Raw genomic sequence first — 144,179 nt, 5'->3', positions numbered from 1 at the left:
TAGTATGCATATATGAAAAAATTGTCTTATCAAGTAATGTACATATTTTTTACTCACATAATTATATATCAAACTAGTGTTGTATCCGATGAAATATCATCGCATGGGTGTTGGCATATTTAGTTAATAAATAAAAAAAAAGAAAATGTGTCGGTCCTGTGATCAATCCGCACGCGGTTGTATTTTTTTCAGACATTTTAAATAAATTTAATTTAATATTTATATTTAATTATTTAATATGAAAAAAATGGTAAAAAATACCTACCTACTTACATATAAATAATATAAACACGAGTAGAAAAATGAATGAATTAATTAGTTAAATACATTTTCAATAGATGGCGGTAAACGCTCAGAGACTAAGCGTCATCTAGAGAAACATTGGTAGCAAACAGTATATGTATATAGAAGTTTTTTTTATTTTATTATTATATTCGTAATACAATATATGTATATGTAGATATATTATTTGTTTTGTTGGCAGTGGTTTAGCTGTGACGTAATTATGTATGTCAAATCGAAACGAATATTATAGTACGGCGAGCGTTATCTCAGATAGGCACACAGTAACGCAATATTTTATATATATGATGTTGAAATGATTTTAGATTGAATGATATATGTATTTCAATGGGCGAAGAAAATATTTACGAAATAATCATTAAAAAGATATTTTATATATACCTTCTTATATACAAAAATGTAAACGATACGGTATCCATTATAGCTAAAAATATTTCATAATACATACACACATACATACATACATATTATAATCTGCCTTCGAGCTGGAAATCCGAGTCTCTTCCGCGTCCTAATAAATAATTATGTTACGAAAGCTTTGTTACGCTACCCTACACTTTTCACGATCCCTGTAATTTTATATACTCAGGCAATGAATGCTCAATATACATATGTATGTACATGAATATCGCAGTTGCAATAAATAAAACACGACGAAAAAATCACGTAACGTAAATATTGTAACATAGGAACATGAGAGGGAGTATCCACTGCCTAAGTGCATTCGTGGGTGAACAATAGAGACCCCGGATTAGGCTAACGGGACTCAGTAAGTTCCTGAACAAAGAATACGTTGGAATTCTCACAGACCGGGGCGAGTTCGTGCGTAAACAACAGGCTCGCCATGATAGACCTTTATGTGCCTAGACAATAGACACATTATTGGATCGGGGAAGCTGTGCTGTGTAACTTGTCCTTTATAAGGAGGTACAAACGGTAGAACAGATTATTTTGGAGTGAGCAGTGGTTCCGTGTGGATCTCTTGGATCGTTGAATAAATGCTGTGAAGAGACAATGGCCTTTCATTTGGATCCTGAACCCACCTCTACGCAACAATATAATATTTTTAACCATACCAAATTCCTTTCCAAAACCACTCCTTCAAATTTCAAAGGTGCAACACAATTAACGTATAAAAATAATAACTTAAAATGTATAAAAGTGGGCGTGAATATTCGCTTTACATTAAGCAGCATCAGATTTCGGTAGGACTATTGGCTATACCTACATATGTATATGGACCTACATATACATATATGTGTAGGTAAGCAATTGTTCCGCAGAGATACGCTGCACTAGCAGCAGCGTAATAAGAACAGCAAGTTGCACCCGACATTAATTTTTTTAATCATTATTTTGAATTTACTAGCTTATAAGATTCTATGGATCGTATTTCATTAGTATGAAAATATTAACAAAAACAATATAGAAGTTCATTCTATCTATGAATGCTATACATACATATATTCAAATATTGTACCTATAATTTGGGTATAAAGTAATACGATTTTTTTTTTAATTGGAACCAGTTTTAATTATCATTATGAATTTGTAGAAAACAATGATAATCAAATGTATCAATGAGAATCAAATGCAAATCAAGTAGCATTCGTATTAAAGAAAAATAATTGAATACAATTCCAATACAAATAATTTAATCTAATATTATGAAACTTCTTTTGTTTTTTAAAATTATTACTACTAATAAAATAGAGAAAATCTGCAATTAATTAGCATGATACATATAACACGTAAAAAAATCATAATTTTAAAATAGATAATTAATTAATATCATAATTAAATTAATACATAAGAACTAATTTTTCAACGTCGTTTGTTTTTACTTGTATTGTAATATAATACAAGTAAAAACATATTAGTTATACTATTATATATATAAATTTTCCTTACAATACATATGTATAGATATGTATGTATATACTGGTTTTCCCGACCCAACATAGGCATACATATTATATAATATAATGCAACCACTAAAAACAATGAACTGATCAATCGAAAATCCAACAAACACCATCATATTATCTCCGATTGAAATCGATCAATTACAAATGTATCCCATTATGCAGGTCCAATTAACTCGGATACTATTCCCCATACCGTAGTGCACACAAAAGCTTCACACAATATGCAAATCGATCGAACAATACCATCTTACCTCGCAACAAACAGCTATAGTAATGATTGTAATTTTTACACACTAGTAAATATAAACACGAACTGTTTACGCGCGTAGGCGTGTTCTACGAAGGCGTATCAACAGGGTGCTACGCGCTACGGCCAACGTCTGACTCATCGTATCGTATCCGATCAGATCGAATCGAATCTGATCGAGTTCGAGCGATTGTGCTCTACGATGTTTTAATGATAAAGTGAGGGATTTTTGCATGCATTCGTGGTTTGAGGGTTAAAGAGAACCGGCGCGTACGGGCGCCACCGCAGGACTGGTCCGGGATGTCACTTTCTCCGGGAGCGGAGGACTGACACAGACACACAGACATGCGTCCGTGGAATGGGGGCCCCATGGGGGGGGGGGGGGGCGTGTGCCCTTCACCTTTTCGCCACGAGGACGCCAGACACCACCTGTGCGAGTGTCCAAAATGCACAACGCCCACTCCAAAAGAAGCTCTGGTGCAATGATCTGATCTTATTGAGTAGGGGGGAGGGATCGATGGAATTTGAGCGCTCGCTATACGCAATAGCTGCATCGCTAAGGGCCGGGCCGCACCGTGCAACTTTGTCGGCCGACTAGTCGCGCGACACGAAAAAATGTATAGAAATGTGTGCGACAAACAAGTTGACGGGTGCGGCAAGTCCCATCTACCTGCATGCATTGGTCTGGTCACCTTCAACCAAGTTGTTCGCGAGTTGAGCGGTGCGGCCCGGCCCTAAAGGGTCTGCATCACGGCATCGAAAGTCGAAAGATCGAAAAAGCATATATCGGAAAGCAAAGATCGAAAATCGAAAGATCTTAAGTCGAAAAGATCGAAAATGATGTATGCATGGTAAACGGTACTATGTATATACATATATAGTATGACAACCGGAAGTAGAACTTTTGTCTTGTGCAGGTTTCCCTACATTTGCGCTCAATTTGTATCGAAAAAATGCTCTTATAACCGGTATGTATGTTTAATTATCGAATTTTGTTTTGTGACCTTCTTATATTCCTCAAACACATAGATAAAGTCTTGGGTTGGTCACATTCGATTTTTTTTCCAGTTGATTCTTCCAATAAAAATATATTGAACATGAGCTTATTTACATATTTCAATTTGTTTACGTAATTAATTTAATAGGGTTCATTAATTTCTTCCAACAAAAACGACCAATGGCCTACAAATATGCATATAACGTATCCATGTAATATATTTTGGTTGAGATTATTCGACCGTAAAATTGTACTTCCGGTCGTGAACATAAATATTCATTCAGACATAAAAAGGTTTATATTTTTATATATATTTAGGGTAAAAATATTAGTATAATAATAAACGAAAATGAATATTTTTTGCTGAGCGGCTTCAAAAGCGGATTTTCAAAGGCGAAAGTAGAAGTAAGTCATAATCGATTCCGGTATTTGATATTAATAAAATAAATAACGAACGAAAATCAAATGCAAATTCAAAATCTTCTACGTAAAATAAATCCACATGAAAAACGTATTAAATAACATGTATGAAAATATATCAAAAGGAAATGTTTTATGTGTATATGCACATATTTAGTAACAAACACGTTCAATCAGAGAGAACATATGTACATATATAGTAGGTACGTTCAAATTGAAGTACTTCAAATGAGATCATAACAAGAAAATTAAATCAAATATAACAAGGAAAATTCAAGGATTGTTGACGGAAACAATGTCGAGTGAAATGCGATGAAACGAGCATTATTCGATCGTCAATTTTCAACGAAATGGCTTCATGACATATGTACATATGTATAATACATATGTATGTAGGTACAGTATGCAGGATCAACCAACAACCAGATATCATACCGACTAATAAATACTCCATCATAAAGCTAGCTTATGAAACAGGTATGACTATATCTCACACACGTATCGAAATAGGTTTCAAATAACTAAATACATACATACATACCGGTACAGTTTGTTACCGGTAAATTCATATTTCATCGTCGTCCTCCTTATAAACATAATTTTCGAATCAATCTTTAATGATCTTCCACCTCAGTGATTAGATTATTTTAACCAATGTATTTGTCTGTTAGCCTGCGATCATCGTCATTTTAATAACTGGATGTGATGTATGCGTAAATTTTCATCTTCTCTCTATAAATTTGGGCCTCACGTGTTTTCTATTCACGGCTGGTTCTTACATATACTAAATTAGGCCAAAGCGAAGAACGCAATTTTTAGTGAAAAACTTTTGTCAAATCAAAGAAACGTTAAATAAAAAAATCAGTGATTTTTAACAATGTCTTGTGCCTCCAAACAATCGATTTATCTGAAAATTTTTTTTATATATCTCTTTTTCGAGAAAAGTTTAGATTTTTTTACTATTTAAAAAAATAACCGCTCAATATTTACCTATTGAAGTTAATTTGGGTCGATAATGAAAAATTTTGACTGATAAACGAGAATTCAAAGTTGCCGTTTCGCTAAAGTCCCCATATATGTATGTAAATATTTTGATATTGATTTTTAAATCATTTTTATTATAAATAAATTATAATACATCTTATCTTTATTGTAACAGCTACTGATCTACTGATAATTTTCTATTTTATTTCATATTTTTGGTTAGTGATTATAATATGTATTATTATATTATTTTAGTGTTAATGTACAGCATAATAGGAAAAAGAGCTCAAAAACATAATTACAATTCTTATATATAAATGCTCATAATACATTTTATACATATTATTAACTAAATACTCTCTAAAATCGACAATCTAAAGCAGATTGTGTGTATACCTGAAGGGTATAGAAATTTTGTTGTAATCACCGAGAGTCTTCACAAGTATATTGTGATCCTGTCATTAAATCTACTGGTTGGTTTGTTAGTAATGTATGTGACTAGCGGAATAGTATTTATAGCACGCAGTTTTTTCAGATTAGTATACATGGGTGTGTTATAAATTATTTTTAGGACTTTATTTTGTATTATTTGGAGTTTGGATAGGTTAGTATTGGAGGCGTTATTCCATACAGGTGCAGCATAAGTGGTAATATAAGCGCGCGATCTAATTTTATTTTATTTTTAGTTGATAAATAACAATGGGGGTTAAATATTGGATATATTGAGGACACACCAGGTATCGCCTTGCATTTTTTTACCTCAATGTGAGGGGTCCATCTCATTCTTTTATCCAACGTTACTCCTAAATATTTTATTACTGATTTCCATTTCAGACTTTCTCCAGAGGGGATTTTAAGATCTGAATCAATATCGCAATCAGGGTTTGTATGGGGGAAGTGCTATTTTCAGAAAATCAAAATCAGTATATACATATATATAAATTCCGAAAATAATTAAGAATTTTATGAAATGCAAGGAGGTAAAAATCACAAATTCTCTCCGTAAACTTTGATCATGAGTATGGCAAAGTGCTCAATTTTCCATAGCGAGAGGGGGGCGAAAAGGGGGAAAAAAAACGATCAGAACAGTGTGGACAAATCGGAGAGTGTGGACGATATACATCAAAGTGAATGAAGAAGCAGTATTTTCAAACGTGTCTTTTACGACTATTTTTCACCATGGTAATGGCGGACGTCATTTCCACATATATTGATGACCAAACCGGGCAAAATTGCAAAGTTTAAAAACGATCGGATAAGAACCCAAACTTCGTCAGACGACAAAATCGATTGTGAACTAAGAAGAGGTTAGTAAAAATGACCTGTTTTAACATAAAACATGACATATTTGTGAAAAAAATATAATATGAATAAAATAAAAATAAAAGTTTGATCATCGGTGGATACTTCTACCACACTAGGTAATTGGAGAATTTTCAAGGCTCTAATTTATATCGATAACCTTATCGAGGGTGTCTTTTATCCAGTAAGCTCCACTCGTGAGTCTCAATCGAATCCATTTAATTGATATAACGGCTGTTCAGTTTCCCACACATTAAAATAATTACTTAATAACATTTTAATACTTTGGAGCACAAATTGCGACTATTAAACGCTACTTTCTAACAGTGCATTTATTACACGCTGTGAGCAAAGTGAACTAATACGCTGTAAAGCAGCATACAAGGTACAAGTTAAACGCTATTCACCCCCATATAGCCATATATACTATATAATTATTTTTAAATACGTACTAGTGAAAATATAGTGGCGAAGCGAGATTCATATTTTATTTACGACCATCCTCGTCTAAACTATAGACAAGTAATGACTATAAGTTTTGACTACTAATTAAATATTAAGTATTTCAAGGAGGGTGTAAAATGTAGGAGGCGGTGCGATTCTGTAACAAGGGGAGTTTCATCCCGTTTGCAACAAGGAGTTGAGGGTGGGGTGGGTTGAGGAAGGCCACCCCCTCGGGTGGTGATTCAGCAACAGGTCGAACATACCCACCTCTCTCATCCCCTTCAAAGAAACCCTTCTAACCATCGTTGAGCTCCTATCATCGCCAATTCTCGTCACGAATTCGCCTTCCAAGTAACGAAAGACGAATACGTTCAACAAAAATACGAGCACATTTATCAATTTGTGTCCTTTCAAACGAGCCTCATTAACCGTTTAAAATCCTTTATACCACGGATGATCAAACAGTCGATTGAGTATTAAAATTTGGGATATTCTATATGGAATTGCAACGCTATTTTTTTTTTTGATTTTCTTTCCATATACATTTGTATACATATACGAGAATGACGGTAGATTCACTTTTTTTTTTAATTCATGTACTTTGATATATTAATTGGTTTATAAATTACCTTACATTATATGTATATAACATATAACTGTATTTTAATTCGTGTAACCTTTCCGAAACCACCCGTTGAAATCAACGGGCACAACACTAGTATATAATTGTAATTGGCCGAAGAATTTTATAATACTCATCGATTGAATTGTTTAATAAGGATCAAATAGTCATAATATCACTATTGAAATTATCGATGGTTACTTAAGGGTAGAACAGGATAATTGCTTTATATTTTTTAAAGAATTATCATAATTTATAAAATTATTATTTTTAATAAGAATGTATCAATATGTATATCGATTGTAATTATTAGCAGGGACACCGAGAGGGGGGGGGGGGATAGCTAGGGTTAAAGTTTCAGGGCCCGGACTACTTGAGGGGCCCGATATTGATATTTTATATTATTCTATATAAAAATAAATATATTTCTTTAATTCTAAATGTTTATTATTTTTCGATCCACGCATTCTTTGAGTCCATGTAAAATTTTACCTGTTATATCATACTTTCTTATTCGATTATTTCAAAAAATACCATTTAACACATACATATGTACATACGTATTTTGCTAATAGTTCTGATAGATTTTTCACCGGTCTCCGTGACGAGCCAGAATGTTATATAACAGAAAACACAAATATCGGAAGGCAAAGATCGAAAATCGAAAGATCTTATGTCGAAAGATAAAAAAAGGGTGCATGGTAAACGGTACATACTCACGTACATACTCACTTAATTTGCGCGAGCAGGATACAACAGGAACAAGAGGAACAGGCTTTTCCTCCCGTATTAATGTGCGCGCGCAGAATACGGGAGGAAAAGCCTGTTCCTCTTGTTCCTGTTGTACCCTGCTCGCGCAAATTAAGTGAGTATGTACCGTTCACCATGCACCCTTTTTTTATCTTTCGACTTAGGATCTTTCGATTTTCGATCTTTGCCTTCCGATATTTGTGTTTTCATTTAATTTAACATTCTGGCTCGTGACGTAGACCCATTTTTCACATATAAAAAATATATCTATAAGATTTTGTTTGGGTTCTTCTCGGCGGCCCTGATTACACTGAGCAACAAAAAAATTACCAGAGCGGATCAATCTTTACTTATTTTGACCCATTAAATTCGAATATGATAATGATTTTTGTTAGTTCGCTCTCGTTTACGAGATATGAGCATATAAAAAATGCGCAATTTTTACAGTTTATTGGCTTTTGCTGTCATTAACTCAAAATCAAGTATTGTCAAGTTCAAAATGAGTATTGGAATCAATATTCAGATATTTTTCCTATTGATTGTGATATTTCATTGCTTTAAAATACTTATAATTAATTATCTAGCGGATTTTAAAAGTCAAAAATATATTTTTTTACACATTTTTTTCATGCGTTTGTGATGTGTAAAAAAAACACAAAATCGCGATTTTTTGTTGGTCAGTGTTATAAGCACCAAACCAAAAAACATCTAATAATTCTTGACAATTCTAACATCTTGAAATTTTTTTATGAAATGCGAGAGCCAATTTTTTTCTCTGACCGATGAAAAAAAAATAGTATACGTTTTAATGATATGCTAAAGTTGAAAGTAGAAGACGAGAACATTTCTATATTTCCGCTAGCCTTTAGATATTATTTAATTTATATAATGTGCTACCAATGCAGCTTATCAACAACATGTCCCGCCCTAAAAGGATACTGCCTTGGTCGAAATTCGACGTACAATATACCCATCCTTATGTTGTCAAAAATATGAGCAAAAAACTTGTTGACGATTTATTAAATGGATTTTTCGCCTATTGAAAATATCCTTATTCATAAAAAAAACTGATAAAAACTTTCCTATTAATAGATATACATACATACATAGGCTTACACTCAATATTGAGCTACTTATTTTTATTTTATTTTATTTTATTTTATTAATTGAAAAATCAACAGACAGGATGTACAGAGATAGGTATAAAAAAAACAAAAAGTAAATAAATAATATATGTAACATCCGAGTCCAATAATAGATTTTTACAAAAATGAAAAAGATAAATATAAGGAAAACAAATTAAAAAGTAAAGAATAAAGGCATGACAAAATATGTAGTACATTGCATAATTAAACTATAGTATTAAAATATTTGGAAAAGGTTATACATATAATATGTGCTTATATACTTATGTGCTTATATAATATGTAGATATAATGTATACATTGTACGCAAAATTTTTCAATAACATTAAATAGCCCGTGGCTCTATTTGAATAATTATTAATTTGAATTTTTTCATAAAACAATTTTTATATTTTTCTCAAAGCCGAAAATCAATGTTACGTACAAGCTTGATTTTTCCCAACAATAGAATACACAATGGGGCACCATAAAAAATAATCATTTTACTAAGAGACTTAACGAGAATAACATTTCTCGATTCGGTCCTTATTACATGTAGTAAAAAATGCTTCAGTCCTAATTACTAGAGGTAGGATAGTCACAGTGCTATCCATTGTTCCATTGTTGTAAATCCTTTGTAAAAAAGGTTCGGCAAACCTTTAACAATGCATTTACAACCTTTGAACAATACACGGCCCCCTCAGGCTCCGGTGACTACTAATTACATTGTGAACTAAACGTTGAGTATATATTACATATAAATGTATATTATTCGAATATCATTAGATATTTCTGAGAATTTTAGATTTAACAAAAACCCGCAAAGCAATGCAATCAAATTTTGCAGTCCGCATTAATCATAATTCAATGTATGTTTTGATGGAGGACACACTATCACAAAGGCACACACAATCATATAAGAAGCCCTATTCCTCGAAATTGGGTTGCCGTAGAGGAGCACTTAAGAGAATTGGTCCACTTATGTGCGAAACGATCCAAATAAAATTATTACGATTATGAAAAAGAACAGGATTCAGTCGCACATCGCCCCTAAACTTCTTAATGTCAAAATGTATATAGCTTTCACTGTTTGATATCAAATAAATATCATATATTAACCAGCAACATAACTCAATAGTTAGCGTATAATGCTAACAATTGATAGGTCACGGGTTCGAGCCCTGGCCTAGTGTTGCAGACCAGATTTTGGATATATGTGACTCCAAGTCGACCGTTTCTTCTCGGAGTTTGCTGATTTATATGCTGAAATGGTTCCTCACCAAATTGATACCAGGGTAAATATATAAAAAAAATATGTACAGCTTAGTTCATAAGCTCATCAATTGTTTGCAGATTCAAATCGAAAGTTTGTAGATTCAAATTTTTACTTTATTTTTAATGTTCTACACTGTTCTAGATTGATCTGCTACTCGAATGCACACACGTGTACATTTATAATGTATTTCACATTCGCTTGTAATTTTCCATTTCCTTTTTCGACTTTTCATTTTAATTTCCGATCTCATTCTACGTAACAATTCCCTGTGTGTTTTTTTTTTGTGTTTTACGCGGAATACTTTTGCATGTTAGGATATTTTACAAATTATTTCTACACAATGTAAAAAGGTCTCGGGAGACAGGCGTACAGGATTAAACAATTTTTACAGGACAATATTCTGCGAGACTGAAGGACATGAAAATATCGTAGGAATTTAGAAGAGAAATTATTCGAGGGAAGCGAAATAGGTCATAGTCGTGTCAATATCACTGACCCATTTCCGACCCACCATTGCTCCTTTCAAATCGGAAAATATCGTGCTCATGGCTTCGGGGAGGAAATGAGGGGAGAAAAGCACCCTTGAACTTGAGGTAACCCAACGCAACCCCATTGCCACCGATGATCAAACTAATCGAACGATGTTCTAGAACTAATATTGAACCGCTTTATTTTAATTTGACATTAAGCATCCATTTGCCAAGCAAATACGGAAAATCTATTGACCTCATAGGAAATTAAAATATACAGTATAATTTATATACTAAATCAATAGGTAAATATGAATAAAAAAGTAACTCAAGGTCGCTATTAACTTGTAAGGACGTACTTAATTTAAACCTGTATATAGTTTGGAAAATCGATCTTCGGAGCCCTACATACATATATTATACTACATATTTAGGTTGTATTTTTAGACCTTGTTTTACATACATACATACGTATAGAGAAAGAAATGTTCCTCCACTTTTCGATAAACATGCAACAGGTTATTCCCGCTATAATACACCCTAATGGGAGTTACTCCATTATGTCCATTAAATGGTACGTTATTTGGATGCCAGTGAAATGTCAGAAATCATTACATATTTATGTAACTCACGAATGTCTGCATTTGTAATCTCCCTACAATATCAAGTACAATTTCTAATATCAAAATGTTATTTTTAACATCATTTTTATATTGTAAAGTATTTTAATTCATATAATTTCTTCGATGTGAAGATTCGAGACGTAAAATATGAAATGTATTACTGCTTTTCAGAAATTTCCATTTTAATTCTTAAAATCAGCTTGGTAATAACGTAGCGAAGTTCAACCTTTTTTAAATTCATTGGTAAAATCATTTACCGCTCGAATTAGTACGTTCAGATAAAAAAAATATATATTCGGGATTGAAAACTCGTCCTTATATAATACTAGCTGTATTACCCGGCTTCGCTCGGCATTTGTAACAGAAATCGCTTAAACATGACTAAACTAATAGTAAACATTTTATTAAATGTATTTGAATACTCATTTGTTTTATTTTTTATTAAATTGACTGTCACGATCAAACAAACATATATATATAATAGTAAGTATCTTTCGAAATTATATGTATACCAGAATCCAGCGCCTGCGCCCCTTAGGGCTTCGCCCCTGAGGCTGCGCCCCCCGCAGCTATGACCCCGGAGGCTTCGCCCGCGGCGTCTTTGCCCCCGGGGACTTCGAATCATTTGAATCGAAAAAAATCGAATTATTTGTTCGATTACGTCACGGTTTACGACCCAACGAACGAAGGTTACATACATACAAAGTCTCTTTCCAAATTACATATATATTAGACTAGCTGTACTACCCGGCTTCGCTCGGTATTTGTAATATAAACCGCTTAAACATGACTCAACTAATGGTAAACAATTTATTAAATGTATTAATAGTTTTATTTTATATAAATTTATTTGAATACTCATTTGTTTTTTTTTTTATTAAATTGACTGTCACGAACAAACAAACATATATAGTAAGTCTTTTTCGAAATTATATGCATACCAGAATCCGGCACCTGCGAACCCTAGGGATTCGCCCCCGGCGTCTGCGCCTCCCAGGGCTTCGCCCTCGGCGCCTTTGCCCCCAGAGATTTTGAATCCTTTGAATCGAAAAAAATCGAATTATTTGTTCGATGACGTCACGGATTTACTACCCAACGAACGAAGGTTACATACATATATACAAAGGCTCTTTCCAAATTATATATTAGATATGTACATATGTACGTAGTGACATATAAAACTGGCCCAATGTATATACATATAAAAAATGTGTAAAATAATAAATATACTTTTGGCTTTTATTATAGAAATCATTTTTCATGTATCACTGTTTAAATTCCTATGAGTATGTACGTGTGTGTGTGTGTATTGTTTAACTGTTTTTCGCCTATGTGTTGGTTGGGGGCCACGGCCGGTCCGGGCGCTCCATCGATCAGCCCCTTCCGCTGGCGGTGCCCCCATCCCGTGATGGAGCTCCCGGGGGCCCGGTCTGTCACCCCTCCTCCCCACCTCCTACCTGTTGCCGATCTAAACCCCACCATAACCACCCCTATCAACGCCTCCTTCCCCTCATCCCCTACGTAGGTATAATGCCAACGCTCGGATGTCTTACAACTCGCGACACGACCGCATCCAATTTGTTATCGACTTCAAAGTTCATTTTGAATGGTGATTGGCACTGTTTAAGCCTCCTCCTCCCACTACCCATTTCCGATGTGAGATAAATTGGATAACATGGTAAATTTTAATTACGACTCTAACGGTCGATTAAGTACGGACGCTCAGTTTCAAATCCGACTATGCTCCGCTGCTACGGTGATTGACCTACATATGTACATATTATACATATCTGTTTAATCTACCTACACTTCCTTTATTTGCGTGTATGAATTAGTGACATTACGCATTAGGGTTCTTTATATTAGATGATCTAAAGCCGTCAACTGCACGTAAGTAACAGTATAAAAACAAGTACAAATTACATTCTATAAGGACACATTCAAATGTTCCGTAATATGTATATATGTATATGGCGGATCCGAAACAGCAGTCACCGACACGATCTATTCATATTATAAAGCAGTACACGTCACCGAAACGTATCAAATAGAATCAGGTTTTCTTTGGCCACTATGTAAATATTGACGCATGATGTGACGTCATAGTGCACCCGTACTGACGAAAGTGCTGCTATTTGCAAATTAATATTTTCGGAAACGTCATATTGTGACAGTATTGACTCGACGATACGATACAAGTAATAATACGCCGTATTGTCGCTCTCTTTAATATTCATATATGTATGAATGTATGTATGTAAGTCGTCGTGTCATTCTATTGGTTTCTGGAAACCTGTTGTTTCTAAATCGAAATTTTTCGGAAACCCGTTGTTTGAAATGGAAAATTCATGTCATTTTTGTTAAAAATTATACAAATATTGAAACTTCGAAAATATTGTTTTTTTAATATTCGAATACATAGTAGGCATTATGCGTTAGCAAAATTAACTCTTAGCCATTCCTTCTGAGTAAAAAGTTATAAACTTTATTGTCTAGAACTGGAAATACCTAGAGGGGTTCCGCCACAAATCACTCACGGACTTTACACTCAACGGCGTTACGCGCACGAAATTCACCGGCAAATCACTCTCGCGACAACTGGCTCACGGCCATTACACTCACAGATAAATCACTCACGTGACAAATCACTCACGGACATTACAATCACAGATAAATCACTCGCGCGAAATTCCACTCATGGAATTATTAAAATATCGTACAAAAACGTTAATAAATTGAGATTAAACTGGTTTGTATATATTTTATTTATTGATCTGTGATAAGATAGTGTGTTAATTAGTCACGATACGTTTAATTGAGTTTTGGAATAATGATTGTGTATGCCATTTTAATAATTTCGTGAGTGATTTTTCTCGTGCGTGAACAAAAGTTCTACTTCCGGTTATCGGATTTTTTTAATACAAATTTTTCAAATCACTATCAGTATTATACACATTAAATATCAAAAAAATAATTTAAAAGGTCAAAATAAAATAATGAAATATTGTTTAAAAAAATTTCCGGTCTATGAATTCTGACCAAAACTTTAGCAGTTAGTACATTTGACCTTTCTAAGAGGAAAAGCTCCCACTTCCGGTTTATTAAATTTTGTGATTTTTTTTATTTTCATCACATTGATACAAGAATTATACTTGAATTTTTTCGGGAAGAACACACATGTTTAAGGGATCGAAAAAAGTAGTGGAAGAAAAATCGAACATAAGTAAACTGCCACTTCCGGTTGTGAGATGCTTACCAAATTTTATACACAACTTGATATTAAGCTTTAGCTTCTAGATATGAAATTTAAGTTTAATAAACCAAAAGGTTTCTGAGAAAAACATAAAAGAGGACACCTACTATAAGGGGAGGTACCATTTCCGATCAACTTAAAAATTTGAAAAAAATTTACCTCGTGTCGATAAGAATTTCAGTAACCGATACTAAGTTTCAGTTCGATAGGACTAACGGTGTTCAAAAAATCCCCAAAATACACAGACACAGACACACACACATATTTTTTCTAGATCATGAAAACGTGATTAGTAATCAATTCTAAGTTCGAATCAGTCAAAATCTCGAGTTCGAATTTTCGCATGATCACAAAACTTCTATTGTTTTTCGATCTATTGTTACTACGTATGTAAATATGTAGATAAAGTAAAAGCACATTTACAGGCCAGAGATAGCCAATTTGTCACTTATTGTAATCTGATCTGTTTTTAGATCTTTTGTTTAAACTTTTCTAAGAGGAAAAAAATCACCCTTATGGATCATTAAATTTGTAATTTTTTTTGTTTACATGGTATTGATTCAATACTAATACTGCAATGTGCACATGAAAGAGCGCACATTTAAAAGGTCGAAAAAATATATTTCGAAATCTTTTTGTTGTATTTAGTCATTTACGCCGATTTCTTTTCTATATATACCTGTGTGATTAATAATAAATTTTAATTAGACGAAAATCCCAGTGATTAATAATTTAACAACGTAGTATTAAGTAAATCGCACGTTTTGAATTGGCAATGTTGTTGACTTTGAGTAAGCGACGATATTGTTATTATGAGCAACGATATTTTAATTAATTTTTGCACGCAATTTTGTCGGTTTGTCACCCCTGCCGAGGACAACACTCAATCTTCATTAAAAATCCTTCTACAACCGGGATTGAAGTTGGATTAAAGGTAGGCGGCATAAACTTAATTTCGCCTTAGTTGAGTGGATTTCGCGGTCGAATTCAGCAAACGGTGGGTCGCGGCCCAAATATTTAGAAACATCATCAAACTTTGAAGCCAGATATTCAATATTCATCCCGAAAAACGACTTTAATTTTTTTCCCTATTACAATCTTAAAACTGTTACGTGATAAGTAAAGTTGAACTCACCTAAAGAATTGTCTGTATAAATTCGTCCATGAATTTATTTGTCAAACAAAACAATTCCTCACAACACAATACATTTGCTCGGGTGATCCTAGTTGGGTTCGCTCTTGTATCATTTCAAGGACTCAAAATATTACAAACTAGTGTTGTGCCCGTTGATTTCAAAGGGTGGCTTCGGAAAGGAATTGATACACGAATTATAATAATAATAAAGTTATATGTATATTCATATAAATATAGTGTAAGGTAATTTATAGGCGCGTGCGCGTATTAATGCGCCTTTCACCCGTTTGAAATGATAAATGAATATGTGTGTGTGTGTGTGTGTGTGTGTGTGTGTGTGTGTCTTCGTGGATATGAGTATGTGTGTCCACTCCCGCGCATCTGACGCTGACCCCACCCGTTCCAACTAGCTCAATATCAGGAGCACATGTCAGACGCTCTACACCCCCCTTCCCCTTCCCCACTTCACCGCGTCTCCTCGACACGATCGGTCGTCACGCCACATCACCACCACCCCCTCCTAGATTTGAACAGGACTATCAACGTTGTTTAATGAATTATTATGAATTTGAATTAAAATACTAAACAAACAAAAATAGAATATTGAAATTCTTTAGAACACTCTCGGGTATAAACACGTCGATTTTAATTTCGCTAAAATATTTTGTTTTGCTGTTTGTCTTGCTTTGAAAGATTTATCCTTTAAAATTATTTTACTATTAATTTTATTGATAAAAATATATAAATAAAAAAATAGTTAAAAGATAGATAGATAGATAGGCCAAATTCATATACACTAATTTTTTAATATCCCCCTAGAAAATCATTCCTTACTGCTCAAAAATTTTGCCCCCCCCCCAGAGAAAAGCTGAAATGACGCCCCTGCTTATGCATTACGTATACTCTTGGTATTCTAAAATTTGTTTTTTGAAATCTCCATACTAGTCGACGCGTCCGCCACATACCCACATACATATGTACATATGTACATACATTGCGTTCGTTTTTATATATTACATATGTAAACTAATGCACCGCATCTAATACCCACTGGTTCCATGAAAAACTGTTCACGGGCAATACGCTCATCGTCAAAATGTACGCGATAGAAAGGATGATGTGTAAATCATCAAATTTTGAACGTTTTTTTGGTAAAAAGTTTCGTTTTTGAACGTATGAACGTTTTATCGCGAGAACGTTTTTTCGAATGAACGCTATTTCGTGTGAACATTTTATCCGTGAACGTTCTGACGCGAGAGCTTTCTATTGGGCTCATTATATACTAGGTGAGCGGTTTTCCCGTGACTGTCTCACCATAGCTACTACACATATTGTAGCAAGAGGCCCTACGAAAGACTTATCATCAGGCAAACCTACCTCCAAGGCGAATGTTCACATTTGTACATACATACATATATGCATATACTAGAAGGCTTTGAATTGGTAAAAGTTTTAACATTTTTTTATCTTTCACTCTGTCTAATGCTTAGTGTTGCGGCATTTCATTACTCACTAACATTGTTGGTTTGGAGATAAAAAACTTGAATAATGACATAATTTATTTTTACCACAGCGTACCTATACAAAATTCGCACAAGGGCACGTACATACATATATTCGGTGTGTTTTAATTCAATTAATTTTATTTGCACGAGCGCCGTATCTTTTGCCGTTTAAATTGAGCAACGGCGCCATTCCGTACGTAGTCGATAAACGTTCAAAACTTTTACGATTTTCAGTGGGTATTAAAGGAAAATTGCTCACATGGGGCTTTGTGCTTTTACTCCGGCATTACGTTGTCAGATATTTATAAAAACCACTGAGTTTGAGCAGATGCTAATAATGGTATATGTAGTATGTATGTATGCATATTATATGCAAGTAAAACGCTCTTACATACAAGTATTTGCGCAAAAATACCGATTCACTAGAAAGATAACACATAAATGACATCTGCCGCATGCATAAATGAAGATAAGTGGAATTTATTCCACCATACACAGCTTATTAAAATGTGGCCGGTTTATAAACGATACTAAATCTATGTAGATATTTAAAATAATTTCAAACCAAAGTTATCAGACTGAAATTAAAATAGGCTTAAGCTGTATTGTGTCCATAATATATTATACGAACAATTCAAAGCTTTTAAAAATTAAAATAAATAACATATGTTGATTTGGAAAATATCATGTATATAATATCGCTATTAAATATGTCTGTCTAAGATAACGCTTGCCGTATTATAATAGTCGTTTCGATTCGACATATGTAAATATGTACGTTACAGCTAAACCACTGATAACAAAACATACATACATATATACATACAATATAATACGAATATAATAACAAAAGAAAAAACTTCTATATATACTGTTTGCTACCAATTTTTTCTCTAGGCGAATATACGACGTTTAAGTCTGTGAGCGTTTACCACCATCTATTGAAAATTTATTTAATTAATTAATTTTTCTATTGGTGTTTTATATCTAGTATATAATTTCGAAAGAGATGTTGTAAATATATATGTATGTATGTAAGTATCAGTGGCGTGCGGTGACTTTTCAAACAAGGGATGCTGTCTCTTGTTTGAAAAAAAAAACCGACCAATTTATTTTTTTAAATTTTATTTTATTCTTCGTTCCTTTTTACAAAATTCATCGATAACCGCATCATAGAATTTTTTATTGTTTTTTAAATTTGACATTATTTTCTTTTCGATTGCAATTTTAGTAAGACCAGAGAGTCTTTCTTCACTTTGACTACTTCTGGTGAACGTTTTAATTCTTTTCATAGTCGAAAATGATCGTTCAGCCGATGCGCTCGTGGAAGGTATCGTACAAATTAATTGTATTAAACTAAATACTTGTTCCAAAACTTCTATTAGATCATCTTTCACAATTAATTCCTTTACGTCATTTATAGATTTCAAATGAAAATCTTGCGTTGAGTACATGTAAATTAATTCGCTTTTTAATTTCATCAAATCAAATTATTTTCCATAAGTTAGGTGGAGTGATTTAAATAGGATATCTGGAAAATTATTTTCATATTCTTTAAATTTTTTGACGTTAAAAAAAATTAAAAGAAATTTTAAATTTTCGATATCTCGAAATCGATTGGTTGTATTTACTGAAAGAGTTTCTAAAATTTCAGAATAGTGAAGTTTATACGTTGTTTTCACATCTTCTTCACATTCAGCATATTTTCTTTTTCTATTAAAATTTTTAGTTATTACTTTGTTCCACAATGAATCAAAATCGTCTTTTTTGTTATCTAAATATTTTACAAATTTTTTAATTTCACTTACGCAATACGATATGTCAAAGGTTTTTTTTTGTAAAATTTCAAATAAAAAATCTGCCGAATTAAATATTGCAGAAAATAAATGCAAATTGAAATTGAATTCAAACTCTTTTAAATAACGATGAAGGACTTCAGCATTTATGACAGCATCAGTATCCCATTCGTCTTCATCATTAATTATTTGATTAAATATTTCCATTAATTCTGTTTGATATTCTAATACCATATTTAAAATTTTGCTATTGTAGTTCCATCGTGTAGGGGCAGCAGTGGGAAATCGTTTTTTTATTTGACAATCGAGAAGGGAAATTCTTCTTGAAGACTTACAAAAAAAAGTTGAAAATGACAACATACGGCTGAAAAAACGTTTGCATCCGGATATATGGTTAACAGATTGCGACAAAACTAAATTCAATCTCTGAGCGTAACAATGGACAAATAAAGAATTAGGACAAATATCTCGAATTTTTCGTTGCACTCCATTATGCTCCCCGGACATTACAGCCGCTCCATCATACGTTTGTGCAATTAATTTGTCCAAACAACCAAATTCTTCCAAGGTCTCACGTATGTGCTGAAAAAGAGAATTAGCTGTTCTATTGGGACTAACATCGACAAATCCAACTAATCTCTCCTGAATTTCATTGTTTTCATCTACATATCTAAAAATAGTAGATAGCTGAGCTTTGCGACTGATATCTGTAGATTCGTCCACAATTATGGAAACAAATTTTGATGCACGTATTTCAGTTTTAATCTCATCTAGCAAGACTTTTGATATTGCGGATACCAAGTCATTTTGTATATGGTTCGATAATCCAGTAAACACCGTAGAGTTATCTAAATGAGTTTTCAATTTTATGTCTGATTCACTCAACAGATACAGCAATTCAATATAATTCCCTCTATTTTACGATTCCTGGTGTTCAAAATGTCCTCGTAAAGGTTGTTCTTGTTTTGCTAAAAAACAGATCGCGCTTATTAATTTCGACAAAATGTATCTATTTGCAGTAACTTCTTTGTTGTGCATTTCAATATTTGCTTTAAATTGAGCACTTAAAAAATTTTCTATACGAGGTCCCTTTTTTAAATTGAGCAGCAGAACATATGTGAGCTTGAGAACATTCATGTCTCAGGCGCGATTTACTTAAATTGTTTAGGTCAGAAAATCCAAATTTACTCCAGACATTCACTTCTTGAGAAAATAAAATACATGGCCAACAGAATAATTTCGTTAAGTGAGCACATCCACAAATCCATGAAATTTTTTCGTATGTTTCTGTGTTAAAATACCTTTTAAATGTTTTTGTTTTAGACTGAATATTTAATATTGGTGTGGGTTTGGGGCTCTTAACAATAATCTCCTTTTCATTAAATGGGAGAGAAGCAAATCTTCTTTTCAGCACATTTTCAATTAAACAATTGCAATTATTATTGATCTCGACGACAAGTTATTTTCGATATCCATATTAAAGGCAATAATGAAAACTCGTAAGTAGTGGAACAGTAAACTAAAAATAAAGTAAGACGAAACTAATTAAAATGAAAACTTAATTCAAAAGTAAAAAATAACCAACTTACAGTATAAATGATTAACTTCGTCTAAAGAAATGAATCGGCTAGCTTTTTGATAAATAACTTGGGGCGTAGCGTGCGGAAATATCGATCAACAGCGGCTTCCAAGTGAAACTCAATAGATAAGCAAACAGAGAAACCGAATCCACCGTAGAGGTTAAACAAGTGTCAACGCGTCCGCGCGAATAAGACAGCCTCATAGTGCGCATGCGCAAATGGGATCGGTCTCGACTCCGAATCCATGACGCGCGCGCACTTCAGTCGCGCGCGCGTCTACACCCGTCACTCGCCTGTGGCCGGCCGGCCGCCTATGCGAATCGTTAATAAAAATTATCAAAAGATCCTATATAATGCATCATGTAACAAAAAACACGTGATATGTGAAATATATATATATATATATATATATATATATATATATATATATACTCATAAACTACATCATAATCACGTACATCACTAAGAATACATCGAAGCGAAATTCAAATATTTATTAAAAATACTCTTGGCTTTTTAAAGTTATAGGGGATGCGCCGCATCCACCGCATCCATGGACCGCACGCCACTGGTAAGTATGTAAGGTTTATTGGTAACATCGAAAACAAATCAAAGTTTTTATGACGACGATTCGATATAGTATATTTTTTTCGATTCTAATAAATTTAATAAAAAACGAATGAGTTTATATTACAAATACAGAGCAAATACCAGAGTATAACCAATAGTAAATCTATAGATACGTTATCGATGCGATAAAAATTCAGTGATAAGCGATAGATATGACGGACATGATTCACACGAAGCTAAAATTTCATTGCAGTCACTTCATAGTTTTATATGTAGGTACATAGTTTTTAATAAAGATGGCTTCTAAAAATCTGCCAGATTTTACAGAAGAAAATAAATATGTGAAGGGTTCGCCGCAAAAGATTCTGAAGAAAGAATCGTTTGTTTATATGAATTTTCCAAATCAAGGAATAGCTTATATTTTAAACGAATCAAATTCAGGTAAACATCCGTTATAATTATATTCAGGCTAACATTAATTTCTCAAAAAAATACATAAATAGTGTTTAAAACGAATTCTCCTTTTCAGATACCACCAAACTTACAGCTAACTTAAAAAGTCTCGGTTTCATTAAAAGGGAATACTCCAACTATTATCCTTTCATCAATAAAATAAAAACAGGTGAGTTATCTTCATACATATGTACATATGTACTTATGTATATACACATGGGTATTCAAAAAGTATTTCCTATTTAAACAATCGCAACCATTTTTGAAAATGAAATTATCAATTTTGCGTTCAATACTTATTAATCATACATACATACATCCTTCTACTAAAATAATGGCCAATTTGAAAAACTTTAAGGAAGGAGATACATAAGTTCAGTTCTTATTTTTTTAGCACTACACCACTATGTTTGTGCCTTATGTACACACGTAGGTACATCAACATATGTATGTATGTATGGATATGTACATATAGTAAACATCTTGGGAAAATGTATACACATTCAATACGCTAGCATTCAATATACACATTCAATACGCCAACAGCATGGCTCGGTGGTTGGGCTTTTGCCTAGCACCGAGAGGCACCGGGTTCAACCCCATGAGTTGACCTCGATTGAAAAGAATTTATTTCGAATATATCTATAATGCTGCTGGTCAGACTTGGATATCTGTGGCTCCAGGTCGATCGTTTCCTATTTCATTGTTGAAACGGGTCCTCAATTAAATTGTTTAAAAACTACCATCTCACCATTATTTGAGTATGATTAATGTACAATCAAATTTATGTACAAGTTAAAATTCATAGATGTCGCGTTAATTTCGAGTTTTCAGTGTCTCGTAATTCAGCGACTTATGTAATAAAAAAATGCTGCTTGTTTGTAATTGGCCAGGAAGGTGCATTGGGGTTTAACTGGTTGGCCTTCCTGATATATGTGTATATAATAAAATAAATAAATAAATTAATGTTCAAAATTTTTAGATACTGGCGATACAATGAAATACAACGAAGATTTCTGTATAGCTGTAATAACAATACTCGATAACACAAAATGCGAAGAAGATGATTTGGTTGAAAAATTTCACAGTGATAATTGTCCGGCTTTGGAATGTAAGCCAAAATTGTTCTTCTTTTTGAAGGTCAGTATGGTAAATTATTTTTAATGGAAATCGATAAAAGTTAATTCTGACCATTATTACAATTTATTTTAGTTATCGGAGGGAAGAAATAACTATTCAGAAGAGGCCGACAGCGCAATGGAATACGAGTTGCCCGTGCAGGCTGATATTTTGATTTACAAGCATTCATCTCCCACTGCAGTGAAAGATCTATGCCAATTATTGCAAAGATTCTTACCTGAAAATTCCAACAATTACGTTTCAGACGAATTGACGTCTCATATTAGAAACTTGACTTCTAAGCCGACCATACACGATATGCTCACAAGACGTCTATATCTTCAACGGAGGAGGATACATTATGACATGAAAACTTTATTCAACAAAAATCTCAACAGGAAAATTTTGTCAGCAATGGATTTTATGGAAGACTGCAACGATGCCGGAGACGATAGTCTTTCGAAATTACTTGATGATTTGAAAGAAACTCTCCAATTAGCCATTGTCAAGGGTAAAATTATGGGGGATCCAAATTGCTACATAGAAAAAGGAACAGAAATCCTTCAAAAAATAGAATCAGCCATATTTCAAGAGACGAACGTGAATAATAAATCGGACTGAAAGGCTTGATTTTTGCCATGTTTACATTCATCCATACTAAATGTTGCCAACTACTTTTTAATCAAATATGTTCTCATTTACGACACGAATGTCGATTCTTTTGCTCTATATATTTTTGAAAACATACTCAAGATTCTTCTCCTTTTTATATTCGGTGACTTTTGAATATTTCATTTTGAACAAAAACTCGATACACACGAATGAAATCGAACTTGACGCGTTTCGTTTCAGGGTAGAAGCTTAACCTGCATTAAAATTTCATTTTCTATCACTGAATAGCCTTCACATAATATTAAAATCATTTTTATTAGACGATTCTATGAAGTAAGACGTTTTTTATGAAAATATATTAGAAATTGAAGCGGAACAAAATTCTGTATTTGAATTGAACTGTCACAATAAAGTAAATCATTATATTAGACTAATTATAAATTACAGTTAATGAAATTTGTAAAATATTAATATATATTTTCAATAAAATATTAATAAACATTAAATATCATTTATTTATTGGACTGCAATGGGCTCAATTATTTTAAATCTAATACATAATTTTGAAAGAGACTTTGTATATATATATATATATATATATATATATATATATATATATATATATATATATATATACATATATATAAACTTTGTAAAAAGTCAAAATTTCCAGGACGACAAGGCGCCGGATTCTGGTATACATATAATTTCGAAAAAGACTTATATATGTGTTTGTTTGTTCGTGACAGTCAATTTAATAAAAAAACCAAATGAATATTCAAATATATATATATATATATATATATATATATATATATATATATATATATATATATATATATTTATATCATCATCATCATCATTTACAGCCATTCGCCATCCACTGCTGGATGAAGGCCTCTCCAACACGCTTCCACTCGTCTCTGTTTTGCGCAACACTCATCCATCTCATTCCGCACATTTTCCTAATTTCGTTCACCCATCTTCCTTGCGGTCTTCCTTTTACTCTTTTGCCTTCTCTCGGGTACCATTCAAGCACTTCTTTTGTCCACCTTTCGTCCATCCTCCTAGCTACGTGACCCGCCCATTGCCATTTCAATCTCTTCACTCTATCCACTATGTCCACTACCCTTGTCATATTTCTCACCCACGTGTTCCGCTTTCTGTCTTTCCTCGTTATGCCAAGCATACAGCGTTCCATACTTCTTTGAGTGCATTGGATTTTATTTAGCATCTTGGCGTTCAGTGTCCAAGTTTCACATCCATACGTCATCACTGGCAAAACGCATTGATCAAAGATCCTTTTCTTCAGGCAGAGTGGCATTTTTGATTTAAAAACAGCATTCATCCGTCCAAATGCACTCCATCCTAATTTCATACGTCTCTTTATCTCTTCATTTTTACTACCAGACATGTCAATTATTTGACCTAAATATAAATAATTATTTACTACTTCTACTGGTTTATCATCTAAGGGGATGCTATCAGGCATGCAATAACTATTGTACATTAGTTTAGTCTTATCTACGTTAATTTTTAATCCTACTTTTCTACTCTCCCTGTCCAGCTGTGTTAGTCTGATAAGTAGGTCAGCTGAATCACGAGCTACTAAAACTATATCGTCTGCGAACCGAAGGTGACTCAAAAAGCGACCATTGATGCTTACTCCGGCTGTATCCCAATCCAAGTTCCTGAAAACTCCCTCAAGCACCGCATTGAATAACTTGGGCGAGATTGTATCTCCTTGTCTTACTCCTTTTCCTATGCTAAATCTATCTGTACCTGAGAAAATTTTAACCGAAGCTGTGGCATTCTTATATATTGCAGCTAACAGTCCCACATAGGGTTCCGGCACTCCCTGTGTTTGTAGAGCGTTAAGTACTGCATTATGACTAACTGTATCGAAGGCTTTCTCATAATCGGCGAAACCTAGGCACAATGGCCGTTGATATTCGTTGGCGCGCTCGATTAGTTCGCCAACTACTTGGAGGTGGTCCATTGTGCTGAAATTTGCCCTAAACCCTGCCTGCTCTATAGGTTGGTTCTCGTCGAGGATATTCTTCAGCCTTTCTGTAATAACCTTCGTGAAGAGCTTGTAGACCGCTGAAAGTAAACTAATGGGTCGGTAGTTCTTGATATCGCTTTTGTCTCCTTTTTTGTGTATTAAAATGATAGTTGCGTTATTCTATCCTTCTGGTATAGCTTGGTTCTGGATGCATTTGCTGAAAAGCCTAGCTAAGATATTAATTAAGGGGGGGCCGCCACATTTTAGTAAGTCAATGGGAATATTATCTTCCCCTGGGGTTTTACCGTTTTTTGCAGTTTTTAGCGCGGCCTCTACTTCGCTAGGCAATACTGCAGGAACCCTTTGGCCGTGTGTCGATTCCGGAGCGGGAAATTGACCGTTGTTGTTCTCGTAAAGTTTTGCATAGAACGTATAAACTCTGTCTATGATCTCTTCTCTATTCCTAATTATTTCTCCGCTCTCTGATCTGATTGCGATCATTTGGTTTTTGCCTAAGAAGAGATCTTGTTTGCACTTTTTCAGGCTACGGTTATTCTTAATGGTATTTTCTATTAGCTTGCTGTTAAAATCCCTGACATCCCTGACTATTCTCTTCTTAATTTACTTATTTACTAGATTGTATTCTTGCTTATTATTATCCCTATCTAACTTCCTTTTATGCTTAATTAGATTTTTGGTTTCCTCTGAAATTTTACTTAGCTTAATCTGTTTCCTGAGTCCAACTAATTTCTTACCTGTTGAGGCTAGAACCGAACTAATTACAGTGTTCAATTCCTCGATGTCTGCTTCTGGGTTTAATTTCCCGTATCGATTTCCAAGTTCGAGTTCGAATTCCTTTTTCCTAGACCTTAGTTGAGCGAAATCTGGAGAGTTACTGCATCCTTTTATTAATTTCCTACGTTCGCAATTTATATTAATGGCCATCCTGGCACGGACTAATCTGTGATCGCTACCTATATCTACTTTACTTAAAACACTAACGTCTTTAACGGAGTGCAGGGCATTTGTAAGGATGAAATCGATTTCGTTTCTGTCTCCTTTAGGACTCTCCCAAGTCCACTTATTGTTGGTGTTTTTCCTGAAAAATGAATTAGTGATAAAGAGCCTGTTGTGTTCTGTGAATTCTATGAGGCGATCGCCTCTGTCGTTTCTTTGGCCGGTACCAAAATTGCCTACTGCTCTTTCTGTGTTTGCCGTTTGTCCTATTTTTGCGTTAAAGTCGCCCATGATTATTTTAAAGTGGTGGCGGCTATTATCGTATGCGCCCTGTAGTTTTTCGTAGAAGTCTTCTATTTCCTCGTCTGGGTGGCTAGATGTGGGGGCGTACACTTGGAAGATTTGACAAGTGTACCTGCTCGAGATTCTTAATACTACATAGCATATACGTTCCGATATGTCGTTTATTTCTATAATATTTCTTTCTATTCTCTTATTGATAAGAAACCCTACTCCTCCTATTCTACCATTTGGTAGCCCTCTCCAGTAGAGACAGTTACCACTTTTTAGGATTATTTGGTTTTCCTGTTTTCGTCTTACTTCGCTAAGTCCTACTAAATCCCATTTGATACTTTCTAATTCATTCTCTAATGCAAGCACACTTCCTTCACTCGATAACGTTCTTACATTGTACGTGGCTAAATACAGGTTTCTATTAGCTAAGCTATCATCCATCGTCACTCTTACCTTGTTGGAGGTTTGGATATTATTTTTCTCGCATTTATCCAAGATGTGTTGAGAAAAAGGCGGTACTTGAGAGAGATTTCCATTCAAGGAGTGAGTTCTTACCGCCATAAACTCTTCTCTGTGGTCAGCTTTGACAGATAGTCATCCTAGGTATCACTTGGATCACTTATGGGTTATTACATGCCATTTAACAGGGTTACTTTGTAAGTGAAAGTAGTTAGTTATGATAATAATAGATTAGCAATTGTTATACTACTTTTTTACAGATCTTTATCGTGAGACGCCTCTTTGGAGACAGCGGATTTATATATGTGTGAGTGCGGTTTGCAATTTAATATTTTAATAATAAATTTAGTAAAGAATATAAAATTACACGAATTACTTTGATATAATTTAAATATGAAAAAGAACTGATAGACAGTTGGGAAACACTGTTTCTGCTTGTTATTAAATAAAGTTCGTTAAAAATTTTGCTGGAAGCAATTATGTGGAAGATTTATTGCTTCTTTGGGACAAACTATTGACTGACGGGAAAGGACCTTATTTTTTTTTTTTTTGTATTCAGGTAGGGAGATATTACGAATATACCCCGGCCGTATTGACTTTGCACAGATTTTAGACACAAAAAAAAAAACTAATATGACAAAATTTTACGAATTCACTGATATAAATACGCTTTACGACCGATCTGCTGATTATTTTTACACTGAAATTATACTAGGATGCAATTAGTAAAATAAGTGAGTGGATGGTTAAGTTTTTAGATTTAATTTCGTGCAATAGCCGGGTTTAAGCGAGTAGTAGCAGGGAGAACGCAGAAGCACGTCTTCCCCGCATGACACGATAGACCGAACTCATATTTATATATATATATATATATATATATATATATATATAAATATATATATATATATATATATATATATTTATATATATATATATATATATATATATATATATATATATATATATATATATATATATATATACAATAAAGCTATTCAAATAAATTTAATAAAATGTTTACTATAAGATTAGTCATGTTTAAGCGGTTTATATTACAAATACCGAGCGAAGCCGGGTAAAACCACTAGTATGAAATAAAATTATCTGAAATTTTATCTAATTTTTTCATATGTAAACAAATAGCGTTAAAGTTATCTTTTGAATAAAAAATTTTGATGAATTACTCTTTCATTTTAAAGAAAAGTTGCTTTCCGGAATAGAAAAATAGAAGTAGAAATAAATAAAGCTCACCTTTGATGGTATAGCAAACAGCGGAGATCTGTCATCTTCAGGATACTTCTTGTCACGACGGCTTCTATAGCAAAATCTGCAGATGAATAGAATAACCACGATAAGGGAGGACATCATGGTGGCCACAAAGCCACCTAGCAAAGCTGATCTCATTTCAATCATCTAAAAAAATAAAAAATAAAAATAAACATACATATGTCAGTATACAATAGGACTCAATGAGGAGATGTCTATATGTTTTAAAAAAGTTATTTTTCCTTTAATCTGTTGCCAATCAAGCCAATCGACTTTTTACTTCGGTGGCTAAACACCTTCAACATTTCTAAATTATTAAATTTACACAGATGTTTCAGATCACACTGAACTCTTTTATATTAACCAGCAACATGGACTAGTGGCAAGCAAATCTTGCTATGGTCAGTGTGGTTACGAGGTCGAGTCACACTTGTTGCTGCTGGCCGAGACCTTGGTTTGTGACCAGGTTGGTCGTTTCCTATCAGAGTTTGCCAATTTTTCTAATTTTCATTGAAACAATTCCTGCAAAATTGGCTTTCCCTCCCCCTTTTTGCTCGCGAAATCTTGAGTTATTATGTAGTATCTCAAGGTTCATATTATTTTTTGAGTAAAATGCGAGGCACTCTCTAATTACAAATCAAATAGTTTAATTTCAGTAGCACGCCAATACACCTTCCCACCTCCGTTTCGCAAATATTATATAACGAACTGGGTACTACATAAGAAAACACATTACTCGTTAATTAATTAATTTCAGACATACGGTCTACTGTGAATTAATTCACACACGACCTCCAGCAATTCTATAATAGTTGGGTTAAAGTGTTCAACTGACGGTGAAAGGTGGTTAGCGTTAAGGCGAACAATTTAATTCGTTTACATCGTTTTAATTACTGGCAAGTTTACGACGAAAATTTACATCTACAACGACAGTTTACATTTACAACGATCGGCAACGCTTCGAGTGACTAATTACGAGATTGGGGGAGGAGGTGCTCGATCCAAAAAGTTCGACAATCGACCACTTCGTAATGATCGCAGAAATGCTCTCGAGACTTATATGTACATATGTATGTATGTATGCATGTGTGATCGAATATGGCGTTCATAGAACAGAGTTGCAAAGTCAAAATCATGTATTGGAATGGATTCAAAGAACTTTATAATGCTTAAAAGCGGTGACTCTGAACTTTTTGATTTTAAACACCCATTTGGATTTGAGAATAAGTTTAAAACCACACATGTACTATTGATAATTCGCCATTCGGCCACGTTCATATATATTATGTATGAAAATATACATACAATGACTGTTGATCTGTGGTTTTAGTAATAGATTTTTGCTTGCAACCATATTTTATGTTACTAAATACATTGGACGTTTTGGCCGTTTTTGGCCGTTTTTGCGTTTTGGTCAAAAATGGTCCTTATATACATACATACATATATGTACCTATACGTATACATATTTGCATGATGAAAAGTATTCGCACTGAAGTGAATATTATTTTTGAAGTAAATTAAATTATTAAACTATTAGTAAAATTATTAGTAAAATTATTAGTAAAATTATTAGTAAAATTATTAGTAAAATTATTAGTAAAATTATTAGTAAAATTATTAGTAAAATTATTAGTAAAATTATTAGTAAAATTATTAGTAAAATTATTAGTAAAATTATTAGTAAAATTATTAGTAAAATTATTAGTAAAATTATTAGTAAAATTATTAGTAAAATTATTAGTAAAATTATTAGTAAAATTATTAGTAAAATTATTAGTAAAATTATTAGTAAAATTATTAGTAAAATTATTAGTAAAATTATTAGTAAAATTATTAGTAAATTAAATTAAATTAAATTTATTAGAAAATTTCACTGTTTGGCACGAAAAATTTTTCAGATACGAGATATGACTTTTCTTATGGACATAGATCTATGCCCAGTAAACATGAATCTGGTAATAAAAAAATCTGAAAACAAAAAATAGTGTGACAAAAAAAATATCCCAATAAACATGTTTCAATAGAAAAAACTCAATATAAAATAGCTTTAACAGTGGGAAAAAATCCCAAGTGAAAATACGTACTTTTGACTTTTGATTTGAACTGGACGACTACTTAGAGAGATTTGAAAGCTGAAAAGTACTACAAATGAAAGATAAAATACCCGACTATAGATTCCAATATGCATTTTGAACAGGAAATTGACAGATTTTGACAGACATCGACCGAACAACAAGATAGAGAAAATCGCGCGATTTAAAAAACACATATATCTCCGAATCTCCAGCCTATCAACATTTTTTATTACCAGATTCGTGTTCACTGGGCATAGATCTATAAGAAAAGTCATATCTCGTTTCTGAACCAAAAAAAGTCGTCATTTGTCGAACAGTGGTATTGAAATAAGACTTTTGAATTAAATTATTGAAGTATTATTTTTGAATTAAATATTATTGTTGAAGTAAATTATTTTTGAAGTAAATAGTATTTTTTTTTAATTATTTTTCAATAATATTGTATTTATTATCTATATATGTACATACATATATATATATATATATATATATATATATATATATATATATATATATATATATATATATATATATATATATATATATATATATATATATATATATATATATATATATATATATATATATATATATATATATATATATATATATATATATATATATATATATATATATATAAATATATATATATATATATATATATATATATATATATATATATATATATATATATATATATATATATATATATATATATTATGTTGTGGGGATTGCACTATTCTCCCTATCGTCTGGAATAAAAGTTATTATTATTATTATTATTATTATTAAATACAATGAAAAATTTAAAGGCATTTATTTAGAAATAAAATAAGCTATTCAATTACATATACATATGTAAATATAAAAAAATCTGCCGAAACGAATATTATGATGATTTATTTTTCATGTTTACAAGCATGGATGAAATAGAGCTTAATCTTGAGAAATAGCAAGTAGTAAATAAATAAGTAGTAAATAACCTACAAAATCAGAAGGGGAAGAACACTCCGAAAAATGTGGGACGGGACGCAATGTATATGTAAGCTGATTTTGCTTTACACTCGGTCAAAATAAGTCTGAACATGCGCTGCTGTATAGTATGAAAAGAAGTAGTCTTTTCCGTGCAGGGTAATATAAATAGACATTTATACAACAAACCTACACATATATACGAACTAATACTAACCTATCCTATATCAGAAATGCTACATACATATATAATTTATGTATAAATTTGGACAGACTTGCATTCATAGCTATTACGACCTATTTCCCCGTGTTATGCTGTATAAGGTGCAATGCTCACGCACAGTCAGACAGACACGTGAAAGTAGTCGCTCGAAACCCACTCATACACACAACAGTTGTCAGCACGCACCTTATGGAGCAACAAAAAGGAAAATGTACTTTTAATTTACAAATAAGGAGCAAGCATTTCATTTCATCATTCTGGATCCCGAACACAATCCTGATACAAGCCCGAACAACATTTTTCGATTAATGTAAAATTACATTTGTATTACAATTTGTATCACACACCTTTGTTTAATACTAAAAAAATATAAACGAAGGTAATTAATCGTGTTTCAAAACTTTTCTAAAATGGGTTTTAATTGAATTATAATAATTATTTAAAGTTCCAATTATCCAAGTTATCCAATTTACCAAAGGTTAAGGACATTAAGTTTTAGTTTTACTAAAAAGTTTTACAATTCCACAAAAACATTACTACATACGTTCGTATGTATACATATGTATATAGCAGAAAAGTTTTAAAAAATAAGCTCAACTCAAGCAATTCAATTTGGCTTCGATTTCCAATGTATTACTTTTGAAGTGTTTTTTCCTCGACGGAACGCGAATTTTCTTTTCAGTATTTACACTGCGGAAAATATATCCATTGTGGTCGGGTTGGCTTTAATATTTGATGTTCTCTCAAAAGAACCACTCTCATGGTTCGCGTCACGTTTACATGGTACACCATCACCATCATCGCGATTGGAATAATTTTACGCTTAACACATTCCGACCGAATACACGGAAATTCGTATCATATCCAATAGTAGGTATGTATGTAGATATGTTTGAATATGTATTACCTTCATATATTGAAAAACTTTTGGTTCTATCCGAAGGACTTCAACAAACTAACGGTCACTTTTAATGTATTTTTTAACAGACTGGAATGCCTGGTTAATCCATTGTCAGTATGCGGATGATAAAAAAAAAATGGAATAACCTTTAATCATATCTAAAATCGGGATAATAACCATGGTGTATTTCAGATTATCACCATGGCACACTAGGACATATTTGGTATCGATTTTTGACCTATTACAATAATGTGAAAGGCTTGTTTGTATCTATTAAATGTATATTTAATTAGGGTGAGCATATTTCTCAAGTATTTAAACGAGACGCCGCGGAAAAATATTGTCCCCACCCCTCTGCAACAAAAAATGTTAATGCAAAAATTTAACAATTTTTCCCTCAAATAATCAAGGAATTATATTTTTTTTCAAAATGTACAATATTTTTGTACAAGGAAAACAGAAACAAGATAAAAAAAATAATATAATATTTGAAACGTGTAAAATTAACAAACAATACAAATTTCCAAATTAACAAACAAAAAAATGAAAATTTTGACTTATTTAATTTTCATTTCTCATTTTGTTATAAAATAATAAAATTTTAACCATAACGTACATTTCTTTAACAGATGAAAATGAAACAAGATAAAAAATTACAGTTATTTAAAAATAATTATTATGAAACTAATAGCACAAAGCGATTTTTTTTTCACAAAATTCTTCTGTGCTTCAGTGAACGGACAAAACGTGATATATCAAACAATTCTACGAAACAACAGGACGAACGCAATTTACGTAAAATATGGGACTGTCTCGGCCAAAATGGGACGTATGGTCAGCCTATACAATTTATTATTAATGAAATAAGCTCTAAAGTGTAAGGACTATGTTTGATTTTCGAACGAATGTATTATATGCTTTCGTTTAAATTTGGCATTTAATATTTAAAGTAATACACTGTTTTTACTTTATTTTATGTAGGGTGCTTTTTTTAGAGGTTTTTATTTCGAATTAGCAAAACTTTTTAAGCAACATCCAAATTTGACAGTTGACATCTGATTTTTCATTTCACTATGAATAGATTTACTCCAGAACAACGCTTGCAAATTGTGCAAATTTATTTCGAAAATCGTGGTTCAGTTCGCGAATACCGTGCGCTATGTCCGTTTTTAAATGACTTCGACATCATTATCATCACTGAAACCTGCTTTCGTTCTTTTATTAGGGATGGTGAAATGTTAAACATTAATCACTTAACTGCTAATTTGGGCGTTTTTGCCTGCTAATTTGGTTGTTGATTGTTAACCGCTGTTTATTGTAAGAATTTTTAATATCATGTATTTATTTGTAATTCTTGTATTTGGTATTCGATTTGTTAGAAGAGTGTGCACGATTTAACACCTTTGGATTATTTTCTGTGAGGATATGTGAAGTTGCTAGTCTACGCTGATAAACCAGAAATGATGGACGACTTGCAAGCCAACATTTGTCACATTATTGCCGATATACGGCCATAATGGCCAAAAATTAGGCTTCCATATTGCGCTTTATTCAAACCAGTCCCGACATTCATATATATTTTATTTTATTCTATACATATGTATATGTATACTAAGAAGGAATAACAAGTAAACCCCAATGCGCCTTCTTGGCCAATTACAAACAATGCAGCAATTTTATTATATAAGTCACTGAATTACGAGACACTGAAAAATCGACATTAACGAGACATCTATGAATTTTAACTTGTACATTAATCATACTAAAATAGTGGTGACAAAGTGGTAGGAAGGTTTTTAGCCAATTTAATCGAGGAAACGTTTCAACAATGAAATTGGCAAACTCTGATAGGAAACGATCGACCTGGAGTCCAAGTCAAATATCCAAGTCTAACCAGCAGCATTACAGATACAATCGGGATAAAATCTTTTCAATCGAGGTCAATTCACGGGTTCGAACCCGGCGAATTTTTTTTACATATATACCAGGAAGGTCTTACGGGTAACCCCGATGCACCTTTCTGGTCAATTACAAACAATGCAGCATTTACTGAAAACTCGCAAATTAACAAGACATGTATGAATTGTACATTAATCATAATCAAATAGTGGTGACATATTAGGTAGGAAGGATTTTTAGCCAATTTTAATCGAGAACTGTTTCAACAATGAAATCAGAGAAATTGTAAAACTCTGATAGGAAAAGATCGACCTGGAGTCATAAATATCCAAGTCTGACCAGCAGCACTACAGATATACTCAGAAAAATTCTTTTCGATCGAGGTCAGCTCATGGGATCGAACCCGGCGCCTCTCGGTGCTAAGCAGAAGCTTGACGACCGAGCTATGTGGCTATTACCATGATTTTTAATTCATTTTAAAGTTGTATATCTCTAAAAAAAACACTATATTTTCATTAAATTCATTTCAGCGTTTAAAATTTACAAAGGTTTAACATAGACTCGTATCTAAATAGGGTTGCTGTTCAACATTTAAATCTCCAAGCATTGATCGTAAAAAATACGTATTAGCGAGCGAGCGAGAAAAAATGGAACAGTGGCGTCGCAACGACGACATCCAATTTGAATTTAGATTGCAATTTAGGATGATGCGCAATTTTATTACACGTGTAGTTTTTTCCACGCGCCAGCAATGGCAGCCCACAGCCTGCAGGTCAATTAAAAATTCAATTGCGTGTTTGCAAAACATGAACTGGCAGGCCATTGTGAAGGTGTCGATGGCTACGCGAAATGGCCGCCGCTGCATGACGACTCGAGCGCCACCGCTCGGCCCAAAAGCGAAATAAAGCGTCGGCCATACTCGACAGAATGTTCGCATAAAGGTCTGTTCATACTTAACAGCACTGCACGACTCCGTTTCAAATATGTCATTTTATTACATTTCTATTCATATCTACCTACACGTCGCGGTCACGTCACGTTTACAGCACTTTGGCCGAGTGCAAGGCAAAATCGGCTCACTTATACATTACAGGCCATGACGATACGGCGCAATATTTCTTACGTCGTATTGTCGAGTACTTACAATATGAATACATACACGTGCATTCGTAGCTACGTGTCAGAATACAAGTCAGCAAAAATGTTTCGGCGTTCATCGAACGAAAAATTATGTATAATCGCGTTGTTGTTGGAAGAAGAAGCTCAAGAAGGCAATAAAAAAGCACGGAGGCGTTTTGATGTGCATCCCATGCTAAAAAATAGAAAAACAGAAGCAGAGTTTTGGACACTGTATAAGTAGCTTGTGGATGATGGACATTTTTTTTTAAATATTCCGTATGAACCGATACCAATTTGAAACAATACTGGATAAAATAAAAACACAAATCAACAAAAAATCTACAAAATTTAAGGAAGAATTGTCGCCAAAAGAAAAAAAGATTGAACAGCTGTCAACTGTCATTATCGATAATTGGTACAAAACAGCAAAGCGGCAGACTCATGGCACGTAATTCGCGTGTATACACAATGGCCAAAAATACGGATACGATACGTTGACGGATGTTGCTGTAAGGTATGAACAGGAAATGTCGGGTACTGCTGTAAGCCTGCCGTGGCGTAAACGTGACGGTTGAAATGAACATACCCATACAAAAAGTACCAAAGATTACTTTTCGTACGACCGGATACCTGCTGAAGTCGGTTCGTGCCGACTAGGTATAAACAGACCTTAAACGAACGAATAAAATCTAATCCTTCGAGAGTATACAAAAAAACAAAGTAAAAAAGCGATTAAAGTTGAATAAATAAAAATGAAATAAATACACACAAACGTACTAAGGGTGAAATTGCGATTGGATTTCTTTTACGATTTGAATTTATGCGATCTCCCGTTCGCGGTGAGTAGGTATCTTTAAAGGTATGTTTACTCCACATTGTGGCATTGATTTATCACTATAATGTGCAGAGCTAAACGATTGTGTTATGAATTAATCTCACTAATGGATTGGGCGTAGAATAGGAGATTGATGATGTGGAAACATATTTTTAAAGTGTCGTAACTCCAAAACTATCTAACTCAGGTACTCAAATAAAAATGGTACATTTAACATTATAGAGGCAATATTCAAACATTGAGAATCTAAAAATTTGTAATTACTCGACTTTTTCTATATGAAATACATATAGTCGTTATTTTATATTACGTATTCGTATTTTTTTGGGAAAACTAAAATAGTAGTCATTATTTGTAACAGCGTAGTGCAATGGTAAAGCTACATATTGCAACAGTATATATATATACATAAATATATATATATATATATATATATATATATATATATATATATATATGTATATATATATATATATATATATATATATATATATATATATATATATATATATATATATGTATATATATATATATATATATATATATATATATATATATATATATATATATATATATATATATATATATATATATATATATATATATATATATATATATAGTCGTTATTTTATATTACGTATTCGTATTTTTTTGGGAAAACTAAAATAGTAGTCATTATTTGTAACAGCGTAGTGCAATGGTAAAGCTACATATTGCAACAGTATATATATATACATAAATATATATATATATATATATATATATATATATATATATATATATATGTATATATATATATATATATATATATATATATATATATATATATATATATATATATATATATATATATATATATATATATATATATATATATATATATATATATATATATATATATATATATATATATATATATATATATATATATATATATATATATATATATATGTGTAGGTCGTGGGTTCAAGTCCCGGCAAAATACGCTGCTGGCGAGATCGTGTGGTTATTTTAAAACATATCGACTGTCTGCTGTTATTGAATTTTATAAAAAAAAAAAACATGCAGGTACATTATGTATGTATATGTGTATCAAAATTTTTGTTGATTGTCCATAGATGTCTCTATTGTATTGTCTTGTTAAATTTGAAAAATTGTTAATACTAATGTACAAAAATAATCTAACCATATGTGTCGCCTTGGAGTAATTCTTGTCATGGCGCAAATGGAGAATGTATGTATGTAATAAATAAATAAATTATAAATGTACATATGTGACATTTCTAAAACACTACTTATTTATTGTGATCACATCAATTCGCTGTTGATTACTTCAAGTTCATATAGCCAGCAGTATGGCTCGGTGGTTGCGTTTATGTTTCGCACCAAGACATTACTGGGTTTGATCCCATGCTAATCTTAAATACTGCTAGTTAGACTTGGATATTTGTGACTCCAAGTCGGTCGTTTCTTATCAGAGTTTGCCAATTTATCTGATTTTCATTGTTGAAACGGTTCCTCAAATTAGAAAAAATCATCCTACCTGTTGTCACAAATAACTGATTTTATTTATGTACAATATGTAAAAATTTAAGTCTAAATCCATGTCAGACCTTTCTGGTATACATATATCTATGTAAAATAAAATAAAATAAAAATATAATGCCTACTGTGACATTATTTGTATGTATGTGTATTTTTTTGTAGTAATAATGATTATATAATACATATGTATCTATGTATATGTATATGTTAAAGTAAAGCTCAAAATAAATCAGTATGTACATATATAATAAATTTATTACCTTATCATCCCTTAGTTTACATTGATATAGTATAAATATGTACATATTCGAAATTCTTCATGCAAAAATGTACGTTGTATATCTTCGTCCATTTTTGTTTGAAGAGTGAAAAACAAATGATATTTGATTATTTTATTTTTATTTTTTTATTATCATTTGTTCGGCATATCAAATATATATATATACAAAAATTATTTTTTAATGTGCTAAAATAAATCAAAATTTAATTTGTAATTTTATTTGACATTCATTTTAATTTGTAATTTTATTTCAGTAGTATATGTAAAATATCCTTTGTTGTATTATACGATGAAAAAAAATCAACATTCATTTACAAAGGTACTAATTAAGTAGTCCGCGTACAGCTAATTGAAGTTTGAAAAATTAATGAAAAAAATGCCAACGAATTTAAGTCCATATTTGAGTTATACAAATGCATCAACCGAATACATAACATCAAAAATCAACATCCATAGAGTGAAAAAACAAAATTTTAATTACAACCACTTTTGTACAATCTGTGCAATCAATTTCAAAACAACATTCAATCGACATAATAAAAATATATGCGCCAAGTCGTCAAATAAAAGTACAATTGGAATCAAACCGTACGTATTAGCATCGCAATAAATTGAATCAAAGTGCGTATTATATAATACATACAAATAAAAATAAATTACTGAAATTGAAAGTTCAACGCTCGAATCACACTGTTAACTATTGTACAATATGTACATAGGTAAACAAACATTACACTTACATTTTAAAACAGAGCACTATTTACCTCAAACGCTAACATATGTTACGTATCTTACCTTGAACTTGGTATCGCCGACTGATTTCAGGATATAGTCCAGTGGTATCCAGAGTCTGGTTTGGGGTTTGTTTTGGTCACAGAATCACTGGTCGACGGTTAAGTGCGGAGATGAGAAGCTGGAGCTGAGGTGTTGCGTTGTCGTTGATGTTGCGGGGTTGAAAGTCGCCAGATGGAGAGGTGCCACGATGGGGGTGGGTGGTCGGGAGGGTGAGCCATCCCCATCCCCGACCGTTGCTATAACAACCCCCATAGCCAGAGGCGAAACGACGCCTAAATCTAATGCGAACCCCATAAATGTGGACAAATAGCCAATACAGTCGCGGTAATTGTTTTAACTTTCACGTAAGACCCTCCCTCAACCCTTAAAAATAGGCATATCTGATTACGAATCGTTAATAGTTGAATTAAAATCATTGCGATGAAAAAAAAATTTGAGTCAAGGAATTTGGATATATAATATTTAGTGTAATCGAATTTCGACTATTACTTTAATGACTCCTTGGTTTTGTATTCTATAATAATATATATGTACATATATACCTATATTTTCCTAGATGCGGCGAAATAAATTTATTATTATAATTTTTTTCGGTCATTTTTTTCTTTGACCATTTGTTATATATGTATGTACATATATATATGTATGTATGTACATATACTAGCTGAATCCGGCATGCGTTGCAATTCCCGTTTCCGTTCCCGTTTCAAGTGATTGTTGGAACTCAAATAACGTCTTTTCAAAGCCGAAAGTATTTTCAAACCGACTGGAAACGTGGTTACCAATAAACACATTTCCTTGACTACACAATGGCGCTTCAAATTTTCGCATCGGTAAAATCGTAATTACGAATATTATTATTCAGAGGTTTTTTCCCGTTTTATTTTCACGGTAAGCTTCCCGGACAACAAATCCTGAAAGTTCCATTGTAATCGATTGAGTGTTTTAGGAGCCTATACGAGACAGACAGACAGACAAAGAGACATTCAATTTTACATATGTACATATATATGTAGATAACTGCTAATATATCTAAATAAGCTAAATATATATAATGCTAAAATATAAGCTACATATATAACTGCTAATATATCTAAATAAGCTAAATAGGGACTTAAATTACACACATACATATATGTCGTGTTTCTATTTTTTTACAATCTATCTTTTTTACAAACTTTATAAGCTTCAATCGGTTAGTTTAACCAGCAACGTAGATCAGTGGTAAGCATCGATTGTGTGGTCACGGGTTCTATTCCAGGCTTCGTTGCTGGTCGGACCTTGGATATGGGACTCCAAGGTCGATCTTTTTCTTTCAAAGTTTACCAATTTATCTGATTTCAGTGAAAACGGTCCCAAAAAATTGGTAATTATATCTCGCAAAATTTGAGTTTACAGCTTCTCATAATTTGTTGATATTTAAAAATGCTGCGTTTAAAATTGTGATGTTTGATGATCGATGTTTGTAATTGGTCTTAAATAATACGTACATATGTATGTATGTACAATGTTGACCATAGATGTCGTGTTAATAAAATAAAAAATGGGGTATATCTACATATACACATATATATATATATATATATATATATATATATATATATATATATATATATATATATATATATATGTATATATATATATATATATATATATATATATATATATATATATATATATATATATATATATATATATATATATATATATATATGTATATATAAATAATAAATATAAAATAATAATGAAATTCCTGCCAGACAATAATTTGTGATTTGATTTTGATCGACTTCCACTCTTTATATCGCTTTGATATTTTACTGAAACACGAGGGTTAGCTAACATTGAAGTAAGCTCATGTCTCTGACATGAAGTTAGAGGAGTTAAATGAGTTAAATTATTAAACGACCTCATTAAAACTTACATCAGAATCTTGTGTCACATCGGAGCGAGGACAGTTAGCTATCCAAACGTGGCAACCTCTCGGTGGTTAGCATTAACGCAATGTAGTATTCTTACCACTACTATACAAATACGCTAAGAAATATAATATGTAAATACGCAGATTTTTTTGTCATGTTTCTCTTTATCTGATAGAAAAAGCTACTTTACAAATATTTATTAGGGAAAGACAGGGATTGAATGTTGCAAAAAAATTACATATATATTTTTTTTGATTTTTAAATGCTTTTTATTATTACTAAATTATATTCACAATACATCTTATATCTATTTTAATAGCTACTGATATACTGATCATTTTCTATTTTACAATTTTAATTTAATTTTGTTAGTAATCATAGTATTATATTATTCTAATGGTAATGTACAGCATAATAGGAGAAAGAGCTCAAAAACTTATATACAATTCTTGCATATTTATAGAATAGTACATAGAACTCTTTCACATCTTAACTGGCATCCATCATCATTTGAGTGCCACAAAGTCCGGTACTGATTCGTAAAATCGGATACAAACGTGCACGGGTCGTTTAATGTTGGGACATGTCAGAGCATTTCCCTTAATAAGTATAGTAAGTTGACCCAAGAATAGTAATTTCTCGTTTTAACACAATTTCGCACTTAACGCACACAGTCTGAAAGCCAACAAAGAAGATCTTTACCACAACGTTGTCCAGTCAAACTTTGAGCAAACAGGACACGTATGTATATATGTATATATTATATAATACATAGTAGTACTTTTGCTATTATACAACTTTCAGACACTCAATGCCTACTTATATGTGTATGTTGCTAGTATTTTATCCTCGGAGGACTTCATCGGCGCTTTTTCATTAACTATTCGCTGCATTTCGAATCGATTTCACCAACATGGTGAGTAACGAGTTTCAGCAAGTACATATATGTATGTTCATTGCAGGTAGTGGATCTACCGATACATGTACATACAAGTATGTTATACATAGTATGAACGGTTGATACCTGCGTCGTTGCATGCATTAGCGATAATCAATCTTCGTTCTGAAACGCTCTAAAGTCTAAACCAATCGAGTAAAACTACATACATATATATATTGGTTGAAATCAGCGCTGAAATGTATACATGAATTTCAGCAAGACCTTCGTTTGCGTCGATCAATTTAATATTGAACGAGTCATACATTCGTATTAATTGGTAAATATTATTATTATTTTTTAATTTTCCGGTTTGGATTCTTTCAAAATCCGATCCTGACTCTGATTTTAGCTTCAAAGAAGAAAAAAGCATTGATTTTTTCATATTATCAAAACAAATTTGCCATCTTCATTTCTCATGCAAGGCATTCGATAGTAAACAGGTGACACGTTCAATACAAATTCGACATAGAAAAAATCGGATACGATCGACACGCTACTTTATTACTAGACACAAAATGTAGACATTACTTGCAATGTCTATGTTAATTTGTTTTACGAAATACAAGCAATCATGAAATCAATAATCAATAAATCGTGAAATTACATTATACGGAGCATAGATAAAAATAGAGATGATTAAAAAATAGATCAATAATATTATATATGTATATGTACATACATATTTTTTATTTAATTTTTATTTTTTATTTTTATTTTACATATATACCAGGAAGGCCTTACAGGTAAATCCCAATGCGCCTTCCTGGCCAATTACAAATACAAATGCAGCATTTTTTTATTATAAGTCGTTGAATTGCGAGACACTGAAAAAACTCGCAAATTAACGAGACATCTATGAATTGTACATAAATTTTTATTGTACATCCATCAAATTTCAAATAGTGGTGACATAGTAGGTAGGAAGGATTTTTTAGCCAATTTTTTTTCCGGGAACCGTTTCAACAATGAAATCAGAGAAAATTGGCAAACTCTGATAGGAAACGATCAACCTGGAGTCACAAATCCAGGTCTGACCAACAGCATACTCTGAAAAATTCATTTTCATTCAGGGATAGAACCCGGCACCTTCTTTACGGTAAGCAGAAGCTTAACGTCCGAGCTATGCTGCTGGCTAATGTAGGCTAATGCTGGCTGCTGGATATGTAGATATCAGTGGCGTGCCGTGATTTTTAAAACAGGGGACTTAATATGGACAAAAGGAGTACATAAAAAATAGCCTTGGAAAAAAGTTTTTTAAAAACAAAAGTTTTGTATATAATATTAAGATATATAAATTACTATTTTGAATAAAAATAACAATAATTTTATTTTACTACCGCCATCTATGTATAAAACTAAAGACTACATAGATTACATAGACCCAGATTTAAAATTTGCAAACTTCAAACGCGTCTTAAACGATATTTTATCTCTATCGTAATGACGGAGGATCCATTTATTTATATTGATGACCAAAATGAGCAATATGGCAAAGTATGAAAACGATCGGATAAGAGGCAATTTTCTTCTGAATTATAATCGGAAGTGAAACGTAAAGGAGGTTTGTAATAAAAAGGATTACATAAAATGTACATAAAAAAGTATTGTAGCGGACGCACAAAAGGAGCCGCCGTTGCTATTGGTTTTGAGGATTATCTCCAGGCTTAAGTGCAAATCGGCTAACAATGGAGACCGGCATGGCACGGCTTCCCGCTAGAGTTCTCAGAACTGACAGTGCGAAAGCGTGGGACTGCGTGCCTTGGAGAGTGGGACTGCATGTAAGTACGTGCCTAAACAAAGGGGAAGTAAATGGACGTCGATGATGCAGTGAGCGACCTGTCCTTTATAAACAGGTACTTCGGCCATATGAAGGCATTCTGGACGGAGCATTGGCAGTGCGTGGATCTCCTTAATCACCCAATAAATGCTGTGAAGCGACTTTGGCCTTTTATTTGGATCCTCTACCCACCCCTACGCAACAGTATTTTTAATTTTTGAATTATAATAATCTGTCTTGATATGAAGAGTATAATTTTTCATTTTTGTGCTAACAGAAATTTTTTAAGTAACCTACCTTTCGTAATAACATTGTTTGTCTTCAAAATTTAATCATCTGAATGATAAGTCGAACAATCGATCGAGAATGCAACATTCTAGACCTCTTGATTTGTTCTGAGGGAATCGTTTCACAAGCCGAGTCCCTTGCCATATTTTTACTTTAGAATTTTTGTGTAAATATGTGTTATTTCTATAAAAAAAAAAGTGTTCAGATGATGTTTGATACACAAAAATCCGAATATTATTAGTGAAAAATCCATAAATGCTCGAGTAGATTAAAAAATGTTTTGTCTTCGACGGGACTTATCATACATAACACATCGCCAGTACCACGAAGGGAATAGAATTGATACGATGAGTCCGTGCAAGCGAACGACGCGGCGGACCATACCATAACACTCCACTACTACTACCATTACATCAGATAGGACCGATTCCGGTTTCTGAATTTCGCTAATTCGAATGAAAAATATAAATATGGGCAATGATGGCACGCCACTGATATATACATATATGGAGTCGCCATTTTGGTTGGGGTTGATTTTACAGTATTGATCATAAGGTATATATATATATATATATATATATATATATATATATATATATATATATATATATATATATATATATATAAGGTTTCGTATTAAGTTTTCTTAGAATTCATATCAAATTAAGAAATATAATTTTACATATAAAGGTCCGTTTATATTATTCAGAGCTTCACGTCGATAGCACGGATTGCATGGAAAAGACTAGTTCTGTTCATACTACAAGTGAAAGTACCAGCAAATATTCAATAGTATAGCTTGGTGGTTGCGATAATGCTAACCACGGAGAGGTTCCTGGGTTCAAGACCTGGGTTGAGCTCAATTGAAAAGAATTGATTCCGAGTATTTCTGGAGTGCTGTTGGTCAGACTTGGATATTTGTGACTCCAAGTCAATCGTTTCCTGTGAGATGTATTCAATTTATCTGATTGCATCAAAATTGATGCAAAACCATCCTACCCACTATATCACCACTATTTGAATATGATTTCAAATTTATATACAAGTTTAATACTATGTATCTATATTTATATTTATAATCTATAAATTTAAGTACAAGTTTAATACTATGTATGTACATATGTATCACTCAGGGGAAACCCATTATGACATCATGGGAAAATATATATTTTTAATAAGAAATAATAAAAAAAAATAATGTACATATGTACGTATGTATGTATATATATATATATATATATATATATATATATATATATATATATATATATTACACGAAGGTATTATAGGCATGCTAAATATTTTAGGGCAATGTGAGTAGTTGATTGAATCCACAGTATGGTATACTTTTGTTTTCAGCTTAAAAAAGAAAAAAAAAAAGCTTTATGGACTCTTTGCTATTTTATGAACACAAATTTTACGCGGAAATTTTTTGTCTGCTATTTGAAACATTTTCCTCACACTCGCCCGAGCAAAAGGCAATAAGCCGATAGAGAAAAAAATGTAATATTATATATTTTTCACGACGAAATATTTTCCTTTTCACGCTCTAAATCATTTTTGATGGAGAATATTCACACATTTGGGCTAGTACATTACGATTTGATTTTAAATTTGCATTACATGGTGCAAAATGTGTCTATTTATCAAATATTCCACTCACTTTGTGAAATATGCATAAGCCGGAAGCTTTTTCGCATCATTTTGAAACAGAAATGAAATAAAATCTAGGAAAGGAGGGTAAGATGCATGTATGTTACTTTTAAGAAAGAAAATCCTATGTGATTATTATTTTATTTATGAAATTATGTATATTATATATATATTTATTTACAATTTTGCCATAGTAATATTATAGATTTAGTTCAAGACGTCACTATGGCGAAGAAAAAAAATAAAAAAAGAGGATACAAGAACATGGATGTAAAAACAAATAAAGATACGACAAAATATGCGAGAAATAAATCTATATATGTATATAAATTAATGTCGGTCTGTCACGTATGCGTTCCTATACCATTCAACCGATTGCGATGAAACTTACATGAGTTATTGCGTGCATGTCCGCGATGGTTTCTGTAAAAAAATCGTCCAAAAACGGGAACGGGAAAACTGGAATGAGTGGCATTGCAACGTTACTATACCATTCAACTGATTGCGATGAAACTTACATGAGTTATTGTGTGCATGTCCGCGATGGTTTCTGTAAAAAAAATCGTCTAAAAACGGGAACGGGAAAACTGGAATGAATGGCATCGCAACGTTCCTATACCATTCAACCGATTGCGATGAAACTTTAATGAGTTATTGTGTGCATGCACGCAATGGTTTCTGTAAAAAATTTTTTTTTTTTATATAAACGGGCGATTTTTTTTACACTATCGTATATTTTTACAATTACCATTAACACTATTGCATGTGTATATGTCAGAGTGAAATTATATTTCAAGTGAAAATATATTTTCACTGACGTTTCAGTGAAATCATAACCAGTTTTTTGTTTTGTCATTTTCAGGGTTGGTTTTATTTTAATATTTAAGGGTTATGATAGGTTAGGTTAAGTAAGGGTTGGCCCTATTCATTTAAGATTGGCTTGTTAGTAGGGATCCCAAATATTCGAATATATTCGAATATCGAATAACGAATAGTAGCTTTAAATTATTTATTTGTAGTATTAAGAAGTTCAATATATTATTAGAATTTTAAGAGAATCATTATCCGGAACATCAAATAGAACTAAATGTGCTGTAGATTGAAAATAAAAAGTATTCAAATATTCGGATTTGAGATCCCTACTTGTTAGGGTTACATTTATAGAGTTAAACGTTGTAAATTTATTGTTTGATACATTTTCACTGTTTAAATTGGTGAAAATATGTATATTTTCACTAGTGAAAATGTATTTTCGATTGAAATATGCTTTTTCTGTAACATATGTATATACACACTCACATATGTGCATAAATATATACGACAGTCTACGCTCAATAGATAATACTTATTTAGTTGTTAGTTGTTTCTAGAATCTCCAATACAATAAAATCTTCTGTTGATATCTTGAGCGAAGGTCGTTTGAGCGATTTTATTTTACTTTTGAACAGAATGTTCACGTCACATAAATGTATATATGAATGTATGTTTGTCTATTTGTACAACTGGATGGAAAGGTATATTTTTTTAAGCTTTGCATACGTAGTATCCCTTGTGAAGAATTTTTCAACATTTCCAATGCAATCACAAAGTTGAATGTTGTCTCTGATAACATTGAACAATGTTGTTTGTAGGATCTTATGAATAATATATGAAGCATAATAGCATAATAGAATCATACAAATCTATACCTATTTCTCTTTATACATATAATAATTGAACATTTTGAATCATTTCCAATAGACGATTAATAAACTAGTGTAATTTATCATCAATATTCTAAACAAAATAAATATGTTTTAGATACGAAAATGCTATTTTAAGTATGCCTTATTATATGTGAATATTGGACATATGTACATACGTACACATATGTAAGAAGGATGTCTAGACCATATTCTCTTTCTCGAATGTTCTCGAGTTTAATATAAACCGTTCTTAGTTAATATGCACGAAAATAGACTGCTTTCATCCTTAACTATTTGTGGATGTTTTGCGTCGTTTCAGAGAAGTCATCAAAGCTTTCCCGCGATTCTCGGAAAGGAAAAGGATAGGAAAAACCATCAGGAGCTGTGCGCATGCACCGATCGATCACTGGCGACCTGTTAAACGGCTCACAGTCTGAACAACGAGCAGCTACTAGTATCCTTTCAAAACATCCTCATCCTCGTTTCGTCATATTTTTAGAAATTTTCCGGAAAATTCATCTGATAACCAGAAACGACATTCAAGTTAAATGCGTTTTAAACATGCATGTATTATGTAATACGCGATTTTTATTAAGGAAAAACAAATGAAAATCAATTATTTTGTTTGGAATATTTCAATTCAATTATTAAACTACAAACATTATATTTTATGTTTTATTTAAATGTGATTTTTATAAAATCGAAGTCCAATATTATATTATAAGCCAGTGTTTTGTCCGTTGATTTCAGCGGGTGGTTTCGGAAAGGAATTGATACACGAATTGAAATAAAGTTATATCTTATACATATATAAATATACGATGCGGTGCAAACGATCGACAAGCGCCAGGTAGACTGAACCACAGATTAACGACACGTGTACCTTATGCGTGCGCACTGCTCGCACTTACACTAAGCGAAATCTACCCGAAGTCCCGACATACCTACCCTGTATACGTTATGTGCTTCTGATACTTAAGTTCCGAATTTTGCCTTATTAAACTCGCCAGAAAGATCCAACTCAATTTTAATAATTGCATCTGTGCACATCGAAAGGTTACTCGTCATCTGATGTGCAATCTATCATTCGTTAAGTCGAGAATTGCGTTTAAAGCAGCCATCCAGTTAATCTGTGGTTCAATCTGTCTGGCGCTTTCCGATCGTTACCCATAAATATAATGTAAGGTAACTTGTAAGCGCGCGCGCACGTAATATTAATCGTAAAAAGTGCACGCATTACACGATCACCAATCCAACCCGTTCGAAATGATGAATGAATGTGTGTGTGTGTGATTTTTTTTCTTCTTTCTATATTATATTCGTACATTTTGTTGGCAATCTTTTAGCTGTGTCGAATATACATACATATGTGTCGTACATATTCGTACATATTCGAATATGTTCGAATATATGTTGAATCAAAACGACTATTATAGTACGGCGAGCGTTATCGCAGATACACAGACACACATACGGAATGGCGATATTATACATATGTATATATGATGACTAGCTGAGCCCGGCATGCGTTGCAACGCCACAATAACGCATGCAATTCCCGTTCCCGTTCCCATTCCCGTGCCCAGTTGTTGGAAAAACGCAGACAGAGAACACGTTGGTCACGACGCGAAAACATTTGAAATTATAGTGTTGCAATGACAACCATTCCCGTTTTTCCCGTTTCCGTTCCCGTTTTTTCCCGTTTTTTTTCACAGTAATCTTCCCGGACATGCATACAACAAATCCAAAAGTTCTATCGTAATCGGTTCAGTGATTTAGGAGCCTATTCGAGACACACACAGACATTCATTTTTATATACATACTAGCTGAACCCAGGCATGCGTTGCAATGCCATAATAACGCATGCAATTCCCATTCCCGTTCCCGCTCCCGTTCCCGTTCCCGTTCTCATTCTCGTTCCCGTTCCCATTTGTCGGAAAAACGCAGGTAGCGAACACATTTGAAATTATTGCGTTATAATGACACTCATTCCCGTGTTTCCCAATTCCGTTCCCGTTTATTCCCTTTTTTTTCTCACAGTAATCTTCCCGGACATGCATACAACATATCCTGAAAGTTCTATCGTAATCGGTTCAGTGGTTTAGCAGTCTATTCGAGACACACACACACACACACAGACATTCATTTTTATATACATATGTAGATATACGAGTATATATACGTCTTTAATGCAATGTAAGTAGTAAAATTGTGATGAGGCTCAGTTATAAAGTCCAAAAAATATAGAGATAGATATTTATCATGGAAAAAGACATACGTATAAGTTCAAAAGTACAAAATATTTTTTTATATTGGTTTTCAATCTCATTTTGAAAAATTATAACTTTTATACTCATATTATTTGTGTTTCAAGAATTCATAGTTGATATTTTATGTATATTCGGTCAATTTTCCCTCAATTTGACGATACATACTTAAAAATGCTTCATATAAAATATTGACATAAACAAATTCCAAACGAGTGAAAATCAGATTGGAGACCTTCGTGAATAATAAATTGATTTGATACGCATTGATTTTTTCACCGGCCGGAACAACACGTTCCTGCTTCTTCGCACGCAGAGCTTTAAAGCTTCTGACCGCCAACACTCGGGTACATCTGGTACATGTGACCAAGATTGGTGCACATAAACAGTGTCAGTTATACGATGTTACACCTGTGACGCATCAATTGACCTTAATTTCTCGACTAAATAATAATAACTTTGGAAATTACACGATGGCCTAGGAATAACATGACGATTCACAACTTTGCTCATGTTTTGTTCAAGAACTATTTTTAAAAGAAAAATTTCAGTACTCTGTTGATATGCAACAGATTGTAGCAGAGCAAGTGTTTGCAGGTAATGTTGATTCATATGTTTATATTTATGCGCATATAAAGTGTATCCAGTGAATATTTCGATTGATTATTCGTGCATTTGCTGAAATTGGGTCAGAGTAACCTTAACCTAAATCTGTGTAACCTATTTAATAACACCTGTATTGATGAATAGCGTTTTATATTACTATTTCAATCGTTGATTTATTTCTTCATTTACAGCTTAAGCATTATATATCGAGGATTACGATGCACTGGACGGTTGGAGTTGTGTGTTGGGCTGCAGTAGCATTGGCATTGGCATTTGCAATATGCCGCATGCTCGGCTTATGGACACATACAGCTTCTTGGATCAGGTCAAGCAAAGAAGAAAAAGCCAATTTAACTAGATCAGGAATATATAACGCCAATGGATTCATGGTAAGACTTTTTTATTTATTTATTTGTGATTAAAAAAAAAAATTTACACTAAAATTTTAATTATATGTATTTATATACATGTAATTAAATACACCTATAAATAAATACACATATTTATGTATTTATAGGTGTAATTATTATGGTGTAATAATTATATTGAATGAAAATTAAATTCATTATGATAATTTTAGATAAAAGGCGAAATAGATGATTACAATGGGGGTAGTTATCATCATTTAGATATGATAGATGTTGAATATCCAATGACCACTATGACGATATTTCCAATAAACCACAGAGAATCAGAAATTCCACCACAGCCATTGAGACCAGCACCTATTATTATTCCCCAGTATGTATCAATTAATCAATGAATATTTTTCAAATTAAGTTTTAACCCTTTGACTGTTGACCAAGGCCGATCAGGGTTTTGCCAACAAGTCTGTGGGCCTTAAAAACGCTGATAGGTGTTGTATTTTGAGCATTTACAAAGGAAAACAAGAATACTACCCGCTAAGCCTTTCCAGGTAGCATTGAAAAAAATGCATTGAACATGGGTTCATTCATTTGTCAACGTTTATAAATACTGTTTTACATAGGGATTTCTGAATTTATAACCATAGCAGAATTTCCTGATAGAAATCCCTAACTGCTGAGTATTTTGGATTATGGCTTGGCATTTAGATTGTGAGCATTACATTTTAACAACAATGAAGAAGATGGAACTAGTTTTGGAAAAATACATTCATTAATAGACTTGTTTTGTTTATTTTATATTGTTGCAAGATATATTAGAGAGTCTAAACACACCTTTACAAAACTCGATATCCAAAGCGGTAGTTATCTAGGGTTTGTTTGAATTATTATACCTGCTTTCTAATGGATTTGTAAATAATTATAGTTGGAAATGTTGAAGAAAATTTTCAGCGTAGCGGGCTTTCAACAGAAAAAACGTCGGCACTCACAGGGTTAAGCATTGTAGATTTGTCATTGTAATGATTTTTCGCACTTTCAGGGAATCTAGAACCTCAAATTATTTCAAAGAAACAACTGTTACATTGGACGATCAAGATAAATCTGATTCTTTCTATCACTACAACATTAGCACGGCAATAACAAAACCGTTTGTGTCGGAAGAAGTTGAAGATAATCCGATTGAAAAGCTAGACGATATTGTAATATTGGATGGGGGTGCTGAAGAGGATTGGACTATGAGAAACAATTTGAATATTTTCAAAAAACCAGCTTATAGAAGCACAAATCCATTTTTGTCAAACGGAAATCAAGCGAATGGTCAGTTTAATCCGTTCTTTTCCCGAGCCAACAGCCAAGATAATTTAATGGATAAGACTATGCGTTATAATGAGCTTACGAACGAATGTGATTTAAATTTACAAAATTCGGTAACACGGTCAAATTTAATCCGGAAGAGGAGTTTCGACTACGACTATGAAATTGATGATACTATAGCCAATGATCCTATTATAACAGTGGTCGGAAACACTACAGCTGTAAAGAGGGCAATATCTTGTGATTCAGTCAGTTCGGATACGTCCCTGGGACCACTCGAGTCTCCGTTGCCCATTATTACGGGACAACTTTGTTTATCGCTAAGGTGCTTTAGGTAATTGCATACATTGTAAGTTGTAATATTTGGATTTAAAGAATGGAAATAATACAGTTGCAATATCTTAGGGTAAATTCTGATGAAACACTACTAGCTGTGAATGTGATAGAAGCGAGAAATTTAGAAGGCGACTGTCCTGATACTTATGTGGGCATATTTTTCTCACCTGTAAATAAAGAGTACTTTAAAACAAAGGTTGGACAATTATTAAAAACACATATTTATGTTAATAAGAATCACTAAATTTGATTTTGTATTATTTTTAGATATGTCACGAGACAAACTGTCCGAGTTACAATGAAACATTCATAATCAACATCGGAAAAACAAATAAAAAATTATGTTTCCACATCTATAATGTAAAAAATGACGCATGCTCCTTAATCGGCGAGGCTGAATTGTCGTTGCAAGATGCTGGATCTTACAAGCAACCTGTGACTACGTGGCTCACTCTCACCGACACGGGACATGTTAGTATACATTCGTTGAATCTCCATATTTGTATCAATCATAATCAAATGATCTATGTGATATGAGTGTCTTGCATTAATTACACAGGGCTTAGTGGAATATGGTGAATTGATGTTGTCATTATCTTATTTACCGACGGCAGAAAGACTTACTCTGATTTTAACAAGAGCCCGGCGATTACCGGATCCAACGGATTTCAATATTTTTATAAAGGTATGTTTATTATGATGGCATTAATATGTTTTTGCGTTGATTACATCTCTGTATAAACTTGGTTTTTTAGGTGTATCTTCAAAAGAATGGCAAGAAAGTAGGTAAAAAACGGTCATCAATAAAGCGCAGTGAATTCAGTCCCACATTCAATGAAGCATTCATCTTCAGTGTACCACCTCATTTGCTATCATCGGTTGAACTCAGAGTAACACTTGTATATTTTCCAATAGGCATAGAATTTTCGAGCATTGCAACACATAAAAAAATCGGTCACATTGTGCTCAGCAGGGATGCCTATGGCAAAGCTGGCAATCATTGGAATCAAATGATATTATCCCTGCGAAAGCCCGTCTCAATGTGGCACGTGCTACGGAAGCAACACACTTAAAAGTGAAACATTATTTGATCTATCAAATGCTTCCATAATAATATAATTACATAGTCGCTTGTTAGATCTTCCGTGTGCTATAGGAACAGTCTTGAAAATGTTCAATATTTTTGTTATATAAGTAAAGAATGTATGTATGTTGAGTATTATTGCAAAAAGTTGCTGGTTCAACTTTATTAGAATCTTTAAAAAGAGTGTTATGGAGATCATGAAAATCGTGATATATTATTAAATAATTGTTAGCGCTATTGTTTACCTACTGTTTCGCGAAAGACTGTAATATAATTTGTGTAATCAAATATGTAATCTAGTTAGGTAGACCTGACTTAACCGTTTGCCCGCGGCCGTCTTCTATGGAAGCTTTGAGCGACAAGTCTGTAGAGCGGCCGTCTTCCATAGAATTTCTGAACTTTGCACGGGATTTTGAGCCTTATATGCGCCTATTTCAACTGTTTTAAGATTCAAAATTGGTTGAATATATTACTGAGAGTTGAATGCCATCTATTCAATTTGCTTAAAATGAATATATACCAGTCAAAATTAGTTTTTTGTGGAACCATACTGAAACCTCGTTTATGTGACGTCACGTCTGTTGAACAATGGCGACGATACGTCTCAATTGTATGAAGAATGATTATTTGACAATTAAGCCAAAACTACGAGATATATTATGTATTTTATTGTTTAAAATAATACTTTATGTGTTAATTAACATATCTGGTTACTTGAGTAAATATTAAAATCTGTATTTAAGGTCGAAAACTCGATTGCCAAATTCGCGAAAAAGGTGCCGCATACAGGGCTTGTTCGCTATATTTATTGCCGCGGGCAAAGGTTTAATCCTTACTCTTACGACACATTTACAATGGTGAACACGAACATTACTCGTAGTATTATAAATAGGTTGATTTCAAACTCGCCGAGGTACGACCATGACTGTTAGCCGAACATCATCAATTTGGAATGCAATAAGTTGACTGTATTGCATTCTATGATGCTCGGAGGTAAATTTCTGGAAATTATGAAATAGTGTCCGTGTTTGAAAATGTAAAATGATTTAGTAGTTGAAAACAGTTCAAATTACAGGGTGAAATTATCATTACGTATCATTGCAAACCCAAAACAAAACATTATACTCTTAAATATCTTAAGATTTTATTAAAATTAAGCTCAATTTTGTTTTTTTACTCTACATCTGTAATTTGTAACACAAATACATAGTATGAGCAAGAATTTAGACTTGTGAAGGTAATTAAAGCTTCCGTAATATTACCGGCTTAAATTCACTGTAAAAAATAATATTGATAAATAGCAGCCGGTATTGTAATATTATATTATACTTAGACTGATCATTCTTCATTCTTATACTAAAAGTGAGACTACGCAAAATTAAAAAATTTCGAGTGTTCATTAAAAATCTTGTATAATTTCGTAAATGTATAAAAATTAGATTGCTACTACTGCCAATTTACGACAAATATGATATTGTATTATAAAATATACATGAGTATTTGCTTTTGATCTAAATTTTGGCTTTCGTGTAAATACATAAATGGGTCACATAAAATTTCTAGGGAAAATATGTTGAATTTTACACTCCATATTAACAAAATTTTTTTATAACTCTTTTTCTACATTTTCTGACTTTGCAATTTTAATGTACAAATTATAGATTCTACACTTGTAAGTACACACCTATGTACCTCTATATAATAAATACTATCCATGTAATCGTTTCTAATTATACATTGAAGAAAATCGTATATGAAAATTACCTACAATATTAATATGATATTGGGATCAATAAAAGGCTATCAAATTCAAAGAATTTTTTTATTTCATAACTTCAGATAAAATTCAATTGAACTAAGTAACATATCAATCGAGATGGTAATTATGAACAAATACTTTTATATACATTTTAACACTTCAGTTGTTTTAATCTTATAAAAAGAAAACAACACATCCTTTAAATATTTATAATTATATATTTTCTTAAAAGAAAAGTTAAAAAAAAAAATCTAACAAAAAAAAAAAACGAATTAGTATGTATCTTAAAATATTTGACAAGAACAACACTCATTATATTAAATTTAATTTTTTCAACGGTTATTAAAGCATTTAGAATCCTTGAAAACATAAAAATTACCATTCAAACATTCTTCTATGATTATATTATTACACATGGTGAACAATATAAAGTAAACTGGAGATTAAAACTTTGTGAAAATAGAAAGTATGAGAACACATTCAAGTTACAAAATATCTCATATGCCACATTACAAAAATATGAAAACAGGTAACAATTGAACAAAATTAATAGAAATATGTTTTACGAAAGTGCTGCGTTGTTTCTTAGAAATATGTAATAGTAAAAGTAGACTTCGCATTTGAAGTTTTGTTATGAATATACATATATATAATAAATCAAAAAATACAATTTCAAATAGAAGACTACAATAGCAGAAGCGCTTTGGCGAAGTTTTGCGAGGAATTAATGCAATTTTACTTTTAAAGATTATTGTATAATATGACTTTATATCTATATCAAAAATATTTTACTTTTAATTGAATAAAACGAGGTTACCAACAGATATTTTTTAATAAAAAAATTAAAAATAATTTGAAAATGTGAAAAATAAAAAAAAATCGTTATTTCTTTCACTTAATTATAAATAATAACTATTTCTACGGAATGAATAAGACCAATACAGCATATAAATAAATATGTTAAAGCACTTTTGAAAGTAAAATATATAATATAATAATTACAAAATGTATGTGACGAGACGTTATCACTTAAGGCGTCAAAATTCAATCGGAAACAAAAAGAAAACAAGAAGTTCATGAAACATGAAAGTTAAGAGACATACAACCAAAAATAATTTATTTCATTACATTACTTGGGATGCAGTCGTAATAAAAAAAAAACAAGTATTGCATTAGGTAAAGTATAAATATAATATAATATTATAACAATATTATAAGTTGAATAATTGATTTTCACGTAATTTCATTGAAGTACAGATTCATAAATTGATGATCGTAAGTCTTATTGTGGTTTAAATTGACAACATCTACAAGAAAGTATTAATTAATAGGAGACTTAAAAAAAATTCTCAAATTATTTTGACAGTCTTGTTACCTTGCGTAAAATATTTACAGGTTTAAAATAACGCTTAACATTAATTTACAAAAGTTAAATTTAGAAAAATAGCTTCCTTTATTACCGTTTTAGATTTGAATCATATCGACATTGGTCCCGACCGTCAGACTAATATAAAATTTCATTATTATCAAAATAATACGTACATGCACACCACTCGCAGCTGTTTATTACTTAAATGCAATCCAAACACAAATTAAATTACATTACATAAATCTAACTGTATAGAAAATTTTAAACATCTCACTATATATGGATATACAATATATTATATTATATATTACATGTATTGGGTAAAAAAATACTACGTATGCCTATGACAGAGATCACAGCCTAATTGAATTGCATCGAGGTATAAATAACACGGCATTTATATTTGGTATGGCCAAGCCTAACATATCCAGTGTCACTAGCATTATAACAGCACCATAATATTCAACAAATGGCCTCACGATAGAGCGCCCCGTTCCCTACCTGAAGTTTAACTCGACGATTAAACGGCCGAGCTCTCAACACGCTTGCATTAATATTTACATATCAGAAACAATTCGCTAGACTGATAAAATAAATATGTTCATTCAGTCGAAATTCGTCTCCCTCAATATGAGAAAACTTAACAATTCCAATATACATATATATATATATCTCTAAATATATATTACACTAGCCTACTGCTGTCAAAGTTGTATGCTTCTCAACGGCAGTCTCTACGGTGGATCTGAAAGAAAATTTACAATCATTAGTCAACATGTTGAATACAATATTAAGAGTTTATCCTGCACATTTGGCGCATAACAATTTAGCAAGTATACCGTAGGTATCCTTAGCTAGGATCCAAAAGGCAGGATGAACTCCGAAGTGAATCTCAGCATTATAACACTAAAAGCTTTCAAGTATGATGTCTGAAAAGATCCAGATGTTAGTTACGTCTTATGTAGTCGATACATTTCTTTTTTGGACTTGCTAAATTAATGTAAATTAAATAAACAATAAAAAAACTAACCTATAAATGTGCGTAGAATGTGAGGCATTATGGTAATGAGCACCGAGTGAATCGGCAATCTTTTTAGCCCTACGTCTTTGTAAAACTGCTCGTCCTAACGGGCCAGGCCACAGAGACGCACTGATAGCTCTCCATACCAATCTAAAACAAAATAATCAATTGAGAAGTGAGTATGATGATGGCAATGAAGTTTTCATACGGGGCAAGTGTCTGATAAAAAGGTCAAGATATATACAATACTTAATGATGATATATGTAAGTTAGTTATGCAAGCACAACACGCAATATAAATATGATTCAAAATATATTATACTAGTGTTGTGTCCGTTGATTTCAATGGGCTGTTTCGGAAAGGAATTGATACACGAATTAAAATAAAGTTATATGTTATATATAAATATAATGTAAGGTAATATACACGTACTAATAGAAAAAGTTGAGTGCGCGCATTACACGTTCAATCGTTCGAATGAATATGTGTACGGATGTGTATGTGTGTCGCTCAATATCAGGAGCACATGTCAGACGCTCAGGTCCCCACTTCCCCGCGTTTCCTCGACACGATCGCTCAACACGCCACATTCCTATAGCGCAGAGCATCGTAACCTTTGGATATTCGCGGCACATATTGTTTACGACTCGTAGAGTACATACATATGTACTTCATTGGCAGTCGCTAGTTATTCCGTATATTTATTTATTTATTTATTTATTTACTGTCACAAATCAATACACACTCGCCATTACAGATTTGCTCCAATGCGACGGGTGTACGTTAATGAAATACATAAACAATCAGAAATCAGAAATACAGTAATACATACATATACAATCAGAATATATAGAATATAACAATTAATCAGAAATAATAACATAGTGACATCTATGGATTTCAGATTACTGTGTATAATTAATACAAATTATACACAGGCAGATTTTTGTGACAACAGGATTAGATTTTTTAATACCAATTTTCAGGAATCGTTTCAGCAATGATCAGATAAAATTGGCAAACTCTGATAGAGAAACGATCGATTTGGAGTCACAAAACCCCCAAATCTAACCAGCAGTGGCGAGGACACGAACCTATGACCTCAGTGATGCTAAATATATACGCTATCACTAAGCCAAACTGCTGGCTAATATATAGCCAGTATATGTATGCGTATGGACAAAACACTAACTAACATCGGTTTTCTCCCTCACACGCGATCTCACTCGCACGCATTAGGCCGAAGTGCTGTTCGGAGAACACATATTACCGCGGTGCACAGGTTACGATGCTCTGCTATAGCGGATGCTTAAAATGCACCCATTGGTCAGAATGTGTCGTCGTTGTTCTAATTGGTCAAACGTTTTAGTCCACGTGGACCATTTCACGCTGATTGGTTGTGCGCCTCGTTCGCGTTTATTTATTTTATTAAATATCTCTAGGCACAACATATACTGCTGGTATTCTAAAATTTGTTTTTTTGAAATCTCCAAACTGGTCGACGCCTCCGCAACATACCCACATACATCACATCCGTTTTAATATATATTACTAGTGGTTTTACCCGGCTTCGCTCGGTATTTGTAATATGAACAACTTAAACATGGCTTTGATTTGTTTTCGATGCTCCCACCCAAACTTTACATAGTTACATACAAAGTCTCTTTCGAAATTATATATTAGATTATAGAAAAATATGAAACTGAGCAAAACTTGGAAATACCGGTCGCCGTAGCTACGAAAATGCGTTAGGCCTTCCCCGTATTTTTATGAGGAGTGGAGACATGGACGGTACGAGCTCGAAAAAGGTAGAGAATAGACGCTTTTGAGAAGTAGTGTTGGAGACGGATGCTTAGAATGTCCCGGATGCAGGAAGAACCAATGCCTCCATCTTGCAAAAGCTGAGGGTTGGCGATAGGCTATCATCCATTTGTCTTAAGCGTATGCTCAAGTTATTGGGGCACATCGCAAGGCGAGACTAGGACAGCCTGGAAAAATGGGTCATTCTGGGAAGCGTTGAGGGAAACAGAGGAAAAGGACGACCCCCAACAAGATGGAGTGACCAGAGACAACTGTAATCGAGTCACTGCGAGCTGTTGGCTGTCGAGAGGGTTGAAGAACCATGACAAGCCGCATTATGGAAGTCTGAAGATGGGAAAGTCACAATTCTCAGACATGAGGAAAGCAACGGGAAAGAAAATATATATTATACCTTGGTGCTAGTGCAACAACAGCACTTAAAGCGGTGATCAACCAATATTCAGGAGTAGCTAGAGCCGTTTCCATGACCCAATAGTTAGACGACGGGAATCCGAAATTTTGCCAAGGGATAGCATTATAAACTAACGTAAATATATAATAAGCACCGAGTGATCCCAATAACGATAGCACGTGAAGTATTGTCTGAAAGAAAATAAAAATCAAAATCAGACAATTGCAAAGGAAAAAGTAAATCAATGTGAAAATGGATAATATGTATATTTACCCAGCTTCTTGTTTCGATGGCCACGTGAAGAAGCATAACTACAATGCAAGAACTTGACACCGTAGTTCCGAATAACCAAATGTCAACACTACTGTCCCAAAGGGCGTATAGTGCTATAAAAAATAGAACTATGCTCTGGTATATAGCGTCGGCTATTGCAAGCCAATAGGAACGCGGTCGGTAAGCAACTCCAGAGCGGGATGCAGCATACAGTCCAGGTCTTTCTAATAGTAGAGCTTCTGGAGCACAACGATCATATACACCTAAAAATTGAATATAAAAATATTTAACATTCATTATAAAATTTAATCGAATTCAAACCGAAAATATATACGCACCTATGGCAAGTGGAGGTAATGAAGTAAACATTAAATTATAAAGCATTAGGAACATTTGATCAACCATCACACAAGCTGACCATCCACAATACAATTGGAACCAAAATATCATGAACACAAAAGTCTGAAAGAAATGTTAAGGTTTCATAAATAATTTTTGAATTTATTGTATTTATTTGGTTTGGATTTAAAAACTTACTGCATTTTTATAGAAGAAATAAAGAATCATTCGAGCCAATCGATTATAACACCAATGACCGTGAACTAATAAAAATCTTTCTAAAAATTTAAACCTAGATATAGCAAAATCGGATGCCATGACTGCTTGCATACCTTCTTGGCCAGATATACCTATTAAATAAAATTATATTTGTATTAATCCAGAAAAATATTTATACAAGGTGACCATGAAGAGCATTCTCATTTAAAAAAATGCAAAACAGAATAAATTTTTCAATTTTTCTTCATTATTTAGCCGGTGGTTCGCAACTTTTCAACCCATTTCATTATCAATCATTGTTCTATTGTTACTCAATATAAAATGGCGATCAATTAGGGGGTAAATGGCCTTACTCCCATCACACCACAATTCTCCCTTCCAGGAGTATCAACTAGTCAAAACATATTACAACTGAAAATACACTTCAACTATAACGGTAGTAGGTACCAGGTTTGATGGAATATATTCCAATTAGTCAAAATATATCACAATTGGAAGATACACTTCAACTATAACATGGATACTTTGTAAGTGTCAACAAGATTAAAATCTTGAAAAGTAAAAGTAAGTACGTCAGAGTACTATTAATAAGTGACAATTCAATGATTGATAATGATGAAAGTAGATAACTATAAAAAAATCAATTCAAAGTATAATTACCAATACCGACGTCAGCCGTTTGTATCATTGAAACATCATTTGCTCCATCTCCTATTGCAAGTGTTCTCACTCCCATTTCTTCTTTTACAACCTGAAATATATAACAAAAAAATGGTTATATTGTCATAAAAATAAATGACAAATAAAATCTCATCACATAATTGAAAATAACCTTGACTATATAAGCTTTTTGCAGTGGTGTAGCACGGCAGCACAAAACTGATGTGCATCGCTTTGTCAGAGCTAGAAAAGGGCCAGTGAGATTTGACTTCTTATCTAAAATGAAAGTTAAAGTCTTTCCATCTACCACTAATGCACGACCCCTACTAGATCTATTCGGCAATGGACTAACAACAATTCCATTTCCATCTTCACTTACAGCAATATTATCCATGCTGTCAAGGTAGCACCTATAGAAGAAAAGTATTAAAATTACATTCCAATTTAAATTTAAGAAAAAATTAAATAGTAATTTACAACCTTATAGTAGACTCCGCCTGATCTTTACTTCTAGCCATCAATTTCAATAGCTCAACTTGAGATGAAAAGAGCTTTGCCGAATAAGCAACGTTAATAGCTGTCTCTGGCTTATCCCCAGTTAATACCCATACCATTATTCCGGCTTCTATCAATGCCGCTATTGTATGTGGTACTCCTTCCTGCAAGCGATCTTCAATTCCAGTAGCGCCTAGGAGAGTCAATTCGGTTTCTAAGACGTTATAGCATTCCCTAATCTTTTTTTCTCTATTATCTAAAGCTAATTCAGCTCTTTTAAGATCCTCAGCCCATTCTTCATATTGTTGAACGTCTATCGTACGTTTGGCCATTACTAATGTGCGTAAACCTTGTCTACCGTAAGCGTCCAGTTGCTGTTGTGTTCTCATCAAAGCAGCGCGTTCAGCTGAACCTTCCGGCGAAGGTGTCAATGCTGCTAAGATAGTCGTATCGGCACCTTTACAATATATAGTGATGACGGGCGAGTTTGGCAACCTTAGAACTACAGTCATACATTTTCGTGTGGAATCGAACGGTAGAATATTTAAAATAGGAACAGATACAAATTCGCCATCGGTGCTGATGATGACTTCTCGCGGCGATCTCTTTTCTAGTCTGCAATCGTATGTCATTGCCGCCTCAACGAGCGCCAACTCATCAGGACTTTCAGCCTCCAATATAGGTTTCTTCGACATGGATGTCATATCGGCCAGGTTAATTGAGCCCATAGAGTTTCTACCATTCTCAATTTTTCTTTTCCGATTGAATATGTTGAAGTTGGGTATTTGCAAAAGCCGCGGTCGTTCAGGTGGAGATGGTGGTATCGGTGGCAGCCCCGTTTGTGGACGGGGAGATGGAAGAGTGGATGGCGGTGGAGAGGGCGTAACAGATCTAGATTCAGCAAGCCGGGAATACTTCTCTGTAGTTAGAGGCAATTGTTTCGTCTTTATTTTAGTACCGTTGGCTACAAACTTAGGTGTTCTTAGAATAGGGGGTGATTCAACTATGCCGCTAGCATCCATTGTGTCGTGATGAGGTGTATGACTTACAACAACTGTATTGCACAAAGCCAAAACCAACAGAAATTCTCTAACACGCTGAGCATGGCTACCATCGGCGAAATTATCAGAGGCAAGTTCTTCCAAAATTTGAGGATTTGCAGATATTAACGTCGGCGATTCTGTCGCATTCAACATCGAACCCATCGGATGAGATTTAACCGGAGATGGATGGTTGTAATCAACGCCTGCAATAGTACATCTGCGAAACACCATTTTGTTCTCGGTCAAGGTTCCTGTTTTATCGCTGAAAATGTATTCCACTTGTCCCAATTCTTCTGTTATATTCAAAGCACGACATTCAATCCTCTTGTTCGTAGCGGGATCGTACAAATCAATGTTATTATGGATGTGATATATTTGAACGATTTTCGTCATTTCGATCGTCACATACAGAGACAATGGTATCATCACCTAAAATTACATTAAAAAAAATTTAATTTCTATATATAATAGTTATTGTATATGATGACTAGTTTAGTATAAACATATGCTTACTTGTAATATAATAACGAAGGTCCAAAAACTCAACAAGCCTTCATATGCAGGATCCCAAGCGTAAGGTATGTAAGGTGGCAATGGTCTTGCAATACCCAGAGTGTTACTAAGGAAAGGACTTGCCGATGGTGCAGATGGTGCAGGAGCGTGCTCATCGTACCAAAGTTTACATCCGACGGCTCCGATGCAACACATCACGAGCAGCATGAGCACACACCATATCACGTCCATATTCATTTGTCGTTCCAATCGTGATCGTTTGTAACGCGGTCCACCGTTATTCAGCATCGCCTTCGTCTCATGACCTAATTAAATTAACGTAATATGTAAAGAAAGGTTCACAACATACGTATAAGCATATGACGCAAATATATTTGAAAATGCTAGTTACCTGCATACACAACTATTCCTTCTACATAATCAGTGTTCTTTATCCTACATTCTCTTAAAAGTAAATTATCAGAGTTTAGCGGCACTCGTTTTCCATTTGGATGTACCACTGCTCCGTGAAATCTGTAGATTTTTGTAGACGGCGTATCTACTTCTACGGAACTGACGAATTTTCCAGCAGTAAAACTCGATTGCTGAAACAATAAAAAATAAATTATTCAAATTTGTTTTCCAATGTGAAATAAATCGAGCTTAATCACATCGTGACTGGTCGACACAAATCAAAGCATATCAAACAGACATTTTTCAAATTATATGTATTCGAGGTTGAATATTAGACATATAAATTGATTATTTCTACGGCATATAAGGCATGGGTGACCTGAAGTAGCCCCTATTATATTTTCATCAATTTTTTACGTTACATTTCTATGAAATACTTAATATGAATATAAATGTAGTTTTGCTGTAAGTAGTCAAAACATACGAGTAATATTTATGTATTTTGACAACTACGACTTAATGAATTTTTTTGTAGAACGTAATAAAGCAAACTTATAAATTTGGAAACACACTTTTTAGTCAGTTACTAAATACAAAAACGGTCGGTAACTAATCAAAAAAAAAAAAGGTCAGTAAGTATTAATAAGTGGTTAGTAAAAAAATAATTTTATTATACATATACTGAATTCTCTAATACTGGTATTTATTCAGCTTGAAGCCATTTTTTAACAATATTTCATGTATTTTTTACAAGAATGTTAAAATAACACAGTGGTTTGATTTCTGTTTTCATATTTTCCGATTATCTTAAAGACACATCATCGAACTGCTAATTGTTGCTATTTTGAATTACTAGCCCTTTTATATAAATTACTGTTAATTTAAATTAATTACAAACCGTTTAATTCATTAACCGACCAATGGATACAGACCATTTATAATACTAACTGATCATTTTGATATTACTAGCAGCTAATTGAAAGATCGTTTTTTGTAAATATATGGTAAATAACCATGTATTACTAAAATTTAGTGATAATGGTGTAGTATTTAGTTTTCTAACTTAGAAGAATGCATGCATGAAAGATTAGGTTGGCACGTTTGAGTAGATTGGTAACATATAATTTTCTGACCAAAAGGGGGAATAAGTAAATGACTATTTAAATACCGGCTAAATATAATAAATTAAATTAATTAAGATAAATTTTGTTGGTTGACAATAACAGCAACGACATAGTATTGTTAAATGTTATTGAATTTTATTTTGTTTTTATTTTGTAAACCGCATTCATGGAATTGCGACCAGTAATTTTATAATAATTTAAATATAAATTTATTAATTTATTTTATAAGTTCAAATTCAATTGTTGTTAATATTCACTTAATAATTGAACTCATAATTGTTAGAGAATTGTATGAATGAAAAATATAAATGATAAGAAAGATGTAGATTATATTTTATTAAACACCAAAAACCATAAAACACACAAAGAGTAATTCTACAAAATTGAATCCTATATAAGCAAAAAATATAAGGACCATATTCATATATAAATTTATACTTTTTAGAATTCAGTCTACATTGCATATCATAAATACGTGGTTAAAATCAAAAGACTTTTTCTCAATCTACATAAATCAAGGCCAAGACATAAAGAACAGGATGAACATAACGTAATAAATAAAGATATGAATTCAAAACTTGTCATCTATATAGATTTTTTCATGCACATAAAAAATGTCCTCTATACGTACAACCTTTTTGAATCGACTACTAATACACATAAAGAGGTGGTTTAAAAGCGATGCTACCATTTAGACATGACATATTACAAGCTTTACAGGTCCAACATGTTAAACAATGCCGAATCATACGAAATCCTCTGACCTTTACCAAACACAAACGACTGTGCAAAAACTTGCACTAAATGGATCGGCCGTCCTCGGAAATCTGGTACAAATTCGCCCAGATCCGATCACGATCAGAGGACAACCGAGTCACGACTTACACTCAACGGTGCATTTATTATCTCGAATTATAATCTAGAGTATAAATAATCCTTACATATGCAACGCCACACCATATAGCTGACAAGGCATTAGCAATTTTCATGTGTACGGCGAGTACGGGCACACTATCTACCCTAATGTGACCCATTTCGTTACTTTTAAAGTGGCACACAATCGGTACATTATTAAATATTCATAAGAGTGACCGCTGACACGCGATGCAAAAGCTCTGAATTTAAAGTGCACTCACAAAAATCAAACACGGACACCCAAATGTGAAGGTTACACATTATTTATATTATTATTAAAAATACATGTATTCACTGTTGACTAATTGATACGATCCTGCCCGTTTCCAAACAGATATCAATCAGACACGGATGTGAATGTCAGAATTTTTGAATACACGGTGTAAACGTCGCAAGTACAATATACACCTTGGCCCATATATATAATATTATGTATATGAATGTGACCGTTATTGTTTGATTTTTTTTTCAACTGCGATATAAGGGTTAAAATGAAAGAATGTCGCTGAAATGTGTTACACTGATGAATTCCGCTTGATGTGAATCATAATTACATGCTATATTATGAACAATGTAAATAAATTCAGTGCGATATACCTATTTTTATTCAGGCATTACGTAGTTACTTATCATATATATAATAGCGCTATTCTGTCTGTCTATCTACGATAACGCTCGCCATACTACAATAGTCGTTTCGATTCGATATACATATGTACGTCATAGTTAAACCACTTCCAAAACGTATATACGAATAGAATAACGAAAGAAAAAACTTCTATATATACTGATCACTACTAATGTTACCTCTAGGCTGAGAATTTATTTAATTAATTAACTATTTTTTCTATCGGTGTTTTATATTGTTTATATGTAGGTAGGTAGGTAGTTTTTATCTTTTTTTTTTCATATTATATTAAATAAAAATATTAAATTAAATATATTTAAAAGGTATTTGAAAAAAATTCGACCGCGTGCGGATCGAACCGACACATTTCTTTTATTTTTTTACTTTATCTATTTTTTATTTAATAACTTAATATCCCAACACCCATGCTATGATATTTCATCGGGTTACAACACTAGTCTTATATATAATAGCGCTATTCTGTGTGTCTGTGTGCGATAACGCTCGCCATACTATAATTAGTCACCGGACCCAGAAGGTGCCGCGTATTGTTCAAAGGTTGTAAATGCATTGTTAAAGGTTTGCCGAACCTTTTTTACAAAGGATTTACAACAATGGAACAATGGATAGCACTGTGACTATCCTACCTCTAACTATAATAGTCGTTTCGATTCGACATATGTACGTCTCAGCTAAAACACTGCCAACAAAACGTACGAACATAATAACAGATCAACAAAAATCTTCTATATATACTGTTTGCTACCAATGTTTTCTCTAGGGCAATAAGTCTCTGAGCATTTAGCGCCATCTATTGAAAAATTATTTAACTGCTTAATTTTTCTATTGGTGTTTTATATTGTTTATATGCTACATAGGTAGTTTTTTTTCATATTAAACAATTAAATATAAATATTAAATTAAATATATTTAGAATGTATTTGAAAAAAATACGACTGCGTGCGGATCAAACACAGGACTGACACATTTCTTTTAATTTTTTTTTTTAATTAATAGCTTAATATGCCATAACCCATGCGATGATATTTCATTGGGCGCAACACTAGTTAGTTTGAATAAAGCTGCTAAGTAATATTGTTTGTAAATAAATAAATAAATGGCCCACGTCAGGGATAACACTTTAGAAACATTACATTTAAAAGCTGTTGCCTTTGAGAGGTCAGTCACTTTGGGGAAGTACATATTATATAATAGAAAATAGATTTATAAATAAAACAGATAAAATCGATAGTAGCTCGTAATCCTTACCGAGGGGTAGTAAAACGAGCGATAAGATTAACTATAAAAGTTTATTACTATCCAATACTTTCAATATGACTAAAAGGTAATTTAACGTTTAACGCAAACTCCACCATTCGAAATTTCCATTTATGCGATACAAACATTCATATATATAATAAAATTTTATAACTTAATCAACCACAGTAGGAATTTTCCGCAGCAAACTGATGCAAATAAGGATGTGTAAAATATGAGACTTCAATTACCTTATCTTGGAATCCGGTTGCGACCTGTCTCGGCTTTAGATTGGACTCTCCGTCCAAATTGCACGTATCCAAGAAGCACAGGCCAGATGGATCTGAAGAGCGCAGCAAAACCACATCAGCCGGAACCACTTCATTGTTAGACAGATGGATGAGATCTCCGACTTGGAGATCCTTCCAGAGTACTTTTTTGTATCTGTCACATGATCTGAAACGAAAAAATCAATATTTAAAATGGTTGACATGAACATACATCAGTACATAAGTATATGGATCAACATATGCAACCACCCACAAATTAAGCTGTGAATTTAAAGATCCCAAGACCGGTCAAAATGTGACCTTTGGTACTACCGGTAGTACTGACATAATAATTTAAATTCTATGTTAGTTGATTTGTTTTGAATTTTGAAGAGAACGTTGTATCGCCTAGTTTGCATGGATTAGTCGAAGAAATAATCGACACTCAATATCATTTTTAACCTGCTATTCAAAGGAGCCGCAAAGTGTATCATAATTTTATAATCAAATCTAAAATATGACTATTTACGAATACATATGTATATTTATTTATAACTGACTGTCAACAATGGGAAGCCTATTTTTCCACTTGAAAATTATTTAAATACAGACAATATTTAAAATCCAAAACCATCCCTTCCATGAAAAAATTCTTCAAAGTAAGGAGCATGTAAAAATTTATTTCCTTTTTTTTGACATTGACTGATCGGTAATCCACGAGGTGTAGAAGGACTCTTCGCATTATTTTAAAATTCAGAAAGTAATTTTAAGTTACTGATTAAATAAATGAATTATTAACCTATAATTAAATAATTAATATTTTATTGCAAATTAATTAAATTTTAATGCACACACTGTTTAAATGAACAAATACCGGCATTAACGATAGCGTGATTTTTTTCGGTAGTGCCGGTATTGTAAATTTTCGGTATTTTTTGAATCCTTAATTGTGATCTTACTTATAAAATTTAATACGTAATTCAATACAATGCATTAATCATATCCAGATATTTATACTTAAGGCCTATTCATATTAGCACAGCATATACCGGCAACTGTAAGTAACCAACAAGTATTATTTGGTACAATCTACCTATATACATATATATGGACGCATATTATACATACATCATTTAATCAAGCACACTCGTCTAACAGATTTATCCAATGCGACGAGTGTGCTAAAAAGATTAAGAAAGGACAAAAGGAAAAAAGTACATGAAATACAAGTAAAAATACATAAATAAAGAAAATAAAAATAAATAAACATGACATAAAGAAAAATAAATAAACATTCTTAACAATTCTTAACTAATCAAACTAACTCAACCGTTCTAATTGGTCGCGACTTCCGTAACTTATGAAGTGGTGCAGATAATGACGAGAGATGTGACAAATGTCAATGGCATATGAGTACGTCTATGGATTATATGTATGTGTCCATATACTCATATAGAATATACCAAAGGATACTTTCCAGAAGTGCTGGATACGCAATGTACTAGTTTGAACCCTTAAACGGTTAAAAAATGAAAGAAATAGTTTGTGCTGAAATAAGCACGTTGATATTTGAAACGACCATTGATTGGTTAACATTGATCTGATTGTATTCGGTTGAGTAGTAATAAATAAAATGAAACAGAGTACAATTTTCCGATTTGATAACACGTATGTACGTACAAAATGCCTACGCATTTATTTAATGGTAGGGTACGATGTTATATTTAATGTCACGATACGATCAATTTGCAGAAATTGTATAGTAGTGCTACGTATGTATGTATGTATATAGTAAACATTAGTCGACGTATGAAATAACTGAAAATTAACGGGGATGAAACCGATAGAAACGTGACATTAGCAAAACGAGGGGCGGCCCATCAGACCTCAGTCACCCCAAAGGTCATCAATAATTCACGGTGGAAATCAATGAACGACCATCAATATTCTGTGAATGAAACTGTCGCCCGATGTGAATAATGTATGGGTTTTACACTGAAAATAGTCATCAATCAATAGAACTGTGTCCACGCTCATCGTTGGACATCGTAGTATTTGCACTCTACCCAGTGTGGACAAAGTATGTGCAATTGCATTGCAATAATAGAAAATGATACTTTGAAATAATGACTAAATACGAATGTACATTGAAAGAGTAATTACATAGTATGCACGCAGTATAAGTATATATGTACGTAAAGAATATTTTTTTAATCCACATTGGCTTTTCTGCACCCATGTGACGTTTTTTTTACGGGCCCGGCAAATAAAAAGAATGCCCCTCTCTAAAATAGCTCGCACGAAAGATTCGGTTTACGCCCGGCAAATCAAACGTCAAATGGGTTGCCAGTAACAAAAATAAAATTTGACAAAAATAAATACCGACCCTAACAATCTAGTCTTAAATGAATAGGGCCAACCCTAACTTAACCTAACCTAACCTAACGCTTAAATAAATAAGCGTTGGCTGCTAAGATATTACGATTACCCAGTGAAAATGTAACTGATTATGATTTCACTGAAACGTCAACGAACGCTGATTCTGTCGTGCGAACTATTTTAGAAATGTTAATTTGACATTACATAAATGTCGTTTTGACATTTGTCGTGTAATTTATTGTACAGCCGTGCCAAAAATATTATCCCTTTTTTTACTATATGAGCCGTTATATTTGAAAGAGGCACAAGTCCACTTTTCTTCATTTCGAGAAATATTTCGCAAAACATTAAATACTAGTGTTGTGCCCGTTAATTCAACGGGTGGTTTCGAAAAGGAATTGATACACGAATTAAAATAAAGTTACATATAAAGATAATGTAGGGTGATTTATAGGCACGCGCACGTATTAATAGTAAAATGTTGAGTGCACGCATTACACGATCGCCGATCCAACCCGTTCGAAATGATGAATGAATGTGTGTGTCTTCGTGGATGTGTATGTGTGTACGCTCCACGCAGCGCATCTGACGCTGACGTCACCAGTTGCATGGCCTGACGTCACTCGGCGCTCAATATCAGGAGCACATGTCAGTCGCTAAGGTCCCCACTTCCCCGCGTCTCTTCGACACGATCGCTCAACACGCCACATCCCTATAGCGGATGCTTAAAATGCACCCATTGGTCAGAATGTATCATCGTTGCTCTAATTGGTCAAGTGTTTTAGTCTACGTGGACCACTTCACGCTGATTGGTTGTGCGCCTCGTTCACGTGTATTTATTTTATTAAATATCTCTAGGCACAACATACATATACTCCTGGCATTCTAAAATTTGTTTTATTGAAATCTCCATCCACCACATACATACATACATACATCGCGTCCGTTTTTATATATATTATAATGTTTTGCGTTTAACAATATTGAAAATACTGGTGGCCTGTAATACGTATAATCTGCTTTTCCGAGATTCTTGATAAGTGATAACAATTGGTGAAGTAAGTCAAACAGAAATGGTGTTTTTGATGATGAAAATTTGATTTTCTCCACTTTCAAATATAGTGGTTTATATATTTAATTATGAGAAGTATCTTGATTTGAATATATGTACATATGTACATATAAATAAATAAAGGGTCTCTCAAATAAAATGCGACACCCACGGCAACCAATATTTTTAGTCCCCCCCCTACGGTCTTACAAACATTTGATGGTTGAATCATAAACTAAATATGAACACAATTGACAGATAAACTAATACACAAAACTGTCTGTCATAAAATAGCATGCTTTGTATGATTGAAGCAGAACGACTATTTTACAAATACTCGTACAGTAGAAGTAACACCAATTTTAGGAATACACATGATTTGTTTATGAAGCTAAAAGGCATATTAATTAAATAAGAATGAAAGCCATGAAGAATTGGTATACCTCGCATACGATAAGAAGTGAAGATCAGTGTGTTTTTGAAGTGAAGTGAGTGAGTGGCATTTATCCACGAATATACACGTGTCTATATGCGTGAGACTATGTATGCATGTATGTATATCGAAGTGTTTTGCAATAGTGCATTTACCTTTATCTTTTTATAGTCTGCATCTATTTAAAACCCATTTGATTCAGGTCAATAACTGCCAAGTATTCAAGACACGACTTCACGAATGCATTTCTTCTTCCTACTAGACTTAAAAAGAAAAAAAAAACCAACCAACTCGTCTTAGCATTGAACGTAATAGGAAATTAAATGCACCATTGCACTGATGTAAAAATGTTCAATTGGAAGTCAAGGTTTTCAACTTAATGATCCGTATAAATTTTATACTATAAAAGTAGTAGAGTCGATATATTATAAATGTGCCTGCAGTGCGATTTTGCAAGTTGAAATTTAGCGATTTATATGCAAATACATGTGTGCATAACAACGAAGGTTATGCATGTAATTCGTATGTAGGACACACAAAATAGGCAATTAATCGAAGAATAAGTTCATAAAAGAAAATTAAAATGTGCGAAAAATTACACTGCTAATAAAATTTAAAATGTGCTGAAGGCTACGTTAAAAAGGATCTGGTTCAGGTTTTGTGCGACTTTTATAACTAAATTTGCACGTTCGGGAAATGCTTCCGTTCGTTTATCATTGAAGAAATAAATGAAATGACAGTAACAAATTTAATTTGACGAGACGAATGAAACCTTAAAAGGTTTATGTGAAAGACGTGTCTTGTATTATATGTAATTTCTACATATAAAAAATGAAGTATTGAAATCGTGAAAAAAATGACTGATTTGTATTCAGTATTGATCATAGATGGCGTTTTTTTTTTTGTATATACATAGATACATTCTAATAATAAGTTCAAGACTTGTATAGCTTCTTTTTATGACCCTCCAAACTATAGATAAGGTAATTGAATACATCGGTTATATATTTTTAAATCTATAGAATATAATGTTAGAGCCAGGCCCGGCCCTAGAGTACATATATGGCGCCCCTAGGCAGATTGGTTTCAGCGCCCCCCCCCCCCTAAATTTAATTGAACCATCCAATTGAACAATAAATTTCATGAAAGTTCTTGAAATTTGAAGAAAAATATGTATATTAAGACAAAAACAAAAAAAAATCAAAATAGGCACGTTTTATGTATAAAAATTAATAAAATAAAATAAAATACGGATAACTATGAATAAATTCGGTAATGAAGACATTAATTTATATTCAAAAATTAATTGAAGAATTTTATAATGACATTTCTTCTTTCGAATATGATTGGTTAACATATTTAATTTCGTGAAGCAAATCGATCCCTGATATACATATATGAACATATACATACATGTGTTTCAGTGGTATTTTATATAAAATACAATTCCAAATTACCATTTGTACCGACGATAGTTTGCTGTTTTATTCGTAAGTCGTTGATATTTGACAGTCAACTTCCTGCGTTCCTCGTAAATTATAATATTTAACAATCAGTATTGTTACTTCGAGTAGAAAAATCATTTAAATTGAATATAGAATGTTTTATAAGTTCAAAGAAAGCCATTTTTTTTTCAATTTAATAATCAAAAAAAGAAAAATGGCGCCCTAGGCACCTGCTTAATCTGCTGCACCTTCAAGCCGGCCCTGGTTAGAGCAGCTTATATTGGTTCGAAAATCAAAGTTTAGCGTTCATTCTAGGGTTTTGACTCCTTGATGACCTAAAAGCAAACTAAAAAAAAAACTGTTTCCTGCGACATTGACCGTTTAAAATGACCCCAATGAGTCATTGATGAAATAGCCGAGTATCAGCTGACACTGCGACAGTGTTTTGATGAATGAAAATCGGAAAACGTTTAATGAAAATTATGATGACGGTGTTCGCGTGAAAGCGTTTTGGTGCCATCGATCTGAAAATATTTTGACGAATGTTGTGACATCATGGAAAACTTTCTAATAATTTATGATCCGACAGACGTAGACGACCAAGTTGGATTCTAAACGATTTATAAATATCACGATATAAACGAGTTTCCCTACCAGTGAGAATCCGAGCTAAGCTATAAACCATTTAATATAAATAAAAATTGTGCGAATTTAAAAGAAGTAAAAGGTCGTGAAATGTATGTATTTTTTTCTTAAGGTTATTAAATTACAGTGGAAAGTACTTGAAATACATCGTATTTTTATTAGTGCTAGATTTGTTTGTTACAATATGACTTACATATAGACAATTCTTATATAAAAAAGTATTATCTAATTTGATCTAAATAACACAATATGTATATAATAAGCCAGCAGTATAGCTCGGTGGTTGCGTTAATACTAACATGATCTCGATTGAATAGAATTTATTCGGAATATTTATGCAGTGCTGCTGGTCAGACTTGGATATTTGTGACTCAAAATCGATCATTTCCTATCAGTGTTTGCCAATTTGTCTGATTTGAATGTTGAAACGGTTCTTCATAATATTGGTAAAACTATTTGTATATGATTTCAAAATTATCATCTATAAATTAATAGCTGTACGAGTTACATAATTACATCGGTAACGTTCAGGGGCAACCCGTAATGACATCATGGGAAAAATATAAATAAAAAAATATGTATTATATGGTATTACGTATATATGGTATTAATGTCTAAATAGTTGGTATAATTTAAAAATGCACCGCAGTAGAAAAATGAAGTTAAATGTAATTAATTTTTGAATTAAATAGAAGGTATATTATTTCTATACGTATTGAGTTTCTGTTTTTCATATTTTTCAATCCATAGACTTTTAAGTGATGTTTAACGATCATAAGTTAAGTGCATTATATAATATTTTAGCAAATTTTCCTTCCAGTTCGATCGGTCAAACGTTTATCAATTACGATTTAACCTTGAATATATACTTTAATAAATTATGGCTTAACTAAAATATAATTGAATGAAAACAAGATTTCCGTCAACGGAACTTCATATCCTGAGTGGTCAGCGTATAATGCTAACAACTAAAATATCCAGAGTTCGAGCCCTGGTTTGACCTTGATTGAAATAAATGGGAGTGAAAAAAGTTACTTTTACCACTGCTCAATTGAGTTGTGAAGAGGCGGTAGCAAGGCGCGTTTAAATAGCTAGCTGTCATCGCTTTGATCAAGATTCCAATGTAATATTTAATGAGCTCGTTAATGATAAAATTCCCCTAGCTTCATGTTATTAACTAACATTAACTCGCTTCAATGTTAGCTTACCTATGTATATATGTTCGTAAAATATCAAAGCGATCCAAATAGTAGAAGTGCTTCAAAAAGCAGATCAAAAATTTTTGACGGGCAGAAATGTCACTGAACTAAGAGAGTGAATCTAATAAAAAGCTTATAATGAAAATAGTCATACGCTGTGTATATGCTATGCTGCTGGTCAGAATGGATATTTGTGACCCCAGGTCATTTGTTTCCTATCAAAGGAAACGATTATTTATCTGATTTAATTGTTGAAACGGTTCCTCATCAAATTGGCCACCTACCATTTTATTGTCACCTCTATTGAAAATAAAAATAAAACAAATGTAAAAGTTTAGCCATATGTGTCACTTTGAAGCAACCTGTATTGGCACCATGGTAAATATAATTAAAATAAAATAGAAGATGCTATACATTTTTCATTAACTGATTATAAATCACCAGGCCAACTGATAATTATTCATAAATATGATTTATCACAAATAAATGCAGTTCTACGTCATAATAAACCTACATATACATATACCCAGCAGTATGGCTCGGTGGTCAGTAGCACCGAGAGGTTCCGGGTTCGATACCCTTGCTAATGTTTAATACTGCTGGTTAGACTTGGATATTTGTGACTCCAGGTCGATCGTTTCTTATCAGAGTTTGCCAATTTATTTGATTTTCATTGAAACGGTTCCTCAAAATGGCAAAATAATTATCCTACCTGCTGTCACAACTACAATATGTAAAAATTTATTTACAAGTCTACATCCATAGATTTCTTAATGGTTTAATTAATTAATTGTTAATTTCGTGTTCTTCAGCCTCTCGAAATAGAGTGATTTATATAACAAAAATCTGTAATGTTTGTAATTAATTGTCTAGGAAGGCGCATTGGAGTCTACCTGTCAGGCCTTCCTAGGTAAAAAAAAATATGTACATATGTTAAAACACGATAGGGTATCCAGATAAAATTTGCATCGAAGGTGAAATAAAAATGGCCAACCAATAGTCGATTTCCTGCTGAAAAATGCCCAGTTGACAGGTTGAAACTCTCAAAATTAATATTTCAGAAGGTCCCCGCATACTAGTGGGCGAGGTCAGCATCGTAATACAAAAATCAAAACCCACCTTGAACTTCCTTCAAATCAGATCGCACGCTAATGACCCACCCGTTGGCCAACACACTTGAATATTTCATGAGGTGACAATGTGACAAAGAAGCCCTTCGATAAATAAATACTACCACTGTCTGAATGAGCTAGTACATATGTACATATAAATATGTATTCATACCATAATTCAAAAAAAATGTGCCCGAAAATGCGATCGAATTGATTGACACGTATCAAACAACGCTTCCATGAAACTCGTTTTTAAAAATCAAATCATTTTTACGACATATAAAAAGCTGTATAAAGAGTATAAACTTCTGATTCACGCTGTGCTAATGTCGCAAAAATCGATAAGGAAAAAGCATGTATTGGAGTCAATGTTGTAAATACCGCAAATAATTGGTGACGTATCATCAATGAAAATATGTACATTCGAATGATGACGCTAAAATCTTTAAATTCAAATTAACAGGGTGACTAACAGTTTCAAATTGGAAGGGACATTCCCTATACGTATATACATATAAGGTTTCATAGCCATCACATGTGACAAATTTACATATTATTATTATATCTTCATCATCATTCACGGCCATTCGCCACCACTAAGATGAATACTTCTCTTACATGCTAACACGCCATTTCATGTATTTGTCTCTGTGTTGGACAATTCTCTTCCATTTCCTCTATTTGTTTCTGTTTTGGGCAATTCTCTTCCATTTCATCTCATATTTTTTTTTGATTTCGTGTTCGTTCTTGTTTACTTTGTACGTGCAAAATTTACAACGTCTATCGGCGTTTTGCAGGCCCATGGACTTGTCAGCAAAACGCCGACCGGCGTTGGTTAGCATTCAAAGGGTTAACGCGCAGTGCTGGATAGTATAAATAAGCCTTAATACGTAAAAAATGATAAGGAAACAGGAAAGAGAAGTATTGTGTTCTTGTGGATGCTAAATTATTTCCGTCGTTGTAAAACGAAGAAAAAATCCGATAGATCAGTAGAGCATTACTTCAATGATTATTTGGAAAATCAATGAATTGCAAGCGATCGAAGGTCAAACTATCATTTTATCGTGTGCAATTTTATGCATTTATTTGTGAGCGAGCGATTGTTCACCTTCAATGCCTGTGAAGTTAATTGCACAGAAAAAAAATCAATTCAGTTCTAAATGTGTCGAATGATTCAATTTAGTCCTTCTTTGGAGAGCCGCTATGTTTACAAAACACCAGCACTGAAAGTTTTATTTGAATTTCAAAAATCTTACGTAAATAATCCAATATCTAGCATCATTGACGAGTAAATTAATCATCATTAGCATACACATTTCAAGCGATCGAGTACACATATGCGGTTGATCTCGTGTTATATTCGCTCAACGGAGGTCTATTGAAGTCAAGTGCGCGCGGCGGCGCAAGTAACCGATCATGGGTCGTTTATTTTTAAAAACACACCCACCACTCGACGGACAATCAGTACTATTACATCAGAAGAATCGCTGATGTAAACCGAGAAGAACAAGCAAGAAGGAAGGAGGAAAAAAAACACGGGAAAAACAATAAAAAGAGACAAATCTGCGAACGCTGCATACAAATAGCCTAATCCTTGAACTCGAGTAAATTTACAATAGTAGGTATTATACAAATGTCAAAATGACATAAATTTGATGAGTAACTGCTTACATATATATGTATATTAACATGAGATGTTTTCAGTTTGAAGCATATGGTAGCAAACTTAAAAAGTAAGAAGAGGTATGTAAAAAAGTGTTGACCTTATCTTGACTGCTTTCAAGGCATTTATGAATGTATAATAGTATAGAAATACGGATTTGATCCGATTTGAAATTCAGTTAAAAATAGTCATACACGTAACAAGTACCAATCGTTGTTTGAGATTTCCTTACGCAGCTATTTGATTTCATATGGCATTATTATAATTTTATTACGTAGATGTCGTGGGTTCAAATTCTGGTAAAAAAAATATATATTTGTCTTTTATTTGAGGAATTTTTTTTTGACTATATACATATGTATTTGAATTTGTATACAGAATTTTTCTATATATTTGAGGAATATAAGAAGTTTAAAAATGAAATTCGATAATGACGCACGCATACATAAACGTTCACACATACTGGCTATGAGAGTATTTTCGATACAAGTTTGAGCGCTCTTGTAGCGAAACTCACGCAAGACTTAAGTTCTACTTCCGGTTGTCGGATTTTGTTCAAATTTTTATTATTATTTAATTTCACTATAAATATTATAAGCATACAATATTAAGACAATTGAAATAATTTCAAAGGTCAAAATAAAATAATGAAAAATTGTTTTAAGAAAATTACTACTTCCGGTTTACAAATTCTAGCAAAATCCTCGAACTTTAAGAATACAAATACATATAATTTTCAGCTTGATAAATTCAGTGGTGTGGAAAAAATCGTATGGACACATAATTTTTTAATTTTCTAAGAGGAAAATCCCACTTTCAGTTTATTAAATGTAATTTTTTTTTATTATTTTCATTACATTGATACAAGGATTATATTTAAATGTTCTTGTGAAGAGTACACATTTATAAAGGGTCGAAAATAGTGGAAGAAAAATCGAACAAGAATAAACTGCCACTTCCGGTTGACGTATGTTTACTAAATTTTATATATAGGTTGGTATTAAGCTTAAACTTCTAGATATGAAATTTCAGTTCAATACATCAAAAGGTTTCTGAGAAAAACATAAAAAGCCTCAACTCTATAGAATAAAAGTACTACTTCCGGTTGAGGTAAAAGTATTTTAAAAATATAAGTGTATACAATTTATCATTTCTATTACATGTAAAAAAGTTTTAATCTGATTCGTTAAGAGATAATTGAATTCAAAAGTATAAGGGGAGGTCCCATTTCCGGTCAACTCAAAAATCGACCTAATGGAAAAAAATATCGGAAATGGAGTCAGCAGTCGTGTCTTTTTAACGACTCTACAGCCAACAGATGTCGCCAGAGTTTTGAATGCTGATTTTATAATGGATGCAGATTTTAATGAAGTACAATGGGGTCCGTAATTATACGCTTTCGGTTTCGGATTAATTTCCGATAGGTTGGAAAGTTTATAGGAGTGTGACCCGTCACCGTCATCGTCATCAGCGTCATAGTCCGTCGGCGAGATGAAAGTGGAAATCCTCGTTCATGGTCGGTTTGCATGTCGGGCTCACTATGACCTGGTTCCCCGTCGAACAATGGACAAATTTATTATGTAAAATGCTCTAGCATGCCACCCTTGTCTCTATTCGTAAGATTTGTGTCGATTTGTTTCGTCATTACATATAAATACAAAATATGTGCACTCTGGAAGGCATTAAAATCCAAAGGGTTAATGATGAAAATTCCATAGCGTGATCGATTTATAATTTAGTGTTTGTATTGATATTGCACACGTCGTTTGTTGTAGGGATAGATTGCGGTAATCGAATAAGTATCGATTTTCGCATAATTGTTTTATCATGTTGATTCTGAAAATGATCAGTTTATTATACCCAAGCTAGCTGGCTGCTATTATTAGTGACCCACCTAACAATATTTATCGAATAGAAAATATAAGGAATTTCAATACTTCAGTCGAGCTGAATTTCAGAACTTCAGTTCGTCAAAATCATCAAAAATTCGGCAACATTTAGCTGTATATCAAACTATTGACTACCCATTCATTATTATCACAAATTTAGTTCTACTGTACATTATACATATGTATGTATGTATGTACATATTTGTTTTTTGTTAAAACCATGTGTGAATACTTTTCACGCCTTTTCAACCAGTCCTTTATCCAGCGTTTATGCTAAGAACGTTTATGTAAGAACACACTCAAAAGTGCGGCACGGGATGCGCTCGAAGTTTTCAGCTGTGATGGGCGTATCCTCTTGTCATTGAAAATTCGTACGATCTTATTATTTCTACAAGTTTCTCCTATGTTTCTTCAAATATGGAAATCACCGTTATCGATCACTGTCAAACTTATGGCTATACAAGAATTAAATATACCCGAAAACACCCCAGGTCGTGAGTTATGCCAAGGATCACGGCAATATATGTATGTAGATGATGAGTGCTAGCGTTTTTTTGAATAACATCTAAAAAAACACACGAGCTGCATACCACTGTGTGTGCACCTCAACTCTGTCGTATCCTCAAGTCTAAAATTATTGCATTCTTAGTGAGGCTTCGTTTATAACGCACACGGACCGTGGCAAAGCAAATATTGAAAAAAATATTGTCAATAATATTGATCGTGTACGGTTTAGTAATATTGATACAGAAATTACATCACTATTATTAATGTCAGTAATATTGACAGGTGCCTAATAATTAAAAAGTATTTATAACAAAGGTGGTTAATATAATGGTGAGGGTCAATAGATCGAAATGGTAATGGGTGGGTCACGTACATAGCTAGACGAACGGACGAAAGAAGTGCTCGAATTGTACCCGAGAGAATGTAAAGGGTGGGATGAAATGGATAAGAGATGCTTAAAATAGAAACGAATGGAACCGTGTTGAGGAGGTCTTCATCCAGCATTGGATGGCGAATGGCTGTGAATGATGAAGATGATGATGACACAGTAATATAATCTTCAAACAAATTCTTATAAATCTAAACATCTATGTATGAGTCGGTTTTCTGATTTTAAGCTACATATGTATGTTATTGTGATATATATCGCAAAATTTCATAAGAATGAAATAATAATAAACTAAAAGCAAGAAAGAGTCAATCAACGGAATACATCTACGCCATATCAACGAATAATCTACAAATACAAGATCGTTAGGGTAGATAAGAAAAGTATGCCTTTCCACAGCCATCAAACGGTGTGAGCAAACATGCATTTAAATAAACCTATTATTATGGGTGTGAATTTCATTTTATTTCCATACATACGGCGAAATTTAATCGTAAAGATACAATTTGACGATTTCTTAATCGGAATCATTTTAACTTTAAAAAATTTCAAATTACACAATTCGCATGATAATGTTTAATTTAATAATAGCACTCACACGCATTGTCAGTGTCAGTAATTAATTTTGTGAAAGGAAGAGTTTTCAACGGTACGTTGATCATCGAAAAGTTTTTTTTTTTTTCGAGACGTTTGACTTTCTCCAAATATTATATTTATGGTAGAGTTGTACATTTTAGAATATGCTAATGTAATCGCTCAATTCTGCGCCAATTTACATTAACTAGAGAAATTAGCGCGTGAATATATGTATGTACGTACACATTCGCTGGCAATTGTGCAGATACAACATGCACACATTTGCATACATACATACATAAAGACGGTGTAAGTGTATACATATGTATGTAGATGTCTTACATTGCAAAATGGAGATTTCCTGTCAGAGGAAAGATCACGAAATTTAAAGGTTAAGTTGTTAATGTCAAATAGTTGTCAATGATTCTTGCTCTCGCATGTATCTAGCTACACAAAGATTATAGTCACATTATAAAATATATCCGTAATTTGAAAGGGTTGCCTTTAATTTTCATAATTTAGCTCAGTGGTCAGCCTGTAATGTTATCAACTAAGTGGTCATGGGTTCATTCCTTCGCCCGATAATCTGGCCTGACTTTGGATATATGTATGTAACTCCAGATCGATTGTTTCCTATCTGATTTTATTAAAAAGGTTCCAATAAATTGGCAAAAACCTTTCCTGTCTCTCGCAAGTTCAACTTAAAAGCGTATAGAATTTGCTGATGTCATAAATATGCTACCCACTCTGTAAAATGTCTTGAAATACTAGTATTATCGAATTTGTCAATAGATGTCTTTATAATAATGTATAAACATAATTGTTGTTTATTTATATTTGGAATACTTACAAAGCTTATGTATATTGTTTGACCATTGGTGTAAAAATAAAATGGGTGTAAGTATACCTGTATAAATAAATAAATAAATAAATAATGAAGCATCCAACCAGTTTTAGATAAAAAATATAAACTGAATTGCTTGGATTTTTATTAGCGTTATTGTTTTCTTCATAAAACTCAATATTGCAAGCTTTTGCACTTCTTCATACACACTTTCACTTCAGAAATAGATTAAACAAAGTGAAATATTGGTGAAATGCGCAACACGACTATTGTTGTGTTTGACCCAAAAGCCACAACCCATTAGCAATAGGCCTTTGTATCAAAGTTTTGTCAAATGATTCTACATATAAAACCAGCAAATTTGAAGGAACATTTGCTAAATGTTCATCCAAAACATAATGACTCAAAAAAAGTCATGGAAATACTTTCAAGAATTGAAGCTAGGCTAGATTTAACAGGGGATTATCAAGAAAAAACAAAAATATTATTGTAGCACTAGTGAAAGCAAAGCAGAAAAACACCACATACATTTGGGGAAACTTTGATCAAACCCCGTGCTCTCAAATTGGTGGAAATTGTGTTGAGAAAAGGATTGAAGAAAAAAAAGGGCGGGGGGGAATTACATTCTAAACAATGGAAAAAGGGAAATGGAGCAAAAAAGGTTGGGAACCCTTGATCTAGCAGGATGACCTTAAACTCATTCTATGTACATATTTACGTATAAATGAATACGATATTTAATTCGTGCAACGTGCATTCTCTTCTGAGAACTTACATATGTATTTATAAATAGCGTAGATTCATTTTATAAAGGCAGTTGTGAAAGCAAGGAAAACTGTTGATAATACTCCAAGATATTCTGCTCGGCAACAAGCATTGATTCCATGGTCTTGATGATTTCAATCCAGGACATGAATTGAAGATCAAGACGTCACCCACACATACACAGTAAAGTTGCACAACCAAAGTAAAAACTCCTTATAATGTAATTACGATTTCCATATAAATTTAACGTGAGATCCCAGTTGGTTTTATCCCAACATAAATTCGATTCAGCATACATAGATTCGCCATCAATTGTCGTAAATTTTTCGTCTCAGCATTGAATTGAATTTTTCGCACGTCGTCGACGAGACGTAATCAAACCCGTCTGAAAGCGACGGATTCTGATTGAATCAATCGAATTATGTAAATATGCAACCAATTGACGAAATACTACCATATTAGCGCTACCACACAACACGGACATTATGAAAAAAAAAATCGAAAATGCAAACAAAAATAAAACAAACATAGATAAGGTCGTCGATGCATACCCAGAAAGAGGTCGATCGGAAAAATTGACATTTAATCAGTGCCAGTTGGATGAACTGATCCAATCTGATCTTCCACGAGGTTGTGATGTTATACGCATGAAAGGCATTTGCATACCTCATGCTACATTATCGTAACTACTTGTTGATTTTTCACTGTGAAAAGTGGTTTAAACGGTAAACAAGTCGGGGATGGAGGGGTGAAAATGAATAATAAGAAAAATGGGGTGAGCGACAATTGAAAGTTCACGTGTCAGAAACGTGTTAAATAAATGACGTTTTAATGAAGCATTTCACGCACTTCTAACCGGCATAAACGTGTCACGGACAAAATTTCACTAATTTAAAAAAAACAAGGTGTTTATTCTACTACATTACAGAAAGACTGGAGGACGCAATAATAATATTTATATGACATAGTGTGAAAAAATAACTGTCATAAGTCGTCAACTACGTAACCTGTGAAGTTAAGTAGGGGCGGCGAATAGGCGCATCTGATAGCCAGCTGTCATCACGTCGATCTGACAGTCGATTCTGATGATTTATTAAATGATTAAATTCTTCTAGCGAATGCTAATGCCGAAGATATTTGCTTACTTTAATTAGAGTTGACCTCCATATGTCGGTAAAGTATCAAAGCGATCGGGAGAGTGGAAGTGGTTCAAAATCAGCTCACAAATATTGTACCACAGACACACAGTTAGTAGTCAGTGAAACTAATAAAAATTTTGTAAATATCATATTAACTACCCGCAAATAAGGAGGGCTGCATTATTATCAACGGGTGGTTTCGGAAAAGGAATTGATATCTGAATAAAAATAAAATTATATGTACATATAATAATAATAAGAAACTACAACAATTATCGTCCTAATCGTAATCGTCACCGAAGTCGGAACCGGAGTTGAACAGAAGTCGTCATCGGAATCTAAATCGATATAATAACTTTTTGTTTTTGAAATATAAAGTTTTTTTGATACGCAAACTTGTTAATATTTCATAAATCTTCATACTTGTCGATGCAGTCACCACATACATACACACATACTCACATTCCTTATGCTTTTATATATATTACTAGTGTTGTACCCGATGACATATTATCGCATGGATGTTGGGATTAAGTTATTAAATAAAAAAAAATTAAAATAAATGTGTCGGTTCGATCCGCACGCGGTCGGATTTTTTCAAATACCTTTTTAAATATATTTTATTTATATTTAATTGTTTAATATGAAAAAAAAATTAAAAATCTACCTACCTACTATCTATATATAAACAATATAGAAATTGAAACATCGATAGAAAAATTAATTAAGTAATTAAATAAATTGTCAGTAGATGGCGGTAAATTCTCTGCCAAGAGGATACATTGGTAAAAAATAGTACATATATAGGAGTTAAATTTGTTATTGTATTCGTATATACGTTTTGGCAGTGGTTTAGCTGTGACGTCCATATGTAGTATGTAGTATGTCGAGTCGAAACGACTATTATAGTATATTATATACTAGTTGTTTTACCCGGCTTCGCTCAGTATTTGTAATATAAACGAATCTAATGGTAAATATTCATTTGTTTTTTTATTAAATTTATTTGAACTTTCGTCATATAAACTTTGTATTGTTAACGAAGTTCCCAACCAAAGATATATACATACTTACGTACACACAAAGTTTCTTTCCAAATTATATATTAGATGATATGATATAATAAATCGCTTATCTTGGAACGTTACGAAATTTTAAACATTATAATGTGCCAATCATTCCAATAATATTTAATCACGGCTTTATACATATGTACATCGGAACAAATGAATATGAGTAATGTATGAACTTCGTACTCTTTTTATTTAAAAATATGTTTTGACTACTGTTACTAGATTTTACAACGTAGATAAATAATATTAGTTACATTATTAATAACATGAACAAATACAGACGGAAACGTAGCGTAACTGAATTTAAACATCATATAATACTTGAAACTATCACGAACATCGAATAAATCTGAAGATCGATCCTTAACCTTTTAAGTTCACGGTCCAATGTTCTTTCGTAATGCTTTAGCCTATCTGTGTATGTATATTACAATATGAATAAAATACTTCCAGGTAAAGCAGCTTAAAACGTCCAATTTATACGACTTGTTTCATTAAACATTAAGCTGTGTACAGACGAGTGTAGTTAGCCTGTAACAGATTTATTTAGATAAATGTATGCACATACATATGTATGTATACGAAAAGAGCTAATTACAGTAGTATGTATGTTTGCGGCTTAAGTACAATCTCACGAATCAATTCGTTAAGAAGGATTATACGATTCAAATGATACCATTCAATATGAAACAAACGATCTATAATGTATAATATTTATATATATAGGTAAATACATTAGTAACATAATGAATTTGTTACACACGAATTTTGACCCAAGCAAGACCGACACAAGTGAATCGGTCAAAGACCTGACTGAATGAATTTTATCTCGTGCGCATCTGGGTGCTTTCGTGATTGCATCAGATTTAGAATAATCTTTACAAATATACGCGTAGAATGAGTACAATATGAAAAGGCCAATATGAAAAATTCCACCTCGTTATCAAATGAGCGAATCGCACACGTCAAGGAATACTTGTATGGCGTCAACATGAAAATCTAATTTGAACAATACTATCCAAAATAGCATTTTGCGTGTCGAATTTAGCAAATGCCGGAAGAATTGAAGGGGTTGAGGTTAGAGAACTATGTATGTATATCGAAAGAATTTCTGAACTCAAATAGAATATGCTAATTTGTTCCCGGACAAATGCTAGGCGCTTCCACCTTTGACATACAAATATGTCGTAGATCGATAGTAAAACGTAAAAAATGTTTTTTTTTAATGTTTTTGTTCTTTGTATTAGGTATAATTGTGTGGTCTCACTTCACCCGAAAGCCGCACAATAAAATGTCAAAAGGGAGTAAATCATGCACAGCAAATAGACATGACAAGGCGACAGTGATTCGATAACAACAAAACCACGAACAAAGAAATTAATAGTATAATATGAAACAATTACAGCTAATGGCGTGTTGTGCGCAAACACTAAAATAAAGGCGATTAACTTAAAATACTCCTCGTAAACTGATTGCCGTCAAGAACGCAGTTCAGGATCATTAACCTGTCGTGATAAATTTTTGGTCATACCAAACACCTGACCTAAATTTTTGAGAAAATATCGTAAAGTGACGCCGCCTAATCACTCCACAAAGAATTTGATAACTAAGTATGGACTAATTGTGACCTGATTCGGTTTCATTATGACGTACATACATACATATAATACTTGTTACTACATATGTATACCGCGGTGACGCATTGGGGTTACCTGTCAAGTCACAGCAGTCATTAATTTGTAATTATTATATATTTTTTTGTTTTTGTTATCACAATAAAATTTATATAAAATAAAATAAAATGTACATACACACATACATATGTCCAGCATTAGTATGTATCAATAAAATTCACTTTTTTGTTCAAAATAAAGATGTGTAGATACCAGTGGCGGCTCGCGAGAATTCCTATTGGATAATCGGATAGTAGTAGCTCGTTGACCATACCGGTGACCTAGGAGGGCTGCAGCCCTGCAGCTAATATGGACAACGAAAATATCATGCATATTTACTACATTGAGAGGCTGCAGCTCAGCAGCCCATATGGACGAGCCGTCACTGGTAGATACCATAGAAAGCCTTCAATACCTTTTAAATTTCAAAATAATGACGGAAACATGACAATATGATAATTTTTTTGAAAATACCATTTCCGTTATAGAAATCGCCGTTGTGAGCGTAGTGCGCTTTGTATGGGAGCTTCTGGCAAAACGGCGACTTTGGATTTTCACAATTGACCCAATCAAACTGCAATAGGTGAATATTATACTTTATTCGAAAATATTTTCAAAGAAACCTAATTTTTCTAAATTTTTGACTAAATAAATCGATTTGTTGGAGGCATTGTTTAAATGGATTAATTTTTTTATCTATTTTTTTTGGTATGACGCAAGTTTTCTACTAGTTTAATCTTGGAAAATCTAAAATTCACATTTTTCAACGCTCCACTAAAAAACCAAAAAAAAACAGACAGATAAAAACAACGCGTAGAAAACCACTACTCTTGAAACACTGATTTGCGTAAAAAATAAAATTTCGTATTTTTTTTTAAATAATAAGCAACCCAAGGAAGATGTAAAGTTAAACTAAAGAGAAATTCCTAGCAAGATGCGATGCACGTAGTGGGTGTTTCGAAAAGCCGAGTATTTTTTACAAGTGGCCTTATACAATTGTTCACGACTGGATATGCGAGGTGAAACTAAATCTACAATTCTTAATATATGTATGATAAGTATTTACTAAGAAAAAAAATCCCTAATATGTACACAATTTCATAATACCTCATCTAATATATAGTTTCGAAAGAGACTTTGTATGTAACTATTGTTGGTTCGTAGAAAAAGCCAGCCAGCAGCATAGCTCGGTCGTTAAGCTTCTGCCTATAACCGAGAGGCGCCGGGTTCAATCCCGTGAGTTGACCTCGATTGAAAATAATTTATTCTGAGTATATCTGTAGTGCTGCTGGTCAGACCTGGATATTTGTGACTCCAGGTCAACGGTTCCTATCAGACTTTGCCAATTCCTCTGATTTTATTGTTGAAACGGTTCCCGATTAAATTGGCTAAAAACCTTCCTACTACTATGTCACCACTATTTGAGTACGATTAATGTACAATAAAAATTCATGTACAAATTCATAGATGTCTCCTTAATTACGAGTTTTAAGTGTCTTGTTATTCATTGGCTTGTGTAATAAAAATGCTACATTGTTTGTAATTGGCCAGGAAGGAGCATTGGGGTTTACCTGTAAGGCCTTTTTGGTATAAAAAAAATTAATATTGAAATAAATTTAAATAAAATAAAACTATTCGAATAAATTTAATAAAATGTTTACTATTAGATTGACTATGTTTGGCTATGTTGGCTATGTTTACTATAGGTATTAGATTGGCTATGTTTTTAAAAATATTACAAATACCGAGCGAAGCCGGGTAAAAACGAAGTTCCTTTTGTGACCTAATTTCGTTACACACAGTATAATAGGATGTCATTACCGTGACCATGTTTTGTACAGCACGTTTGCGAGATTATTCAGCATATAAGAACATATGTACGTTTCGAATCAACGATTGCGATATCAAAGAAGGTCGTACCCTTCGTTCATGCGAAAATGCGAAAACATACGGCGACCAAATGGTCAATGGATTGTCAATTTACATCTCTTTTCGTATATCCGGTCGGTGGAAAGCCACTTCCGGTAAATAAATAAGGTAAGAGAACGGACTGTCAGATACGCACTCGAGGGCGTCTGATATTCACTGAGGCGTTTCTTCCGCAAACAAAACAAGAGTTTGTTTCACAGCAAAGGAATGCCGATAAATTCACCCAAAAACAATAATAAAAGTGTTAAAAACGATTTTAGAATTATCTTTACGAGTGTCGTCCACCATATACTATACATAGAATCAACGAGGAAATGACTTCAATGATTGACACATTGATAAAAACAATACCGTTGCATTAAAAGGTAATAGTATGTTTATGATACCCTACTTAGTGTGACAAAGTAATTTCCTGCATAGAAACCTAATCTAACCAATTACCGAGTGATTAGTTGGTGATATAAATATCAAGCATACATATATACATATACATATGTACTATCACAATGTTAAAAAATACATATACATATAATAGAGTATGTATATTCGCGATGAGCTCAACAAATAAGCGTTTGATATTAAAAACACAATTTTATTATTGCGAAGCATTGAGATAACAATATTGTCGTTTTTCATCTCGTCGTCTACTCGAGCGGAAAATGCGTGAAAAATCAATCGTAGAGCGCGTCGAATGAAGCGCCGGTGAATGAGTGAAATGTGAAAATTATAAACTTGACATTTCATGACGCAAATGAACAACGAATGTACTCGGCATAAATACGAAACAGCCCACGACGAAAAATATTAATGAAAAACAAATACGTAGATATGTATCGTATGGTCGCAGAAGATCCCACACTTTATAAAAACAATGAGTCATTTCATAATATTTAGCGAGATAAAACAAAGGAAGGAAGAAGAAGCACCGATGATAAATAAATATATTGCGAATAAAGATCCGTAATAATGAAAACACTGACATTTTTCAAGGAAAAAAAATCGATACAACTAGCGTAAGCGATGGTAGAGCGAAAAATATGCAAAACGTGAAGTCATCAGCGATAAGATAATATCATTGAAATAATTTTACTTTATCGTTCAAACGTTATGCTTTTATTTTCTAAAATAAACACAAAGGCATTTCGCGTTTCGTTTAAAATAATAATAATATTATTTTATTAAATTAATATACTAGGAATTGTGAGAGTTTCTGAATGCTCGAATTCCAAGTAAAATTTATTAATTTAATCCCTTACAAGTGCGTGTACGTACATATATATTATAATATTGAATTGCCTTGTTGAATTCGTAAAGGTTGAGATAAAATCATATGAAGCCGTGTAAAATTTGAAATACAAACAAGCATATGTACATTCGATACGGCTAAATGGAAAATTGTTTTTTTGGAATACAAATTTCTGACGATCATCTGATTACATTGAGCCAAAAAAATCACGTTTTTTACTTATCGGAGCGGAGATAAATCAATCTTTACTAAGCTTGACCCACTAAATTCGAATGTGACAATGATTTTCGTTGGTTTTCTCTCGTTTGTGCGATGAGCGTTTAAAAAATGTGCAATTTTCTCAGATTTTCAGTCTCTTACTCCAAATCTAGTATTGCTGAGCCAAAAGTGAGTATTGTAATCAGTAGTTAGTTGTTTTTTTCTATTGATTGTCATTTTTTATTGTTTTAAAATACATATAATTTAATATATAAATCTATCAAAATATACTTTGTCAAAAATATACTTTTTTCTTGTACAAAGCTACATATTATGTATCTATTGGGCAAGTTTTATATTTCACTATGTTTACAAGGTTCGGTTTCAATCTCAATATTTTTTTGTCTGAACGTACTAATTCGAGTGGTAAATTAATCAAGTAAAACAATGTATTGAAATATAAAACTGCCTCAATGAATATGTACACAATAGCTCGAGAAAAAAATGTGTAACAAAATAAGTATATTATTGACTTTTAAAATTGGCTAGATAATTATTTTTACGTATTTTAAAGAAATAAAAAATCACAATCAATAGGAAAAACATCTGACTATTGATTTCAATACTCACTTTAGGCACAGCAATACTAGATTTTGAGTATACGACTGCAAAAGCCAAAAATCTGTAAAAATGACACATTTTAAACACTCATATCTCATAAACGAGGGGAAACCAGCAAAAATCATTCAAATTTAGTGGGTCAAACTTAGTAAATATTGTTAAGTCTCCACTCCGGTAATTTTTTTTTGTTGCTTAGTGTTATTAACCACACTATTGTCAATCTGACAGTTCTAGGCTCAGACGCGACTGTCGTCATGACAGCATCGCAAAGCTTTTCTGGCTGGGACTGTAGATAAATAAACATACATACCAGTTTTGGGAAGTGATTTTTTTTTTCAAAATATTGTAAAGTGGGAACATGAGAGTATCCACAGTTTAAGTGCATTCGAGGGTGAACAATAGACACCTCGGATTGGACTAACGGGACTCAATAAGTGCCCGAACAAAGTATACACTGGAGTTCTCACAGACCTGGGCGAGTGCGTTCGTAAACAATACACTCGCCAGGGTAGACCTTTTAGTGCCTAGACAATATACACATTAATGGATCGGGGAAGCTATGCGGTGCAATTTTTTCCTTTATAAGGAAGTACACACGTAGATCGGATTATTCTGGAGTGAGCGTTGGATCCGTGTGGACCTCCCGAATCTTTGAATAAATACTGTGAAGCGACTTTGACCCTTCGTTTGGATCCTGAACACACCCCTACGAAAATATATATTATTTCACATCTAATTTAATTATTATGCCTGTTTGAAAACAGCATAGGCTCATTTGAAAATTATTCATGTGTATAGGACATTTTAGAAAACCTTCGCAAATTGAATTTTCGCCCACGTGTTTTGTTAGCAGAAAGCCATACCTATCTACATATAATGCCGTGACATGGGGCAGAGGTCAGTTATAAATGGAAAAGCCGGTAACATGAGACATATACGACAGCATCTGCTCATTAATTTAATTTATATCCGCTTTTCCCCCGTGGAAACTCGAAGAGAACAACGCAATAATTTACGTACGACAATAACAGACAATACGCGAACAAAACGTGTCCATGTACGTTTGTACATCGATAATAAATATTAAACTTTTACACCAAGCTTCGATGCGCATTCATAGGCAACTATTGCACAATGCGAAAAAATGGGCGTAGTTTAAAGTTTATAATGTTATCGCAGTTTTGGTGAATTGAGAAATTTGCTACAGACTAATGTACACCGACACGAACGTGCAGGTTTATCGCAAAATATGGCAAAATCGAGCACGATATGACTAACGGTCCGCTCGTATCCTGTAGTACAGTGAATGAAACTTGTCGCATACAAGTGCATATATGTATATATGTACTTTGTATTTATTTTAAAATGTCATATTGTACTTTCTAAATTCATACGTACATATGTACCACATTAATATTGTACAAAAAATACATGTTTTGTATATCAGCTTCAGCTTCAGTTGTGAAACAGCAGTCGAAGCAGATTCTTGTCAATTCAATTCAATAGCAAAATTCTTCATTTTTACAAGCTTTATATTATTATCTCAAAATATACATACATACTTCATAATTATAATTATATTTATAAGTATGTATCATCTCCGATACATTTATATTAATGTTTGTGCTCAGCAAAATTCATCCACCTAACTAAATACATTTCATACATCATCTCATGTATGACCTTTTACACTCTCTTGGACATCATTCGAGCACTTATCTTGTCCACATTTCATATTAGCTACACGAACCAACCAATGATAATTCAATCTTTTCATAATAGGGCAGCCCAACCAGTTGATCGCGGCTTGGTTTTAAGTCGATCTTCTTAAAATGTACTTATTTTGACTTGTGAAACCTGAAACTAACTGAAATACAATCTAAGTATTTGTTGTGCTCGTATACCAGGTAAATGTAAATACATATCATATCCTGACGAATGCGGCACAATTCTACGTATTTGGCTGAATCCACGTTTGATGATATTTATTTTACACATGTATATAACCAGGAAGGACTAACAGGTAAACCCAATGCATTTTCCTGGCCAATTTTAAACATCGATAAACAATTACATATGAATATTATATTTATACAGTATCATAGAGCACTAGATGCTCTATGATACTAGATCTAGTATCATAGAGCATCTAGAAAATGGTCAAGGGAAAGGCATTAAAATTGAAAATATAATACATAAAAAATTTCTTGTTAAAAGCACTGGGCAATAAATTTTAAGGACTTATGTTTTGTATAGTTTAAGTGAAAATGACGATTTGAAATAATTCGAGATGCGAGAGAAAGGATGAGTTGCCAATTTTGGTGGAACCGTATCAACAATGAAATCAGATAAATTGGAAAGCTCTGTTTGGAAATGATCGATCTGGAGTTACATATCCAAGGTCTGGGCGGCAACACTCGGGCCAGGGAATGAACTAGTGACAACTTAGTTGAAAGCATTATACGGTAACAATGTATATTATGCTGTACACTAACATTAGAGTAATATAATACTATAATTACTATTAAAAAAATAAATTGTAAAATAGAAAGTGATCAGTAGATCAGTAGCTATTAAAATATGTAGATATAATATAAGATATATTGTGAAAATAATTTAGTAATAATAAAAAGCATTTAAAAATAAAAAACATTTATAGTTATATAAAAGATTACTTTTCCCCACCGAAAGAAATACACAATTCACAAAAAGGTTGGTCTGCATAATGTTAGTTCCTATTATTATTCCTATCTCTCCCTGATATATGTATATATGTATGTATATACCGATTATACGAGGTTTCATATTGAAAACTAAAAAAAAAACACATTAAAAGAAAAATAAATTCCATGAGAAATACAAAATATTATAAGGGATTGCGAATGCAAGTCTCAACAATACGCGAAGTCAGATAAAATTGTCAAACAATGACAATAGACGGACACAGTGAGTTAAAACATAAAACGACAAGAAAAACGAACAATTTATCTATAAAACTTCTATGAAGCTTTAAATCATTCGGTCACGACTTTATTTCTCTAACAACCGAGTAATCGCTGTAGTTATTTGTGTACGTACACATAGTATCTGTAACACGATATTTGATTAAAAAGTGCATTGTCAGCATGAAAAATGGCCACTTTGCGAGTACACATTCGTAAATGTATGTATGTATAATCTATAGTTCTATATAATTATAACGAGTAGATCGAATGGTTTCGTTTCGTAGGGCTGTCCTGGTTTAGGTGTAAAAAAGCGATAAAACTCACGCACCCGAGTGTGCCTAATGACACCGGTGACCTATATTACTGTGGAAAATTGCGGGAAAACTGCGGAAAAATTGCACGTGCCCGACACGTGCGTGTGTGCCGTCGCCGAAACGTAATAATGTATGCAAATCGGCTAGAAAGGGAATTAAGTCAACACAGACACATCACACATAGAGAAATTGTTAGAGTAATCTGGTCGAGTCAGAGGTTACATTATTAGCATGTGACGTATTATCAGCTGATAAGCAAAAAAAATACGTGCAAAAACATAATATAGTATTGGCCTAGCGTGCGTCACGATTAATTACCAAAAATTGCATTTAAAAATTCGAAGGTAAATTATCATGAGAAAAAATACAAAGTACAATACTTGCATTTACTATTTGCACTTTAGAATTAATAATTAGACATTAATTATCAAACATGTATGAATAATATAATAAAACCACATATTAGATTATTTGAAAAATATGTTTAATTACTTATACATACATATGTATGTAATGTAGGATTTGGTTTTAAATGTGTAGAGTGTGTTTGACGAGCGTGTATAGTGCAAAGGGTGATTATTCCGCAGAAAGCGATCTCGCAAACGTAACTAAAATCTCGATCACGGAACATCTGGCACCCGAAAATTCCATCCATCGATAGTGACCCACGTAAACTATCAAACTAACGAGAACTCAAGTGCCAGACATTCCGAATTCGTGGCAACGATTTTAGGTGCGAAATAGCCCGTTTATCGGTGCAGAGTGTGTATGGGCTGTGTTCAGGAATTAGCTGTGTATTAGGCACCTGCCTTTTGGCAAGTCTGACTTAAAGATGTATAATAAACGCTGTTTGGTCTAATCCGCATTGAGAATCTTTATTTATAATAAATATATGTATTATAAATCAAAAGCGAATTATAAGATAACGAAATGAAATTTGTATGCACATCTTAATTATGTTTATTTGCAATGCAATATTAATGCGATAAAATATGGTCGAATACTAAGAATATTATATAGAAATTTTTGTCGGATTACTGACATGATTTATTTAAAATATATATATTCAAACTTAATTATCTTTTCTTTATTTGTAATTATTTTTAATCTTATTTTTTGTTTTTGCTTTTTGTTCTATAAATTTATTTTTTGTTTTTATCCCTCTCTTTTTTATTTATTTTTATTATCTAGGCCATTGTGGCGCATTAGGTTCTTCCTGTAATCCCACAATGGTCCAAAACTTTTAAATAAATAAATTATAAACATATATCTTATTCAATTACGTACTTATCCAGATCAATGGCCAACACACATATTTTGACTTTGACTGTATTCATTTATTTATTGTTATCACATTTTTTACTTTATTTATATACATATGTACGTACATATGGACGTAGTAACATTGGATAGAGATGGATTTTTCTGATTATGCGAAAATTCAACTGATCTTTTCGACCAATGGGAATCGAGATATAAAGTTTGCCTATTGCAAGGACCACTGAAATGAAATATAAACAAATAGATACAAATTTATATTGTATAAATCCATTTAGGATTATAGAATATTTCCAACGTGACACGTGCAGATCAAAACAAACGATCGATACAATTCAATTTTAGAATTGATAAACAAGTGTCTAATTCCAAAAGTGTCATAAGCTGCTTAGAATACACACGCAAAATGGGCACGTACATAAGAAAACGTGCTAATAAAATAAGCCACACGTGAGACGACAAATTCAACAATGCATCGAACGAGATAATCGATCAGATAATCAAAAAATATAAACACTTTTTTATTCAAGAATGATACATATGTAGATGCATTGCACAATCTATCGACATGTGTACATGCATTATGCAGATAGCGGCGAGTTACTAATAAGATTTTGATAACATTATCGACCCTCATATAACTACTGAACACTGAATCACCACACGAGCAGTGTTAAATCTCGGAAAAATCTCAATGTAACAATTTGTGGCTAATGGACGAGAACACGAAGACTTATGTGCGACTACAATGCCAAGTTCATTCAGTGTATTAAGACAATTAGTACCGATTGTACATATTTATGTGTACATGTATGGCTTCTTCTTCGACTAAACATCTCTAATGTCTTTCGTCTGCAAGTCTCACGTTCAAGTTCAATTCAAACGAGTGCGTAAATTTCGCATATTTGCATTAAAGATTATGACATACGTGCCATCGCACAATACGAGTCACTGTGCATAGGACCAGGTATGTGTAGACTGTAGGTGTAGAGTGTCTGAAGGACACGATACAAGGTGTATTTGAACATATAAAATATGTATAATATTAAAGTGGTTGATACTATTTTGAAGAAGGCGTTATCTATACTACAGATGTTTCAAAACTGTTATCTATTCAAACTGTACATATATGCTATGATTATGAAACATCTGAAATTGATCTGATTGGGATCTGCTGCCACTTTAGGACACTTCAAAGTAGAGATGGAAACAAGATTAAAGACAAAGTAAAACTTGTGGCGAGAATTTCTCGAAAATATTACATCAAATTGACATGTTTACATTGCCAAAATTACCCAATGATCTGAAAATCGCATTAAAAAATGTAAATCGGATTTTTTTTATTATAATTAACGATTTTTTTTATTATTATTTAAAAAACATTTATATACCCCTAATTTAGTAAAAGTACTTCCTTATTTTTTAAGAGACTGATTTTCCTTTTGATAAGTATTGTCAAAAGTTGTTTTACTGTCAAAAATTTTTCATAGATCAAATTTTTTTTGGCGAATTATGAAAAAGAAGTATGGAACTACATAGCATAACGAGGAGAGATAGAAAATTTAATGCGTGGGTGAGAAGTGCGATAAGGGTAGTAGAGCGAGTGAAGAGATTGAAATGACACATAGCTAGAAGAATGAACGAAAGGTGGATAGAGGAAGTGCTGGAATGGTAACCGAAAGAATGTAAAAGGGTGAAAGAAAGGCCAAAAGGAAGATGGGTGAACGGAATTAGAAAAAAGGTGTAGGGTGAGATGGATGAGTTGGCAAAACAGAGACGAATGGAAAAACACACTGAAGGGAACGGCACGGCACGTCTTCGTGGCTTCCAGCCAAAGAAGGGCGTATCCAGTTCATTGTTAATTCCTATGCTTATTATTTCGGCAAGTTTCTCCTAAATTTCATCAAATATGGGTGTCACCGTTATCGATCACTGTCAATACAAAAATTGAATATCACCGAAAGTACTTCGGGGGGTGATTTGTAACGCAGGAAAGGTTTTTTACATATGCAAAATTATGCCTCTTAGTGTATTTTCGCCCCTAGAGAGGCCTTCATCCAGCAATGGATGGTGAACGGCTGTAAATGATGAATGATAATTTTTAAATTTTTTTTTGTTTGACAAACGTTTCATAGACACAAAGTTTAGATATCATAGGATCTCTATCTACGAACGAATATGGTAAAAATAGGAGAATAAGAGAAAAGTTCGCTGGTTACATTAGATCTCGTTATAGCGAAGGACCAAATTGATTATTTAGTTACACTGAAAATTCGTCTTTATAAAATGAAAGTGAAAAAAAACTAGAAACTTATTTTGTTTGACAGTAAAAATTCGGTAGATTGGATATTTCATAGTAGATTTGATGAAACAAATATTTAAAAACAGCCAAGCTTATTTATACCTATTCAACGAATGAATTTAGTGACACATTTAAACAGGCTCTGCATCATTCTGTACATATGAAAAATGATCTATACGACATGCGCGAAACTCCATTGAACATTCGACACGTAGTTCGAGTCGTGAAAGTATGATATATCAGAAACACGAACAAATTCGCACGCAGAGCAATGCAAAATGTGATCGATAATATCTTCCTGCCGCTTGTTTATTACTATACAAAGCAATGCTAAGTATCCACTGCGACATTGCAAACAAACACTACCCACACATAGTATGTATGTATTATTCAATACGTTCGCTTCACAAAAAAATCGTAAAACTGCATCAAAACTGCAGCACGTACGTCTACATTTACGACACACAAAATATCGAAGTGTGTTTGAAGCGCAAGTTTCAAAAAATCATCGCATTACCATATATATGTATGTATGTATTAATTTCACTTGGCAAATTTAGGTCAACGCTTTTCAGACGCGAAAAATAAAGATCTGCCGAATAATTAATTGCATAATTTCCGAGTGAAAATCGATCCGACAAACCGTTTCAGATGTTTTCGACCGAGAGTGGCGAATTTTGTTTTTATTTTCTCGATGTTAATTGTCCGGCTCGAAAGTCAAACTGGGCCATCGCATCGGTGTTGGCGCGAAGACGTGCAAATTTATATGCTTATGACTTTGAAAGTGAGTAAATAACAAACGCGGGAGAAATGTCGGTCAGCTTGTATGCGTAAGTATCTTAAATATATACATACATATGTATATGTATGTATTACAAAAGCGGTCCGGTTAATTTTGCTACCAATTGGTATCATTGGTTCCGGTTTGTGAAGTGCTCGATAGCCGAAGGCAAATTGACGCTTTATTAGAGTCGATATATGACGTCTTTGTACCACGTCAAGTACATACATATAAGGTTAATTGTAAAAGTGATAAAAATAAAATAAACCACGACGACAGCCCGCAGTATGGCTCGGTGGTTGCGTTTATGTTTAGCACCGAGAGGTTACCGGGTTCGATCCCGTGCCAATCGTTAATGCTGCTGGTCAGACTCAGATATTTGTGACTCCGAGTCGATCGTTTCCTATCATAGATTGCCTATTTATCTGATTTCATTGTTGAATGGTTCCTCCATCAAATTGGCAAAAACTATCCTACCCGCCATGTCACAAATATCTGAATTTTATTTATCTACAATATGTAAAAATTTATGTTCAAATCAAAATCCATAGATGTCTCTATGGATTAATTAATCAATTAATTGATTGTAAATTTCGTGTTCTTCCTCGCGCATTACAGCGATTAATGTAATAAAAAACGCTGCAATTTTGTAATTAATTGTCTAGGAAGGCGCATTGTGGTTAGTTTGTTAGGCCTTCCTGGTATACATACATACATATCTTTGTAAAAATAAAATAAAATGTAGCAAGGCCAATGCCAAAATCGCCGAGACGTATCAAATGTTTTAGCTAGTAAGTGTACATATAAGTGTACAATATATAAAACGTATGTCAATGTGAACTATACATATTTCATGGGTCTACCTCACGGGCCAGAATGTGAAACGCCCGAAAACGCAAATATCGGAAGGCAAAGATCGAAAATCGAAAGATCTTAAGTCGAAAGATAAAAAAGGGTGCATGGTAAACGGTACATATTCACATACATACTCACTTAATTTGCGCGGGCAGAATACAACAGGAACAAGAGGAACAGGCTTTTCCTCCCGTATTCTGCGCGCGCATATTAATAAAATATATATTTATATACTTACTGCTAAATTAAATTAAATGGAGGTATTGTATATTAGAAAAAACATACAAATTGTATGTATGATAATTTTGAAATTATATTCAGTAGAGATGACAATAATATGGTATGTGGAAAATTTGGTGAGGAACCGTTTCAACAATTAAATTGGATAAATAACCGTTTCCTCTGATGGGAAAAGTTTAAGATCAAGTTTAACCAGTAGCACCGCATATACACAGCGTATGATTATTTTACTATAAGTTATTTATTAGATTCACTCTGTTAGTTCAGTCATATTCCTGCCCGTTAACAAGTTGTGATTTGATTTTGAACCACCTCTACTCTTCAGGTCGCTTTGATATCTTACCGACTTACGGGAGTTATCCAACAGAGAAGTAAGCTACAGGGAGTTTAATCATTAACGAGCTCATTAAAAATTATATGTGGAACGCTGTATGGTCAGCATAACTAGGAGATAGGAAACGGAATACGTGGTTGTGAATTATGACAAGGGTCGTGGATAGGGTTTCTGGCCCGGGTCGACCCGGGACAGACATTCCCGGGAATTCACGGAATTTTTGTTATCCCGTGTCTTCTTATCTCGAATCCCGGGAATTGGATTTAAAAAAATCTTGATAATATACAACATTTTCATGACTGCACGAAGGGAAATAATAAATCAAATAAAAATCGTAAAATATTCTCAAAGGTTTGTTGTTTAGTAGTAAGTACAGCGCATTCCCCGAACGTGGAGGTTTTATAAGCATAATAATGGTTCTGTGCGTTTGGCCAAAATCGTTTCTTGTAATTCTATTTTTGGAAAATCTCAATACCGAAGGACTTGACCTTACCGATTAATTATTCTGCGAATTTGAAACTTAAAATCGAAGAAATAAGAGCCTAAAACTGTTTTTTTAACACAAATTTTAAATAATTCTAATTTGATACCGATCAAAACATTCTTTAAATGTTGTAATAAAAGTGAATGTACATATATCCTACGGTGAAACTATTATGAAGCGAGTATATCCTTCTTGTATTGACGATTCCACAAGAGAAGAAACTCTTTTAGATTCGGATGAAGATGAAACAATTATGTTTTTGACGATGGATGAAGAATTAAATAAGGAGTTATCAAAGACAAATATACAAAATAGCCTCGACTTTAAAAAATAAATTAAAATATACATGATGACAGGAGAAAAAACCGATAATTTATAAAAATTGTTTTCATCCCTTTTAACAATAAAACCAATGTCGACCGAAACTGAAAGAGTTTTTGCCATTGCTGGAAATTTTTGTACCAAATCTGGAAATACACTTTTTGGATTCTCATTTAAATATTTTAGTATACTTAAGAAGCTACTTTAAATTAGTTTACTTTTATAATTACATTTTTTCCAGTTAATAGATATATTATGGATTGTTTACTTTTTTTTATATTTTTTAAATAAATACATATTTTTTTTATTTATAAAAAATATATTAAATTGAAAAAAAAACAAATTTTTTTCATCCCGGACTCCGTTCCGTGTTTCGGGAATTGAAAAAGTCCGGGAATACAGAAACCCTACCAGTGGATATATGTAGTTCAGAAAGAGAAGAAATTGAAATAGCAATGGGTAGGTCACGCAGCTAGAATGGACGAAATAAGAAGTGCTAGAATGGTACCTGAGAGAATGTATGTACATATGTACATAAAAACTTGAAAGGAAGGCCGCAGGGAAGATGGGTAGATGAATTTAGAAAAAGGTGTGGGGTAAGATTGATGAGAGTTGCGCAAAATACATAGATACGAATGAAAGCGGGTTGGAGAGGCCTTCACACAACAGTGGATGGTGAATGGCTGTTAATGATTATTATGATGTATGTATTTACATATGTACTTCCTTCTTGATTGATCTAACATTAACCATACTCATTGAGAGGTGGTAAATAAGCTGGTAAGGATATGTCCTCATAATGCCCAAAGAAAGGTTGAAGAGATCACAAAACTTGATGCTTTGTATATGTATAATACATATGTAGATAATGTAACTATTTGCGAGAGAAGGTAGAATGACAAAAGTAGCACAGGATATGTCAATATTGAGAAACTTGGTCAATTTTTTTATTAGTCCTTTCTCTCTTTTGTGGTTTACTCTTTGTATTAATTTCATCACAGATAACGGAAAACATTTCGAGCAGACAAATTTGAGAATAGAATTTATGAGGAATAACATATTAATCATAATTTACACATGTACGTTACTGTAAAAGCTCGAAAACTGATAAATCCATGGTGGTGAAGTGCATATATACATATGTATACAGGTACATACATACATACAAGCTTCCATTTTGGGATCTCACTTAATAAAGATGAACTAAAAGTGTTGTACTTAAGAATTAATTTAAATTAAAAATAAAGCGAATTATTAATAAAACAATAAAATCAGTATCAATAAAACTAAAGATTTACGGCTTTTTTACTGTAGCAGTAAAATACATATTTGAAATATTTTACTGATTTTTGTTGTTTATGAAACAACGTTACCCCCCATAATAATTTAGGTCGCAACTTCAATCCAATACGTAATAAAACGAAACTGTATAAAATACCACACAATTAATCACAGGCTATTTTTTCCAAGAACGACAGATTTTAATTATGTATGTATCTTTAGGTATAATGTCAATGTTAACCTATCGGACGAGTTAATTGCATGCGATACGAACACACGTCAGTTTAATTATAGTTGTCAACGTGTCACGACGGTCATTTCACACGAAAGTGTCGAAAACACTAGTCAACGATATTATTAAATGAACATGATTAAATGAATGAACACGAATTACATACATAAATATTTTCCCTAACGTCAATAAACACACGTGTGTTAGTATATAATAACTCTATAACCTAAACACTATCAAGAGTTATGTCATCCAAAAGAAGACTTGATTGACCTCAGACTATGCAGCCCTGGAGCATAGTAAGACCAACTCAAAACACCTGAACCTACTTAATATCATTTTCGCATACCGAACTGTTTATTATCTTATAACGAGGCAGATCGCTTCACCCGAACCGCTTGCAAAAGTAGGCGAGCGGCTCGAGGGGACGACCTATACCTCTCCAAAAATATATTCGCTAATTAAGCATAGCCAAGCGTTACCAAGGCCCAATATTTTCCTTACTCATTAGTTTAAGGCACGAATTCCGAATGTCAGTACAATGTTGATAAGCCAAAGATTTTCACTACCTATTGGATTGCGCAAAACACCCTAGTGACATCTGTTGAGAATATGCCGAAGCTACGAATAAACTCAAAAACGTATCGTTATTTTTATTATTATTTAACTGTGTTTATGTTGATACATAAAACAAAAGAATTTTACGTAAATGTGATAAAAAAAACTTTCAATTGTTTTTGCTCATATTATAAAAACATAAATTTTGGGATGAAAATTCACCGACTATGTACATGTAAAAAAAAAATCATATTTATGATAATTTTATGTTATGCAAGAATTATACATACTCCTGGCATTACGAATGAGATCTGTCTTTGAAAAGTTGTCTGTAAATCAAAATTCCGTATATTGAACTATTCTGTTTGAGAGCTCCATTTTCATTTATTCAAATAAATAATTTGCCTTATTTTAAATAAATGTATTGCTTATCAACATAAACAAAACCGTTTTTATTTTCATTTCCTTGATCGAATTACTTCCGAATAACATGTTCAAGGACCCTTTCATTTTTTGTCTCGGTATGTAGATTTTTTCTGTAAATTGAGATATGAGTACAAAGAAAATATGAACCGTTAGAATTGAAAGTGGCATAAGTCCACTTTTCTTCATTTCGGAAAAAAATATATTTTTCGTTTAACAATATTTAAAAACTAGTGTTGTACCCGAAGAAATATCATCGCATGGGTGTTGGCACATAAAGTTATTAAATAAAAAAAAAGTAATGTGTCGGTCCTGTGTTCGATCCGCACGCGGTCGAAGTTTTTTCAAATACCTTTTAAATATGCTTAATTTAATATTTATATTTAATTGTTTAATATGAAAAAAAATTGGTAAAAACTACCCACCTAAATATGTATAATAAATAATATAAAAAGTGGTAAGCGACTTAGCGTCGTATATTTGCTTAGAGGAAACATTGGTAGCAAACAGTATATATAGAAGTTTTTTCTTTTGTTATTATATTCGTATACGTTTTGGAAGTGGTTTAGCTGTGACGTGTATACGTATGTCGAATCAAAATTACTATTATAGTACGGCGAGCATTATCTCAGACAGACAGATACACAGAATAGCGATATTATAATATTGGTGGCCTGTAACAATACGTTCATTCTGCCTTTCCGAGATTCTGCACATATCGAATTAAAATAAGTGACAACAATTTGTGAATTCAGTCAAACAGAAATAGTGATTTTGGAACTGAAAATTGGACTACCGCCACTTTCAAATATAACGGCTCATATGACAATAAATAATATAGAAATTATTCTTCTTTATATAAGATTAAAATCAGTTTTGAAAAAATTTGCAAATGATGTACTATTTACATACGTATATAGTAAGTATGTAGGTATTTATGTAATTACATTTAAATAGAATATCATTTAATAACGTTTCTAAGCACTCTATGTATGAAATAATAGTAATAAAATATAAAATTCGATTTAATTTACAACTAGTGTTTTTACCCGGCTTCGCTCGGTATTTGTAATATAAACCGCTTAAACGTGACCAATCTAATAGTAAAATTTTTATTAAATTTAATGGAATGGTTTTATTTTATATAAATTTATTTGAATATTCATTTTCTTTTGTCTACGAACCAAACAAACATAAAAAAGTCTCTTTCGAAATTATATATTAGATGTGTACATTATATAATAGAAGAAACAAAGCCCGTTAGAGGTTATTTGAAATGTCAACCCCGTAAATTGAGATACAACTCAATTGAAATTTAAATTACTAAACGTCTTTGTTTGACTATATCACGTCTGCACAAACGAAAATAAAGCACTATGAATTTCATATAAATCATAGTAGAGGACCTGTCGGTCAGATGCCAATAAAAAAATTCTACTACATCTGTTCTAAACGCTCTTTTGATGTTTCAATAGCCGCAAAATTGATTTATGAGTCCAATAAAAAATTGGGCGAAACAAAATTTGGCAATTTGCAAAAAATAAATCAAATAATCGGAGATCGAAACTGGGGGAAAATCGACACGGTTACAAATTGTTGTGTTGAGGTCAAAATACTAGGCTAGTAGTCATAGAAAGTGAAGAAAGGATGTTCCACCGTTGCATTGCGTAAAACACGTTTTTATCAAAGTCTCAAAATTTTTCAACATAGTTGAAACCTTTCAGTGACCTCACACATATGTACTTTGCTGAGAAATGAAAATATCGACCTCCAGATTGAGTCTACCATTCCATTTTTGACACTTTTTTCATCGAAAAATACAATGTAGATAGACATAAGCGTCAAATTTGAAGGTTCCGCGATAGTCGATCAAAAATGTCAAGTGCGTGCCGTGAAAATTCAATCGTAAAAATCACTCGTTAAAATGCGATTTTCCCCGCTCGAAAATTTTTCAACCGATACGTAAAACTGTAATAATTCGTCGAAGACGATTAGGGTGCTTTTAATTTTGTTTTTATTCCGCCAAAATCGGCTTTGGATCCGATCGCTTTCCCTTCGGCCGGAAAATCGGGTCAATTTTTCATATAACGATTGCACCTGAAACGGCAATTAAAAAAAAATGAACCGTGGTATAAATAAAAATTAATGACCATACACGAATATATAAATTATCGTAAAGTACATAGAAGTCAATAAATACATTTGTATAGGTCAAAGTTAAAATGGCCAACTTAACTTACTCCAATTCGATAATACGCCCGTTTTGTTTCATGGCCAATTTATATGGAATAAACCACGCATGTATAATATTCAAAATATGTATATGTATTAGAACTGAAGCTAACGACATTTTTATCTACTGACAGTGTGTCAAATCAAAGTCCTAAAACATCATTACTTTACACACGAAACTATAATTCAAAAAATAAGATACAAAATAGACTATAATTCTATAATTCTATGGATATCATTATCGTGTTAAATGCGAACTTTAAATTCACCTTCAAAGTCTACATACATCGATATAGTGAGTGGTCTAAATTTTAGACTTTTAGAAAGCAAACAAGCTATATGTACATACATATGAAAGCTATAATTATTTTTGCCGCAAATTGGATACAACAGAATACAACTAAACAACAACACAACTAATAAGCTAACATTTTATATACAATGAAAAGTAGTGGATGTGGCAAGAGAAATATCAAACACAATCAGAACATTGCAGTTATCAAACACGACCTTCGTGAATGATAACCGGCATAGATAGAATTCATAATAAATCAAAGACAATTCAAATCATTTTCCTGGTTCATTAAAGATCGAATTTATTGACGGCATTCAAGATTATTTTTTCAATGATTTCACGATACATGCTCAGAATGCTACTGTAAAAGTGATTGCATAACTACACATACATTATTTATATTTCATTAAAGTGTATTTTATAGATTTTGAATGTATGAAAAATAAATACATACATATACATTAAAACTGTATCAGTGGGTCAGTTGATTTTTAACTTTTGACCAGTTTATCACAATATCAGTACAGCAAATGCCGGCAACTGCACATTCATATAAACCGAAATGCATACGTGGTGTATCCGAAACAGCATTAGGGCGAAAACCCACAGCACGGAACGTGGCACGTGGAATGTCGACAAGTTCTACTAAATTTCTTCAAATACGGGATACACCATTTTCGATCATTGTCAAAGCAAGAATGAATACAAGGACAACAATTTTACCGAAAACACTCCAGGGGGTCATTTTGGGACGACGCCTGTTGGCCGTTCCATGAATCTGTGCCAGGCACGCCACATTTTTTTGCAACTATCTAAAAAAAACTATGTGCCAAGTCCATCGCCGTGTTTTCGCCCTATATTTATTCATACTATACAGTAGTACATGTCACCGAAACGTATCACATGCAGTACATGCCCACTGTGGAAATATTCACGCATGACGTGACGTCATAGTGGCGGGTGCACCCATACTAACGAAAGTGTTGCCGTGCGCATACTATTATTTTCAGAAACGTTATATTGTGACAGTATTACGACGTAAGCAATATTGAGCCGTATTAATTGCGCGGTGCTGTATGCCATGAATATAACTAGTCTTTTCCGTGCAGTGTTATGCCGAGTTGTTGACGTGCAGTGTTGGATAATATAAACATAATAATCAAACTCAACTTCGTCAAATTTCCTAATGGAACAACTAGATTTAAAAGTTAAATGTGTATAGTTCTATAATATTTAATATACAAAAGAAGACATATAAAAGACATTCTCAGCGCGTAATTACCACGCAGACATGAAAACAAGATAGAGATGCGACGCAGAATCGATACAGTAAAACAGTATTTGCAGCACAAATATTATTTCAGCAGCACTTTGAGCGTTATTGTCACAGGTGAACTTCGGAATTCACTCATCCAGGTGAGTACAAGGTTAAGAAAATTCGTCAAAGAAAAACTTTCAAACTCTAATTTCAACCAAAATAACTATGTATACACCAGACGTTCGTTTTAACACTTGATTTTTTCATTAACCTTTTGAACACTTTATCGTCGTTTTATAATTGAAGGCTAGCACTGAAATTGCACAACAATTACACACGGCGCAATTAAACTCACCGATCGCGTTGCCAGCGTGCGCGAACGCGCTCTACAATAGAAGAAACCCAGTGAAAGTTTCGCAAGTAATTTCTTTTACTATCCGGAAACACGTTATGCGGTCATCGAATACGTCGGCAAACCATACAGATTTTATATTCTACCTAAACATAAATCAACTGAGAAAAAAATTCATTCATTTTCAACAATCTGCCGTATAGATCGCGACAAATTCCGGGCCATGTAGTGTGTACAGTAGAGGTCAGCGATCGGACAGAATTTCACATGCAAATCGACTAAATGAAACGCGCACACATATTAGTACGCTACTTTCCGACAAACAAACACGCAAATGTTTTTATCGATCAAAATAAATGCAAGAAACACATCAATTGACCATTATTTACAAATGAAGACGTAGTCATCTCAACTCATGAACAAAACTACATATGTGCATATTTGATCCAGAGCTGCATACTTATATGTATGTACATACAAAAGTTATAGCACTCGTTGTGTGCCACGTTTCGATGTTCTCATACGAAGATCGATTTCATTTTTTTTTTTTTGCGAAACAAAACTCTACGATATGCAATGACGTGATAAAGTAAGATAAAGATGTCCATTAGGAGGTCATCGACGCATATGCATAAGATGTTCGTCTGATAACATTGAGCAACAAAAAAAAAATTAACGGAGCGGAGACTATTCATCTTTAGTAAATTTGTTCCATTGAATTTGAATATGACAATTATATAAAAAATGAACAATTTTTAGTGTTTTTGTGTTTTACAGTCTCCAACTCAAAATCTATTATTGCTGTGCCAAAAGTGAGTATTGAAATGAACAGTTAGATGTTTTTTCTATTGATTGTGATTTTTTATTGCTTAAAAATACTTATAATTAACATGTTTATAAGAATTGGTTTTTACTAATTCGAGTAGTAAACGATTTTATATTGAGTTAAAAATGCAAGAGCGAAATGAAGAAGTAGAGCGCATCATTCCATCTCACTCGCTCTCACCCACTTACGAGAGGCCCCGCCTAAAAAAATACTTATCGTAATTTAAAATCATTTACCGCCCGAATTAATGGTTTCAGATAAAATAATAGAATTGAAAACCAACCCTTGCAAACGTATGTAGTGCAATATAATACTAGCCCAATAATTTTATGATAGCTCGAGAAAAAAAATATTTCTGACTTAAAATTCGTAAAATTATTAATTATACGTATTTTAAAGTAATAAAATAACACTCGACTATTAATTCCAATACTCACTTTTGGCACAGAAATACTAGATTGAGTTATAGACTGCATAAGCCAAAAATCTGTAAAAATTGCGCATTTTTTTAAGCGACCATATCTCATAAACGAGAAGAAACCAACAAAAAGCATTGTCATATTCGAATTTAGCAGGTCACACTTAATAAAGATTGATAAGTCTCCGCTCCGGTAAGTAAAAATGTGATTTTTTGTGGCTCAGTGTAATTTTTAGCCTATAAAGTATTTAAACATATCCTATAGTATATAATTTAAACTTTATAGTAACTCAGTTCAAGAGACTAATCTTGAAGGGGGAGTGTATCCGTTCTTGTGGCAGCATCCATGTGTTTTATCTTCCTGCACTTGAGTGCTAAATCTGAATTAGTGCTGCACTATTTTCACGTGTTAACAATTATGTAAAACGGTACTACTCCTATACACAGAAATAGAAATGTTATCTAATATCAGTAGGAAATATTCATAATGAAATAAATATAAGTGCGCATATAAATACTGTACTTATACGAGTACTAGATTATATTTAGTGCATCAAAAGGGAAAGTAAACAATGGCAGAGATTGTCTAGAATATTTTGATCGATTACAAATGACAGATAAGAGTTATCAAAGACAGATAAGATGTTCACCTTTGATTTATCAGCATTTAATCCGCATTGTTAAAATTCAATTATATTCACTTCCAATCAATAAGTGTCGTTCAAAATTTATTGCGACAGTAAATATTGTACTACAGTTAATTAAAAAAAAGGTAAACAAATATTAATTGAAACTATTATGGACCTGTCATCAAAGAGGCCGATCGATTTTAATCGTGGCACGTCAAAAGTAACACTTTCAATGAACGGTAATTATACATGTTGGTAATATTATTCAGGGGGTTTGGAAAAAAGGCTGATTAATGAATAAAGTTTCACGTTCAGCAAAATTGGATTACACGCGACGAAAATATTTATTCGTGGCTAGTTTTCATTTAAAATCCAAATTCAACCAGCTCGATGGTCTACACGTGAAATTAAAATGTAACAAAGTCCTCATACAATAATAAATAAGTGAACATTCCGGTCGTGCATGTGTTGAATGGCAAAAAAAAGTCGTACCGTAAATGCTCAAATCGAACTGTAAATTCGTCACCGATGACAATCTAAGTAACGTATATTTACAATGAATAAACAAAAACAGTGAGGAGAAAAATGAAGACATCAAAAACGAGGTCTTCAAAAAATGGGTCGGCGGAGAAAGTTCACATTGAAAATTCGCATCAAATCAGATTTGGCCAATGAAAAAAAACACGGGTGCGGCCAAACACATTTCTGCGATGCGTACGATACAATGGCAAATAGAAAATACTACTGTTGGAGCTCTTATTCAGTTGAAGTGAACGACAGAGTGACATCTCACATTAAATAATAGGCCCAATCCTAGAGGAAAACATACGGCGAATCGGAATCAAATTGATGAATCCTGCTCACACGGCTCACAACCGCCACAGTGGTGCTGTTTTCTAGTACATTAATCAAACACTCATAACTTAATATGAAAGTAAAGCTAGAAACATAACATCTACTGTATATATGAGCTAATCTATGTATCTATGTATAGGGAAGAGCTCCCATACAAAAACCACCAGTGAGTGTGTTTGTAGTTTTCAACTTTAGGACCACCAAATTTAGAGCATTTCAAAATATACCAGAAAATACCTCAAACCTGTTTCGGAAGTATACGGAGCCCTGAATCGAAGGGCTACCATACATAAACGACCGGTGAGTGTTTTTACAGGCTTTTTACTCGCTTTACTATGTTAAATCCATGACATTCCTGCCATGAAAAACACGTTTATTCTCGACTAACAAAGAAGTTTTTTTTTAAATTAACCAAATAACTGATGATAGAAAACATGAAAAATGAACGTGAAACAAGTCAAGGATATTCCAACCCAGATAGATATAGTCAAATATATTAGCCAGCAGCATAGCTCGGTGGTTGCGTTAATGCTAAACACCGAGAGGTTTCCGTGAGTTGACCTCAATTGAAAATAATTTATTCCGAGTATAGTCTGTAGTGCTACAGGTCATACTTGGATATTTCCACTCGATCGTTTCCTATCAGAGTTTGCCAATTTACGACATGACATTTTACCGACATAGGGGGACAGCTAACATTGAAGTAAGCTAACGTCACCGAAATGTAACTAAAGAAGTTTAATTATTAACGAACTCATTCAAAATTACAATGAAATCTTGTGTCAGATCAAAGCGATGACAGCTAGGGATCCAAACGCGGCTTTCTGCCGCCCCTTTGCATCTCACAGGGTATTAGTTTTCAACTTATGACCACCAAATTTAGTGTATTATTTCGAAATATAGCACGCAACAAATACCTCAAATTAGTTTCTGAAGGACTCGGAATCGAAGGGCTGTCATACAAAACGCTCGGAATTGTGTCACTCCGCTATATAATTCCACAGTTATCTATATAAATCCGCCAAATTTGGTATAATGTTTCGTTAAATTATAAATTAGACAGTAGGCAGTTTTTTAAATGAGTTTAGGTACCCCCATAAAAACTTTTATCCGCCCAAGCAACGACGGATAATGTTTCTGGTAAAAACAGGTACTTCCCTCATTACAAACGTGTCGATTCGGACGAAAATCAAAAATATATTCAATGAGAAACCAAACGTTGTATCATAAATTCTAAGTAGGTAAGTAAATGTACATCACAATTAGTGGGAGTACATCGGATGCGGTCAACTTTCGCACATCCGTTATACATAATTACATTACGCATGTGCGTAATCCTACGTTTACTATCATGTTTAACTAATAAGAAGTGGTTAGTAAAAACAAATTAGGCCGAATAATCATTTATTTATAAACGCATAAATAGGAATGAAACGAGGGTCAAGTCCCAGAAGGAACTTCCAAAAACAAACGCGAAACTTATGAATCACAAAACGAAGCGTAGGTACATACATACTTACGCGAATAATAGTATACAAAATACATGTATATACTACAAATATTATAAAATGCCACTTCCTAGGCGTGCGATTCCATACAAAGAATTTTAATGGCAATTGAAATCCGTCTGTTGGTATTGTACCTATAGAGTGCACAAAATCGCAAGGGTCATTGAAACTTGCACCACTCATCGTTCATCAATATTGATGAGGTAAGAAAGCAAACAATACCCGAGAGTAATGTCAAAAAAGTAAATTGCAATTGGTAAAAATTTTACAAAACCGTGACAAAGCAAAAGCAAAAGGTCAATTCTCACTGACCTTGAAAATAAAATATACATATGCATTCATAATCGATAGATTTCGATGTAATAAAATGCATTCATAGTTCGCTTTTAATGAATGTTCATACGAAAAAAGCGAAGTAAGAAGAGGCTAGTAAAATAAACATGTATATTCTCGACCAACAAAGAAGCTTTTTTTTTAAACTAACCGAGTAACTGATGATGGACAAAACGAAAAATGAAACGTGAAACAAGTCAAGGATACTCCAAACCAGATACATATACTCAAATATATTAGCCAGCAGCATAGCTCGTTGGTGGCGTAAATGCTAAACACCGAGATTGTGGGTAGACCTCGATTGAAAATAATTTATTCAGAGTATAATCTGTAGTGCTGCTTGTCAGACTTGGATATTTGTGACTCCAAGTCGATCGTTTCCTATCAAAAGTTTGCCAATTTATCTGATTTCATTGTTGAGACGGTTCCTCCATTAAATTGACAAAACCATTCTACTTAATAATTGTCACCACTATTTGAATACGATTTCAAATTTATAATCTATAAACGTATCAATGTACAAGTTTAATACCAAAGATTTCCCGTAATGGTATCATGGGGGAATAATATTATATAAATTAAAAAAAAATAATAATAATTGGTTGATCAAGCTTAAGATGAATTTGTAGTATGAGTGTAAAACAAGCACAAATATTACAAATTGTTTAAAAGAGCAGATGCTCACATCTAGAAGAAAAACATACAAAACTTACCAATCCTTTCAAACATTCAAAGATCAAGAACACGCATAAACAATTTACCTAAAGATAAAAGATAACCCCTGATCCAAACGAGAAACTTTCTCAACGATTGCTGTATCTGCGGTCAAATTTAATTCCAGACAAATACGATCATAAATATCAACATTAAGATGATTTATATTTTCAGAAAGCATTTTATCTACCTTTGTTTGAAAACATAGATGAAATACGATCCGACTGAAAAAACAATACACATTGTTATCTACACGTGTATTATTGGCAGGTCTAATATCAAACTCGGTAAGCTATAATACGTACAACAGTTCTCATTTATGCCTGACATTTATTACCGATTAATACTAGATAATCTCCGATCACATTTCAATTGAAACGAAACGAAAAAAAAATAAAGAATGAACTATAGAAATATTGAAAACGTATTGGCCATGTTGAGACCGATAGACCGTTAACCACCACATTGCGCAGATTCGAGGACAACGCGAGGCGAAATGACTGCACAGATTCATCGAGCGTGATGATTGATAGTCAAAAAAATGATCTAACACATCATCGAGCACAATCCCAATGAAAGCAGCCACTTGATAAAAACGGAAAGTAATTAAAACGAGATAAAATCGCGCGGTTGTATAGGTTAGCTTGTATGGGAATTGCATTGTTTACGTTCGTCGGACGATGCAGTGTGGTCAGTCATTTCCTATTGGGAAAACGAGTGCCAAATAAAACTACTTCCGGTACAACGTTTCAAAAATAAATACCAGATTTGACGTCGGTTTCGTTTTAATTCACGTAAAATCGGAATACCTTCCTCGAAGCTGCAACACCCAAGTGTAAAAATAGCTGAATGTGTAAGCAAACTTGTGTTACATACGAATTTGAAAGTGTGTTGATTCAATTTATGTACGTAGTTTCGAAGACGATTTGAGTAGCAAAAATTTGTAAGTAAATTATAAAAGAATGTGCTCAAGTTGATTTTTTTACATAATATGCATTTAGCAGATTTAAAACTGGTTATTCAGTTTATATAAACATACATCATACTATTTGCCACTATTCATTAAAAGTTTACTGTTCAAAATAGAGCGATTTCAAAGCCCATGTAATCATGCTATCAAGTATTTTTTTGCTATAAATTTTGACGTAGAACTACATATAAATTTTAATCTAATATATAATTTCGAAAGAGACTTTGTATGTAACTATTGTTGGTTCGTAGAAAAACAAATGAATATTCAAATAAATTTAATAAAATGTTCACTATTAGATTTAATATATTTATACTGCGATATTTTACGAACCTTTTATTACACTAGATTTTACAAGCCATTTTATTAACAATAATAATTGCTTAGTAAGTCCACAGTGTTGCATCAAAATTACACAAATAATGTATTACACTTTGTTAATAGCATCGTTAATTACAACGTTGTTCACAAATCAAATGATGTCCCCTAGCAACATTTTTAGTAAATATCAAGTAAGTTCCGTAGATAGTTCTACTTTTAAACACATAAAGCGAACTTACTTCGGCCTCAATAATTTTTGTGCGAAAAGATACAAAATGGAACTCGATGACATTCCTCAAAATAGATCAAAAAACATTTTCAACATAAAGCATACCAATATCGCCTTGATCAATCAAATCTCCGATTTTGAAATTGAATATGAGAAATTATTGATTATTTCTAATGACGCATAAAATTTCCGTCTCTGTACCCACCATCAAGCATGAGAATTGAAAACTCGCTTAGATCTTGGTACATTCATACAAATACAACTCATCATCGAGCGAATCATGTATATATACATACATATATTATATTTACACGGCTGTATTGGGGTTAAACAAAGCCGAATATTTTGACCGATGAAAATTTGCACTCGATCATAATCCAAATAGAACAACCGTAAATTTCAATGTTGTATATTTAAACGATTCGACGAGGCACCGGCGTCTTGCGAGAATACAACAAATAGTGGTAGCGGTATATTTGGAAAATTGGCAAATCAACAGTGCAAATAAACAATGGGTATTTTAGCAATTAACGACGACCCACGTTTCAAAAGTGCCCCGATACGAAGAGGTACGACGCCGGTCGCTAAAAAGCCTTCAAATTGAAACAGATAAGCACACAAAGTGGGCACTCATCATTCGTCAAACTACAAACTTGGCATTTTTTTACGGTCAATATTTACCGAAAGCGAACGCAAACAACGACCGGACCCAGCTTCCCTGTGAAGTTTGCAAAATTTAATTTCACCCAGAGCCCGAAACGAGAAAAGGTCAGAGGTCTAAAATAAAAATTGCTACTTTACTACACTTCCGCATGTTTGAAAAGCCTTCTCGGCCATGTAAACAGGATTACTTCTACATATACGTAGGAAATAAGCTCAACGTTCAATTTTGTTTGGAGGATTTAGTTAATAGTATGACATGCTATGGGTACAAACAATGTAGTGGAAAGTCAATATTTCGAATGATTGTATGTCATGATAAGTGCCGAAATGATTGTATGTCATGAAACGAGCGATCTTCTCGTCGTTTTCCTCAAAACTGAGTGACCTCTCTGTCTCCTGACCGATATGGTTCTACAACTCGATTATACCAGTTGTTCCAGTGGTAGCCCTTATCTGGTCAATCCAGTATTGCTAAGCATCTTCCTCGTCCTTATCTCTCAACTATATCACTCAACTATGTATGTATGTACATCCCTCAACACTACCTTACCACCTTCCACACTAGCTTATTAAAATGCGGTTAAAAGATCAGACCAGTCACAGAACATTTGTGCTCTTGTTAAGAGCAGAAAATTTAAATTTGAAAAAACTAAACCATTTTTATAGTTTTAGACAATATACTGGACTGTTATTATTAAATGTAGTAGATTTTAAATTCAATCAAATTTTTTTGAACACTGCCGGAAGAAAAAATGACACAATATTTAACTACATAATTCTGGTAATAATGGTTCTACAGCACTCGACACTCGATTCTATCAGTTGTTCCAGTGGAAGCCCTTATCTGGTCAATCCAGTCTTGCTAAGCATCTTCCTCATCCTTATCTCTCAACTATGTACATCCCTCAACACTACCTAACCATCTTGCACTTCCTTATTAAAATACGGTTATTAAGATCAGACCAGACACAGAACATTTCTGCTCTTATTTAGAGTAGAAAATTTGAAATTGAAAATAAACTAAACCATTTTGATAGTTTGGACAATGTGCTGGACTGTTATTACTAAATACAGTAGAATTTAAATTCAATCAAAGATTTTTAGACTGTCGAAAGAAAAAATTACACAAGTTTTAACGTCACATCTTCAACAACTGTATGTAGTTATGTATACATAATTAATACTCAGGAAAAACGGATTTGCAAGATTTCCGAAACATATTTTCCTGTTTGTTTTACTTCAACAGTTTTATGAAAATTCATATAAAAAAAACTAACTCAAAGCAACCGCTACAAATACACGATGTAAACAATTTCTGGAAGCCATACAAATAGTTTGTTATTTCTGTATAAACAAAAGCTTATTTTGACTAATATACATACATACATATGTAGTAAATTGGTAGAAAAACTTATTTTATCGATGGTCTTGATTTTCCGATATGGTCTGGGTCCTCATTTTGTTCCCAACATAATTTTGGATGGACAAAATCTTGAATCCGTACGCGAAGTCAACCTGAGAAACCTGCTGACGGCGAATCTCTCCGATGATCTTGACATCGAAAGGCAAATCATAGCAATATGTGTAAGAACTAGTATGCTAGCAAGACGATTTTACCATTCTATTATAGAGGTAAAGACACAATTATTTATGTCCATTTGTACTCGCTTCTATACTGGTGAGTTATGGATGAAATACAAGCAGGAGACAACGAAGAGGATAAGGGTGAAATCACAAAGCGGTGAATGTGGCACGTGGTTTTTTTTTAGATACTTTTAAACTTGCGAAACAAATTATGTCATGCGTGCCATTCAATGCCGTGCCAGGCATTCATAGAACGACCGGCACGCCCCGCCCTACAGTGATCCTCTGGACCTTTTTCGGTCAAATTGTATGCTTGTATTTATCCTTGCTTGACAGTGATCGATAACGGTGTATCCCATATTTGAAGAAATGTAGGAGACCAACCACGGCGAGGAGCCATGCACACGGTATGCCGTTCATCGCATGTTTTCGCCCTAAGGGCGAAAACACACTGGGTGGTGTGGGACGTCACGTCCTTGGCTTGTAAGCAGTGGGTTTTTCGTGACCATAAACAGTGGGTGTTCCCCAAACCTGAATGTTTCAAATGATTCTCCTACATTTCTTCAAATATGGGATTCACCGTTATCGATCACTAAGGATAAATACAAGGATAAAATATCACCGAAAACACTCCAGAAGGTGATTTTGGGGACTGTGTACCGTGTATATGGGCTAGGGATGCTGCGATTCTTTCGCATGTTCAAAAGTATCTAAAAAAAAAACACGTACCACTCAAGTGTGTTTTCGCCCTAAAGGTACAATACAACAACCGTTACCGGGGTCTCTTCGGGCGTCCGAAGGGTTGTAGCGCGTCGCAGTTGTTTGTAGAAGAGAACGTGCCTCACTTTGAGGCCATTTTAAGGATGAGAGCGGCCTCCATACGTCGTCGTGTATTTATATTGTCAAATTGTTTTCTTGCTGCCGCATCTTCTAATTTCCGCTTATCTCTGTATGTTCGGTGGATGGAGCTACCATAAAGCCACATAAATCATCGACCACCATAAATTGACTTTCAATTGAGTAATTAATTATTATTATATGTACCTATGTATGTTATTGTTATCATTATTATTATAATATCATTATATTACATTTATTTTTCATTTATTTGTATTATCTATATATTATTTATAGTCTCTATAGTCTGGAATAAAAAGTTATTATTATTATTTTAATTCAGATCGGCACAGATGTTGCCTCTGTGTAATCCTGGATTAATACGCAATCCACAGCTTCACCTATCCACCACAACACGTATATGCATATATGGACAATGCCTTAACTTGACATCGACATTATTTAACAGTCGTGTGAGAGAAAACTACCGTTTATATAAAATAGAGTTCAGGATATACGTATGTATGTATTAGAAAAACCAGACTGTATACTGGGTTGGGTCGCGCAATAGCAGAACGCGAACACGTAAACAACGTTTACGTATATAGCGAAACTTAAAATTTTACAACCTTGATTTTTTAGAGTTTTAGTGTCTCGTCTATCCACCTTCGCATTCACGACTTTTTCGAGAAGACGTCCTTCAAGATCGCATATCGCGCAATCGGAACGAACGCAAACTCAAAAAAAAAAAAATCGAGGAACAATACCGACCAAGTTCACGAGGTCATGTGTATCAATCATATCAGAGAGATTCGATATTTTTGGCGAAAATATTTGTGAAGACAGACCGGCGTAAATTTCAAATTCGACCTGGACGAATCACGTCACTGGTCATCATCGTGTATGTATGTATATATGTATAATCGAACGTTGTTAAAGGTTAAATAATGTCAAGGTACACTAAATGGTCACTGTAAAACAATAAAGAAATATTGTACCGAAGTTTCAATTGACGTACAATTGTGAGCGACTTTGAAAATATGTTTATGTGAGATCAAAGCTCATTTTATTAAAACAAAATTGTTTCAAACGATTACGAATTGGATATGTATGCATGTAATGTACACCCATACTTCGTACTTCTAATATCATGTATAACAATAGTACTTCAAATCGCTAATGCGAACCATTTCTTCAAGTTACAGGTAGGTTTGGTGAGCGATTCTCAAATTCTTGCTAAATTGACCCTTAATGTTCCAACTCGGGTACATTAGATGAAGATTGTTTTCTTATCCTGTAGCACGTACCAATGTGATGGTTTCGTCATCTGTTGCAAGGGGCATCAAGATCCTTAACCAGATTTCTGTCAATTTGAATTTCTTTAATCTATGCTGATCTGGTTGGGCGATTGTTTAATTTGAGATCGTAGCGTGTTCTATTATTGTATTCGTTTATAATGTTTTATTTTCTTATTATTCTATCCTTTTTTTTTTGTTTAGCCATAGTTACGACTTGGAACTACTCTGTAATGTCACTATGGCAAAATAGTAAAAAATATAGAAGCAGATTTATTACTTGTATCTGTATGCTAAGAAATACATATGCCAAAGTTTATTGCAACTTATTCAGTTAATTTATTATTGTGAATACTTTCAGATTACGTTATATGTAGGTAAGATAATTCCCGCGAAATTTACCATATCCGCTATAAACATGTATTAAGCATGATAAAGCATTTCTATAAAACATACTATAATATAATATCAACCAAGTAAAGAGAAAATCTTTGAAATAGCACTTTTCTAGTGGCATCCCACTACTACTGGGTATGGTGGGTAGAATGAATGTAATAAATATCAATTCTGCATTGAAAACGATATAAAGTAGACTAGGAATCTTACATTATAGAATATGGTTCAAAGAAGCTTTTAAAATGAAATAAAATGGGACCTATATCAAACAATGAACGAACTTGTATAATCTTGAAGTCAATAAGGAAAATTCTGGATGAAAAAGTACATTTAACAACCATGTAAAAAAAATTACATTGGAAAACTTAACGAGACGGCTGATCTGTTTTTTTAATAACCAGATTTCAGACGCAGTTAAGAAATACTATTATAAACTTCCAAACTTCAGTCATCTTACCATCTGAGCTGTCACTGACACGGTGAAGAGTTAGTCAAAAATAAGCCAGTTTAAAATAGCAACTAAAGTTCGCCGACTGAGCTCCACTCTTTGTTTATGGAAGATTTTCCTCAAGACTTGAAACACCTCCAGGCAACCTTGATTTCAGACCTTCGCAAGTTTTGCATCGTACATCTCACTTCAAATGCATCTATGCATGAATGTTTCAACGGCGTTAATTGGTCGACGACAGGTTGATACACATATACGTGTTACATTGTCGACCTGTTGATCGCCACACACCAGACACGAGAGCACTTTGAATGTCATCATCATTAATATATATTACACAATGAGGTAATATATGTAGACACCTCGATCCATTTTCGGTGTTTCTCACATCGCGAGAGGCTAGTAGATGGACATCTCAAGGCGAACAGCATTTGCAGTTGCGAACACGTTGGATACTACCGCTAGGTAACACTTTTGAACGTTGTCGAAGTCAAAAACTACACGAATTACGTGCAAAGCACACAAGCATTAACTCTACTGATAACGAAGTGGGTAAACGACACGTTTGGGCGAAAGTAAACACGGGCTAAACTATGTATGTACTTGCCTTTCTGAAAAGTGGGCAAACAAGAAGTACACTGACTCATCAGCGTTTTTGTGATGCGATCATGCGACAAATTATCGCGTGTCATCACCGAATAAGCATAGATACGCTATTTCGTAAGATTACCACTTATGTGAACAGTTAAGAGAATTCCTACCTCAACAATCGCGTGCCGAAGAACGGTTCTATTGAATAAACGCACTCTACATACTATGCTGTCGCGTTGAGATGAAACTTTACTAGTTCAGGATGCTCATTAGTTGAATAGAGCAGAGGATGCCAGTGTCTCAGCACTCCAGAAAAGGTTTATCATTTGGACCATTTGACCTTTCTGTCACATTCGACAGTTAAATTCTGCCACTCTCGATGAGAAGAAGATTCAGGTCGAGCATGTGACAAAACTTTGTACCACTTGCTTTCTTCATTCCCACTTGACATATTATATAGTCACTCACCTTTGAACACTCGAGTGACGACACTCGAAAGTGGTGGCACTGAGTGGAAAATTGTTATCAGCAGATCGTTAAAGAGTACATATAAGAAATATGCATCAAAGTTTTGTAGTCAAGTAGAATCGGATACGAAAAGTCCAATCTTCGAAGTAAACCAAAAGCATTAAGTAGGTGGGTGGGTCTCAATCGTTAAGCCAAAAACTAATAAAGGCAATACGTATCAATCTTAGCTTCAGAGGCACTTTAGGATATTTATATGAAACTTCAATCAATATTATTGATCAATACATATAGGAGTTGCATTATACAAATCGGTCTCCGTGATTTGACAGAATGTTAAATTACAGAAAACTCAAATATCAGAATGCAAAGATCGAAAAACGAAAGATCTTAAGTCGAAAGACCAAAAAAAAAATGGTGCATGGTAAACGGTACATACTCACGTACATACTCACTTAATTTGCGCGAGCAGGATATTACAGGAACAAGAGAAACATGCTTTTCCTCCCGTGTTAATGTGCGCGCGCAGAATACGGGAGGAAAAGCATGTTCCTCTTGTTCCTGTTGTATCCTGCTCGCGCAAATTAAGTGAGTATGTACCGTTTACCATGCACCATTTTTTTTTGATCTTTCGACTTAAGATCTTTCGATTTTCGATCTTTGCCTTCCGATATTTGCGTTTTCTGTAATTTAACATTCTGTCAAGTCACGTAGACCCTATACAAATATACATATATCAGACAATATACTGCTGGGTGAAGACTTTTCAATCAAACACACTCATTATTCCTCATTCTGAGCTATTTCTAATTGCGTCAGCTCAACGCACAGTGACAGTACCTTGCAACATTATCTTGGGTACCATTCGAGGACCTTCACCCTATGTACATATATATGTATGTATAATGTACTTTTGAATTTTCACCCGCTCCACTATGTTTGCTGATTCAATCAAACTTCAGAGTGATTTAAAATTTGCCTTTTCAGGCACAACTGCACCATATCTCAATTTATGTTTTGATTTCCTCTTCTTGGTAGGCGTTGAAGAATCGGACGAGTTCAAAAACGACGCAACTGAATTACGATTGTCTGTTTGCGTTTCTACACAGACCTGACCCAAATATCGGTAGCTCGAGGGGGAAAGCAATCGTTACGGGAGAGTCCCGGATGACCCAGAAAGGGCCACCAGCTGACAGGTCGACCCTCCTAAGGGCCGTGACCGTGGCCCAGATGCAAAAAAGCACAAACGCCAAAAATTTCACAAGCTTAAAAAATAGAAAAGGAGATAGTGAGGAGCTGTGGACGAAACTAGCTGCACGGTTAACTGTTTTTAGACGCGAGGAAGCGAACTTGAACCTATCAGATCAGGTTTTTCCTGTACACACTACGCGTTCTATGAAGCTTGCGCAAGATCGCTCCTCGTTGTGCAATAGCTTCAATCGGGAACAGAATATGATGATTATTCAAACGTAATTATTCCAACTTTATTTATAATTGTGTGGTATTTAAGAAGAGCGTAGAAACAATGAGATTATTTACGGTTAAACACGAGAGATATTCCACACAACAAAAAACAGTGCCTCGAATACAGTTAAACATAACTGTACCCAACGCGCGAGGAGAGTGATGGGACTGATATCAACGAACCATAAATTCACGATTAAGCGTTTACATCTATTTCTACTCAAAAATACTGATTGTGAATTCAATCCAACGTGCGACTACAATACAATATTGTGCTCTGTTCATTTTCTAAGAAAAGATGTTTAAAGATATCTGAAACCCCCCCAACATTAGAAAAGATTGAAAATTACTCCTCATTTTTACAAGGTTTTTATTCTTCATATCATAATTACTGTTTAAAAAAAATCTTGAATCCAGTTTCTAAATTTTTAATCCATACTTTCTAAAGATTATTGCATCTTTTGAAAGTCAGGTTGGATCAACTTTGCTATGGATTTCTCCCGTGAATTGCAATTTTCCAGAGACAGTTATGACTAGAGGTAGGATAGTCACAGTGCTATCCATTGTTCCATTGTTGTAAATCCTTTGTAAAAATGGTTCGGCAAACCTTTAACAATGCATTTACAACCTTTGAACAATACGCGGCACCTTCTGGGTCCGGTGACTAGTTATGACTAGACTTCGGCTACTAATTAGGGCAACTGTAAATAACAATAGAACGTTCTATCGATGTTCAAAGCAAGAGAGCAGAAAAGCTTGAAAAAACATGTTTTTTCTAAGAAATGAGCAATAATGCCCCGATCCTTTGCACCTGCTGCGTACCAGTCACAGATTGGCATAGTATTGACATAGTGATAGGTAAATGCAGGAAAAACTTGTCGAAATAATAAGATCGTACGAATTAAACATGACACGGTGATGAGTTTGCTATAGAGTATAGTTAATCGTTTTTTAACAGGTTTAAAAGATGAGATCGATTGCTAGCAAGTAAATATTTATGTAGTTATTAGTTGGGCAGTTCGATCACAAGTAATTATGCCCAACTAGTAGTACATAAATAATTACTTGCAAGCAATCGATCTTATATTTTAAACCTGCAATAAAACGATCGACTAGATCCAGAGCCGGCCGCATGAGGATACGCCAATCACAACTGGAATCTACTTAAGTATGCCGTGCCGTACGATTCAGTGTCTGTGCCTTAAGTCTAGATTTGACCAGAGATCTGCGAACAAGTTTCTTTTTTGTGGGCATAAGAAACTTGTCCGCCAATCTCTGGTTATGACTTCACAAGGGTGAGCAAAAATGGAACATATATTTCAATTAAAATATATTGCTGTGGTATGTTTCAGATTTTGTGCATAGTTGTGATGCGAAACGGGTTTTAAATTTAATAATATTCAAGTTTATTCTAAAATTATGTATGACAGGGAGCGTAATTTTATTATCAAGCCATCCCAATGGATGCTGCTAGCAAGTTTAAGAGCAGAAATATATTGACTGTAGTTTTATGATACATAATGAAAGTTTTTAGTTCCCCATTAATAAATAGCGAGCTAAAATGCTGTAATGACCAATATACCAGCAGCATTTCACTTTTATCCCTGTATTCTTGCAGAAAATGAACAGCATAAAGCTAGGCGAACGACTTCGAATGAAAAACGCATATATTCAAATAAAAACGAAATAAATGAACAATTATGTTCAAATTCGAATAAAATAACATGTTCCTTCTCATATTCTCATTGGAATTGTATTAGGGCGAAATCACACTGAATCGTACGTGGTACGTGTTTTTTTTCGATACTTTAACAACGTAGCACCCTTAGCCCACATACATGGTACACAGAAATACACAGGTACACCAAAAATCACCCCTGGAGTGTTTTCGGTGATATTTTATCCTTGCTTGACAGTGATGGATAATGTTGAATCTCATATTTGAAGAAATGCAGGAGAAACAGAAACATTCACGTTGCACGTGCAACTATACCCGAATTCGGTTTGGGGAATACACCCTGTTACGGCGGGGAGCCAAGGACATGACGTTCCGTACCACTCAGTGTGCTTTCGCCCTTATAGACTAATGATACATGGAGACTTTTACGGATGATAATACTAGTACGAATCGTGATATAAAGCATGCCTTCATGAAATAAAACAGGCATACATCATATAAGAAACTCTAATTATAATTTTCAACACACAATTTTACAATCCCTAATGTATAATACATTGTGAAATGCGGAATCAAGTGCATGTGTGATGCAAGCAATACAAACACACACACACACACACACACACACATACGCTGCGTAATACTCACTTGAATTTTTACCATATGGTAAAAATGAACGGAAGCAATATCATACATTTATATAATACAATGATTTTCCATACGAAAATTCTATGCACCGAGTATTCAGCGACGAATTATTGAAAATTATGTATAATTTAAGCAAAAAAAACCCATTATATTCAATAAACCGATCGTTAATTTCAGTATACAAAAGTTAATGTTCGGCGAAGAAGAAGCTATCCAGAGAATAATATACACAATACGGCGTAATATCCATACCAAGTATTTCTGATCCGATTTATTCCAGCCGATTTCACAGCACAGCAAAGGTCGGAATCAAAATCGTCCAAGGGTAATAGATATAAATTTACAATGGAATTGTTCTGGAAACAATTGTACGTCTGAAAATATATATTATATATATGTATGTAATACATATCGCATTACAATCACGCGACACGGGATGGGCAAATCGGTGTCATACCCATACATACAATAACGATAAACAATGACAAATTTCCTAGTATTCAAAATGTCAATACCGACATGAGCTAATCAATAACCACTACGTCTATCAGATAAGCATACATCCTCAAAATAATAATAAAAAAAAATGCCGAGAGGGTGAAGAGATTAGATATTATATGTATATATGTATTATATATCGGTATTAACAGTATTGGCTGGGGCGAATTATCTTATGATATAAATAGCTTTAAGTGAGGTAAATTATCGAATATTTATTTACGCGTAACGTTCAATGAAATCATCTTATAAATTGATTTTTAATTGTGTCATTAAATAAGTGAAGAGCTTCGTGAATCCACTTCAAACTGTCTTTGCTTCATTTCAAAAACGCGACTAGTTCAATTGCTAACAGTCGGCACGAATACAGATCCCTCTTTTGACTTAAAATCGTTTAAGCTCTTAAAGTGCTGACACACTGAATCGTACGGCGAGGCTTGCCTAGGTCGACTCCAGATGTGATGGGCGTATCCTTATGTCATCGTTAATTCGTATGATCTTATTATTTTGACGAGTTTCCTTACATTTCTTCAAATATGTCATTGTCAATATAAGGATAAAATACCATCTAAAGCATTTCAGCGAGTGATTTTCAGCCTGAATTACCATAGCATAGATCAGGCGTGCTAGCGTTTTTTTAAATGTGCAAAACTATCTAAAAAAAAAAATCACATACTGCGTTTCACTCTGGGTTTGCGCCCTGCTACGAGGCAAGCCATAACGGGTGACTTTTTTGCGCGACCAGATCAAATGTATGCAGTTGTATGGAGCATGCTACACTAGGTAACTCACCGGTTGCCCGAGTTCGGTGTTGTCACGGTGATTTTATTTTTTTATTTATACCAGGAAGGCCTAACAGGTAGCCCCAATGAGCCTTCCTGGTCAGGAACATTGAACATTTGAAACAAATATTATACAAAGTTCATAAATACATATCAATTAACAACCATAGAGACATTTATAGTAAAATTTGTAAATTTGCATCATTTTATACAATTCAACGAAATTCAAAATTGCTGAAAACTCAAGAATTTGCGAGAAAATGGGTAACGTTGCCAATTTGTTGGAACCGTTTCAATGAAAATCAGATAAATTGTCTAACTCTGATAGGAAACAATCGACCTGGAGTCACAAATCCAAGATCTGGCCAGCAGAAACCAGTGGGATTTGGACCCGTGACTACTCTCTTCAAAGCATTATGTGCTAGCCACTAGTCAATTCTGCTGGTTATTGCTTTAAAATGTATAGCGTTGTATTGAGGGGTGCCATACTTGGTGATTAGTTGCCAGCGAATACATAGAGAAAAAACTATGAACACGTGTGACTATCGTTAAGTATTAAAAACTCTTAAAAGGTATCAGTGAGCGGATTTTTGAGCGCTTCTAGTTGCCCGAGTTGGGTGACCAAGAGTGACCACGAGAAACTGCGCTTGGTCAACGAAGTCATTCGCAAGTCACCCGATTTGGCCTCGACGCGGCCTGACTCTCAAGGTGCAAACACACTGAATCGTACGGCACGGCTTGCCTAGGTAGACTCCAGCTGTGATGTAGCTGAGAGTAGCTGAGAGGTGGTAGGTTCTCAGTGATTTGTAGGATTGTAAAATGCAGATCAACCGTTTCTAGTCACAGTTATCTGACTCAATTATCCAACAATATTGCTGCATTTTAATATTTTTAACCAATAGAGAAAAACGATTCATGGGAATACTTCATTACAACAAATACATGGTATAAATGATTGATACGGTTTAGTATGTAGTTAGGCAGGAAATCAAGCACGCAATAAAGAAGATGTATATTATTATGATTTCGTAAATCAGTTATATGACGGCATTTTTTTCGGCTGGTACAGCACCGGTCAGCAATTGTTGACCCGCTGACCTGGTAGTTATTATTTTGTCTCAATCAACCACTGAGCGTGCTTCTTCGAATTCAAAAACGACATTTTTGATAATTTGGAAAATAAGCTATCCCAATTATGCTACATTCCAGAAAGCAGTTAGTATCAACTTGCCTAGTAAACATATTTTCTATCATCGGTTTTCTATAACCGGAAGAAAATATGGAAGGACGGAGAAGAAAAGGCAAATCAATGATGGATAAAGCAGTTGAAGGAAGCTTTTGGACTAAAAGTAATCAAATCAGCTCAATTGACAGAAAATCTTCGGTAGCTAAAACGTATGTAGACCACCGCTGTGTTTGAAAGTTCAAACTGCCGCATAATAAAACAATCTCGTGCTGCTATTTTGTGCCCGTATAAGTGCTATCAATTTTTAATACTATATACACAAAATTGGTTGTTGAGTTAATCAGTTTTGCACCGTTTCAGTGTACAGAATTGATATTTGCCAAAGGGAACCATCGTCTGTATAAACTAGGGCGTGCAGCTCACGCCAACACGCGACCACAAAAAGCATTCAAATAATGAATGTCGACCTGACTACATATATTATGAACAGCTGAAAGGTAAAAATCCATCAACGAAATCTTAAATAAACCATGGGAAGACTAACTTATATTCGGACAGTAATCGATCAGTCGGTCAAAAAAAATTCTGGTGCTTTTTGGAGTTTGCAGGATTATATAAGGCATTGCTTCAAATACAATCTTGTCGTTCTTGGATTTTCACTGCCGAACAAAATCTGTCAAAAACGATTCGTAATGCGATTAAAAAAAATCAAATCGACACGGTTCAATCGTGGGAAACGGCCATATAAATTCTCAAATGTTCATCGCCGATGAAAAAATATCTTTCAGCCGTTATTTCACTTCAGAAATTTATTTTTTCGTGGAGCGAATTGTGCAATGCATTGATAACACTGAGCAACAAAAAATCACGTTTTTGAGTTACCAGAGCGGAGACCAGCCAATCTTTACTAAGTTTGACCCGCTGAATTGGAATATGATATTGATTTTTGTTGGTGGGTGATCGTTTACGAGATATGAGCGTTTAAAAAAATCCGTGATTTTTACAGTTTTTTAGCTTTTGCGGTCTTGGCTGGTCTCCACTCTGGTATTTTTTTTTTTGTTGCCCAGTGTAATCGATAGAATGTTATCTCAATTCGGTCAAAGGGTAGCGGTATTATATTGTTAAACGAGTAAAAGCACATACTGAATGTAACATTGTATAAATATCAAGATGTAAATATCCATAACGATATCTATAATACAGTGGCGTGCCGTAAAAATGTCCCTTTTATTGTCGCAGTCTTATTTACTTAAGATACAAGGGGATTAGGTATGACGTCAACTACCCCTTGGTATCGATTCGGTGAGTATTCCACAAAAAACGATCTCGCGCACGTCACTAAAATCGCGATCACGGAACATCTGGCACCTAAAAACTCCATCAATCAAAATACATATCATGCGAAATATGTAACGAGAACTCAAGTGCATTTTTGTGGCAATGATTGTCATGAGTGCGATCGCAATTTGCGCAATAATCCATTTACCCCTTGTATCCTGCTTGCGCACACGTAAGTAAGGCTGTGCGATAAAAACAGGGAGGTTTTCGCGGCACGCCAGTTCTATAATATATTATATATGAAATCTCATAAAATCCTACAACATATGTACATAACTCTTATATCAGTCATGGTTAGTCCTATACAGGCCATAATACAAGGGGGGGGGGGAGTAGGGGCATCTGCAATGGATCTCACAATTTTAGGGACCACAAATTTAGACTTTGTCAGAAAAAATACATAACTTGTATGTATGTACATATAAAAAAGATTATTCTGAAATAGTCTGAAAAGCTTTTGTGAAATAATTTTTCTAAGAAAATATGTATATAAGTATTAAAAAATAGGTTTTTTAACTTTAACTTTTGTGATATAGGTTTTTTAAATCCAAATTGACCCTTTTGAAAGGAAAAAAGGTTTAATTTGAAATCAAGAATTCAATTTGGAGTGAAAAACCTGTATACATATATTTTTTAAAAAGTTCTTTCTATGGTTTTAAATTTTTAAAATGGGGGAGGGGCTAAACTATCAGTTGCCCTAGTTGACCTAGAGGTCCTGGTCTTATGTATTATATCATAGTAACAATAAATTCAAGAAAATTTTTATAAAAAGCAAAATTGACAAACTAGCACTTTATCTGTATCCAAGTTGATGTATTCAATAAAATTAATTTGACCAGTATATTGGTACCACTTTGTACAATTTTTAGTAGAAAAATTAAGATAAAACTGGACCGACAATTGCGTACATAGAAAAACCGAAAATACAAATATTTTCCTGTGTTTATTACCAATAGGAAAATAAGCACTAATTAAATAATCGATTGTTTACAATTATTGAAGAAAATTGAAACTGAAATTGAATTCAACATTATAGTAGTGCATATTTTCAATGTTTTATATAGAGATAAAACTTTATGAGAGCAAATACTCATTATTATTTAACACTCAAGTTTTGATATCGTGCGTCTAGAATTATGAATACTTCTACAAACAATAAAAATATGCTACGTTACATATATTTTTTTCAGACAAAAACTTCAGATTCACTCATAATGATTGCTAACTTTTAAGTCACAGTTAAATATATTGAATGAAATAGAAAACTCACCTTTTGTAAATTCGACAGGTGGAATTGTTGATGCGATTGTCGGATAAGTATCTCCGTCTATCTTCGAACAAATCTTTGACTGCAGTCACCCCTAACACAAATAACACGGGTATCATTGCAATTTCTTTGCCGAACGCATTTATAGCTGGGAACCAGTTTAACAGCACAATAAATATGAAATACAAGTTAGCAACCCGATGAAACTGCTCCAATAGATTTTTGGGTATAAACGATAAAAATGTATATTTAGTAGTTCGCACTTTATTGTCAACTCTCTTTCCATTCGGATGGTCCTTCTTGGGAGTCTTCTCCGGCACAACATGATTGGGAACGACGGTGCGGTAGCGGCGCTCCTCCGTAGAGACCGGCCGTCTCAGCAACCAACCGATGGCACGTCTCCAGACCGGTGGGCCCGAGGTTCGTCTCAATGTGTAGATGGATTCAGACCGAGACGCTTGCCGGGAATGTCCCCTGGCTGAGCCCCGTGCCGTTTGGCCGCTGGGTGCAGCCGAAGGTTCCCTGTGACCGGGCGGCAAGATGAAGTCAGTTTTGCTGCCGGTCCTGCTGTGGCCGGGTCGGCTCGGACCCTCACCTATCTGACCGTGCGAAAACGCCCGTTGGTGACCTCTGCTCGCCGACCGCAGGGCTGAGTGTCGCCCCGGGGCGGGCAAAGCGCTGTTTCCAAGAGACGGCGCTCCTCCATGGCTTACAGACCGACCGTGGCCTTTCACTTTTGGAAATAGGTAAGTGTGTTCGGGCACCTCCAACAGTCCTATCTGGGTTTTGGCATTCTCTCCACTCCCGGCAGAAGACATTCTTACTCATCTATATGGAAAATATAAACAAATTGACTTCACAAATTCAGACATTATATTGAACATAAAATACATGTTATTATGTTTACACAACAGGAAAGATTTCCTTTTTCCAAAGTTTTTAATAAAATAATTCTTGCTTTGCACATTATGAAAAGCTTTTTTCTTCAATACCAAACAGCACATACAAAACATTTAATATGGAAAATAACTATTTAGATCTTAAATATAGATAATTAGGCAAACATCTCAAAATAAACAAAAACTACATCTTGAAAAACATTCTTAATAGGTAGAGATTTAAGTTCTTATTATATTTTTTATATTTTCTTGGACTATAAGATTTAAAATAATATACAAACAGATCTATTGATATTGATTCAATTCACATATCTTTGGGTGTTCCAAGAAATTAATATAAAATTTCTAACATACCCCACAATTGAATCACAAAAAAATTTTGTATGATGTCAACAGCAAACTTTTTGATAAAAAACGTTAGTACAATAGTATAAAATCATACTTTTAGATTCGTGTATCAGCGTAAATCTCAATATTTATCAACATGTACAGAATTTGCTTCGCTATAAAACCATTATAATCAAGTTACGGACTTGATAAATTTACGAGATTATTAAAAAAAAATTACAAAAACAAGTTTAAATACAAAAAGAGTTACGAGTTTGTGATTTCAATTTCGATATAAAAATTTCGTTATATTTGAAAAACTTTTTTTAAATGTTTGAACGCACGCGACAGCAAATTGTCACAAATATTCGAGATGTAAAGTATGTGAAGAAAGTCGTATAAACTGATAAAAAAATGTGAGTCAGAAGGTAGTTCTGTTAAGTATGACAGTACATACGGAATAAACCCGGAGACGAGGTGATCTCATTTACGAACGGAATTGTGAAACTGTGTGTAGACTGTATAGAAAGAAGTGGCGGTTGGAGAGAACAGAGAAAAGGGTGAGAAGGAAGAGTGGAAGAGCAGGTCCAGGAGAGTGCAGGGCGAGGAGTAGGAGGAAACGAACGCGTCGAGAGGAAACGAACCTTATGTGTCATCTGAGTCGCGGCCGCTCAACAGCTGCCGCCGCGGTAATCACCGCTGCAGTCGACGCGACCGACCCCAAACGACTGTCGACCGACACTGACACGATCAGACGTCAAACGTGACACGCGCCGAGTACTCCGCGCAATAAGAATCCCGACCATGTACCTTCGAAGAATTTTTAATTATATTCTTGCCATTTTCTCATTTTACGAAGCCCAGTAGACTTAAAATGCTATTGATAGATATCAATATAGGGCAGGTTAAAGGTTTGGACCATTTTTCGGCCTATGGAAACTCAGTTGTATTTTGAAGAGGATCTTTATTACTCGATCAATACAAGTGTATTTGTATGTACAGCAAAGTAGGTAGGGGATTCGCTGGAACGAGCCAGGTCGAGTTCCTGAAGCTCACTGGCATCTGGGGACGGTGCGCTGGTTTATAAAGGTATTGATTGAGCAACGTGTAGCTGGGCTGGTGAGATCCATTCCAACGGGGTTGAGGCATAGATGTATAATACATAGATCCGCCCTCACGGTTTATACTGGTCTCTCTTTTGGCGCATGCAAAATACATGGCGCATACACACTTTTCTCTCAGTAGGTTAGTAGCTTCTAAGTAGGAAAGGTCGATTGCGGAGATCTTGTCGATAGATATGCGGAGATCTTTTCATCTTTTCGTCACTAACTGAGGGGTGCGGGGGGTTTAGCTAGCGGGGGAGAAGTGAAAAAAACGCCGACCGCTGCGTCGTAGGGAAAAAAACCTTTGTTTTTCCCAACTTCCCTCCGCTAGTTAAACCCCCCGCACCCCTCAGTCAGTGGCGATAAGATCTCCAACGAAATTTGTATGAAATGCCATATCTAGTATATTCTAGATCTATGGGTCGAGGTCTTCCTTTGTGTTCTATGATTGATGCATAGTTGCGTAGCTCATTGAAATTTCCCGTGTACTCGTGATTGCACATCTGGAGCGAGTCGAATCGCCTTTATGGGTAAGCTGGACGAAGTATTTCGGCCACGGCTGACTTTCGTGTACGAGAACAGGATGCAATGATATAATTTGTACAGATTAAGTTCGATGAGGGAAATAGGTGATATCATTAACTATATCCACACTACCGATATCTACACCCGATATTTTCAAATTTTCCATATCCAGTTCCCATATTGCAACCTGTGGTTGCTATTTAGGAACTGGTTATGGAAAAATTCGTAAATATCGGTAGTGGGGACATAGCCACTGACCAAGTTTCGTATGGTACAAGTGGTGCTATATCCCTACACTACCAACTGTTTTTTTTATTTTATCTATGCACGTAGTAACAATATATGAATTTTTGTGATCATGCGAAAATTCGAACTCGAGATTTTTTTCGACCCTTTAAATATGTGTGCTCTTCACGACAAAATTCAAGTATAATCCTTGTATCAATGTGATGATAATAAATAAAAAAAATAATTAAATATAATTAGCCGGAAGTGGGATTTTTTCCTCTTAGAAAAGTCAAAAATGTTGTGACCACACGGTTTTTTCCATACCTCTTAACGTATTGTAGGAATCCCGATTCATCCCAATCAAATCGAACAATATATAAAGTAGCGTGAACAACACCACGAGATCAAGCCGCCTCGACAACATAGCCGAATCCAAAGATCCGACACATATCAGATCACCCTCAAGCAGCAACCGCCCTACTACGCTAACATGGAAGAACTCCTTTAACATAGCTGCCTCGAGAACATAGCCGATTCCAGAGATCTGATACACGGCCGATCCAGTCGCATCGAGAACTTCAACAACATAGCTGCTTCGAGACTTCCCTCAACATAGCCACTTCTAGAGGTTGTGATTTCTCGACTTTTTTTGATTCTCGAGATTCGAGAATCAAATATTTCGATTTTCTCGGAATATTTGAATTTTGAGATTTGAGAATCTTATTTTCTCGAAATATTTAAATCTCGAGAATTCGAGATTTTCTATTTTGTTTCGAATCTCGAGAATTCTCGAGAAAGTATAATTTTTTTTAATGAATTGATTTTTTTATCATAGGTATAAAATCGACAACATCAAAAGGACACAAACACCACATATTTACATATATTATATCAGGGGTTTATAACTTTATTAAATTCATGATGAAAGAAAGATATAGAGAGATACAATAGAACATTGAATAGAAAATAATGTAAAATTATATAAAAAAATATTATAAAAGAAGGCACGAAAAGAAAATAAAAATATATAAAAGTAATTTAAAATAGTAAAAATAACAATATGTAACAAAGAATTTTATAAAATTCCCAGTTTCGCCACCCGGCTTTGCCCGTGTTTTTGTGACCGGACAAATAATAAAAACACTGAACATCTATGCATATTAAAATATTGAATATACATTGATTAATACATAAGGAGCAAATACACGAATAAATAAATAATAAATCAAAAATATTTGTTTAATGTGTGTTAAGCGGGGTCATATTGTCAGTGAAAATATATTTTCACTAGCGTTTTAGTGATATCATAACCGAATACTTCCCACTAGTAACTAGTACCTACATGCACATATACATATGTAACTTTAACATGGTGCGATTTCATATGTATATGTGTAACTTATATGATGACCGGATAATAACTTACCGGACAAATAATAAAAATACTGAAAATCTATACATATTACAATACTTCACAAAATTATTTACGAGTTAACAAGTATACAAATTATTGAAAAAAAACATGTAGTGATAAATTTAAAATATTCTCGATATTTTCGAGATTCTAATAAACGATTTCTCGAGATACGAGAATCTCGAATTTTCACAATAAAATATTCTCAAGAAACGAGAATCAAAATTTCTCGAGAATTCTCGAGAAATCTCGAGACGAGATTTCTCGATCACAACCTCTAGCCACTTCGAGAACATAGCCGCTACGGGGAACTTCCTCAACATAGCCGCTGCACCAAATATAACCAAATATTTATAAACCTGTATAACCAACTGAAAAATATAAATTATTCAAACATACAGCCGTGTTTCCACATCAGATACTTACATACGAATCTATCTCAAAATAACATAGTGGCTGGTTATGAGATACTTCACAACTCTAGCCAGACCCCATAGTATCAAGCTGAAAATATATATTTGTATTATTTATGTACTAACTTAGAGTTGATAAGGTTTTGGTCAGAACGCAATTTTATTAAATAACTAAAACTTTTTTTAGACCGAACTCGTCACACATGAAGATTAAATCCATCTCATTCGTTGTTATGTGAGAGATTGGACGTTCGCACATAAAAATACGAGAAATAAAATCAGTTCGGATTGAACGGAGTCAGTAAAATATTAATTTAAAACATTTCTTGAAAATAAACAATACAAAAATATAAGTTACACATCTGTTTCTGAGATAAAATAAAATAAAGTAAGGTGGACTATAGGGGATGAACGAATGAGACGACTGGCATGTTAATGCACGTGTTTATTATATGACAGCTGAAGACAGAGTGAGTAGTAGCTCTCCGAACCCAGCCGGGTTGGTCCCCACTCGCAGGAAGGCAACCAAACTCGACCATGTCGTATAAGCGAGCCGCCACATCACTCCCCCCCCCAGCATCAGCGATACCAAAATTACAAAGAAACAAATTATTGTTACACAAAGAGAAAAAATTATTACGTGGGGAGAAAAAAAATTGTTGACGTGGGTCATCCGCTGTGTACATAGGTGTACCGCCCTGAATGGTCGGTAGATTCGAGGGCGGTGACGTCGCGAGCAGGACGGTGGGTGGTCCGATGGTCGCGCCGATGCGATGCTGCGGCGGCGCCGCTCTTCCGAGGCTGATGTCGGTTGGTGGGGCGGCGGGGGCGGCAGGGGCATCGATGTGGTTGATGATACTCCGAGCTGGACTGTGAGTCGTTGTGGCTCGTGGAGGAGTTGTAGCGCTACCGCCCGTCTCGGCGTGACGACGCTCGTGGGGACGGACGGGGCCTTGATGATGATGATGGTACTGAGGTGGTGTATGTCTTGTGGTGCTGGATGACCGTTATATGTGTAGTGGATCGCGCATGACTCCACATCCAGCTGTCAAGATCGTCGTCTCATTCGCTCCCCCATTTTTTTAAAGCACCTGTCATCGACGTTGTGGCTGGACTCCAGTCGATAGGTAGGTAGGTAGGTAGCCGTGTCTGCTCGTTTATTGTCACCCGCGGGCCGCGACGCGTGTTGATGGCGATGGGGGCGCGGCGGGTAGCTTCCCCGCCTGGCTCGGCGAGGCAGGGATGAGCGGCATGTTGAAATTGATCGAGGCTGCGTGACTCGATGTCGGGGGTCACCAGTATAGGGGATGAACGAATGAGACGACTGGCATGTTAATGCACGTGTTTATTATATGACAGCTGAAGACAGAGTGAGTAGTAGCTCTCCGAACCCAGCCGGGTTGGTCCCCACTCGCAGGAAGGCAACCAAACTCGACCATGTCGTATAAGCGAGCCGCCACAGGACCTTTTTAAAAATTCACTCTAACAAATTCTAAACACTTTATCTAAAGCATACCATTCAAAAAACAAAATATATTTGCTTCAAAATCATAAAACCTTTTTTTTTAAGTAGATTATTGCAGTGATTATAAGCGCCCAATAAGCTACCCAAAAGTATAATACTGTAACGTAGAGATTAGGTGAGTGGCGCTCGTGGACCGATGGTTTACTAACGCAGATCACCTGATCTCTCGTTCCCGCCAAAATGGCCTCTACGAATGAATGAGCCGTATGCAACGGCCAATGGGATCGCCTGACTCATCGACCAATAGTTGTTGAGCCCAAACGGGTATAAATATGAGGCGCTCTCGAGAGTAGACGAATAAACGACCTCTGCAACGTCCTTCGTCTTTCTCTCCGATTCTGGAAGCCCCCTCTTCACGTCCACGCAACAATACCACAAGAAATTAAAGTAGCATTCATAGATCCATAGTTTTTAATTTATCATTAAATTCCCACCCATGTCCCCCCCCAAATGACGTCCCTGAAAATGTCAAATTGTTTATAAATTTTCGTAGCAGGTTGATTCATATTGGGTATGGACGTTATATTTGCAATTATGTGGTGTATTGGTTTCATGTGTCAAGTGTGTTGTCAGACTTGACGATGGCGGGGCGTAAGCCGAAGGCTACTAAGCGGAAATCCTCATCCAAAGGTTTTATTATTACATTGAATTATGCTACTCTCAGTATAAATAAATGCATACAATAAATTTTTATTGATGAAATTAATTCAATTGAAATGTTGTTTCAGGCGAAACTAATAATGTCACACCGCTTAGTAATAGTAATGATGGATATTCAGCAACGTAAGTAATATTCACATGTATATTATTATCGAAATACCTATCATGTATATTTACGGCCGCCAGCTTTATTTACTTACAAACTGGGACATAAATTGTACAAAGCCTCTAGTACGGTGGTTCTTAACCCGGGTTCGATCGAACCCCAAGGGTTTGGTGAGTCAATCTCAGGGGTTCGGCGGAAATTCAACAGAGCCAGGTTCAACAGCAACTCTTCAGAACAACAACGTTCTCAAAATTTTTGGTGTCAACAAATGGTAACGTACCCTGTTATTGCTAAGAAAGCTCTGGAGATTTTCATACCGTTTGTTACTACATATCTATGCGAGCAATCCTTTTCGAGGATGCTGGACATAAAAACGAATAAAAGGAACAGACTTTGTTGCGAAAATAACATGAGAGTGGCACTTGCCAATGTGAAGCCGCGCATTTCTGAACTAGTCTCTGAAAGGCAACAGCAGAAGCCATACTGATTTGCAGTAAATATTCATTATTATGTTTTTGTGTGAAAATCATATTTTAATGGTTTTGTTCTTTGAACACAGTGATGTTGATGCACGGTTCATTTTGTACACCAGTAATATATATACCTATGTTTTGAATTTGAAAAAAAACCATATTTTATTTTTCCAATTAAGAAGGGTTCGGTGAATACGCATATGAAACTGTTGGGGTTCAGTACCTCCAATAAGGTTAAGAACCACTGCTCTAGTAGCAGCATACTAGTAACATCCTATACGTTTCGATTAATGATTTATGATTTCACTTCATAACTGAGGGGACTCGGTATTTCTGAACAATGAGAGATGTCATAATCAGCAAGCAATTGATCTAAAACCGGGATTTTTGGGTGTCCCAAAGGTCTCTTCGGGACGCCGGGACAAGTCCGGAATACTGGAACGCCTGGCAGGGCTATTTATATTCCAAAATCCTTGAACCGATATCGTTTGATGATTTTGTTAATAATACATTACAATTTTATTTTATTTTTATATATATTTTTTTTGTTTTCAGAAATAGTCATACTTCTATTCTTCGGTTGAAGTGTGAAAAGCTTAAATACGAGATAGAGAATATCAAAATACAACGACAAGTATTGAGTATGTCTAGAAAAAATATTTTACTTCATATTGAAAATCTTAACATGAAATACGTGCGTTTGAATTATGATATTTGTGAGTTAAAAAATCAAATGATAGTCAAATGTGATAATGAAATAAAACCTGTGAATGAAGACGATGCGGTACCCATAACACCTAAAGTAATTTTTTTTGTGTATTAATTAACCTTGAACTTAAACTGACTATCTCCAATGTACTACATATTAATTTATTGTAATATTTATATTTACAGGAAGAGGTTTTTGTTCCTGACAACCAAACAAATGCGGAAAACCGAGTACCATACATTTTGCTACTGAAAAGTAAAAATAAATGTGCATCACGAAAACGGGTATACATTGAGAAAATATTTGATACAGAAATCAAGGAGTGTTTTGAGATTATCAGCGTTGATCCTTTCGAAATATCGCCGGTTAATAATGATGTAACACTTAAAGAGGAACACTATGAGGCAATGAAGCCATGCGTAATCAGGGGGCTTTCAAGTTGTAAAAATTTAATTCCGTGCATCACCGTTCAAGAATCTAAGAATTCAAAACAGGGCGCCTCCAGCAAAAATGGCATGAACGAGTCGACGACTAATTCAGACAAAAATAATGAATCTCCAAAAGTTGTTGAAGAAAGAAAAGGAAAAAATGTTATCGACCTAACGGATAGTGAGGAATCGTTTGCAAACTGTGTACAAAATACCGATGTATCGGCCAAAAGAAAAAATGAGAATGAAAGTAGTAGTAGTATGAAAGTTTTGAAAAAATGTGTCACAGTTCAAGATAGTTCAGTTGAAACTACTACGGAGATCACTAAAACTACAACGACAACGAAAGTTTTGAATCTTCCTAATATTAAAATAGATTTGGATGATGGTGTTATTGAAATTAATTAATTTAAAGAAATTATTATTTTGATTTTGTTTGAATCTCATATGGAATATTTTCCATAATACAATAACAAATTGCATTATCTTTTTATACACTTGGAATCGATTTGAAATTGACATATTTTATTTTCAACTAAATTTTATATACATAAGAGTGAGACTTAGAAATACTACATTGAATGGGTGGGCGTAAATATGTATCTGAATTTCATATTAAAAACCTATGAAATTCTACAGACGACGAGCGTTTATAACTCCAGCATGTTATAATTTATTTAGAACGCTAAAACTATATACATTTCTAAGATATGTAATTTTTTTACATACAAACATTTACATAAAGGTTGCCAGATTTTCAAAAAAAGCATACCTGAATTTTATTAAAATATATTTTTTTCAATATACTATAATATTTAATGTTAACTTTCAGTAACATTTATTATTTTTTATTATAAAACAGCACAAACCATAAAAAATATCACATAAATCTTTTGAATATTTTTCAATTCCAGTTTCATTTTTCAAAATATTTTCTGCATGTTCATTTCAAGTCTACAAAAATTCGCAAAACTGCATGATATATTAGAATTTTATTTTTCTATCAACTCCAAGGTATTCAGCAACAGACGATTACATTCTTTCTGCAAAGCCGTCGTCAAAACTAAAAATTCGTACTAATGCTGCATTTGAGTAGGGAATCAAATAATTATAAGATGTTATTTTATAAAAATTGGTTACACTTTCATTAATTTTAAAATGTTTTACCGATTTTTTGTTAGTCGATCATTTGGTCTTGTCTATCTCTATTAATAAATTTAATTTTTGTATTTCTTCCAATAAATCCAAGGGATTCTCAGAACTAGGTATGCCGTCGCATACGCCACTTTAAAACTCTCATTGCTCCATTTTTTCTTACTAAACATTCAAAAACTGCATTTACAATACCATCTTTACAGTTGTCTTTGACCGTATAAATTATCAGATCAATATTTCTCAAACTGTGGTGATTGCTGTATTCAATTTTGTATAAAATCTATATACTTAAACCTTTTGAGTGCTGACGTCTTTTTTTTTGAAAGCCCACCACGCTGAAATTTAGAATCATTTAGAAATCCAATAAAAAGCAGGTATAATAACCCTAGATATCTGTCGCCGACGATTTCGAGTTTTGTAAAGGTGTGTTTAGACTCTAATACATCTTGCAACAATATAAAATAAACAAAAGAAGTCTATTAATGAATGTATTTTTCCAAAACTAGTTCCATCTTCTTCATTGTTGTTAAAATGTAATGCTCACAATTTAAATGCCAAGCCACAATCTAAAATACTCAGCAGTTAGGACTTTCCATCGAGAAATTCTGTTATGGTTATAAATTCAGAAATTCCAGTGTCAACCAAGTCTTTATAAACATTGACACAGATTACACGACCCATGTTCAATGCATTTATTTTTACAATGCAACCTAGAAAGGCTTAGCGGGTAGTATTCTTGTTTATTTTTAACATACTCAAAAAAACAACGCCGATAGTCATATTTCAGGCTGATGGGCTTGTTGGCATAACGCCGATCGGCGTTGATCAGCATTCAAAGGGTTAACGTAATAAACGATATATTTTAGATCATTGATATGAATGCTACGCGAGAAAAAAAACCATTTCAATATCTGAGGATTTGAAATCTTTTTTGAATTTTGGAATATCGATAAATTCTTTGGTAAAAAAATCAAGCTTTAACTATAGAAATATAATTTTTTTTTAAATTTATTTATCGATATTTTGGAAAAAATATATGCTGGTATATCTATGATTGGATAATCTATGATTGGAATATTGAAACTAAACCTATTAAATAATATTTTTTTGTATGAAGTGTGAAGGATTTAAAAACATACGCTGTATTGATAGCCTTTGAATGAAGTTAATAAATTAATAATACAGCGGATGTCTTTACGGTCCATAGTGAGTTAATAAAGTTAATGTCTCTCTTATGTTCCATTTAAAAATTTTCTTTGCAAATCGAGACGCAGGATTACAGTTACTAAATCGGGACATCCAACCCTGTTTACATAATATATATTTATATGACATACATATGTGTACATGTATTGTTTCTTACGTAACTTCAAATTTCTCATTAAATATGTATATTTTTATGACCTTGCCTGTCTGTTATCCTTTACTTCTTACAAAGTCTTAATTTGATCTTAGAATTTCTGAAATGGATTAAAAAAGATAATAATGAGAACAAATTAGTTTTTTTTTTTATCATTTATTCGTTTCATTGTATGTATACAATGGCTATGACTATGTTTTAATTATATTTTGAAATATTTAAGAAATTAGTAATCTCACAAGTTTATCTTAGTATTAGTAAATTTTTTATAACAATTAATTATATTCAAATTTTATTAGATATGTTTAAGTTTCTAGATCTTCTGATGAGAGCATCCAATTCCTATTGATAAGCACTTGGACTACAGGAGATACTAACATGAACTCCTGCGGCACTAGTACTTAGAAATAAGGAAGGATAGTTTCTTGAAAAGTATTTATCACTGCAGATTAATTTCTTTTACGTATTATAGTAATGTTTTTATGTACAATTTAAGTTGATATGTATAATATTTTTTTGATTTTTCGTTATAAATACGTATGTGTATAAGGATTTTCTTAAACATAATATGTAGGTTTGCATATATGTATGTGTGTATTGTATATGCATTATGTATGATATTATTTTCTTCTTGTGCTCGTTATTCATTAAGTGTCTTCTTCCGGTCAGTCATGCCACTCGTTTATTTATCATTTTCAATTGGTGTAAGTGATGAATAAAGCTTACACAGAATCACATCACAAAATTAATGATGTTATTGTAAGCCACCTATGTAATTGTAAACTGCTCATGTTTCGAATTTTGTATCGCCAGCGCGTGTATTACAAATAAAATATATTTTAAATATTAAAACATGTTTCAATACAACCAATTAATAATGTAATATTGTAAAATATGTAACACAGTCTCTTACCTGATACGAGCGCTTATGAAAATATCACTATTATGCAAGCCGCTGTTTATTAATCACAATTTGACCTGTTTGATAACCGAAGTATACTTTTGAATATACATAAAAAAGCCATTTTAAAGCATCGGAACATTTGGCTCATTGATTATGTGACGGGATTCTTTCACATTGCACCTCGGTAGTCGAAACTTTGAGCTTCCATTATTTAGCAGTATTCATTTAGTAGGAAGATATCACACTGAAACATAGATGAATGTATTTTAAATATAAATTATATATAGAAGCTTTTTTATCCTTAATATAAATTATATATTAAGGATAAAAAAGCAGGAATTATGGATATGTTTGATTTATTTGATACTACTTATGCATAATCGCTCGGAGTGCCGCAAGATTAGTTCACTCGTCTCATGTTGCGTGGTTGATTTAAGTCATTGAAATCACGTTCTGTGTATATATATATATGTATATATATATATATATAAAGATATATATGATGATTATTTCACAATGTTCAAATTGTCGATGGACGATATTACCTGAGCGTAGAGGCCTGGAGCTGTGAGCGTCGAGCACGTCTCTCTCGTGCTAGGAATCTGGTTGCAATCGGCCAATGGCGGCGGGAATCGCACTAAATTGAGTCCAATTCTTATTTCAATAGCTAAAGTAAAAAGGTCAAATTGATTATCGCTGGTGAGGGCAGGGGTCGTCCGGTTGACGAGGTTAGCCGCCCGGAGATAGTGGCATACCAGATACGTACCAGACGCTCGCACGGCTACACTGACACTCCTCGGTGCTGCGAGTCATGAGATGATGAATATATGAAGACAGGTCTTCACTTTTGGTCCTAATACTTTCGAGTAATATGATTCGAATCCTTGACCAAAGGCGACAAGGAGCTTCGGTGAAGGTGTACATATATGTACATAGCATATCATCAAATACATATTTATAATCCAGGGGCTTTCAAATTGTTTTCATCCACAAGCTATTGGAATAATTCAAATTTTATTTTTATATTTATTCATATATTATATTTTCCAACTATTATGATTGAATTCCACATATAATATATATTTTAAAATGCCTCATTTTTTAATATTGATAAATTTCGCTGTTTTTTTGACTTTTTTTTTAATAAAAAGAAATTAAAATTCGTTTGAAATGTGTACTTTTATATTACTCAAATGTATATAGCATTGCAATCGTTTAATTACTTATTTGATTCAGTTCGAATAACTAATTAGTTACATATAATCAGTATTTAAAATATCATTTTAATGAGCTGTTAAATAAAAGTATAAAGTATTTACAATAAAAAACTGATAAGCCTCAAATCTTGTTGATAAAGTATACTTATTTTTGGTATTACTGCAATTGTAGATACGAAAATAAATCTATGTACATATATTATTTTATTTGTATTCATCATTTTATCGACATAAAACATAAATATTGATTTATGATACACTTAAGAGCCTGGACAAACTTTTCGAATGAAGGGCCGCATTAGGAATTAAAAATGAACTTCGGGCCACAATTAAAATACATATAATAGAATTTCAGCATAAAAAAACGATCGGATAAGAGATAAGAGATATAAAAAATGACCACTAACACGAAAACCATGTGAAATGCAAAGGAGGTATGTAAAAAAATAAGTGATCTAATAACCAACAATTTGGGCGGGCTGCATGCGGCTCGCGGGCCGTAGTTTGCCCAGGCCTGCTATAGAGCTTAGGTATATATAAATATATAGCCAGCAGTATAGCTCGGTTGTTGCGTTTATGTTTAGCACCGAGAGGTTACCGGGTTCGATCCCGTGTTAATCCTGGTCAGACTTGGATATTTGTGACTCCAAGTCGATCGTTTCCTATCAGAGTTTGCCAAACTGATTTCATTGTTGAAACGGTTCCTCCATTAAATTGGCAAAAACTACCCTACCCGATATATCACAAATATCTGAATTTAATTCATGTACAATATGTAAAGATTTATGAACTAGTCTAAATTCATAAGTGTCTCTATGGATTAATTAATTAATTAATTTCGTGTTCTTCAGTCTTTCGAAATACAGCGATTTATGTAATAAAAAATGTTTGTAATTAATTGTCAAGGAAGGGGCATTGGGGTTTGCCTGTTAGGCCTTCCTGGTATATATCTATGTAAAAATAAAATATTATACATATTTTGTATGTGAAATATTCGGGTGACCGTAAAAAAGTCGAAAATGTTCGTTTACCAAGCATACATATGAAAAACGGTTAGTATATATATATCAGTGACGTGCGGTAAAACTCTCTCTCCCCCCCGTCGTACATCTTAACTTAATTTGCGCGAGCAGGATACAACAGGAACAAGAGGAACAGGCTTTTCCTCCCGTATCCTGCGCGCGCACATTTAACAAGGCTGTATGACAAAAAGAGAGATAATTTCACCGCATGCCACTGATATATATTATATATACATAGTACCGCTTACCATGCACCCTTATTTTTTTGATCTTTCGACTTAAGATCTTTCGATTTTCGATCTTTGCCTTCCGATATTTGCTTTTTCGACCTTTTCACTTTCGGTGCCGTGAGGTAGACCCGAAATATTCATATAGATACTGTGTTTTAATTTAAGATATTGAGACTAAACGATATTGACCGAATATCATTTTTACAAATTTAAAAAATCCAGCCCTGACATATCATTTGGTACAATTATTGTATATATGTATGTTTTCGACACAGAGGATATGCAAAAGATAATTTCGTATCACGTAACAAACTAGCGACCTTGTAAAAATGCATCGTTGAAACGATAACGAATTAATTATAAATAAATGGGTACTTGTATTTAGTACGTTCTTATTTGGGTATCTTGG

General features: G+C 33.5%; 4 protein-coding genes and 1 non-coding gene across 6 annotated transcripts; 3 read left to right on the top strand and 2 right to left on the bottom strand.

Annotated features, from left to right (window-relative positions):
* Nucleotides 1-21,555: 21,555 nt before the first annotated feature.
* LOC143919000 (uncharacterized) lies at nt 21,556-24,016 on the top strand. The gene is made up of 4 exons (XM_077441154.1): nt 21,556-21,770; nt 21,859-21,951; nt 22,765-22,922; nt 22,995-24,016. The coding sequence occupies exons 1-4, from the start codon at nt 21,626-21,628 to the stop codon at nt 23,520-23,522; spliced, it is 924 nt and encodes a 307-aa protein (XP_077297280.1). The 5' UTR covers nt 21,556-21,625; the 3' UTR covers nt 23,523-24,016.
* A 26,276-nt stretch (nt 24,017-50,292) lies between these two features.
* Syt12 (Synaptotagmin 12) lies at nt 50,293-55,191 on the top strand. 2 transcript variants are annotated; one of them, XM_077440746.1, is made up of 8 exons: nt 50,293-50,389; nt 50,472-50,669; nt 50,861-51,021; nt 51,685-52,293; nt 52,365-52,491; nt 52,563-52,766; nt 52,855-52,980; nt 53,051-55,191. In XM_077440746.1, exons 2-8 carry the CDS (start codon nt 50,499-50,501, stop codon nt 53,366-53,368), a joined length of 1,716 nt encoding a protein of 571 aa, XP_077296872.1. In that variant the 5' UTR covers nt 50,293-50,389; nt 50,472-50,498; the 3' UTR covers nt 53,369-55,191. The 2 variants fall into 2 exon arrangements, with proteins under 2 accessions (XP_077296872.1, XP_077296873.1); XM_077440747.1 differs by having other exon boundaries at nt 50,303-50,362.
* Nucleotides 55,191-131,044, bottom strand: LOC143918727 (phospholipid-transporting ATPase VD). Its single transcript, XM_077440745.1, has 14 exons — nt 130,943-131,044; nt 129,076-129,900; nt 67,852-68,056; nt 63,675-63,867; nt 63,284-63,588; nt 61,713-63,199; nt 61,405-61,642; nt 61,233-61,323; nt 60,552-60,703; nt 60,353-60,476; nt 60,015-60,277; nt 59,742-59,932; nt 57,538-57,678; nt 55,191-57,252 (listed from the first exon to the last, which is right to left on the bottom strand). Exons 2-14 carry the CDS (start codon nt 129,888-129,890, stop codon nt 57,198-57,200), a joined length of 4,260 nt encoding a protein of 1,419 aa, XP_077296871.1. The 5' UTR covers nt 129,891-129,900; nt 130,943-131,044; the 3' UTR covers nt 55,191-57,197.
* On the bottom strand, nt 102,384-102,532 carry LOC143919493 (U12 minor spliceosomal RNA). The gene has a single exon (XR_013261248.1). It is a non-coding gene; the product is annotated as a U12 minor spliceosomal RNA (small nuclear RNA).
* A 4,728-nt stretch (nt 131,045-135,772) lies between the features above and the next one.
* Nucleotides 135,773-138,641, top strand: LOC143918800 (uncharacterized). Its single transcript, XM_077440868.1, has 4 exons — nt 135,773-136,136; nt 136,235-136,289; nt 137,301-137,547; nt 137,640-138,641. Exons 1-4 carry the CDS (start codon nt 136,088-136,090, stop codon nt 138,288-138,290), a joined length of 1,002 nt encoding a protein of 333 aa, XP_077296994.1. The 5' UTR covers nt 135,773-136,087; the 3' UTR covers nt 138,291-138,641.
* The last annotated feature ends 5,538 nt before the right edge of the window (nt 138,642-144,179 follow it).

This window comes from Arctopsyche grandis, chromosome 11 (genome assembly GCF_051622035.1).
Source record: "Arctopsyche grandis isolate Sample6627 chromosome 11, ASM5162203v2, whole genome shotgun sequence".
Lineage (NCBI taxonomy): Eukaryota > Metazoa > Arthropoda > Insecta > Trichoptera > Hydropsychidae > Arctopsyche > Arctopsyche grandis.
Note: the sequence above shows the minus strand (reverse complement) of the source record. Positions and strands in the feature narration are given on the sequence as shown.

Coding starts and splice junctions, on each gene's coding strand:
- LOC143919000 (XM_077441154.1), top strand. CDS start 21,626: ATGGCTTCTAAAAATCTGCCAGATTTTACAGAAGAAAATAAATATGTG. Junction 21,771..21,858: donor TTTAAACGAATCAAATTCAG/GTAAACATCCGT, acceptor TCTCCTTTTCAG/ATACCACCAAACTTACAGCT. Junction 21,952..22,764: donor CATCAATAAAATAAAAACAG/GTGAGTTATCTT, acceptor CAAAATTTTTAG/ATACTGGCGATACAATGAAA.
- Syt12 (XM_077440746.1), top strand. CDS start 50,499: ATGCACTGGACGGTTGGAGTTGTGTGTTGGGCTGCAGTAGCATTGGCA. Junction 52,294..52,364: donor TTATCGCTAAGGTGCTTTAG/GTAATTGCATAC, acceptor GCAATATCTTAG/GGTAAATTCTGATGAAACAC. Junction 52,767..52,854: donor CTCTCACCGACACGGGACAT/GTTAGTATACAT, acceptor TTAATTACACAG/GGCTTAGTGGAATATGGTGA.
- LOC143918727 (XM_077440745.1), bottom strand. CDS start 129,890: ATGTCTTCTGCCGGGAGTGGAGAGAATGCCAAAACCCAGATAGGACTG. Junction 63,200..63,283: donor CCTTCGTTATTATATTACAA/GTAAGCATATGT, acceptor ATGTAATTTTAG/GTGATGATACCATTGTCTCT. Junction 59,933..60,014: donor CCATCGAAACAAGAAGCTGG/GTAAATATACAT, acceptor ATTTTCTTTCAG/ACAATACTTCACGTGCTATC.
- LOC143918800 (XM_077440868.1), top strand. CDS start 136,088: ATGGCGGGGCGTAAGCCGAAGGCTACTAAGCGGAAATCCTCATCCAAA. Junction 136,137..136,234: donor GCGGAAATCCTCATCCAAAG/GTTTTATTATTA, acceptor ATGTTGTTTCAG/GCGAAACTAATAATGTCACA. Junction 136,290..137,300: donor AATGATGGATATTCAGCAAC/GTAAGTAATATT, acceptor TTTTGTTTTCAG/AAATAGTCATACTTCTATTC.